This window comes from Megascapheus bottae, unplaced genomic scaffold (assembly GCF_031878675.1).
Source record: "Megascapheus bottae isolate mThoBot1 unplaced genomic scaffold, mThoBot2.hap1 HAP1_SCAFFOLD_103, whole genome shotgun sequence".
NCBI classification, from domain to species: domain Eukaryota; kingdom Metazoa; phylum Chordata; class Mammalia; order Rodentia; family Geomyidae; genus Megascapheus; species Megascapheus bottae.
In genome coordinates, this window is record NW_028327323.1 from 44,266 (window position 1) to 188,444 (window position 144,179).

The 144,179-nt window shown below is 40.4% G+C and overlaps 1 protein-coding gene across 1 annotated transcript; it reads left to right on the forward strand.

Annotated features, from left to right (window-relative positions):
• The first annotated feature begins 20,020 nt into the window (after nt 1-20,020).
• On the forward strand, nt 20,021-116,063 carry LOC150040050 (opioid-binding protein/cell adhesion molecule-like). Its single transcript, XM_090327425.1, has 8 exons — nt 20,021-20,079; nt 85,906-85,941; nt 91,420-91,625; nt 97,719-97,856; nt 98,296-98,416; nt 98,895-99,046; nt 99,978-100,004; nt 115,778-116,063. The coding sequence occupies exons 1-8, from the start codon at nt 20,021-20,023 to the stop codon at nt 115,876-115,878; spliced, it is 840 nt and encodes a 279-aa protein (XP_090183551.1). The 3' UTR covers nt 115,879-116,063.
• The last annotated feature ends 28,116 nt before the right edge of the window (nt 116,064-144,179 follow it).

The following is a 144,179-nucleotide window of genomic DNA, read 5'->3' on the forward strand; positions in this document are numbered from 1 at the left end:
ACCACGTATCTTAAAAATTAAATTTGGCCCTATAGAAACAGTAATATAAACTTTCAGAACTTTTGAAAGTATTCAGAAATAGCTTTAAGAAAATGTTTCCATATTATCTTATTGTAATTATACCTACTTTTCTTCATCATTGGAACTCAAAATAAATAGAAAATTATCATAGTCATTTTTTTTCTCTTTGGCATAATTACTTCTTTTACAACAATGTTATTCTGTATTCTTCTTCCTTGCTATTCTACAGCGTTTTGGGTAATTGTGAGTTAAATTATCTTCTGAGGACTAGCCAGAAAACTTAACAACCACTTAAAATGTTCTTTGTTCTGATTATGCAATGGAAACTTGGTTAATCGGATGCAGTAAATCTTCAGAACTACTGAAAATGTTTAATATTCAAAACCAATTTTAAACACTTTATCGATCTGCACTTTTATGGGAAGCCAGGTCAAATCCTTCAGCATCTCTTTGATTTAAGCAAAATGTATCATTTCCAGGGAAGAGTTAGATAAAATGAGTCACATGATTTTCCCTAGGGTATGAATCAGTAGGAAAGGTGAATAGAGGGCCTATAGCTATTTCCACAGCCTTAGTGGTTCAACTAAAATGTGAATCTAAAGGTAAGGAAAGTATGAGATGACATATTTTAGGGCTTAAAGCAACTGTTTCTGCTCACTCTATACTTTGCAGGGAAAGAAACTCTTTTCCTTAAGGGTCTCATTGGTGGCTTTTGGTCAATAGATGATGTGCTTCTTTGCCTTAGTTTTCAAGTCCTTTAGGGCTCTGTCTGTGCTGCAGAAGGTCACGTGATAGGATAATACATGAGCATAGAGATTTGGCCCAGAACACCAATGTGCTTCATGATGGAAACCCTCTGGTGGCCATCATTTTGCAGAGTGTTGAACTTTCATGACTTCTAGCTGGAACAAGGAGTTCAGCACCTACTTAAATGCAACACCCTACAGGTGACACAACTGCCACCTAAGGCCCTCAGCTAAAGGCAAGTCTCCTGGCCTTTGCTCCAATGTGTCCAGGAAAGAGATAAGACACTCCTGCTCTGTTCTGTTTTGGACACCTTCCTTGGTCTCAGTATCTGCAAGGGAAATGAATACTTGGAACCTGAGGAGAAGCAGAAAGGCCTTATAAAGGAAAATCTGTTACATAATCACATGACAGAAGAGCAGTGGCTTAATGTCCCTTTAAGATAATCTCCTAGGTATCCAGGAGATAATAGGTGATGGGTGTGGCATCTGACTCCCAATAAATTATGACTATCCAAAGGTTTGCTGTTGGAAAAGCACATGGGGACCTGATATCACTTATTCAAGCCTGTAATCCTACCCAAAAGCCAGAGTGGAGGAGCGACTCAAGAAATAAGAGTATAGGCCTGGGAGTGTGGCCTAGTGGTAGAATGCTTGCCTAGCAACACAAAGCCCTGGGTTCCATTCCTCAGTACCACATACATAGAAAAAAAAAAGAAAGAAAAAGAAAATGAAAGAAACAGAACATAAGCTTTAAGGAACAAGTTAAACCACACACACATACACACACACACACACACACACACACACACACACACTCACACAAAATCATATCTCTCTACTGTGGCCCTTGGAAATTTTATTAAAGAGACCATGGTGTTTGCCTAAAAGAAAAGATTTTCACAAGGCTCAAACTCTTCCTCTCTCTAATGTTTCCTCGCAGAAAAATGACCACACATCAAGGGCAGGGCAAGGGCTGAGTAGCCAAGACACAGAAGCTTCACTGCATCCTTCTCATATACAAACATAGACCAGTGTAGAAACAGATAGGAAAATGCTATTGGCTTGGGTGTGGCAGTGGCTTGTGGAAGCACAAAGATGAAAAGAACCAGCCCCTCTCCAACCAATACTCCCTGGAAACTGTGGCACCAATTTCACTAAAGCCAACATCAGACTAACCATCTTCCTGCAAGACAAACAATAGCAAACATATCTGAAATACTTTGGTGCTTTCTTGTCTGTATTTTTTTTTAAAAAGCAAAGGTTAATACTTCTTTTCTTACAAAATAGACAAAGCAAACTTCTACAAAACATCCTGGATTAATTCCCTCTTCTCATCTCATGACAGTAGAAAGTGCTTTCTGTTAATAAGAATCAATTTAAAAAAAAAAAGTCCTCCCCTGGGAAGGTCAAAAAGGCCTGGCTTGTCTCATCTCTTACTCACTCCCACATCCCCTCACATCTGAGGGATGGCTTCCTCACAGCCAGCTCTGCAGTTGGCACAGTAAGAAGGTCAAGGGTGCAGTCTTTGTTAGAAGGTAGATGGAAATGAAATAGAAAGATGGAGCTAACCTAAACCCAAAGATCTGGTTTACTACAAGAAGCCAAATTAACCAAAGGCCTTGGATAACATGTGGTGTTTTCTGTGGCCCCTTCATTCTTTCATGACTCCATCCCTTGCTTTGAGGGTGGGAAAGTGGCGCATGTGTTGTAGGAGTGAGATGTAACTCTACCAATCAGCCATGTTCATATTCAAGCCATCCCAGCTTTTCTAGTCTGGGTAATCATGCAGCTATGGCTTAACTAAGGATGAGCCACATCCTTGGTCAGTGGTTTTCTGGTTGTCTGTGTCCATTCCCATCTATGGCAAGGCAAATCTCTGCAGAGATAGGACAGCCTTCCTGGTACATATCCATTCTGCTGCCTGGACAAGTCCCCTGACTCTTCCATCTGCTTACTGTCTAGTCAGCAGAGATTCAAAGGGCCCTTGTATAGCTTCAGACCAAACCGCAGGCTTCAGTAGGTTCAGTGGTCCCTTCTTTGGCCAAGGATTTGAATGGAATCTAGTCTCACAGAATTTCTAAGATCCCCAAATACTAATGGCTCATTGTCCAAGCACTGCATTCCAAAGAGAATGAAACTGTTCTGATAAGATTCCTGGATCACCGGAGAGATGATACTACTTCAGAAGAAATGGAGGCACATTAAAATGGATTGAACCATTCAGCTAGCACTTAATTTTCATCCTTGGTACCCACTCCCTGTAAAGCACAGAATCCATCATCCCAGAGTCTCCATCACTGCACAGTACAGAGAAGGCACGTCAGCTGGAGTGAGACACCTGACATTCACCCTTGCTCACATGTTCCAGGTCAGACAGCCCCTGAGAGAAGTAGTTCTCAACCACATTTGTGCCCATCTCGAGAGATGTTTATTCCTTTCGTCTGGGAGCTGGATATTAGATATTTTTGAGAGGTGGTGGAGTTTAAGCCTAGAGCTTTGTGCATGGTAAGCTCGATATATGCCATTAAGTAGCACCCTGATCCCTAGCAACAATGCCACTGTTTTAAAAAAGCATCTCAGGGCCAGAAGTTTGGCCTAGTGGTAGAGTGCTTGCCTACAATGCATGAAGACCAGGGTTCGATTCCTCAGTACCACATACATAGAAAAAAGCCAGAAGTGGTGCAGAGGCTCAAGTAGTAGAGCTCTAACCTTGAGAAATTCCAAGGACAGTGCTCAGACCTTGAGCCCAAGCCCAGGACTGGCAAAAAAAAAAGCATCTCAAAGAAGTAGCAGGTTGTAGATACCATCCTTGAATGAAGGAAAAAAAAAACAACTATGTTATCTCTCATCTCTTTTGCTGTCCCTTGGTTATACCATATTGTTACAGTATCTCACTTTGTTATCTGATATATTGGATATATTTGTATTTGGCTATTTGAAATTGGATACGGAAGGGGGGAAAATCAAGATGGGGGGGTGGAGGGGAGGGTAATGAGGACCAAGACATGTGAAAGGGTATCAATGTATGTGAATTAATGCACCTTCTATCTGGCAAATATCATGTAACCCTTTTATTAATTACAATAAAATATTTAAAAAATAAAAATAAATAAATATTAAAAAAATCAAGAATGTGAGGCCCTGGGTTCACATATATGTATGACATATACGTGTGTGTGTGTGTGTGTGTGTGTGTGTGTGTGTGTGTGTGTGTGTAAAATCTTCATTAACTCTGATAAGAAACTCAGGATAGCATCACCATGAAAGAGATCCTTTTGAGACTGTTCCTGCTCTTTATACACATTCATCTTTATACACATTCATCTTCCCAGACCAAGAGCACCATATTCATACTTATACAGCCCTAATTCCGCTTTAGTCCCTTAAACACTGAGATGCCAAAATTGCATGTGTGTTTGCAATGACCTAACAGTTGACCTCATATTTCCTCATTTACGTAATAGGACACGCTGCTGGTGGTGAGAGCAGAAAGCAGGAAAACCCCCACTGCACAGCTTCTTTGGCCCAAACCCCACTACTCAGATTATTACTTGGCAGTAGTCAAACCTTATATCTTTGTTTCTGAATGGATTCACTCAAAACTACAACTCAAAATGCCAGCACAGTTTAGAAAAGAGCCATTAAGCATAATCCTGGATCAACAACCCCTGAACACAGCAAAACGATTATCCTACTATTGAAAACAAATGAGAAAACATCAACACAATAAACCACTGAGTGCGTGGGATCTTCTCCCACAAAGTACCACAGGGACAATTATGACCACAGTTTCATGGCACCCCTCAAAACTGCCACACAGAAGGCTCAAGAGGATTCACAGAGGAAGATGAGGAAATTTAGAGGTGAATGGGGTCTGTGAAGAAGGCACCATTGGCTGGCACCTGGGCCATGGAGGTGGCTTAATAGATAGATACCAGCTGATTCTGCTCTTGGTTCCCTGGCTTCTGTCCCAAGGCAGGCAGTGACTCAGGAAACTCAGATACTTGTCATATCTAATCTAACTGAAAGGCACTGAACGTTTTTAACCCAACAGCACATAATTGTAATGAAATGATTCTGGCCAAGAGGGCCCATTTGTAATAATGAATTCAAATCAGATTCATAGAGGCTATAATTCAACCATAGTGAATAGCACCTTCGTTTTCCATACCGACTCACTTCCAAAAAGGCAAAATAACTCAATATTCAAATAATTGCTCTTCCTTTTCAAGTAGCTCTATGAAGTAGTCACAGGGATGATAATATTGACTCACTTACACAAAGCAAGTTTTCTTCCCCATCTGAAATCTCAGTGTCATCTCATATCACTTGCAATTGTCCCCCACAACAGTCACAACAGGAAGGGAGCCATTTCCTCTAAACTGTGAGATTTTTCACTGGGAAATCTGAAGGCGGACTTAAGTTTTTTCATCCCTTTGTTTTGCTCCTTTGCTAACTTCATGCAACATTTAGATACAGAAGGGTAATAAATATAATGTCTAGCGGATACATCGAAAAATGACTTCTGTAGCTAATAGACATGGTATCATTAGTTCCATTTGAAAAATTAACTTGCCAAGGAATGACTTCCCAGTGAACCCTATCACGAAGACACTTAAGTGTGACTAGACATAAAAATTACAAGCTTCTCAAATGTAGCTCATTGTTAAAGTATATGTTTCCTATGCATGAGGAACTGGATTGAATCCCAAACACCACAAAAATAAATAAAATGAACAAATACTAATATTTTCAAACTGAAAAAGAAAGACATAGCACATTGATCTGTGGTCAAGGCCATCGTCATATATTTCTATCAAATTCAATTGTAGACTCTATCTCAGTGTCCTGAGGAACTATGTGCATTGGAAATGAAAGGCAAATGTGTGGGACCCAGAGAAACTGGCAGGAAGTGCTCTATTTTTTTCTATTAAAAAAAACCCCAAAACATTGTGATTATACTGAACTCAGAACTTCTTAGCTATCAGGGAATGATATGAATTTAAATAATGAAAGAAGGAAGGAAAGAAGAAAAGGAAGTGGCTGAGATTCAAGAAAATCAGTGGGAGGTATATTATGAAAAATACAGGATGAATCCAGACGCCAGCGGCTCATGCCTGTAATCCTTGCTATGCAGCGGGCTGAGATCTGAGGATTGCAGTTTGAAGCCAGCTGGAATAGGAAACTTCATGAAACTCTTAACAAAAATTCAGAAGTGAAGCTTTGGCTCAAATGGTAAACTACCGGCAATGAGGGTAAAGACTACGTGATGGAGTTCCAGCCCTGAGTTCAAGCCTCAGTAACTATCACAAAATAAATTAAATAATGAAGCCAGGTACAGGAGCTCACACTTACAATCTCTGCTACCCAGGAATCAGATATCAGGAAGTTCTGGGGGCAGCCCTGGCAATCAATTAGCAATAACCCATCTAAATAAACAAAGAAATATAGCTAACTGGCAGTACAAATGTGTAATTCCCATTATGGTAGGAATAGCACAGTGTGGAGAAAATGGTGAAATCTCTCTGAAAGATCACTAAAGCAAAAAAAGGGATAGAAGCATGGCTCAAGTGGCAGAACAGCTGCCTAGCAAACACAAGGTCCCAAATTCAAACCTTAGTTCTGTTGTCAAACATAAAAGTAATAAATATATATACAAGATGGAATTTAGAGTATATTAAAAAGTAGTATGTGCATAATATTCTGGATTTCTCTGTTTCAGAGACAAAAGTACAGAAGAGAGGCAAAACCAACTATAGAATATGTTCTGAGTTGTTTTTTTTTTTTTTTAGAAAAACTAAAGCATAAAACCAATTACTAAGGTAATAGCATTTATACTTGAACATGTAAGTTGTTGGGGATTTTTCCCACAAAGCATGAAAAGTATTCAGCTTTTTTCCTTTTTTATTCACATTCTCATTACCAAGCCCAGCTGCTAAACATTACAATTTGAAGATCATGAAAACAGGGCAGCAGCTAATAAAAAATAAAATAAAATAAAAAATTAAAAAAAGTAGATGAAAGTTCGCCCTCTAATGGTCAAATTCACCTACTGCATCCGAGAAAGGAGAAAACCCAAGTTTCTGGTGTAATTCTTGAGACCAGAGGAGCTCTAAAGTGTTGGGAAAGTTCAGCATTGAGCTAATAATACTCATTGCCGGGCCTCTTTGTCTCTATGAGAAGATTAGTGGTGTTAGGAAGTGTTCCAGCCCCTTCACACCGTGCTTGACCTTTACTTAAGCTCTTAGGATCCTGGAACCAACTAATCCTCTACAGATGTGCATTGCATAGGTTTCAGAAAACACATACTCCTTGACCAATGTAATAGGGATATCACATTCTCATATAGGACAAGCTAAGGCATGCTCACTGGGCAAGAGAAATTGTCCCTTATAATGTCTGTCTTGTCTATCCTCCAGTAGACTGGCCTCTGAGATCTCTTCTTTAGCTCAAAACAAGGTTCAGCTAAAAAAGCAAAGTAACCAAAATCTCAAACAAACCCTGGCATTCAGGAACAGAATACCTGTGTCTCAGAGGCTCTCCTCAGTTCCCCAGAAGAAGCTTATAAGAACGGGACTCCCCCCATGTGCGAGCTCGCTCGCTCTCTCTCTCTCTCTCTCTCTCTCTCTCTCTCTCTCTCTCTCTCTCTCTCTCTCTCTCTCTCTCTCTGTCTCTCTCTCTCTCTCTGTCTCTGCACACTGGCTGCAGAATCTGGGTCAGAATGTTTTATTTTCACCATAACCATCAAAATCACAGGCAGGGCAAATGCATTCACCCTGTGTACATTGTAAGACACAGTTAAGCTGGGACGTCCCTGAATCTCTCTCCTAGGACCAGAACTGCCTCATTAAAGGGATAAAAGATGATATCTGCTGAGCTGGTGAAAAGTGGTAGCTGCATTTTTATTAAAAGTCTCCACTGCAGCAGGCCCAGTCCCCAATGGTTCATATTCCAAGAATCTCCACCCCTCTGCCTAGAGCATGTGAGTGATTCTCTGTAACTCATTAAGCTAAAACAAAAAGCTTCCCTCTCATGCTTTTCACCCAGGAATGATGTTGTCGAATGAAAACTACACATTTCTCTGCATGGCCCAAGATGGCCAAACCAAAACAGCTCTCACATTTACAAGAGGGGCCGCCACGCACACCACACCGGGTTGGCATAGAGGCTCTTTCTTCAACAGACTTGCAGGCATGGGTGAATGCAGAGCTTGAGAAAGGGTCTAGCCTCTATTTCATCGCATCCTGCTGGGCCTGGGAGAGACCTAAGGAAAGGTCTTAGGCTAGCCAACACAGTACCTTAAGTACCAAGTACCCCTCTCCATGTTCACAGAGACATCCATGCAGCTGTGCCAAGACTCACAGACACCTCAAGTCCCAGGTGTTGCATTTAGTACCCCCTGAGAAGATCATCCATCCAAAACAAACAAACAACAACAACAACAACAACAAAAAACCCAGAGCAAATGACAACCCGGTCTAAGCATCTCACAACGCCAGTGACCACCACCTGGGCCTACTACAAAACAGCCTCTCCGCAGGAAGCTTTGGCCCCTCCTGGAGCCTTCGGATCTCCCTGCCCCCTGGAGAAGGCATCCACGGGAGGGTCTCAGCACCCCCCCCACGGTTGTAGGATGCTCCCCTACCTGAGGGTGGTGCTCTCCCCCTGCCGGACTGTCACGTTGTCCATCGCTTTGGGGAAGGTGGCATCTCCGCTGCGCATGGGCACTCCTGTGGGTACAAGGAACAGCAGCCTGAGAGACACGACCACGAGGCACTTCCAGGGCAGGAACAGGTACCCACAGACCCCCATCCTCGACTGCCACAACTTCCCACAACTCGGGGCCGCCTGGCGCACGCGCGCCCCCCCTGCTCCCCTGTCCCAAACACCACCACCACTGGCGGGAAGTGGGGTGTGTGTTGGAGAGATGGTGGGGGCGGGGGGCGGCTGGAGAGAGAGAAAGAGAGAGAGAGAGAGAGGAGACCGAGATTGGAGCAGCCTGGAGGAGCAGACAGGGAGAAGGAGAAGCCAACTCTCCGGAGTCTAATAATTCTTCCTCAGTTCCTGCCTCAGCTTTGCAGCCCAGCAGAACCTGATGCCCCCCTCCCCTCTCCAACTCCTGCATCCAAAAAAAGAGCTTTCTCGATGCTTCTCTCCTCCCCCCCTCTTGGGGGGGGGGAGGGAGGGCAGGAAGGAGGGAGGGAGGCAGTCCGGGCGGGAGAGGAGACGCAAGGTGCTGGGATGAAGGTCAGCGATTGCGCGTTCTCCGCCTGGGTCTGTCTTGGAGATGCTACTTTAAGATGCAGTGGGGCAGGTTCGGCGGAGGTCTGGCATCCAAAGTTTCTAAGCCAGAGAGGAGGAAGGCAAGTGTCTCTGACATGAAGGAGGTGTCATGAAAGCCTCCTGCTTCCAGGGGAGGAGATGTTTTATTAGCGCACACATATGTATGGATGTATTTATAAACCAGTCCCCAAGTCTCGCATCTGGTTCTCTCCCCCTCCCTCCCTCCCTCCCTACTTCCCTCCTTCCCTCCCTGAAGGCGATCAAAAGTTCCAAGCAGGAACCCCGCAGCGGGTTAGGATGAAGTCAGAGAGGTTTCCTTCGTGGGCGACGTCCTCCCCCGAGGTCCAATCGGTGGTCGCCGCCAGCCTAGAGGAGCCCCTGCCCAGCCGCTGGCTCAGGGGAGCACGGCGGCGACCCCCATCTCTTCCTCCCCCTCGTCCCCCTCTTCTTCCTCCCCCTCCTCCTCCTCTCCCCCTCCCCCCTCCACCCCTCTCCCCCTCCCTCCTCTTCCTCCTCCTGGGACGCGCGGATGCCCCGTTCAGCGGCCGCCCCGGCCTCTGCGCCGCCCCCACCCCTCCCCCGGGAGCCCCGGACCTCCGGGGTTGTCATGGCAGCAGCTCCATCCCTGACCGCCACTCCCCCTCCCCACACCCGGTGCGGATTCTCTGGGCGAGCCGGCGGGCGGGTGGGCCATGGCGCGCGGACCGTGCGCTCACGCCGGCGGCGGCGGCCAGGGGCGCGCGGGGGCGCCCACCTCCAGCCCAGGCACATCGCGCCCCACCGAGGAGGCTGGGGTTCCCGGCAGAGATGAGCATGGCACCTCATCCCCCCCCAGACACCATGAGCCAGCAGAGGAGATGCCAGGGCGCCCCACTCACTGGCTCCCCGGGGTACCAGGGTGGGGAGGAGGACGGAGAGGAGGGAGGCCGGCGAGGGAGTCCGTTCAGGGAAAGCAGCAAATTGCAAAGTGAGGCTGGCACCTCTCTATGGATGCCACGCAGAAGTTGGCAAACCCCGCCCTGAAGAACTGAAGTACATGTCTTCACGTGCCCAGGGGACCTGCAACCCCAGGGAATACCCCCACTGGCCATCTAGCCAAGCTTGGGCTTCTCCCAGGGACACAGCTGGGTCTCCAGAGCCTGTGGGAAACGCTTGTTGCTCTGATGACCCGCCAAGAAGTCCTTAGGAACCCTTCACACCATGTCTTGCCTTCCAAGCTGGCAAGTGAATTTCTTACAACAGCACAGCATGCAAAAGAGTCCTTCATTATCCATGCATCTTATTCGTGATTTAAAAAAAAAAAGAAAAGAAAAGAAAAGAAAAGAAAAGGAAAGCAAGAACTGGGAAAAGCTACAGGCTTGAAAGTAATTGGATTAGGTTTCATAGGAGCCATCTATAGTTTTATGGTCACAGGAAGGGGCTGCCGTCTGGAAGGGACCTGGGGATGTGGCCTTCTTTGGTCTCGGCTCTATTATCTTTCCCCTCTGAACCCCAAAGCACTCACTCTCCTTGGGCCTGTCATTATTCTTTTTCCTGCTCTGCTTGGCAGAACCTCCTTCTGTGTGTAGATCTCACTCTTGGATCCTAATTTAATGGTGGCTACGTGCATCTGCCCTACTGTATTTCCACCCCCCCCCAAAGCCATTTGTTAAATTAGACTGGGCTCAGCACAATTGGCAAAATAAAATGTAATTCAAAAAAAATAAGCATTAAGCCTTAGCATGTATTACTTTACTGGCTGAAGGATACAAAGCCTACTACCTGCTCTTGGTTCTGAGTGACTGAACACAAACACTACCCCAGTCCCCCTTGGCAAGTATGTAGCTCACATAGATTATTGTTTCTGTTGTTGTTGTTTAAAAGTTTTAATTAGGACATCTTACTTCAGAAAGAGAGAATGGTTACCACTTGTCGCATCAGTTACAGTGAAAACCAGAATGAAGTAGATTCCTTTCGGAGAACAGAACTGAATCGGGAATAAAAGTCCAGACACATCTTCTGGTTTCACCCAGGAGTGGCTGAGGGGATCAGGGGACAGATGAGGATGGGTGGGGAAAAGAGACAGGAGAGAAGAGATAAAAAGGAAGAGTGAGGATAGGGGAAGGAACCGGAAAGGAGAGGAGACAGGAGAGGAAAGGAGGGTAAGAGGAGAAAAGGGGGAGGGCAAGTGAAGAGAGGAGAGAAAAGTAGACAGGAATGGAGAAAGAAGTGGATGGTACAGGATGGGAGAGGGGAAGGAGGGGATAGGAGGACAGGAAGAGAGAACTGGTTGGGGAGGGGAGAGTAGGCCACAGACTCTGGGAGCAGAGCACCCATCTAGTTGGAAAGACACAAATCTTTCCTCAGGATTTAAGTGTCCCTGGGTAAAATAGAAATCACCTGAAGATGGAAGGTGATTATTAATAAGCTTCCGTTTGTGGGTGACATCGCTCAAGATGCATTGTACTCATGAAAGGACACATTGAATTGGAACTACTATGTACAAGTACTTGTGAAAACAAGAATAAATCAAAGGTTCCATTTTAACCTAGAGGGCCTGCCTAGGTGAGGACAGGTCTTCAGAAATTGAGAATCCCCCAGACATCTACAAATTTACCTCACGAAATGTGTATCCAGTCATAAAAGCTACTTCAAACTGTTGTTCAGAAATCAGGAAAAGCTTACAGCTTGTGTTTACTTTACCCAGCTGCTGTGTGTGTGTGTGTGTGTGTGTGTGTGTGTGTGTGTGTGTGTGTGTGTGTGTATAAAGAGGAACCATAAAATAGGAAGCTTGCATTTGATACAATGCATGCTTATGTAACTGAGACTCACCTGAGCCAGCATGGACCCATGAAGTACAGCCATTAAGGAGTCGTTTTACTTAGCCTGATAAAGTTGATTGCCCTGTGGCCTCAAGATAGGAGTACCAAACTGGAAACATATCAGGAAAAGACAATGATTAAGGAAGATGGGTTTCCATATTTTTTAGACTAAGGAAGTTTAGAGGAAACAGAGTTCCATGCTCAAGCACAATACTGTAGAACAAATCTAGAAAACACAATAGAGTACTCTTAAAATAACCAGCTGCCCAATCAACCTAAGGCATCCATAAATTTCTAAACCAAGGTATTTATGTGGTAAGCGTCTTTCCCAATCCTCCACTGTCCTGAGATCAGAATTTGGATCTGCTGTATTTTAACATATACATCTTTTCCATCACAGTCCACATCCCCGTCTTTCCAGTATACAGTACATCTTCTGCCTAGGCGAACTAAAAGAACCTGTGTTTGCATGCATTCAAATGCCTGGCTTCAAATGCAAGCATTGCCGCTAAAAAGCTCTGTTATCCTCAGCAAATTAGTTTTTCTCTCAAATTATGTCTCCTAGCTTGTAAGTGGTGTTAATAAGAGCTCATTCATACTTGGGTACAGTGGCACATGCATGTAGTCACAGCTGCTTAACTACCCAAGAGATGGAGTCATCAGAGCCCAAGAATTTGAGATTAGCTCAGGGAACACAGCGGGATTCCATCTCCATCAAAGCTTCTTCACAGCCATGACACAGGCAGGGGTTCCCACCACACAGTGCCAGGCGCTGTGGCCGTTCCCAATGATGCAGAACATTAAGTTTCTATCCTCTTATATTTTAGTCAAAATAATGAGATTAACAAAGCCAAAACACATACACATAATATCCAAACGGGAAAATGACAACAAAACAATATAGGCAAGTCAATGGAAAACCATAGGCACACAAGAGTCCCACTGTGAGTATGTGGCTCTGTAGTGCTTAGGAGAGCAGGCTACTAAGAGCTATAGAGTTCAGTTGCTACCACTTACTGTCTGCTTGTGAATTCCGGGTATGTTCTGTATATAACTGACTGACTCCTGTGAGATCTTAAGGCTCTGCAAGAAGAATGTTTGTTCATCTTGATTCCTCAGCTACCATCTACAGGCTGCTATGAAGAAGTACTTGGAAAATATTTGTTGCATGGGAAATCTCAGTTCTTTCTCTGCATTCTCCAGAAGGCCAGTCCCTTCATCAGCGTGCTCTCCAGTGATAGAAGCAACAGGATAGACAGATTGATGGATGGACAGATAGAGCTAGAAAAGATTTCCTAGAGGAACAGGCCTACATAATTTGTAAAGGCTAACACATTCTACCACATGGCTTTCCAGAGCTAGAAATTCTTGGAGATTGGTAGCATAACCAGGTCCAAGTTCAAGATCAAACAAAGCCAATGATGAAAGTCTCTACGTGAGGGGGAGGCCCGAACACCTAGAAGGCTGCTAGAGTCTAAAGACCAGATAATCTGGAGTGGTGACATCCAAAAAGAAGAGGAATATATGTATCACTAGGAGATGAGTAACAAAAGCTCCTTTCCATTGTTTTGTCCAGTAGGTTTCTAGCCTACTGGGTGGCACTTAAGCAAATGACCTTCCCTTACTGCATCTGGTGAGACTCACACATTAATCATCTGTGGAGACACCTCACAGACACACTCTAAAAGAATACCTTTCACTAGGTGAAGAGTATTGGTGAGTCACCATTTCTTGGTTTATGATTACTATTTCTCTTTAAAGAACTAATATATATATATATATATATGATATCTTGCAGGGATAGTAATGGTTCACATAGTGTGAGATCAAGGAGCAAGAATTCTGAAATCATTTCCTGGGTTGTCTTCCCTTCTTGTTAAATATGACTTCTCTGAGCCCCAGAGAAGTATCTTAACTTATGCTTTATATTGCTTGCTAGTTACTTGAATTCTTAGCTAACTCTCTCATGGTATTGATTTATTTTGGTGATTCATCCAGTCATCTTCCTTTCTGTTTTCACTAGCATTTATTGAGTATCTAGGCACTTTATAGGGCCTGGAGATAGAAAGAATATTATTTGCTACTTGCCATCTAGGGGTTCATAATCTCACAGAGGAAATAAACCAGATACCATGGACTAGGATAAGACTTAAAATAAGGGGCTGAAGGGTCTAGGGTTGTTGCCATCTCGTGTAAAGGAGGATTCTTGGAATGCTCTCCTAAATTCACTTATTTTTTACTGTTTTTAATTTATGATATTTATTGTTTTATAAAAATATTGGGGTTTGAACTCAGGACCTCAAACCCCTACTTAGAAGGCTTCCTCTCCACCACATGAACCATTCATACGCTTTTGGGTATTTGCTGGCTAACTGGAGATTAAGACTCACATAGATTTGTCTTCCTGGGCTGGCTTCAAAATCAGTCTCCTACATATCTAGGAATGCAGGTGTGAGCGACTGGCCACCAGCCTGTGTTCACATTTTAACGACTAAGTAAGTTGCAGTTGCCACATGATCAGAGAGACATGGTGAGAGGCATTGATCCTGAGAAGAGATGAGGTGCTAAATATTGAACAGTTTGGCAGCATTTAGTTATTTAAGTTCCAGCATAAGGAAGAGATACTGTCCACAGCTAGAAGTTTATAAAGCATCTTTAGGTATATGAAATCCAAATTCCCAGGTACTGATGGAGAGGAGCAGAGCAGGAGTGAGAAGGAACAATGCATTGACTGTGAATTCTTGGCAACACAAACATTCCAGGGGATGAGTACAGGAGAGATACTCCAGAGAGTATGGGGGAGTGCCTAGGAAAAGAAAATATCACTCAGGAATCAATAACTTCACAGAATCCAGCAAGAAGACTCTAAGAAGAAAGGAGTGATGGATGGTGTCAACTTCTAGAGAATTCAACTCAGTGGAAGATGGTCAGGCATGCCGTGTGCAAGTGTCTCATGCCTGTAATTCTGGTTACTCAGAGGCTGAGATCTGAGGATCATGGTTTGAAGCCCGCCCATGCAGGAATGAATTAACCACCAGAAAAGCAGAAGTGATGCTGTGGTTTAAAGTGGAAGAGCGCTATCCTTGAGCATAAGTTCAAGCCCTGGAACCAATGCAAAAATAGACGAGGAGGAGGAGGAGGTGGAGGAGGAGGGGGATAGAGAGAATGGGAGGGGGAGGGGAGGGAAGAGGAAGTAGGGAGTGGGGAAAAGAGAGGAGAGGAGGGGAGAAGAGGGGAGAGGAGAGGAGGAAATCAGCGCATAGCTTGTTCACAATAATTGCTAAGGAAGCAAAGAATTCTTTTCATCCTTCCCTCAGGGTTCATTGTCGTATCATTAATACTCAGAATAGTTCCTGGAATACAGTAAGTTTTCAATAAATATTTATTTAATTAAATTATTATGTATTTCTAACACATTGTCTCTAAAAAAAAATCCACGCAAAAGTTTTACCTATTCGTGATTTACACAGCCTAAATATCCCAGACTCAAAGATCTTTCTCTTCATTTGCACACTGGTTAAGATTGGTAGCAATTTAGCTTGAGGTGAAGAACAAGAATCAGAGTAGCTTATTTGCATCACTTTAACGTCTTTGTGTACATATACTACTCTTTTGATACACATTATTATTTATATTATGAGAAGTTAATCAGGATAGGAAAACAGGTGGCTGGACCACATGGCAAACAAATAAGGAAGATGGACTTCAGATATGGGATTCTAGTCAATAAAACATAGTCTGATGTGTCAGAATCATCCCTCACAATTTACATAATCATTGTTATATATGGCATCTTGGAATAAGGAACAACCCGATAAAGTGAGATGACCTTAGACTAATCCTACTTTGTATACTTTCTCAGACTCAATGTATGATCCGGGTCTCTCATATTTTTATCCTTTGCCCACACTGGTTTGAGATGCCTTGGAATAGACAGCCTCTAAATCTGTGTAAGTTCTAACCGTCATCCTCACTGTGTTCCCCTGGCATTTGCATTGGAACAGTATTTTGTTACCCACTAATGCTTACCCCCTCACTCTTACACCAGCACTGGTCCTTTCTTCCGTATGTAATCCCAAGAGCTCTCTTGAATCTTCCCAACTGTTCTAGCTCCTCCCTATCACCTACTGGGAATGAATCAGTTACAAGGATGAAGGAAAAAACATCCCCATGGGTCTTAAAGCTCTAAATTATTGGTTATAGAAAAAATTTCAAGCTGGAGGACTGGAAGAAGGGAGAAGATAGATAATTCACTAACCCTCTGATGCTCCCTCTACTAGACATCAGAAAACAAGATGCTTTGGAAAAGGGAAGAAAATGAAATGAGAAAACAAAAAGATAGAACAAGAGAGAGAAAGGGAGAGGGAGAGAGAGTGAGACAGAGAAGGAGGGGGGAAGAAGGGAAGGAGGAGAATGGGAGGGAAAGAAGGAGGACTGAAGTATGAAAAAGGAAGGAAGGAAGGGAGGAAGGGAGAAAGGGAGGGAGGGAGAGTACAAGGAAGGGAGGGAAGCTCAAGGAGGTTACAAAAACATAGTGGATATTTGATATAGAAAGATAGAAATACAGAGACAACTGAAATTGTATGTATGAATTATACACATGCACATATAGAGATATAATTCACATCCAGATAGATATATAGATAGATAGACAGACAGACAGACAGATGGGTAGAGTGATCAATTTATTGTAAGGATCAACTGTGAAGTCAGGCAAATCCTTGGCCTGTAGCATAGGCTAGCTTTCTAGACACCCAGGTAAATCTGATGCTAAGAGTCTATGCTCAGGTCAGGGCTTCAACTAATCAAATGAGGCTCACTCACACTATGGAGGGTGTACCAATTCAAATGTAGTTACCTAAAAAGTGTCATCTTAGAAGCACCGGAATAGTGCTAACCACATGTCTGGACATCATTACATAGCCATGTTGGCACATAAAACGAACCATGAAGCCTCTATGTTCCTCTGAAGCATCTGAACTAAAAAGACTAAAAGTAAATATTACTTTAGGAAGGTCATACAAAAGCAAATGGAGCAACAGGCCCCAATTCCCCTTCATCAAGATGTTTGTCATAGACATGTTAATGCTAAGTATTTCTTTCTCAAAAGACAAAGCTCAATTCGACTTTAGAGAATTCAAATCCCCAAGTGCTTAGAAAGGAGTAGTGCCCTGGTGTGAATGGATTTTTATCCAAAGTGCAATTTATTTTTTTTTTCCTTTCACAACTGGGGAAGAGGTTCTAAAGAGGTACAGAGCTAAGGGTTAGAAGCCACAGACAGAGAAAAAGAAAATGGACTATGGAGAGACAAAAAATAGCTCTCAAAGAGTCATAATTATTCAGAGAGCTTCAATTTACCTACATCTACTTTGGGGAAAAAATGTACACATGACCCTAATACATGACCCAGATTTCAATGTGGCACCTTGAATCTGGAGGTTAGAAAGGAAATTGCATGGAGGAGTTGTTTAAGGGCATACCCTGCCCACTGTTGAGCAAGAGGAGAGAAGAGCAAAGCCAGACGTGCCTCCTGGCAAATGTTGTAATCTCCATTGTTCTTTCAAAATGAAATTGGGTGATTGCTTATATTATGCCACCAAAAGGAGCATCTTCTAAAAGACTTACTACCTTCAACCATAAATTAAAGAATGGGATGTGGGAAGCATGTGTCCATCTTGGCATTACATCTAAGTTAATATGCATTGTTTGGATCTCAAGCATAAGGTTTTGAACTGCAGAAAGAGAATTCAAAATTCAGTGCTCCAATTCAGCCACTGATAATGTCAGTCAGCTTTCCATGGCTGTGACAAAAATACTTAAGATAAAGAACTTAAAGGAGGGAAGGTTTGTTTTGGCTGTCTTTCAGAGGCTTCAATCTATGGGCACCTGATTTCCTGTTCTGGGCCAGAGATAGTACCATACTATCATGGCAGAGGTGGCCAGGAAGCAAAGAAAGAGAGAAAGTGTAATGATTCCTCTGCCTCTGCTTAGTGTCATTACAAGCTAACCTATGGGTGTTTGGGGAGCATTTGATATCCAAATCATAGGAGTTAATAAAGACAACAAAACCATTTACAAGTGTATACAACATACTCTATTCTAAGATAAATGTCTTACATGTGTAATCTTCTACCCAATAATCTTAAGCCTAGGGGTAGGAAACAGAGACCCATTGGGGTCAATGACATGGAAAGAGCCAATGAGAAACACTAGGCTCTCCCTGTAAAGCCAGCTCCCTTCCCTCCCCTTCCCACCACAGCTTGCAAGATTGCTACACAGACCCCAGAGAAAGAATTACTTCCTTCCCAAGCTGGGAATCCCATGTGGGTAAAAAGCACAACTGTTGTGCTGAGAAGTAGGAGTTTGGGGGGAGTCCAGGAGCTGGGGTTCTGGTGGCAGAGGTCAAGCGGGTAACAAAAAGCAGAGACAAGACAGGATCCCAGTGAAAGCACAGGCTGTTTCACAGAGGGTAAAGCAAGACTGTGAAATGAAGCTGTCTCTGCTCTATTTTCTACCCTCTCCCTCCCCCTCTCCATCTGGCTGTCTCTTCCCTTTTCTCTCCCTCTGTCTCTTCTTCTTTGCAAACCTTCAGCTGCTAATTTCCATCCGACACATTTAGGAATTAATTTCAACCCTTCTCTTTCTCTCTCTGACAAGATATCCCACTTTCTAACCTCCCCCTCCCTTTGACAATGTGCTCAGTTTCTTCCACAAACTGTTTGCCCCACAATCCCCAGACCTGGTGATTTGTTCTGACATCGTTGTGTGTGCAACCAGCTCCTGTCACTGAAGGCAAGAGCAAGTTCTGCAACCAGTCAACCTGGCCATTGCAGTGGAGCTGGGGACACAAGGGGCCTTGTGAGCAGAGAAGACAGATAGCTCACCACAAACGTCCTGGGTTGTTGGCTACTAGTAACTTACATCTGGAGCCACGTTCTCCAGACTCTTAACAGGTCACGTGTGACTTTCTTCAGCAAGTAGCCAGGGTCTCAAATGAGTCCCCATCATTCTTATCTTAATTAACAAAAATTAACAGTACTGGAATGGGAGAACTAAAAGTAGTTTTCCTGGATAAATGGAGACAGATACGTAAACAGAAGAGCAAGAGCAAGCCATATCTCACTATTCATCCAGCTCTGAAACAATCATACTTTCAGGAATATTGAATGGGTAAAGTATGGATTCTAAGGTTTTGTTCAGCTGAAAATCTTAAAGCAAAATAAGTGTGTGTTTAGCTGTTGATGTGTAGATGTGCGTGTGTGTGTGTGTGTGTGTGTGTGTGTGACAGAGAGAGAGAAACAGAGAGAGAGAGAGAGAGAGAGAGAGAGAGAGAGAGAGAGAGAGAGAGAGAGAGAGAGAGAGAGAGAGAGAGAGAGAGAGAAAGAGAGAGCAGTATCCAGGTCATGGATCATGTAACAGGAAGAGTGCCCAGGAAATATCTGTCCTATATTTGAAATTTCTGTACATTTGTGAATTTGAAATTAAATGTATAAATCTGTGCATCTTAAAAGTCAGGTGCTGGTGGCTCATGCTACTCAGGAAACTGAACTCTAAGAATCACAAGACACTTACCTCCATTAACCAGCCAAAAGCTGGAAGTGGAGGCATGGTACAAGTGTCAGAGCTCCTTCAGTGAAAGCTAAAGGAGACTGCAGTGCTCTGAGTTCAAGCCCCAATACAGGCATATATGAACAAAAGGAAGAGAAAAACAGAGGCAGACATAAAGAGAGAAAGGAGCAGGAAAGAGGGAAAAAGAAAAAAGAGAGCAAGAGAAAGATGGAAAGGGAGGAAAGAGAGAGAGAGAGAGAGAGAGAGAGAGAGAGAGAGAGAGAGAGAGAGAGAGAGAGAGAGAGAGAGAGAGAGGAAGGAAGGAAGGAAGGAAGGAAGGAAGGAAGGAAGGAAGGAAGGAAGGAAGGAAGGGAGAAAAAGGTAAGAAAATAAAATATTAAAGGAAAAACCCCAAAAGGGCTTGGGGTAATAAGATGTCTGCCTTGCTTGCTTAAAGTCCTGAGACAATTCAGAGCACTACAAAAACAACACATTGCACTATAAGGTGGTGCAATACACAGAAATAAGTTGTTCTAAAGGGCACAAGATAAAAACAAATAGAAGCACACAAATAGTTTGATAGTAGTTTTCTTCATGTCTGATACACTGATGGGTGAGTGAATGGCTACAGTTAAGGTAGAAGAGTCAAGAGAAGCTCTTGCAAAACATGCATCTAAAAGGTAAGTCACTCCAGGACCCAAATATGTCTGAAAAGATAGAAAGTACAAATATGCTGGCACAAATAACTGAACCAAAAGGGCTTCAGACTCCAGAGCTGTCAGCTCAGCTCTCTGGCCCCATTTCTTTCCTTGTAAAATCAGTCACCATACCAGGTAGTTCCTACAGGTCCCTTCCCAGTGCACCAGCCTTAGAACTAGAACTTGAGTTCAGGACCAAATAAGGTAAGGCGTTAACCACTTCGCTTTTATACTGAAGGTAGGCACTCTTCTTGAGGAGCCACATTTAACATTTCTGGATGATTTTTCTTTTCCTTTTAGTGGTAGTGGCTAATTGGACTTAAGAGTATCGTGGACTTTCTTTCTTTTTTTTTTTTTTTTTTTTTTTTGCACAGGCTGGCTTCAAACCATAATCTTCAGATGCTTCAGAGTAACTAGGAATATGGGTTTCAAACATCAGCATCAGGTATTACTATTTGTTGTTATTGTTGTTGTTGTTTTGTTTTGTTTTCTTAACTGAATGCTTGTAGCATTGTATGATAAAAGACTATGCTGTGTGTCACTTCAGGAAGGAAATGGAATCTGGGCAAATGGAGCACATGAATGAGCCTCATTATCTTGCCCAAGGGGGCCTGGATTCTCCCTACCCATACATCTCCACTAGCAGAATGAAGACACAGTTGCAGAGTGTGCCTGGGAATGCACATACCTGTGCAATTAGCAAGCTCCCACATGGTAAACAGACTAATTTTGCCCCTACACCAGCAGTTTGCCTAATCAGTGATTTCCACTCAGAGATGGAGGAAAGAATTTTTAAGTCTAGACCATGGTGTGAAAGAACAAAAAATTGTAGTCCCAAAGAAAAGCCCTGCTATTATTCTGATATTTGTCACAGAGGGGGACACCAAATTAAAGGCATGGCATTTATGTCATTATAAATACTTCATCAATCCACAAATCTGCCTTTAAAACTACTTTCTCACTGACCCTAGCCCTGGTTTTTGTGCTAACTATTCAAAGTCTGGAGTCTACAAACACAGAGAGTCCTGGCTGAGAAGGAAAGGGCTTTTAGAATAGATTCCCTGATAGAAATTCAGCTGCAATCCACTCTTCAGGCTTTGCTTTATTTTGTACAAACAGTTCCTATAAATCAGGAGCTTTCCAACTTAGATTTTCACTTCAGCACCTCCAACCTCACAGAGAATTTGGTCCCTGCTGGACTGCATTCCCCCAGTGGAGGAAGAAACAAGCCCAAGGCATTTCCCTGATCAGAGAACTTAAGATTTACAATTGTGGATCAACAGCTGGGACAATTGCAATGCCTCCTGGATCCTAAGATGCCAGATTAGCAAATCTTGCATCAAGAGCCTCAGATCATGCCTGTAATCCCAGCTACTCTCGAGGCTAGAATCTAAGGATGGCATTTTGAAGGCAGTCTGGGCAGAAAAAGTCCAAGAGATTGTAGTCTCCAGTTACCCAGTGAAAAGTCAGAAGTGGAGCTGTGGCTCAAGTGGGAGATAGGTAGTCTTAAACAAAATCCTTTAGATTCAATGCTCAGGCCCTGAGTTCTGAGCTCTGGAACCCAAGCCCAGAGCTCCAGAGTAAAAGTTGAGTCTAAGAGGCATCTGGATTGGAGAAGGGCTGGCTAGCAAAACTGGGAAAGCACAAAACCTATGTGAAAGGAAGCTTACATTTTACACAGACCTAACCAGGATGAGAATGACACAGAGGGAATTGCTAAATCACTTGAAAACTTGGTTCATCGTGTCCTTCCACAGTATTTTTTTGTAGTTACTTATTTTTTAAATGTGTACAGGCACCGTGACTTGAACTCAGGGCCTTTCTTGCTCACAGCTGCTGCTTTTCCATTTGAGCCACACTTGTATTCCAGGTAGACTTCTTGTTGGTTTATTAGATATGGAGTTACATGGAATTATCTGCCTGTGCTGCGTTGGAGCTGAATTCCTTCAGGTTTCAGCCTCCTGAGTAACTAGGATTATAGGCATGGTCCAACAATGGTGCCATGGAAATGCTGATGGAAAATGCATTAGCAGGGACACCACAGTAAAAGCTTTGTGATCTTTTATGATTCTGCAATAATATAACAATATGAACAGGAAACAGATTTCATAACTTCTCTGAGCCCCAGGGTTCCCATCTTCAAAGTAAAAGAACAGTATCAGCCTAGTCAATTGGGAATCACTCCATGAAATCCCACCTGAAATGTCTGAGAACTTTGTGAAGAAAGTCATCCATTCCAGTCAATGGTTCACACCAGTCATTCTAGCTATTCAGGAAGCTGAGATCACAGGATCATGGGCAGATAAAGCTAAGGAACTCTGATCTCAGATGAACCAGTGAAAAGCTGGAGGCTCATATAAGATGAGGCTAAGTAAAAAGAACTCCAGGATATGGAAACAAGAGATTTATCTTTGTGGTTGTTGTTCTTAATGTACTATGGGAAGTCATTTCTTTTCTCTTTTGTTTCCTCTTCTGGTTTATTTCGTGTTGTTGCTCTATCTGACTTTGGTACCTGGTATATTGTACATATGTTTATTTTACATATGGAAGAGAAGGAAGAAAAGGGAGGAGGTGGTGAGAAGGGAAACTGGAAGAAAAACATGAGAAGGAGTATCAATGTTCAAGAAGTAATGTACTCACTCCCTGATGAATGTAACTGTAACCCTTCCATATATCATTTTCTTTAAAGAGCTGGAAGTGGAGGTATAGATCAAGTGATAAAGTCCCAGCCTTGAGTGAAAAAGTTAAGCAAGAGTGCAGAGTCTTTGAGTATTAGACCTAGCACCAGCAGGTAAGGAAAAGGACAAGAATTTATAATTACTTTTTGACCTGCAAACATGGTACTATCTCCTAGTGCTACTATCCTCCTCCTCTCCCTCTTCTCCTTCCTCCTCCTCCTCTTCCTCCTCCCCTCCCCTTCCTCCTCCTCCTCCTCCCCCTTCCTCCTCCTCACTGTCTTTCAAGGCACATTCTAACTCCACTCCTCCAAGACTCTACAGATCCTGCAAGCACATGTAGACCATATAGCTTCATATGTAGTAGTAGGTGGTATTCTTTCTGCTAGGTGGCATCTATTGTCCCTTGTGGCATGCCAAAAAAATAATGCATTTTTATGTCTATTCAAAAAATGAGAAGGCTCTGGCTGGGAAAGGCAACAGATGATGCTACAAATAGTGATCTAGAAAGTGGCAAATTCAACAAGCAGATCATACCCTTGCTTCTCTTACATTATGGCATGCTACAATATAACATGCATTTCTCAAGGATATCAAGCATGCCCTAGGCTTTTCTGTGTCTTGTACTAGACCTGGGTGCTAGCAGGTTTCAGCTGTGCAAATGACTTATCTTTTTAGCTACTTTTTCCTCTCATCTAAAGAAATGAAAATAGATGAGAAGATAGCAGTTACCATAGAAGGTTGCTATTAGGGTTAAGTTCATTAATCCTTGTTAACTGCTTAATACTTTCTAAACCCTAGTGTGGTGGTATATTGTAGACATGAGCTCCTTCTGATTTTCTTTGTGGAAAGACTGATAGTCCCAGTTTTGGGCGGGAATTTTTCTACTGTCAAAGGACAGGTGGGTCAAGGGGAAAGAATTGAACAAGTGAAGCAGGTAAAGATGGAGAATATGCAGTCAAGAATCTAATGTATGTCCTACAAAATTAAGGAAAGTGAGGGAAAGGGACAGGTAGGAGAGGGATTGGTGAGACATCTATCAAAATGTACTATATTCATAAACTGCTTTGTTAAGTGAAATTCCTTCATATAACTTCTTAAAGGTCTATTTTATTTTATTGTCAGCTGTGGAGTTTAAACTCAGGCACTGTCCCTGAGCTTTTGTGCTCAAGGCTAGCACTCTACCACTTTGAGCCACAGTTTCATCCACTTCTGGGGTTTTTTTTGGGGGGTGGTAAATTGAAAATAAGAGGTTCATGGGATTTTCCTGCCCTGGCTATCTTTAAGCCTCCATCCTCAAACCTCAAATTCCTGAGGAACTAGTATGAGCCATCAATACCCAGAAAAGATACACACACACACACACACACACACACACACACACACACGTACATATATATATTTAGAAAATAAAGGAGAGATTGGGGATTTACCCCAGTGGAAGAGCAATTGCCCAGCGAGTACAAGGTCCTGAGTTTGGTCCTCAGCTCTCGGAAAGAAAAAAAAAGCTATAAGAAAAAAGAAATCCTTTCAAAGTTGGTATCTTTCTGTGATTGGCCAATTCCAGAGACAGACCAAGGTGGAAAATAAAAGCCCAACTGTTTTTGTTTTTGTTTTCCCCAACAAGGTAAGTCATTCCAGGCGGCCAGTAGGATGGTGGTCCACTTTGACTGAATCTTCCCCTCTCCCTGTGCATGAACCTGCTTCTGCTCCTTGCCATCATACTCATAGGTGAAGAAATTCACCTGGCACACACCAGGGATACTGGTGCATAGTTGTTGATGCTTACTTAGGTACAAACCACCAAATGTCTAAGCTTTCTGGATGGCAGCAAAGAGGGATGGCTATACCCCAAATCACAAAGGCAGGCCCACATCTGACAACAGCTCTGTGGTTTCCAGACTAAATCACAGATATCCATTGTAAGTTTTTAGGTGTTCATAATACAAGCTTTTGGTAGCTCAACATATATATTATTTTTCTCATGGCTGCAATTTTATTTTTTAGTATTATCTTTCCAATGAGAGCAATGTATAAACACTTTTCCTTCAATGTGATGTGAAAACAAAGTGTGGAAATAATAAAGAAATGTGAGTGTTTTAGCTAATGTATTTTCTTAGACTGGGCAAAAGATATCATGTGCAACTGTCTAATTTTAGCACAACAGGACCTGGTAAGGTGAAAGAGAAAGCAATCATCGCATCTGAAAACAACCTGTTCCCCAATGTGCTTTCCTATCAAAAATTGTTTTATTTTAACTGGCAGCTTTCTAGAGTTTGCCTAAACCCTGCTTCTTCCTATAGTAAAACTGTGGAATCTCTAAGTCAGCTCATCTTCACTATGAAAGAGGGAAAAATCTCTTCCAGTTCCATCAAGCAAGACTGAGATGACCCTGCACCGTCACAGGTTTGAAATGAAGCCCAAGCCTGTGCCACAGACTGAAGACAGTAGACAGATGCATAATCAGCCTCAGAGCCATTTTTGGTGGCAAACACCTGGAATGTCAGTTCTTCAGATGGAAGAGGTAGCAGGATCTCAGCCCAAAGTGGGTAGACAAAGCAAAAACATGAAGTGGTACCTGAACAAAAGCTGAAAAGAAACACAAATAGGTTATGATTCAAATGGTACATGCTTGTTTATCATACCTAATGCCCTGAGTTTAATCCCCAGTGTACTAGTGCCATTGAGAGGAATACAGAAAGAAAGAGAGAAGGGGAGAGGAGGATGGGGAGAAAAGAGAGAGAGGGAAGAGAACAGAAAGACAGAGAGGAAACTGACAGACAGAGACCAGGTCAAGCTTTAACTACATTGGTCAATCAGACTGTGGGAAGTGAAGGAAAAGGCATGTGTCGAATGACAGGCTTAATAAACTATTGTCAGTCAAATGTGGGTAAAGGGCAGTTGACATGCCTCGTCTATTCTTTCACAATTCTAGGTCGATGATGATGGTACACCCAGGAGAACATAGTAATGGCCGATTTTGAAAGGGCTAGGGCACTGATTTTTGCCACATGGGATTTGAGTCATCTTCTGTAGGAGAGAAGTGAAGATAGGTAAGTAGCCTTGGGCTGTCTAGGAATAGAGCTGGCTCTCCGTGATTGACATCAATGGCTAGTAAGAGAATTCATTGAAAGGGAGTCAGAAGCCAAAACCCTGGTGAATAGCAGCATCTAATGAATAAGTTAGAGAAGAAGACATAGAAGGAAGCCTCATCAGGAATAGCCTAAGAACTAAGGAAGTTATAGAGAGTCCTAGAAAAAGAAAATATCAAAGTCGTATAGGCAATTCTGTCCTGCCATGTAAAAAGGTAAAAAATAAAGGGCAAACATGGGCCACCACCTTTGCAAGACATTAGTAAGCCATAGATTTGACCTTGGAAAGAGAAGATCACAGTAATAGAGTGAAAAGCCAGGTTATAAGAAATTTAAAAAAAGTCAATTAAACATGAAGAATATAAGATGTAGAATATTTCATTCAAGAGGTTCACAGCTAAGACAAAAGATACAAATCTGAGAACAAGTAGAAAGCCAGGGGTGCTAAGAGAAATCAGCCATCACCTTTCTACATGTTTAACTAGTTTGGGAACATGAGTGTTTACAGACAAAGGAAGAGAAATAAGGAAATTGAAAAACAGAAAAAAAAACAATACATGAGGCCACAGAGAATTGACATGGGTTAGTAGAAAAGCTGGCAAGGAATTTCAGCCTATACTGCTTTGCAAATGTCAGGATACACTGATAAACCAAAACCTACCAGAGAAGTAAATGGGGGCAGGTAGTTCCAAAAGAATGAGGGAACAAGAAGGAAAATAAATGAGGAAAAAAGGATGCGATAGAAAATCTTTGACATGACAAGTTTACAGGAAACAGAAAGAGGACTCAACCAATCAATAAACCACCCATATCTCACTACTTAACCCAAGGCTAAGCTGCACTGAGAAAGGTGGCATTGGATGGCTGAACTATTATGCTCTTTTTCTCTGCCATATTTCTTTTCAAAGAAGTTTTCCTATCACACATTTACTATATTTACATACTCCCTGAATCCTTCTCTTCCCAGACTCAAACACCAAGGTTGTTTAGTTGCCCAAAACTTTGTGGTAACAGAATTTCAAACATTGGCAAGAAGTTAAAGATGAAGTATGTTTTTTGTTTTTTGGGGTTGTATTTTTTTTTCTGACTTGGAGTCATTAAATGGTTACCAGTGAGAAAGGAGTAGATAAGGATTGGAAAATTAACTTGGTGGGGAAGAGAGAAATGATTTCCTATAGTGACCAAATGATACTGCAGTTTCATTAGAGGAGATCTCATCTTGCCCATGACACTTGGTGATTCCGCTTTGAGAAAATGGTTCAAATTCAGCATAAAGGAATCCTAATTATTTTAAGCCATCACCCTTCATTATCTCCACCTCCAGTAATATGAACCATTAGTTCTTGGTAACCCATAAGCTCAGCAAACATCAAAAGCTGGGGGACATTATAGAATCACAAAAAGCTATTTCTGAAGACACACAATCTCTTTGTTATAACTGCATTGTCTTTTTTTGCTCTGTCATCATGTGTATAAACATGGGTATTCACCTAAACACAGAAAAAAAACATAGTGTTTTTTAAGATAATTTCCAGACAATGAAATGGATATTGGTATATTCAAAGTATATTTTCATCACTTCAAAATGATAAGCCAAGCGATCAAATTGGTTGGCATGCAACTGAGAGTAGTATCTTCTAATGTCCTTCCTCCTTTCCTTCCTTCCTCCCTTTCTCCCTTTCTTCCTTCCCTCCTTTCTTTTGTTTTTGTGCCTCTGTTGGGTCTTAAACTTAGAGAATCTTGTTTTTGCTTCAAATTTTCACTCACCCTTATCACTCTACCACTTGAAGCACACATCCATTGCTGTTCTTTTTGTGGTTAACTAGAGATAAAGATCTCTCAGACATTTCTGTGGGGACTGGCTTTGAACTATAATTTCCACATATCAGTTGCCTAAGTAGCTACAATTTTCCTAAGTGTGAGCAACCAGCAGTAGCACTGGTTTTTATTCATATTTCTGTGAGGTCATTAGACTATCCATTCTTGCACTGATGATTTTAGTAGTCCCAATTTTCTCTTTTGTTTGTTTTTTTTCTATTCTGTTGATATTTTCAATGAATCAACTTTTGTTTTCTTTGAATTTATTTTTTCTTGTCCAAGAATATGGCTTGAACTTTCTATCAAATGATTGCTTTCATTCTTTGATTGGTATTCTATGACTTGAACCATTCCTCCAACAACTTCTTTGAATTTTTTAAATTATTTTTACTGTCTATTTTATTGCTTTCATTTGCTTTATTATTTTCTTACTGTTTCCTTTTCACTCTTTTCCTTTAAATAAAAAGCAAGCTTATTATTTGACACATTCCTCTTTTCAAATACTCAAGACATATTTAGAAATAAATTTGCAGGTGTTTATCCTTTTCATTATCTCTGAACAATAGTTGAAATGCTGCCTGTTTTTTCTTTTCATCACAGCCTTTTTCTCTTCCATTCATTGGTTGTGTATAATAATTTCATTATTTGTTAAATTCCCTTCCGTCATTGATTACCATTTTAATTCTATCATAGTCAGATACTACATACTGAATAAATGTATTCATTTAACATTTATTATTTTTTCCAATAGACTAGCATCATATTCATTCTAGAGAATATTCTGTGAATACCTAAGAATGATATCTATTCTGTTCTGGTTTATTTCACTAGGGTTTTGTTAATGCCTTAATATGTTGTTCATATTTTTTTGTTTGTTTGCTTCCTCCTGGTTCCTACTCTGAACAATAGCGTCTGAACAAACTTGAAGTTTCCAAGTTTTCTTATTGATTTGTTCCTTTCTTCCTTCACTGAAGTCAGTTTTTGCTTCCTGAATTTAGGGACTCTGCTTTGGTGCTAATAAATTTAAGATTTATAATTTTATACCTTCGTAATGGACTGGCCCCTTTACTATAAAATTCCCTGTGATGAATTATACATTTGTGTTTAAAGCACATTTTGTGAGTAATCATTTCAGCATTTAAATTTCTTTTGGCATGCTATATATCCTTTCATTCTTTTTTTTAAACATATTTGTTTATAGAATGTTTCCCTCCAGTCTATCAATCTCTGCTTTTTGGGTGGGTTATTTATTCTATACACATTCAAAGATAATATTGATATTTAAATTTAGTTTCTATGTTTCTTTCCTATGTTTTCTCTGGTCTTTTTCTACTGCTTTCTTTCACAAAATAAATATTTTCTACAGGATTATTTTAATTTTTAATGATTTTCCCCTATATATTTCACTGAGCCATTTTTTGCATGATTTCTCTAAGAATTAAGCATATATATGTATTTTTTTATTTTCTTTGTGGTGGTACAAGCTTTTGATATCCTGGCCTTGGGCTTGCTTGGTAGGTTTTCTACAACTGAAGCCATGCTCTCAGCCCTTGTGCTTTAGTTATTTTTCAGATAAGGGTCATGCATTTTCTGCCTCGGGCTTGCTTTAAACTGTAATCTTCCTACTTATGCCATCTGAGTAGCTGAGATTACAGGTACAAGTCACAATCCCTGACTTAACCCTCTATATTTTCACTTATCAGAATATGCTTCAGGTGTATAGTTACCCCTGCATTACTTTGAGGTAAAACCTCGCTTAGAAAGGCTATCTCACAGTTTGAATGGTCAAGGGCATGGTGCCTGCATTTGCCCAGTTTGGGTGAGGGTCCCTTGGAGACAAAGAACAGCAATGGTAGCAATGTCAGTAGGAAATAATCTTAGCTTGACCCACGATGTGTATAGCATGGGAGTGGCCAGGTTTCCTTCTTAAATCACAGTCCTCAAGGGGTTGCACACAGGAAGAGCGTATGACAACTTCCTCCCACCCCCAGAAACCTAATGACCTCCGGCTAGTCCCCAAATCCCAATAGCAGAACCCTGGGTAGCAATTCTTTAAAGGTCTCCATGCAATGTACTCATTACCTGACTTATGAAACAGTAACTCTTTACAAACACCTTACTAATAACAATAAAATTATACTTCATTTTATTTATTTATTTTTGTTAGCTATGGGGCTTGAACTCAGGGCCTGAGAACTGTCACTGAGTTCTTTTCTCAAGGCTACCACCCTGCCTTGATCCAAGCCCCACTTCCCATTTTCTAGAGATTAATTGGAGATAAGATTCTCAGGTGGTTCTTTTGTGCGGGGGCTGGATTTGAACCTTGATCCTCAGATCTCAGGCCCCTGAGTAGCTAGGATTACAGGTGTGAGCCACCGCACCCAGCTTAAAATTATCTTTTTAAAAAAGGATTTGTGCCAGGAGTTTGGCCTAGTGGTAGAGTGCTTGCCTAGCAGGCAGGAAAACCCAGGTTCAATTCCTCCATACCACATACATAGAAAAATGCTGGAAGTGGTGCTGTGGCTCAGGTGATAGAGCTCTAGCCTTGATAAAGTCCAAGGAGAGTGCTCAGGCCGTGAGCTCAGGCCGGGGATTGGCAATAAATAAATTAAATAGGATTTGATTACAGGACTCTCTCACTAAAACTGTGATCCATGGCAGGTGACTCTAGGAGGAAGAATGTTGACTGCTTCAGTTCATTTAATCTTAGAGTTCTGAGTGAATACTTTCTACTTTAAAAAAAAAAGGCGCGGGGAGTGGGGTGGAGGAGTTTGGTCTAGTGGTAAATGATTGCCTAGCATGCATGAAGATCTGGGTTTGATTACTTGGTACCACATACATAGAAAAAGCTGGAAGTGGTGCTGTAGCTCAAGTGATAGAGCTCCAGCCCAAGGACTGTGCCCTCAGGCCTTGAGTTCAAGCCCCAGGACAGGCAAAAGAAAAAAAAAACAAACTAAAAAAATGTCCACCCTTTGGGGCCAAAAACATAATCAAAGATCTAGAGAGACTAATCCTTTGTCCCTCTACACATCTCTCCATATCTGTGTTATTATTCTATTTTTTGTGTGGGGGTGGTGTGGGTGGTCACAGTCATGGAACTTGAACTCCGGGCCTAGGTGCTGTTCCTGAGCTCTTCAGCTCAAGGCTAATACACTACCACTTGACCATTTTCTGGCAGCTAATTGGAGAAAACAATCTCATGGACGTTCATGCCCAGGCTGTCTTTGAACCTTGATTCTCAGATCTCAGCCTCCTGAGTAGCAGGGATTACAGGTGTGAGCCACAGGCACCTGACTTGATATTATTCTTATAACAAGTTATACCTATATACATTCCAATACTATAGTAAATTTTTAAAACTTGTTACTTTAATTCATGGTAGGGGCTTAACAGAAGTTAAGAAGAGAAAGGAATTCAAGTATATATGCACTATAGTTTGTATTAATCATCTTACTTACCATTTCCTGTTTTCTTTGTTTGTTCCTGTACATTGAGTTGCCATCTGGTGTCATTTCATTATTCCAATAGTGCTTTCCTCTCACCTACCTCTGTTATTGCCAGATGTATTGCATTTCTCTATAAGCACAACATACCACTATATACATATGGGTTTCTACAATGGCTTTATTGCAATCAGTTAAAAGAAGGAAGGAGTAAGCACTGGTACTGTTTTATAATTACATGATTCCTTCTATCAGTAATATTCACTATTTTGTTGTAAGGATTTGAATAACCCTCTGTGGTCCTCTCCTCTCAGCCAGGAGACAGTCTTCAGTTTGTCTTCTCATTGGTGTGCAACACAACAGTTCCTAAGAGCTTTTGTCTGGTAATGTCTGCATTTCACCTTCTTTGAAAATAGACGCTTTTCAAAACATTTTAGATTTTCAATAATAATGGAAAAGTAAATGTATCTTGCATCCCCTCTGCTGCTTAGGCACACAGACTCTCCTATATTCTACGAGCTTCAGCAGGGACCACAGGTGGGATATTGGTTTAAATTGGTAAAACTACATTGCTACATTTTAATCATACAAGTCCTGAACCAAGATAAGGTTTCATCCCTGGGGTTGTCCATTTTGTACAGTTGACAAAACCATATTGTCTGCAATACCATGCCAGGCAAATCCTCAGAGCTCTGCTTTCTCCTTCCTCTCTTTCCTCAACCCAGCCACCAAAAATGTCAGAGACTTGGAATCACACTGCACACAGCCTTTTCAATTTGGCTTTGTGCACATCGTCATATGCATTTATGTTTCCTCTGCGTCTTTGAAAGCTTGATAGCTCATTTCTTTTTAACACTGCATACTATTTTATTGTCTGGATGTACCACAGTTTATTTATCCATCCACCTATGAAAGGACATCTTGGTTATTTCCAAGTTTGAGTAATTATGAACAAAGCTGGTATAAACGCCCATGTGCAGGTTTTTGTGTGGACATAAGTTTTCAATTCATTCTGTAAATACCACAGAGGGTGACTGCTGGATTGTGGGGTAAAAAAAATACATTTGATTTTGTAATGAATTGCCAGACTGTCTTCTTAAAAAACACACCACCCCCGTCACCACCACTACCACAGCCCCCCAGCGTCACTGCCACCATGGTGAGGAGTCAGAGCTGTTTCCTATGTTGGGACCACTGTCTGGACTCAGTGCTTTGCATAGTAATTATTCTAATAGATATACAGTGGAGGCCCCATTATTGTTTTAATTTTTCTCTAGTGACACATCATATGGAGAATCTGTCACCGGACACATCTGCTGTCTGTATATCCTGGTTTTCTATATAAATGCTCTCGTCTTTTGGTGTGTGTGTATGTGTACACTAGGGTCAGCATTGTACTCAGAGCCTCACACATGTTCTTCAGGGGTTTGTGCTCAAGACTGGCACTCTACAACTTTAGCCACACTTTCAGGTTTCTGCTGGTTCATTAGACGTAAGTCTCTCATTGACTTTTCTGTCTAGGCTGATTTTGAACTTCATGCAACCTGAGTCACTGGTGCCCAAGCTGGCTATATTTTTCATATATTTTTATTGTAATTAATAGAAGGGTTACATTATATTCACCAGACATAAGGTGCATTAATTCACATACATTGATACCCTTTCTCATGTCTTGGTACCCATTTCCCTCCTGCCTACCCCCACCCCTCATCTTGTTTTCCCCCCTTCCCTATCCAATTTCAAATAACCAAATACAAATATATACAATATATCAAATAACAAAGAGAGATACTGCAACAATATGAGATAGCCAAGGGACAGCAAGAGATGAGAGATAACATAGTCCATTAAGGACAACAATCACTCATTATATGGCTTTTGTTTCTATATCCTAAAGGTCCTTTCATTTACCATCTTACTATATGGCTTTATGTATCTAGGTTTTGCTCTATTGTAAATCTCTGCTATGAGAGCCCAAGGTTTCTACTGATTATGACAAATGAGGGAAACCATTGAGCCTATGTTCCTTTGAGTCTGTCTTACTTCACTTACTATGATTTTTTCTAAGTCTTTCCATTTCCTAACAAATGGGGCGATGACATTCTTTCTGACAGCAGCATAGAATTCCATTGTGTACAAATACCACATCTTATTGATCCACTCATCAACTGAGAGACATCTGGGTTGGTTCCATATCTTTGCTATGGTGAATAGTGCTGCAATGAACATAGTTGTGCTAGTGGATTTAGTATGTCCTTGTTTCAGGATGATTGGGTAAATGCCAAGTAGTGGAATTTCTGGGTCATAGGGGAGTTCTATGTTTAGCCTTTTGAGGAACTGCCATACTGCTTTCCATAGTGGTTGAACGAGTTTGCACTCCCACCAACAGTGTAGTAGTGATCCCTCCTGGCCACATCCCCTCCAGCATCTGTTGTTATTAGTTTTCTTGATCCTGGCCATTCTAACTGGAGTGAGGTGGAATCTTAGAGTTGTTTTGATTTGCATTTCTTTTATGACCAGAGATGTTGAGCATTTCTTCTTGTGTCTATAGGCCATTTTTATTTCTTCTTCAGAGAAGACTCTCTTTAAGTCTTTGGCACATCTTTTAATGGGATGGTTGTTACTTTGGAGATTAGTTTTGGAGTGATTCAGTTTTTTGAGCTGTTGATATGTTTTAGATATGAGGCCTTTGTCCGTTGTATGGTTGGTGAATATCTTCTCCCATTCTGTAGGCTTCCTAATTAATTTACTAGCTATGTCCTTTGCCATATAAAAGCTCTGCAGTTTAATGCAGTCCCATTTATTCAGCTTTTTTCTGATTTGTTGTGATTGTTGGTCCTTATTAAGAAAGTTTTGACCTGTGCCAAGGAGGCCTAGTGTGTCTCCTATTCCTTTTTGTAAAGTTTTCAGTGTGTCAGCTTTTACCTCGAGGTCTTTGATCCATTTGGAGTTAATTCTAGTGCAGGATAACAAAGAAGGATCCAACTTTAGTTTTCTGAAGGTGCTTAACCAGTTCTGCCAGCACAACTTGTTGAAGAGGCTGTTTTTCTTCCATTCTATTTTTTTGGCTCCCTTGTCAAAGATTAGGTGGCCATAGGTCTGTGGTTTAATATCTGGGTCCTCAGTTCTATTTCATTGGTCTTCAGGAGTGTTCTTGTGCCCCAAGCTGGCTATTTTTAAATTGCTTTCTCTCATTGGTGCTTTTAAAGAGTTCTTGGTCAATTTTGGTTAGCAGTATTTTATCAGATATGGTCTTTGCAACTATTTTCTTCCCATCTGAGGCTTATCTTTTCTCTGTCTTGACGGGGTCTTCATCATAGTAGATTTAATTTTTTTTCTCATGATTACAGCTATAGATTCTGTCTTTCACGTTGAGGTTATATCTCAAATGTCATTGCCTCATGCAAGGTCATGTAGCTTTTCTTCTATTTTATCAGGAATTTTATCATGTTCTTTCACATCAAGATCTCAGGTGTGTGTGTGTGTGTGTGTGTGTGTGTGTGTGTGTGTGTGTGTGTGTGTGTTTAAGGCCCATATCGAGATTTATTTCTTATATGGGAGTATTCATCAAAATATTTGTGTACTTTTTCTGGTTTTGCTTTCTTTTCTCATTTGTCAGAGATGTGCTCACTATAATCATGTAAGTCTACTCATCAGCTTTCTATTCTCTTCACTGAACTGTTCTTTATTCCCTTATATTGTACTGTCTAGATTTCTGTAGCTTTTAGTGAAGTATTGTCAGTTCTCCAACTTTATTTTCTCCTTCAGTATTGTGTGGCTTCTCCATACAAACTTTGTAATCAGTGTACAGAATGTCTACAAAGTAACTCACTGAAGTTTTCTTTTGTATTAAATTTATGTAGTCCTTGCATTGAATATGTACATTAAGTTGAGAAGAACTGATATTTTGACAACACTGAGAATATTGTGTCTTTCTATGCATGAGAAGGAACAGTCACCAAAAAGCCAAAAAATGGAGCTGTGTCTCAAGTGGTAGAGTGGTAGAGAGACACTTAAGGGGATTTGCCCTCACCCTAGTACTAGCATGTGTGCATACACACATACACACATACAGTCTCTGAATGGATATTCTCATGGAGTTGTTTAGTTAAAGCTGGCTGTTATTGAGAGAGGGAGGAATATAGACAGATACAGACAGACAGGCAGACAGAGACACGAAGAGATTACACCTGGCCCCTCTGTAGTCTGTTGTTTTTTGCCTTGCCAGCCCTCTCAAGGATTGAGCAAGCCATTTCATACCCCACCACTGCAACCAGTTAAAATGGAGTCTGTTACCTTCCAGTGAAACCTGACTGACACAAGAGCCAACTGTACCAGGGACGTCTGAAAGCACCTGGCAATGCGCGGCTACCAAGGACCCATTCATTGCTGTGTGGATGTGCTCCACATGTCAGGATAGAAAGCTCCATTATTCATTCTCTGGTGCTGCATATCCTTGTGTGCATTTTTATTAAAGCCATCGTTTGTCATGTTAAGCAGCTGTTGCAACATAAAGAGTAACTGTCAAATAATATGGCATTTGGAAATGGTGACATTTTCCTTTTTAATGTCTTTTTCCTCTATTTCTCTCTACCTTCTTTCAAACTATTTCTGCCATGGCGATATGCAAGGACCATCAGCCTGACAAGTGTCTCTGTTTGCTGTTGAACAAAAACAGAACTGAGAACAGACCCTCCGTTGTTCTGCAATCTTCATGGGAAAACTACAGCCTAATTGTTGCTGTGATGGGCAGAGTACCTGTCCACAATCATCATAGACCAGGGCTTAAGAGCCCTCAGCCTTATGTTTGTGTGGACAGAAAGACAGCAGCCTTTACCACCCACTGCCACCTGGAGCCACAGGTTACAGAGCCTAAGTGCACCCTGGTCTAAAAACCCTCACTCCAACACCAGTTATGGTTCTACAGCAGGCAGTGCCAGTGAATGCAACAGTTTTGTGTTTGTTGCTTGTTTGTTTTTAATCAACTAGTGTGTGACTGCCAGAGCCTGCCTTGGCAACCTTGTTCTGCTCATTGGTAAGGCCTCTGCTGTCCCAATTTGAAGCTCCATCCTGGCTTAGATTTTGAGTTAGATGTCAGTTACACTGTAAGGGATTTTTATGATATGAGTTCATGATACAAGTCTGCCTCTGAGTAAGCATTGTCATCAAATAGCACCTCTGCCCTGCGATAGAATCACCAATTCTAGACCCTTGATTCTGCAACCTCAGTCCCTCTACTTACAAATTGCTAACGCAATGGTTTTCATCACTGTAAGTCTTTCCTCATCTTGGAACTCCCTGATCATTAACTTCTCTACAATATTTCAATAGATATAACCTATTTGGTTGTTCTTTTATTGCTGTTTGTACCTGTAGAAGAGTTGAACTCATTGCTTCATGTTCTAGCTTAGCTTTTCTTGCGCAAGGCTGGCATTCTACAATTTGAGCCATATATCCACTTCCAGCTTTTCTTCTGGTTAAGTGTAATTAAGTGTCATTAGATGATTCTTTCAGGACTGTCTTTGAAATAACATTCTCAAATCTCAGCATCTGGAGCAGTTTAGGATTATAGGATTGAACTACTGGTACCTAGCTTTCCATTGGCTTTTTGTACACTACTTTTTGGGATTTTTGTTTGTTTTTGGTTGGTCATAGGGTTTGGATTTTGGTTCTGGGCACTGTCCCTAAGTTCTTCAGATCAAAGCTAGTGCTCTACCACTTGAGCCATGGAACCACTTCCGATTTTATGGTGGTTAATTGGAGGTAAGAGTCTCACAGACTTTTTGCCTGGCTGGCTTTGAACTATGATGCTCAGATCTCAGCTTCCTGAGTAGCTAGGATTATAAGTATGAGCCACCAGCCCCTGGTACTTTTTGTTTTTCCTTGTACATCTAACCTCTAGCTATCTATTACTAACTTCCTCCTTTCAGTTATGTGTCTCACCATTTTCCAAACTTTTTATTGCTGGCAGTAGTGGTTATGGGGCTTGAATTCAGGACCTTGGCACTGTCACTGAGCTCTTTTGCTCAAGGTAGTGTACTACCACTTTGACCCACAGTGCCACTTCTAGTTTTCTGGGGGTTAATTAGAAATAAAAGTCTCATGGACTTTTCTGCATAGGCCTGTTTGAACCATGATCCTCAGATCTCAGTCTCTCGATTAGATTATAAACATGAGCCACCTGTGTCTAGCTCCAAATATTTTTTAGTGCATAGTAATTGTATAAAACAATATGTTTCATTGTGATTTTCACACATCAAACATTCTTGCTCCCATGTATTATTAAGCAACCACCCTTCCACACGTACTAGCATGGGGCATAATTCATGGCTCTGTGAAATAATTCCTTCCTAGGATCACCAGCGAGGTCAATAATACAAAAACACTTCAGATTTTTAAACTGACATCTTCCTGATCTCTGTGTTCTTCCATACTTTCATCTCATTTCCAATTACTATTTTTTCTTCATTTCCAACTAACTCTAAGCCTATTTCATTTGCCTTTAAGGCTTGTCGTCTTACATCTGCCTTTTTGGATGTTGAAGCTCTTCAAGGCACTGTTGAAAGTTCTCTCATGGTTTTACTGTAGACTTTCCGCACTATGAGACCTGATAGCTCATTAATTTGTCTCTGAACTTCAAAAACACTCAACTTTTCTACCCACTATCACTTTAGCATCTTTTGTAGAACTCATTCACTCATTTTATAAACCGTTGTAAAATACCACCCATAACCTGTTGCTCTAGATACTAGGAATCAAACAATGAACAGAATAGACTAGGACTTTGCCAAATAGAAGGCTGTGGTAGGATGATAAATAAATAAAAGAGAAAAACATAGTATGGTGATTGGAAGTAATACATACTCTGAAGAAACTAACACCAAAATTATAGCAAATCCTAATAAAAAGCTTTTTAAAAAACTATGATTATGAAAGCTCTCTGATGAAGTGCCATTTGATTAAGAAAAAAAAGCTAATTGTAGAACTCAATCACGAAAAGTTTTAGATAAAACCAGTTAATTCTCAGGAGAGAAGATAATAAGTACAAAGACAATGAGTTAGCCATGTACTCATAGCTCACATCTCTAATGATAGATACTCAGGAAGCTGAGATTTGAAAGGTATTAAGCTATCTGGAACAGAAAAATCCATAAAACTCTTTATCTTTAATGAACCAGCAAAAACTAGAAGTAGAGGCATGTTGTTAGCTTTGAGCAAAAAAGCCAACAGAGAGAATGAGGCCCTCAGTTCAAGCCCAATACACACACACACACACACACACACACACACACACACACTATCAGTATTTAGGTATAGAAAACCTGCATAAGAAATGTAGCATTTACGTATTTGGTTATTTGAAATTGGATAGGGAAGGGGGGAAAACAAGATGAGAGGCGGAGGTTGGGGAAGGGAAATGGGGACCAAGACATGAAAAAGGGTATCAATATATGTGAAGTAACGTACCCTTTATCTGGTGCATATAAAGTAACCCTTCTATTAATTACAATAAAAAATACATGGAAAAGTAAAAAAAAAAGAAATGTAGCATTTAAAAGTTTCCCCTAGTTTGTCCTATTTGTACTAATTTTAGCTTGGATGTCCACCCTGACTTACAAACAGAAAATTTTACACTCTCTACTTTTATTTCATTACTAATTCCTATAACATTCCTTTCTCCAAAATAATTCTATTCTATTCAATGAAGACAAATATTCCTTGTAACTTTGCACTTTTTCTCCCCTCCATTCCATGTGCCAGGATTTATCTACCACAACAGAGAAATGCTCCAGGAAGGAGCCTCTCCCAGATTCCCTCTGTAAGATCACCTTTTGCCAATCCCTTCCTCACCATGTCTTGGGACTAAAGGTGACAGCTGTGCTCAGAGACTTGCTATTTGTTTTGTGCTCTTGCTACTTGCCCAACATGAGGTATTAACTTATTTGATCATAAGAGAGTCAGTCCTTAGAAGTATATTGTATTGGGAAAAATAGCAAAAAGAAAGTAGAATTATCACCAATGCTTTTTTTTATTCCCTGAGAGGTCTATAGCTACTGGGTTTGGTGAAAGGCTAGATGGATTGAAGTTTGAGGAAAGTGGAAATGGAGAACAGGATTTGATGATCTCAGTACCTGTTCTCTTAATGAAACAGCATTTGCTGAAAAAAAGATAATTTTTTTTCCATTAGGACTCTCTTCTATAAAACACAGACAGCCATTCATTAATCACTAATAGATAATGTGACCAATATCACGGCACCTCTGACTTGTGTTTATTTCCCATGTGGAGGTCAAGGATGAGGCCACCATCTTCAGTAGCAAGCTGCTCCGTATCCCCATCATCAGGTGTTCTAGTTGATTTGCAGAAAAATAGGATGATGATTTTATAATAGCTAATAGGGTTTCTGATTTAATGCAGCTGCTAGAAATTAGCATGGACTCCATTGAAAGCTTCCCAGTCACTTATAATAACAGGGTAATAAATCATTTCCAGCACTTTCTGGCTTTTCTGATTCTATTAGAAACATAAGACCTAGTTTGGCTACTCTTCTGCGTTTATTTTTCATTTATTTATCAAATTAACTTTTAAAGTTCTAGAAGTGAAGGAAAGAGAAACAAATACATATGGCTCTCACTTTGCTGTCAGATAGATGGACAAATAAATGAACAGGGCTCCATGGATTTTCTTATTTCAAGAGGGAGACTATTTCATCGAATCCATAGGAAACTTTCTGAGAATTCCATTGTTGGGGAGAATGACAGAACACATTACAGGATGCACTGGGGGATGGGAAGGCCTTTGTCTCCTAGGTTTGTTTCTATTTCTGTCTAGATGAATGGACCAGTTTCTCAGTATGTAGGAGCTCCAACCTTCTCATGTATAGAAATTAGAACATCATCTCATCTCTTCTCAAATATCTATTTGCAAAGTTGCTGGTCTACCTAATAAAATAATAAATTTGACAATGTTCTGAAAATTATTAGGCTCAAAGGATATTAATTATTTTATTTATGAAAGGCTTTGTGTTTTTGCTGCTTGGTAACACTTATTCAAAATAGGAAGCACTGATTGCTGAAGCTATTTACAGCTGCTTTGTTCTCTCTGCCCTAGGCTGCTAAGGAAAAAATCTCTTTCCCTCTCCTCTTCCCCTCCCCTCCTCCATCTCTGAATTCAATTCTCAACTGTGTCAATACAACTAAATACTACCCCAAAATACCCCAAATCTGGCATTGGTCCAGCTTCCTTCTTGATTTAGCTCATAGACAGTTGTGTACTCATATTGAATTTCCAAAATTACAATGAATATATGAGCTACACATTTACTTGTGTGACTGAGGGTTTTTTTCCTATTCTTATAAATCTATTTGGGCATACCTTTTGTCATCAGTTCTCTCATAAATATAATGAACAGATATTTAGTAGCAATGGGAGCTGGTATACCCAACAACAGCTGGCAGATAGAATTATATAAAGCATGTACAGGAGACTTTGGTGACCGACCTGATCTATGAACTTGCATATAAGGGAGCAGGTTCAATATATTTAATTCAACCCAGAAACATATTTATTAAAATGGCTCTCTGCAGCTTGGGTCAATGGTGAAGAAATGTGGTACTTCCTTTTCTTTTTTCTTTTTCTTTTCCTTTTCCCTAAAGGAATTTATAATCTGTGGAGAGATAAGATGTGCACGCAGGGACTTACTGAAGGATAGCATGAGAACATTTAGTATGAATTACTTGGCAAAGTATGTATGGAAGTTTGGTGGAAAATACAGGTGCTGCAGAATTAGGTTTGTGGATCTGGGGAGACATAGCAGAAAGACAGAAGGGGAATTTGCTGAACTAGTGGAGACAAAATGAATATTGGACACAGGAGAGCTGGTAGAATCCCCTGTGTATGGGTGATGTCATTTTCAGACAAGGTGGTACAGAGACATATGGGTAGTTGATGACCAGGAAAAGAAGCAGATAAAAGGTCAGACAGTATTTGGGTTCAAACTTGAAAAGTTCCTCTCTCTCTCTCTCTCTCTCTCTCTCTCTCTCTCTCTCTCTCTCTCTCTCTCTCTCTCTCTCTCTCTCTCTCTTCCTCTTTGTGCTTGTACAGCAACTTGAACTCAAGGCCTGGGAGTTGTACTTAAAGCTAGCATTCTACCACTTGACCACAGCTCCATTTCTGGTTAATTGGAGATCAGAGTCTCAAGGACTTTCCTGCCCAGAGTAGCTTTGCAACACAATTCCCAGACTTCAGCCTCCTGGGTAACTCCTGGGTAATTCTATTACAGGTATGCACCAACCGTGCCCAGCTTCCATATGGGTTTTTCAGAAAGGAACATAAGGTCAAATTGTGGTAAGAATAGTCCCTATATTGTCACTGTGGAAGGAAGAGTGGCTCCATTAAGAAGCCCTTTCCATTGGGAAGGCTTAAAAGGGAATGAGCTTGAATGAAAGCAGCCATAAAGTCGGAATACCACAGTTGCAGAAATAATTATTTTTCATTATGTAATTTCATTTCGGGTAGGTAAAAATCTGAGTGTCTCATTCCCCATGAGATGGTGCCATATCTGGCTCTGCAGAGGACTGGATAAGACAAATTTCCAGCATCAAGGTGGCAAATCTTTGCTGTCAAGCAGATATTCAAGCTGAGAGAGAAGAGGCTGCCCTTGGAACACAGTTCTACACATTCACTCCTTAGAGAATTTAATGATTTCATACATAATTACTATGCTATAGATACTATATAATTAAGCTAGATATGTGACCATATATATATATATTTATTCTCCATATTTCAGAATTGAGTGTTTTAACTGCTTACTGACCTTTCCTGCTTTAATTCCTAGTTGACAACTGAAATCAACATGTCCCAAACACCAAACTATACAAGTACCTCCAACTTTTCTATCCCATCAGTTTTCTATCTCATGTGACCTTTACCTTCAAATCATTCAAGTCCCAAACTTTGGAATCATCTTGACTCCTTCTGGTTCCTGACAGTCCATACTCATTCCAGCAGCAAACACTGCCAAATCCTTTTTCTCATCACATTCAAAACCCCATGCCTCTTCCCATTTCCACTGATACCATTTGCTTTAACCTTTTTCTTTTCTTATTTCTTCCAGGGACACTATGGTGGCGGTGGATATCTTGCTGTGGAAATATATTTGTCATACAAACAAATCTCAGGACAGCAGAGGAAATGGTCTGATGAAAATGTGTCAATCCCACAGTCTCCTCTAGCCCATGCATGACCAAGCTTCTTTCCCACCTTTCCACCCTCCCAATTCCCTGCTGACTTGTTCTCTTCTCTCACAACTCATCAAGCCATCTGAAATTTAAGATACAAGGCTGCCTTCATATTTAGAAATTGTAAATATGCACAAATATTCTGTCAATCCAAATATCATAATAAAAAATTGAGGAGTTGGAAACACTAATGAGCTTGATTTGATCATTACATATTGTACAAATGTATTATATTATCATACTATACTCAAAAATCTGTGCAATTAGAACTGGATTTTTTTTCTTTGTTAAGAGATGACAGATAGTAAATCTCTTTTTCCAAAGATTCTTATGACTGATTCTCATGGAATTGTGCCTCACTACCATCTTCTCAGAGTGGTATCTTCTGATTTTAAGCATAAAATAGCTAATGTTAAGTACTAGGAACTGGTGGCTAACTCCTATAATCCTAGAACTCAACAGACTGAGATCTGAATGCTTGGTACCAGTTTTGGGTGAAATAGCTAATAAGGCAAAGTACAAGGCCCCAAGGTCAAGTCTCAATACTAGCAGCAAAGATAAAATGACCACTCTCCTTAATGGTTACATATTCTCCCCAGGCTTTTCTTTTTAATCCAAAGTATCACCTTACAGACCATGTTATTATTTGTGTGTTTTTACTTATTTATGAATCAATGAACTTATTTTCTTTGCTCCAAGAACCGAATCTTACTTAACATCTCAGCACCATAAGGAAATATGACATTGGGTAGATTGGTAATGGTCAGAAATATAATATTCAAGGATAAGGAAGTACTTGGGCTGGAAATGGATAGAGAAGAGAAGTGAGGAGGATGTCAAGGGGGAAATAATGTGAGAATTCAACAGTTAAATGGATACTTGAGGATTTCAGCTGTGAGATTGAAGAGGTTTGAAGCAAAAGATTTAGCTCATTTGTCAAATGTGATAGAGAAGCCAGGAAATAAAATCTGGAGCTTGTGAAGACTTTAGCACCTCTGTGCATACTTTCAGAAAAGTAGCAAGTCAGGACCACATTATAATGTCCTGAAACATCCTTAGGAGCTAAGGAACTGAGCCAATGCAATCCTTCCTCCTTTTTACTAGCGTTGTGCAGGTCAGGTTATGAAGGTCAGAGTATGGCCTATGGACATGCAGGTAATGGCAAAGTCCCACCAACCTCCAGCTGGAACTGTATGATTTATAAAGGAGCAAAAGCAAGCCCAAGAGGACATTTTGCTGTATAATAACAAATAGACAACAATGCCATCAAGACACTCCACTTTTCTGGGGACCAGGACTCAAGTTTTTAATCTTAGATATTCAGGAGATTGGAATCTGAGGATCCTGGTTCAAAGCCAGCTCAGGCAGACAAATTTGAGAGACTATTATTTCCAATTAATTAGCAGAAAGCCAAAAGTAGAGGAATGGGTCACCATCCCTGAGCAGATGCAAAAACAAAATATAACTTAAAAACAAAAAGCAAGCAAAAAAATTTTCCCTGTATTTTTCTAATTGTCAGTTCACATTAAATCCCTGAAAGAGATGTTAAAGATTGCCATTTTATATTATTGTTGAAAATATTATATTCATTAAAGTATGACCATCTTTAATGCATTCAACTAGAAATTATTTCTTGCTTTTTTCCCTAGAACCAAAATAAAGAACAGGAAGAAAGGATGGTATTTTTTATTGTTCTAAGTATTTTCTTTTATTTTCTAAAAAACATAGGCCCTGTGGATTTATTACTGTTAAGTACCTTGTAATGAAGTGTTAGCAAGGAAAACATTTGAAGTGGCTTTAGCAAATTTAATTTTTAAGTGCATTATACAGCCAGGAAATTGACATTAGAAAGGAGCATGTACCTTTAGAGCTCTAGTTTCCCTTAGTGGTTTCAAGGCCATATCTGTTCTGTTCACAAGCAAGAGATAATTTGGTAAATGGCACAGTCACAAACAAACCTAAGGATTCACTTCAATTTACTATGCCATTGTGGGCAGGAAAGGAGTCTGCAAACAAATGATGGCTTGACTTATCTCACAAGTATGTATTAAGCATTTGCTCTATGCCTTGCATGGTTCTGGGCACAGAACACAGGAAAGAAACAAAGGAAATGAAAAAAAACATATATATTCATTTTTTAGAACAAAATCCATTCCCCAGCCTAGTTCATCCCATAGCAGCAAAAAGAAATGGTCAAATAATTAGGAAATGGTTTATAAGACTGAGCAGCATGTGGGATTAAGATGGCTCACTCCTATAACCCCAGCTACTCATGGGGCTAAGACCTGAGGATCATGGTTAGAAGTCAGACCAAGAAGAAAAACCTATAAAACTTAATTTCAATTAACCAGCAACAAGCCAGAAATTGAGCCATATTTCAAGTGGTCGGGCACTAGCTGTGAGCAAAAATGTTAAAGGATATCACCTAGAGAATGCATTCAAACCCTAGTAACAGTGCATGCACACACACACACACACACACACACACACACACACACACACACACACACACACACACGAAAAGAGGAAAAGGAAAAAAAAGGAAACTAGCAGGGCTGTGTTGTGGTTGCTACAAGGGTTTCCCACAGTAGTGTGTTTCTGACAAAGACAAAGATGACAAAGGTGGACCCTGTTTGTATTAGTAGATGAATGGAGAAGAATAAGCAGGCTAATGAAAGCCTGAGTTCTCAGCTTGCCTATCCAAGGGCAAGGGTGAAATGAGATCACATAACCTGAGAGGGAACCAAGGAAGCAGCTAGAGCTTAGGTGAGGTGGTGAGATAGGGGATTCTTACAATGAACACAAACAGCAACTTTTGTACCTTGATAGCAGTTAACCGTTGTGATTGGCCAACATGGGTTCAGTGAACATTAATCCAGCAATTCCATGTATGAATGAATGTAGAATCAAAATTTTATAAAAGCAAACCAAAAGACAACAGTGACTACCATCTTGCTTTGTGTGTTGAACTTGGCTAACTCTAAAAAGAGGATTATGGGGAAAATAGTGATATCTTGAGATAAGAGTGGACAGCAAAGCATGATAGTTAAATTAGTCAATGCTTTTACCATGAGGTAGGGGAACATCAAACCCAACTCATTTTTTTAAAAAAAACTAGGAATAATCTTAGACATTTCCTATTTTTATCCTGTCTTTGTCCACCATGACCTGGTGAAAAAAAAAAGTCGAGATTTAGAGTATTATTATGGAAGATCCCCACATTTATGGACTAAGATTCCAGTGAAGGCTTTTAGACTTTTATTCCAAGATAAAGTCTGCTACCTAATGCTTTGCCAAAACTTGACCTAGCCATCGCTACTCATCCAAACATATATAAACTTATAAGGCTTTTCCAGTCCACCTTGCTTAGAACCCTAGTAACTCAATTACTTCTGCTTTTGTGTCAGCACCATTTTCTTCTGCTTGGGCTCTTGCTAGTCACTCCCAGAATGTCCCACTTCTTTCCATTCTCTTCATGTGTCCCTTATCAGAGATTTCAAGTTTCATTCAATCTACCTGGAAAATCTTTGCCAATTCTACCCACAAAATCTGTGATCTTTCTCTCCTTCAAACTACCCCAGCGTTTCTCTATGTTTTTATCAACACTTCTACTGTTGGATGTTTGTCTCATATATGTTAGAGTACAGCTTTTTGAGGATAGCCTACAATGTTTTATGTATCCAGTGATGTTTCCAAATTCCAATACAATAGGCATTTGTTGGAAACAAAAGAGAAAAGGTTAAAATAAAAGCGAGAGGAGAGAAAAATAACACTTCAGGAAAAGCAAACTAAGTTTTCCCTTTATGTTAAGTGGGAAGAAGGACTCAGTATAAAAGAAACTTAATTTTGGAGGTAGGAATGTACAATTTATACAATAAAGTCAACCTGACTCTAAATCTTACTTCCTGCTCTACATTATAAGAATTTTGGAAACATAGCAGTATCTAAAACTGTATCTACCTATATCATTCTGTTCTTGATCTTTCTAGGAAGCAAGTAATTCTCTAGACCTAATTTGCCTGGTAAACCCAAATATTTTCAACTTTCTAAAGAAATCAGCTTTCTCAGATCAACAGTCAACTTCAGTAAGATGCCAGTTAACCCTTCAGTGCAAGGTGAATGCCAGTTTTCTTGGGCCCTTTGTAAACCACAGAGCTGATATTCCTTTCCCGGCTGGATAAGGGATTATGGCATCTCTGCTCACAATTCTACACATAAGGAAGGCTACTGATTGGAGCAGGGGCCTTGACAAATGATGATGGCTCTTTTTATGAAACTGCCTTTCCTATATCTGAACAGCTGCTGCTAATGTGCTGGATCTTCAATCACCAGATCCTTCTTCAACCACCAGATCTTCAATCTAGCCTCTAAAGATACTTTTTAAGAGAGAATCACTTCAAAATCGCTCCTCAGCAACACCTCTGCTCATATAGCCTCCCCCAAGCAGGGTGGCAAAGACTCTTACAGCACAAGGCCTTGGGATGGAAAATAGAGACAGCACTCCCAACTCAAAGGCAGTGTAAAGTACATGCTTCTGGTTCTTGGCCAAGCATGGTGCCCATTTGGTCAATTTCTACTTTATTTTTTTATTTTTATGTTTTATTTTGTTTGTTGTAAGGTCTTAGGCAACAGAGTTTGGGATCATGTCCCAAACAGTGTACTTGAGTGTTGCATGTCATATTTCTTCTTTCTGGACTCTGTCATGGACCAATAAAGTTCCCCATATATACCAAGGGTCTCACAAAGCACTACCGACATTTACATTTATTGTTATTTAAAGAAATCCATGGGCATATCCTGCTCCCCCACAACTACATATATTTATGAGGCTAAGCTCCTTGTTTTGAATGCCTATCAATGTCCACTTAATAAACTTAAAGCAAAGAAAAGAGATTACATTCATTAGCTCTTTGTCCTTGTGCTATTATAGCCTGAAATAACCTAGTTAATACTGAGAATGATTTATGTCAGCTTTCAGAAGATTCAGTCCATTGTGAGCTGTCTCTGTTTTGTACCTGTCATGGTAGAGTGAGTCATGGAGGGAACTTGTGACAGAAGAGGTGTCTTTACTCATGGCCACCACAAAGCAAAATGTAGGAGAGGAAGTGTATTCCCATTAAAACCACCCTCCCTGACCTAACATTCTCCCACCAGCTTCCCCCACGCTCCCACTCCCCCCATTTCCCAATGGTTCTACCATCTCCCAATGGTGTCACACACTGGAGACCAAGCCTTCAATAAATAGACTTTCATAAGGATGATATTCAAAATTCAAACCATAACAGAAACTAAAAAGGGCAACTAATAATTGCCTTCTTTGGTAATACTGGGATTTGAGCTCTGAGTCTTAAGCTTACTAGGTCGGGACTGTAACACTTAAGGCAGACTCTCAGAAGTAACCATTTTGTTTCCCTTCTTCTCTCAGTACTGGAGTTTGAACTCAGAGCCTCAGGCCCTTGTTTAGCATTTCCATACCCAACTGGGGTTCTACCACTCCGCTTAAGCTACATCTACACTTCTAGCTTTGTGCTAGTTAGATGGAGATGAGCCTCACATGGATTTGCTTCCCCTGGCTACTTTTGAAACAGATCCTCAGATTTTAGCCTCCTAAGTAGATAGGATTGATATCATGAACCACTGTACCCAGCAGTAATCACCTTTTTCATAAGTACCACTGTGTGCTCATCACTTCCCTAGTTCTAATCCACTGACTTGAAAATATCTGGACTCCTTGTAAGTTTTCTGGAAGACTGACCTTTCTGTGATTGGGCCCTCATAATTCCAACTCCATCTCCAGGACTAGTTTATGCAGGGTCTTTTAACTCATAAAAGCAACCTTCTTCCATTGGGTCTTTGTTGCATGATTCAGTCAACCTTTGCCAAGGCCAGAAAGCATAGTACCTATTCTATCTACCCAGATTCTGGGTTGATGGCTAACAAAAAAAACAGAGACTAAAAAGGGCATCCAAACCTTCTCTGCTGAGATGTAAAATAACTTGGAAGTACAGCTAAGTTTAATTGAGCCCTTAATATTTTTGAGAATATGGCTTTTTGAGTCCCTACAGCTACTTAAGATGAATTCCACAAATATTGATTAAGCACTTGTAATCTCAATAAATACATAGCCCTCAGAATCAGAACCTTGGGGAAGCAAAAATATAGCACTTACTCTCTGGTACCCTGAAGGAGACATTAATTAATCATTGTATTATGAAGCATGGAAATATTTATAATCTTATTTAATCCTTCCAAACTGTAGCGATGGGTATTATGAACAATTATATTTTCTCCTTTCTTAAGCCAAAAAGGGCTATAAAATGTAAAGTAACTTACACAGGGAGGGCAGATTGCTAACTCTCCTATTCTGAAACAGATCATACTCTGCCTACAGAACTCATACTGGCAGTCTCTGGAGATTTCGAACCAAAGGTTAGCAAAGTTGGGTTCCAGTGAGTACTAGCCACCTTCATCTACCACTTACTGCTTCTGGCTGCATTGGCTTGCAAATATTAGATGATATTTAGAGTACTAAACTCAAGGATCCAGTGAATTTGTCTCCTGATACTAGAATCACCTTTGAAAATCTCCTCAGATATCTGCACCTTCTCATGTTTTCAATCCTCTTCTATCTGTACAAGTTTAACACTGTCCTCTCAAACTCTGTAAGGTATATCCATTAGTATCAAGGTTTTATATAGTCTCTGCTAATGATCATATATTTCTCCATTTGCTGATCCTTTTTTCTACCTGTGAGACACATGATATCTATTTATCCATCCATCCATTGAGAGAGAAAAAAAAGACAGAGCTGTTTATTCCACTTTCCTTCTGTAAGGTCATCATCTTTAATTTACCCCCAGCACTCATCATTAGTCTTTCATCTCTCTACACTATTGCAGCTCCCTTGATCAAGATACTCATGGCCTCCTGACATAAACAAATGATAACAAATACATCCACTTGAAACAATAAGTTGTCTTATGTCAAATCTGGGAATCAGGAATGAATCAGTTAAGTCTCTCCTTGAGGTCTCATCAAGACGAAAATAAGACTGTGTTGAATTGGACTCTAGGTCTTCACTGAGCTTTAGAGTCCCCTTTGCACATACTGCTGGTTGGGAAAATGCACTTCTTTGAAGTTGTGGGAATAAAGTTCCCATTCTGGCTGTTAGCAAAATAGGAACTTTACTCTTAGAGTCTAGAGCAACCCTCAGGGACTTAACATGAGCACATAGCATCAGCAGTTGACAGCCTGGCCCTGTTGTACAGAAGATCCATTTACAGATGCAGAAAATGAAAATAAGGGAAGTGAAGTAAGTCACTAAGTAACACATGCCAGTAACAGTAGACAAAAGAGATATTGACCTAGAACTTAAGGTTACCCAGAACTAGAATTGCCAAGTCACGGGTTTAGAAATGAGTTATAATACTAATTTAACCTCATTATAAGAATGCACACTGAGCATTTTTCCTGGATCACAGTAAGTGACTAAAGTTTTTTTAATGGAATTCAAAACAGTGTAGAAAATAAGACTTGTGTGTTTTGGATCTGCACAGGTTTAGAAACTGGTATTGAAAGATATTGCAACTAGTGTTAAGATTTCAAGTACCAAAATGGGAATTGGGAAGAGAGAGTTAAACATGAGAAAAGACAAAAAGAGATGTCCAACAATCTAAAATCAGAGGTTTCTTATAGATAGTCATGAGCCTCAGGAGGAAAATTAAACAAATCTACTGGAGATGTAGAAAGAATTCCAATAATGAGTCTTGTAAAATTTGAGCTATTTAAACTCCTCTGTCTAATAAATCATCTTCTAGGTAATCCAAAAGCCAGAACCCTAAGAGAAAGGAGCCAATGTGAGTCCCAGAGAGACTGTGAATTTGGGGGAAAGCACAGACTTTCCAGTCAGGGTTCTAAATCTTTCATCTCTTAAGTGACTATGTGATGTATCTACACTTCCATTTGCCCATTTTCTCACTCGTTTTTGACAAGACTCAATGACAACTAATGCGGTAGGAAGAGAAACATCATGGTGATTAAGAACTGATCGCTGCCCTCTGGAAAATGTGGACAAGAAAAGATCATCCATGGAGGTGCTATGAGCAGAAATTTAGAACATATCTTGAAAGCACAGATGTGTGTGTGTTGATTTGTAAGGGAAAGAGATGAAAGGGGGGATTTGAGAACGAATGTCTTCAACACTGATATCTAAGACTGGTGATGGAGCAGAGAGAAGAAAGCTTTCAGGGAGAGGAAAGGACCTCCAGGATATTGAAAGTGTTTGGATACCAACTGGCTTCATGTGGCTGGAAGAGATGAGTGCTAGAAGAGAAAGAGGGGGGGCAGTGACAAGTGGGGTGATAGGTGTAAATCTGGAGGTAAGGTTGAGCTATTGACAAATCCATGCCTGGGATGCCAAGTCCAAACTAGGAGACATAAAAATTCAAATGACTGTTTGAAACATAGTTTGACACCTGAATTTTATGGGACAAGAATGGAGGCTGTGATGGAGCGAGACCAAAGGCAATGGTCATGATATAATGTGTACAGAATAATGAATGACTTTTATACAGGTTAATAAGCTGTATACAGGAATACTTATAGCACTTTTCCTTCTGTGTCAAGTAGGAGAGAGTAGATTTGAAATCACACACGAACAGTTGTGTGCTGCTAGTTATGGTCACCAGAGTTGCAAAGGTAGAATTTTCTACCAAATAGTTCAAATAATGAACTACTGAGGGATCATCTGTGCCTCTGAAATAGTTCTATCTCTCTTTGTATCAGGAAAATTTGGATTACAGAAAGGTACAAAAGACACCTGAATAAATGAAAGTAATCTGCCTTCCAGAAAATGACCAGGTTGATAGTTGACTTGCTGGTCAGGTCTACGTTCTCTCCCTCTTATGTTTGAACCTCAGGGTAAAATTGCAGTTTTATTAATATTAATACACTTGTATAAAGTGCTAATTTACTCCATCATTTTCCTAATTAGCTCTATTGAATTGCATGAATAATGAATCCCTGTATGCTTTTTCCAATGTCTGCAAAGCAAAATACAGGAAGAAAGAAGAGCTGCTCTGTAATTCTTTGATTATTTTGAAGAAAGTTAATCCATCCTCTAAGAAGATGGTAAAGGCCTTGAGAAGGTACATTAATTAAACCAGGACAGAAATGGGGAGTGCTGTCACACTTTTCTATGAGAAGAAATAATATGAGGATTTTTACTTTACCTCTTACAAGCTCAGTCATTTCCTCTTGGTATGTCCTAATGAATGTCTCCTTCTCTCTAATCCTGACACCCAGTCTTTCTGTCTGCTAGTATTGTGGGACAGAAGATTAAAGGTAATGAGATGAGGTCAAGAAGAGTGGGTTTATTTGATCAAAGGATAAAAGAAATGCATGCTTCATCCCCTCCCCCTGCCCTGGACTAATTACCTCAATTAGATTGATAATGGAGCTATTCATAAAACTGACAAAAAATCCACGTCAAGTGTATGTAAAGAATTTCTAACAATAAGACTATGTGAAAAAGCAGAGCCAACCAGCTTAAAAAATAATGGGCAAAGTAAATGAACAGGCATTGCAGAGGAGAGGAAAAGTGTTGAAGAAAGTCTACAGATGCTAGAAACTATAATACAACTGCATTGTACACAGAACCAACTGGTGAAATCTGAAATGTCTACCACTAGTAAGTACTGGAGATACCGACTACCCGGGATCTGTATACGTTGAATGTGGGAATGTAGACTGATAGTTTGTTAAGCAATTAGGCAACATCTTCTATATTTAAACTTCACCAATTGATTGCTCAGTATCTATGCTCATAACAATCTTGCTTATTGTAGGAAACAAGCATCAATTTAACGTAAATGCTCATTAACATAAAAGTAAGTGAATAGATTAAGGTATATTCATAGGGGAGAAGACCCGCTATACAAGAATAAAATACAGATGATCTTAAAATCACAAGTTAAAGGAAAAGTTTATCCCTAATCATATATAAAGGTCCTTATAATGAAGATCAAAAGATAAAATTCATTTGAAAGACTCATATATATGATGGAATTAGATAAAGCATGACATGAACACATTATTCTAACTTGTGTTTTCCCTGAAGTAGAAGGCACACAGGATCAAAACTATGGCAATTATGTGGCTGAGATGTAGGTTTTACCCAGCACTTAGCTTGTGGATTTTTGTGTGCATGTAAGTATGTAAGTGTGTGTGCAAGTACTCATGCATGTGTGTGGTTGAGGGAAAAAGGTTGTTTCAAATTAAATATTCGAAATGTTCAAATATTCAAATTATTTTTTTAAATAAAAGTGGATCAGGCATAGAATACTGAAGAGTAGAAAGTCCATGTTACAATTTCAAATAACCAAATACAAATATATCCAATATATCAGATAACAAAGTGAGATCAGATAGGGAAGGGGGGAAAACAAGATGGGAGGGGGGAGAGGGTAATGGGGACCAAGACATGTGAAAGGGTATCAATGTATGTGAATGAATGCACCTTCTATCTGTCAAATATCCTGTAACCCTTTTATTAATTACAATAAAAAAATTTAAAAAAGAAAGTCCATGTTACCAGATACTTCTGGTTAGAAAAATTTAATTCTGTGTATCTGAATTTCATTACAAAAAACAAAACAGAGGACTGGGAATGTGGCTTAATGGTAGAGTGCTTGTCTAGCATGCATAAAGGCCAGGTTTTGATTCCTCAGTACCACATAAACAGAAAAAGCCAGAAATGGTACTATGACCCATATGGTAGAATACTTGCCTTGAGCAAAAAAGAAGCTCAGGGACAGTGTCCAGGCACAAGGACGAGAGAGAGAGAGAGAGAGAGAGAGAGAGAGAGAGAGAGAGAGAGAGAGAGAGAGAGAGAGAGAGAGAGAGAGAGAGAGAGAGAGAGAGAGAGAGACAGACACAGAGACACAGAGAGAAACAAAGACAGACACAGACAGAGACACAGACAGACAGAAAAAGACAGAGACAGAGGTGAATGATTTCACCTACAAAATCAGTTCCTCCACACCGTCCTAATAATTGTAATTATTTTATGTTCATTTCATGGTTTCCTTGGTTTACCAAGATCATAGCAAGGAAAGGAAGACTATAGGAAAGACAAGAGAAGCCTCATATGAAATGATAGATATGAACCAGAATGGCCCAAAATTAGCCAAATTGTGACACCATGAAAGTGAAGTGCATGCATATTTAATTGTGAGAGAGCAGAAGAAGTGTGAAGATGAAAATGTAGGCCAGAAGGATCATCATACCAGGTACATAGACACTGTCTGAAGGAAGGCAAGGTCAGAATTTGAAACATAGCTTGCTGGCATGTCTGGTTAAAGGGGGTTGTACCCAATCTCGTGCACAGAAAATGCACAAATTAGATATGCATAATTCAGGACATGCCTACCTTTACTGTCGGTCTCACTCTACAAAGAAATGCTCTTACAGCTTTCATCTCTGCCAGTTCCTCTCCCAACACTACTGTCAGTGTAACTTGGCATAGAACCAAGGAAATGATTGCCTGTACTTAAAACGACAGCAACAATACTCTGCGTTTGGGTAGTACCCTCCGAGGGCTGACAAAATGATTCTCACAACTTCAGAAGAAAGACAAACCATTCTGTTTTCCTATTTGCCATTTACCATTGATGAAGTCTACAAAGACTTTACCTTGGCCATCTGGGGATAAGACATTCTGCCTGCTGCATCCTTTTCAAGATGACAAGAAAACCTACACGACTGTTGGCCTGGGGCATCAGTGATTTATGCCTATAATCCTCGATACTCAGGAGGCTGAGATCTGAGGATCTCTGTTCATAGCTATCTGAGTTAGGAAAGCCTTTGATACTCTTATCTCCAATCAACTACAAAAAAAAAGAAAGGAAAGGAAAGGAAGGAAGGAAGGAAGGAAGGAAGGAAGGAAGGAAGGAAGGAAGGAAGGAAGGAAGGAGAAGAAAAGAAGGAAGGAAATAAGAAAGAAAGAAAGAAAGAAAGAAAGAAAGAAAGAAAGAAAGAAAGAAAGAAGAAAAGAAAAGCAAAAGCTCAGGAACAATGTCCAGGCCCTGAGCTCAAGCCTCAGAATTTGCGTGCTCCCTCTCTCTCTCTCTCTCTCTCTCTCTCTCTCTCTCTCTCTCTCTCTCTCTCTCTCTCTCTCTCTCTCTCTCTCTCTCTCTCTCTCCTCCCTCTCCCTCTCCCTCTTCCCTTTCTCTCCCTTTCTCACACTCTCTCTCTTGCTCTCGCTTTCTAGCTCTCTCTCACAATACACAAATTACATGACTGTTATAGAGATCTCAGATTAATACTTTGAATACAAGTGAACACAAGTGACAAGTGCTTTGCAATCTTCACCTAATATCATCTTTACAATACTTTGAGAAGTAGACATTGTGGAGAAGTAATTGGGAAATGCAGATAACTTAGTTACTAGCTGTGTGACTAGAATAACTAGCTTATGCACCTCAAGTTTCCTGTCATAGCATATTAAATAGAGAAGGTAACAGTAACTAACCTCTTGAATGGGTACATCATTCAGTTACAAATTGCACCAGTCTTATAATGGAGGCGGTTTAACTTAACCCATGAGTACAAGATCCTCAGTCTTCCCATTTCTACCATAGGCATGTGCCTATAGTAGATAATATAAATGTTAGACTTGACCAGCAAAGCAAACCTTAGCCTCAGTCCAATTCTCTAAGATGCACTGTCCCGTGGAGAGCCATAAAGAACAACAACAACAACAAATCAACATTAATTCTCACTATGTAACTTTCTCCTTACCTGCCAGAGCTCCACACAAAGCATTCCTCCTCCATTTAGCTATTATTAGAACCAAAAACCAGAAAATCTTTTGACTGGCAAGAGACCAAGACATCAATTTTCATCCAGCATCTGCTGGAAAGAGTAGGAGTGAAGTTATATTATCAGTGATATTTTCTCGCTGGAAAGATTGCCTAGATCATATTTGTATTCATTTTTCCTAAATGCAATATACAAGCCACTAATAGAACAAAATCTCCTAATTAAATTTCATTCAATAATGCATTTTTTTCACCTTATCTTTGTGGTGTTCTTGTGCATTTCTGCCAAGATAGTCAAATAATGTCTTATTTAGCTTATAAATGATGCTTGGCATTTAAATTTGAAAAAAAAATCAAGAATCATCCACGAGCCCAAGGTGACAGCACAGCAAACAAATGCAAAGTACTACACTATAGATCTATATTTTTTGCTTAATTATTATAAAGGAAGCATATAGTTTTGTAAGATGCTAGCTCAACTGCAGCCATCTCCCCACAAAGAGAGGAGACATGGTATCAGCAGCAGACCTAAAGGTCACCCCTTTGAAGAAACATTATTTCTCAGAACTCTTTTTTAATTATGAGTGGACAAACTCTGTCCTCCAGATTCACCCTGTTTTCATTACAGTTGACCTGGACTATTAAGTCCCATGGATTAAGTGAGTGACCTGGAAAAGATTTATCATTTCTCTGTTCATCTTTGGGAAAGAGACATAACACCCACATTGCCAGGGTTGTGTGGAGTCCTTCGTTTTTACAGTAGAGGTGGACTAGCAGGATCCACTATCCACTACCCAGGATGAAAGGTGATCTTAAGAAACACAAGTGGGTTGAGTAGATTATATCATTGTATTGACAAAGAAAGGGTCAAGTGATTTTGTGTTTGTTTTTGTTTTTCCCTCTAAGTCATAGTCACAGTAGTAACAAAGCTTTTCTTTCCTTTCTTAAAAAATAATGGTGCCAGTAATGGGGCTTGAACCCAGAGCCTAGGTGTTGGGTGCTGGGTTTTTGTTGTTGCTGTTTGTTTTTTGCCAGGCTTGAGCTTAGGGCCTGAGCACTGTCCTTGGGCTTTCTCAATGCTAGAACTCTACCACTTGAGGCACAACACCACTTCTGCCTTTTTCTTTTTTATGTATGTGGTACCGAAGAATCAAATCCGGGTCATCGTGCATGCTAGGCAAGCACTCTACCATTAGGCCAAAATCCCTGCTCTGGGTGCTGTTTTTTAGTTTTTCACTCAACTACTTGACACATCTCCACTTCCACCTTTTGACTATGTTTCCTTCCTTCCTTCCTTCCCTTTGTTTCTTCATTTCCTTCCTTCCTTCCTTCCCTTTGTTTCCTCCTTTATTTCCTTCCTTCCTTCCTTTCTTCCTTCTGTAATTGTTTTTATTTTATTCTTTCATTATTACTATTATTTTCAAATAACATCCTCATGGCTCATGAATATTCTAGTTTCGAACTATGATCCTCAGATCCCCACCTTTTGAGTAGTTAGGCATACAGTTGTGAACCTCTGGCACCAAGCAGTAATGGAGCTGTAACTCAACCCAGAAAAGCCTCCTAGACTTCCAAACCTGACATTTATGGCCAGCTTTCACAGCTGTATCTGTATTATACATTAAAATACTCAGAGAAGAAAAACTCTCAGGGTTTTAGAATAATGCCTCTGCCTCCATTTTTATTTATTGATCAAATAGCATTAATTTATTTATTCACTTAGTTATTCCAAACAAATACTTATTGAATATCTACTCTGTGTTCAGCAGGGTATCAGGCATGAAGCATGCAATACTGATAAAGAAAGCTTTCTTCCCTTGGGCAACTTCCATGTCAATACTTACCTATGTGAAGATGGTGTGGGAGGGGGGAGTTAGGGCAGACAATATGTGAATGAAAATATTTGATGGTTACATTAGGGCTGGTGACAGACGGAGAATAATGAATGGAGAAAAGGAACCAGGAATGCTAGAGGAAGTGGGTTGGTTCTCATTAAAGGATAAAATGACATATTTGGTAACTGAGTCATTCCTGTTTGAACCATGATTCGAAGTCAGCCCAAGCAGAAAAGGCTCCAAAAGTCAGAGGTACAGATATGACTGGAGAGATAGAGTGTCAGCCTTGATCTGACAGAGCGGTGGGGGTGGAGAGCAATAGATTTACCATTTGATAGTTTTCTTTTTTGTACTCTATACGAGGATGGTCGTCTCATCTCATCCCCCAGCCCCTCCGCACATTGCTAGAGGCAGGAAGTGAGCCTCACCTGAAACTTCCCTTCAATAAAGAGGAAAAACATTGGATTCCTTGGCTTGTTCTTGTAATTGGCTAGAACAACGTTGACATCCAGTGTGAATTTGATTAATCACACGTGGCCACACTGGCTCCTTCAGCTCTGTGTGTTCCAGGATATCTGAAGTGTCTGGGGATTCTAGTCAGCTTTCTGCCTGCAGATCCGCACCCCCCGGGGGATTCCTTTACACAATACTGACTGTGTCATGTCCCCAGCCACCACCCTTCTACCTCCCTCTCATCCTCTTCTTTCCTCCTTTCCCTGCTTGGATGTGGCTTCAAGACCAGGTTACCATAGCAATAGGACTATCTCATACAGGGGACATTTATGTATGTATCTGTGTGTATGAATAGCCCCTCCTGCTGACTGCACATAGGTGTTTGTTATGTGTCCATGTGAGGTTGGACAGATGTAGTTCCTACATTAATTAAGCATGGTGAGCCTGATGAGCTGTGCTCTTCCTCACATGGAAGCTTTTCTGTCCTCAGGAGCATGTTTCAGACTCACAGTCCGAGCACCGCCCTGTGTCCTCCTGTCCTTCTCCATCTGGCTAACAGAGTGCCTGTTTCTAATGAAGCAGAAAGCAGCATGGCTGTCTTGGATTTGCTTCTGCCTAATGTGTTCACTGCAGCTCAGGGTGACAGGAGCTTGCTGTCCCTTCATGAATGACATCAGTGTAGGAAGTTGCCATTCCATTTCCTTTATTTGCCTTGGACATGAAACAAAGGCAGCATTCCCAACATCCTACTTGGAAGGGAAAAAGCCACACATATACCTCATAACAGATTTGAGTCGGGAGCTGCCCTAGACAGGGCAGGAAAAGAATTAGACTGGATCAGAAACTAAACCTTCCTGCCTCCAGCCCTTTTAATAGGAGTGTACCAGTAATTGGGGTTTGAACTCAGGGCCTCCTGCTCTACCAGTTGAGCCACATCTCCACTTCTGGCACTTTTGCTGGTTAATTGGAGATGACTATAGAAGATCTGTCTCCCCCAGACTGGCTTCAATCTTTGTTCCTCATATCTCAGCCTTCTGATTAGCTAGGATTACAGTGCCAGACATTTAATCCATTCTTGTTTTATTTTTAAACTCAGCATCCCCCAAAATGTCTGTGCCTGACCTATTAATAAACGAATCTAGTGCACCTAGCCTTTCTAGTCAGAATTAATAATGCACAATTTTCTTCCATTGAAATCCCATACCCAAGCCATCCCACAAAGCTGCATCTTAAAATCCATTTACCCCTTGGTATAAAGAAAAGGAATGGTAGGAAAAAAAGGCCTACTGACTAGTTTAACACAGGACACAATTAAATATTGATTGAAAATTCTTTCCGAGTAGAGTATTTCCCCTCCATCTCTCTACCTCTGTGGGGAGATGTCTGGATGTGATTCCTAAGCTGTCCCCATCCAGTGATTACGTTCATTAGGACACCAGCCTTGTGGTTAAAGCACTTTCCTTACAGCTGCACGTTTAATTAGACAACTCTTCCCCAGAAATTATTTATAGCCAGGCTCCGGAGCTATTGTTAGTTCGAATGTAAATAAGATTCAGCGCGGGAGTCGCAGTGCAGGCACACTGCAGTGGCTGTGGCTGGCACATGCTTTCCTGCCATCACCACCAACCCCCACCCTTCCCACCCATGCACACTCCAGACCAAGTCCAGGGCTGGTACCGCCAGCCTCAGAATATCAGACTATATTAAAAAAAAATCCCAGGCATGATCTTTTAATTAAACCTTTAGATTCAGAACCTTCCAAAAGATGAAATCTACCAGGTCAGCATGAGTGCAAAATAGGAGGAAGCCAGGGGCAGAGCAGGGAGGAAAGAGTCTTTCCAGGGGCTGGGGCTTGGGGGTGGGGTGGGAGGCCAGGGTGGGGGCGGTCTCTGCAATCCAAATGCAGTATGTTCCCAGCACCTGACCTCATCAAACAATCCCTTTGAGAGGTGCAAATAATGAGTTCCAGGAAAATGGTGAGAAGCAAGGCCAGGGCTTTCTTGTTCTTGTGCCAGTACTGAGGCTTGAACTCATAGCCTGGCATTCTCCCTTGACTTTGTCCGCTCAAGATTAGAGCTGTTACTGCCTGAGCCACACCCTTACTTCTGTGTGTGTGTGTGTGTGTGTGTGTGTGTGTGTGTGTGTGTGTGTGTGTGTGTGTAAAGAAAATGACCACAGTTCCTACTGGGACCTAACGTCAACGTGTGTGGCTCCATTGTTAAAATTCACTTCAAACTCAAAGTGCTGAGCAGATTCCAAATTGCAGGGACTATATTTGAAGCTGGTACTACACAGTTTACGAGAAAACAGTCCCTGCCCTTAAAATGTTCAATCTTCTCCAAGCTATGCTCTGATACCATAATTCTACCTATCTTCTTTCTCTTCCTTTCTTCCTTCCCTCCCTACCCTCCTTCCCTCGTTTTCTTCCTTTCTTTTTCCCTTTCCTTCTCTTTCCTTCCTTCCTTCCTTCCTTCCTTCCTTCCTTCCTTCCTTCCTTCCGTCCTTCCTTCCTTTCTTCCTCCCTTCCTCACAGTGTTCATGTCATTGGGGTAAAGTTATAGGGAAAGAGAAGATTAGATTCAGATTCCTCCAACAAGCTCCCCCAAATTAACCTTCATTACTATATTCGGTGAATGAGAATTCTGCACAGACATCAGTTTAACAGATATTCATCCTTATTGTAGATTGGGCTATTACATATGCTGTACACCTGGATAAACAAAGTGAATACTTTGCCCGAAGTTCTCCTTAGTATAATCGCTCATCAAATGCTTCTATCTTAACATAGGATATGAAGACAAGCTCACCAGTAGAGAGAGGGGTAAACATTAAAACTCTATACTCACAATTTTGCTATGTTTATTTCTTTCATGGAAGCACAATGCAGACAATTTGACCAGCAATATCTGCCTCTCTAATTATTTCAGTCGGCCTGGTACATGCACTATTATGCTGGTACCTCTGAGGCTGGTCAAAATCATCACATTTCCAGTAGGAAAGACGAAGCTGTCTATTATTTTAAACATATAATTGATTTTAATTCATCACTTATCGCCCAGTGACAGATTTTTATATAGTTTATTATCTCTGTAGCAGCCCAAGGCCCTGGGAGGGGCCGTCTCCTATTGTTCCACATTTCCTGGTGGGCCACCAGCCACAGTAGCTCACTATAACTGTCTGATTAAGTTAGGGAGCCTGGTATCTCGAGGTCCCCAGGTAGCTGTCAGCAGTATTGAACACCTTCCAATTGCAGGATTAAAGGAGCCTTTCACCCCTATCCTCCTTGACTCGTCTGTCACAACTTGTCTTCCTGTTTGCTGATTAGTTTGGGACTCCCGTTCCCTAGGACCTGGGCTACAGCTATCACTTGGGTCTCTGAGCCTGACACATATTAGTGCTTATTCCCAAGGCCCTGAGAAAGGAACAGAGACACAGATTAGATAGGGCAGCCTTCTGACACCACTGTTGCCTGGCTTTTTGTGTCTGTGCTATCAGCATAAGCCACCAAAAATCCCTCTAGGGTTTCTCTTCCTGTGTAGACCTTTTTGTTCTGCACTGCTGAATCACATGCCTTCCCCCTCAGCAGATACCAATGAGCTGGTGTCCCGCCATGTGTGTGTGTTTTTTTTCATTCATCTGTCTCTGGTTTGCCCAACTCAGACACAACCGGAGTCCAGTGCAGAGGCAGTGTGAAATGGATAACCTACGCAGCATCCATACATAGCGAGCTCAAGAGTAGTGCTGGAGATTAAGTCTCGTAACAGAGCTGGAGGATGCAGGATGCTCCCAGCTCTGAAAGTCTACTGGGGGATATTAATCAAACTTATCTCATCATCCATGACGCCTGGTTGGGGTAGGCCCACAGGAACTATATCCCTCATCACACTCATTTCTTCCCATAATGCCTGGCTGGGGTAAACATGGACCCTTTCAGAAACCACACAAATGCCATGCTTAGGTTTACATCACTCATCTGATCAGAGTGGCTGCGGGCTCTCTGCCTACCCTTTAAGACCCAGTAAAAAATACCCAGTCTCCCTGGAAATCCTCTCTGCATCCCACAGGTAATGCATCCAGAGCTGCTCCTCTGTCCATTTCCTTCCATCCTGCTGGCAGTCATATGCACCTCCTCAATGGAGTGGGAGACCAGCCATGCTTGCTCAATTTGAATCATAGAACAGAGATCAGGACCTAGTCTTTACCTTATCCCTGGAAGAAGTAAGATCCTAGAATGATCAGTGGAGGCCATTCACTCTCCAACCCCTCCTATAAGAAACCTTTCTATCTACTTGAGAGGTTCCTTATCTTTTCTAGCTTCATTGCAAACTCTGAGTTTGTCTGTTCATGTAGGTATGAGTAAAGAAAAAGAAGAAGGGGAAAAAAATGACCCAACAACTTATCGCATATATGCATGCATTGTGCTTTGTCTACCCACATCCCTCCCAAAAAGAGCTCATACGCTGAAGATTTGACCCCAGCTCTTGGTGCTATTGAAAGGTGATTAGATTGAAAAGGGCTAACTTTATCGATAAGTTAATCCATCAGTGAGTTCAGCTCAGTTGGAAGTGGATTCTGGGGGCATGCTTTTGAAGGGTAGGTCTTGTCTCTGAACCATACTTTCTACTTGTTCTTTGTCCTTCCTGACAGCTGTGAAGTGTGTATCTCTCTTCTTTATCATGATGCTGAGCCTTACCTCAGGGCCAAAATGATGAGAACGAGGGAACATAGACCAAATCCTCTGAAAGTGAGAGCCAAAATAAGTCTCTCTCATTCTCAAGCATTTCTCTCGGGGATTATGTAAGGCTTGTTTCGTCTTGTTTTTCTTTTTTGGAGAGAATCATGTGATGGTGTCAATGTTTGTGCATCTGGTCACTCACCAATTCATATGTCAAACGTGAACCAGTTATCAACACAAAGGAGGTCTTTAGGGACCTTCAAAAGTGACTATGAGGGAAGAACATTCACAAGTGGAATTAGTTCTCCTATAAAGCCCCTGCCATGATGGGCTGCTGTGGCTAAGGCCATAACCTAGTACTCAGGAGGCTGAGATATAAAGCCCACAGATCAAAGCCAGCTCAGGTAAGAAAGTTCATGAGATCATTATCTCCAATTAGTTATCAAAAAATCTGGAAGTAGATCTGTAGCTCAAGTGGTAGTGGGATAGCCTTGAGCGCAAAAGCTTAGGGACAGAGACTGCAGCTTGAGTTCCAGCCCTACAACCTGCATGCACACACACACACACACACACACACACACACACACACACACACAGAATTCACTATGTGAAGGCACAGTAAAAAGGCACCTCAACTGGACCTTTGCCAGGCAGAAATTCTGCTTCTGCCTTGGTCATGGATATCTGAGTTTCCGGCATTGTGGGAAATAAGTATTTGTTGTTTAAAAGTTACTCAGGTGCTTAGCTATTTTGTTATAACTGCTCAACGGGACTAAGATGAGCCACAAACATTCAACATGCAAACAAGTCACGTAGATAAATCTCTCTACTGTCCAATGAGGAAACAAAAGAAACAGTTCTTAATTCAATCAATTGCTAGCTAATACAAATGCAATCTTTTCTTAAAAACCCTATTGGGCTAGTCCCTCCATTTCTCCCAGTCAGCCCTGCCCCAAGTGGCTAGGAGTTTATGGGGATAAACTGCCTCTGGAGACCAAATTTGTCTCTAAACTTACTATCATTTCTCTTCAGGACTTCACCCCCCCAGGTGGTACCCCCATGCCACCCCTTCCCTAGCAATGCCACTGCTGTTTTCTACAGCAAGTGTAAAGCACACTTACATACACACTCAGTTTAGGGACAGTTAATTTCCAATTCTTTCCAGATGGGTTGGAATAATATCCCCAGGTGGTAAATACATTATTAAGAAGGCAGTTTGGTGTGAAATTGGCTATTAAAATATAGATAAAGTTTAATATATTGAGCTCCTTGTCAGAAAAATCACTTTAGAGAGAGCTTATTATTTGTTTGATATTAAAAGAGTCAGAGCTCTGCTCCAAGTGACAAATGGGGGGTAGGGGGAGAATGCCACCAGTAATGAACAAAAGCTTTTTAACATTTAAATTTAGGTTTTTCTTGTAGCTCTGCATGCTGCCATAAGCATGCCCAAGTGTTGCAGCAAGAGGCGAAAGGGGAGCATCAGAAATGTCAGGATCTTGGGAACCAAGGAGGGTGCCAACCTGGCTTTATACAGCTTAGGTCTCTGTAAAGGAAAGAGATACCAGATAGGGAAAAGTGGACTTCAGGTGGTTTCCTTGGCAACATTGGAAAGGAGATAGGACTCTACCTCCAAACGGACTGGAAGCCCCACCCACGTTCCTTGCTTAGTATTTTAAATTTTATTTTACCTTTGGGGAGCAGTACTGAGGCTTGAACTCAACGCCACTCATTCTTGCTTAGTTTTCTGCTCATGGCTGACACTCTACCACTTGAGCCATACCTCTACTTTCAGCTTGTTGCAGAAAATTAATTGGGAGATAAGAGTCTAGGACTTTTCTTCAAAGTATAGTCCTCAGATCTCTAATCCTAAGTAGCGAGGATTACAGGTCTGAGCAACCAACCTCCAGCACAGGGCTTCATTCCATTTTTATTCAAAAAATAAATCAATGGCTCAGTGGGTATGAGGAGAGAATATTTTTAGGGAAAGATATTGGAATTATTGAATGGTTATTTTGTTTGTTGGTTTGTTTTTGAGTGCTTATTTTGAAAGTAATAATAAGTAATGGCTAATCACTAATGTCAATCAAGAGATGAAGCTTTGTTTTTTCAGTATTTAGAACAGAGATATCCACTTGCATTTGGCCCCCACATGAAAGCTCCTAAGATGGGATGGTTCCCTTCCATCCTAAGGTGGACATTTATAACAAAGCAATCTGGTTTTTAAGCTGAGTGGAAAGAGGATGTGTCAACAAAGGGTACAGACTCTGCTTTTGTAGGACTTGTGCTTTCATCTTTCTCCATAGTTGCCTTCGTTGTCATCATCGTCATGGGGTGGGATAGAACAGAAGTAGCAGTCCATTTTCCACATTCCTTGCTAGCCAAAACACCCAAATGACACCTGACTGAATATGACTACTTCATTACTGTGAAAATCAGCCATACCACATCATTGGTGGGACCAATAGAAATGAAATGGATGAGGCCCTCCTAAGTACTAGCCTTCCAGATACCTTTCTATCAGACAATGTGCAAAGAAGAGAACATCAGAGAGGCCTTGGAGAATTCAGAGGTTGAGTTCTGCAGGTCTCTTCCAAGCCCAGAGCACTTAAGTATTGAACCTTCTCTCAGCTGAACTCCAGAAGGACCCATGATAATCCCATAGCCAATCCAAGAAAGGGTTATACTTGAAGAGACTCTGACAATTTACCAGAGTAATTACAGTGCCCTTGCTTCAATATGGGGCAGCTACTGTTTGTATGTAAGTACCTCTCTGTAGCTACAAGTATCACATATCACACTTAACCTAAGTGACAAATGGTTGACGTTCCGACTTTCCAACAAAAAGAGAGAAAACTTGAATACAAATGGTTTGAAAAGAAACAAAATAAATAGGTCAGATCTGAATAAGAATTTAAAAATAAAAAAAGGTAGAAATACCATGCTTTTGGAAGAATTCTGGGAGGAGATTCAGGAATGAGTGTAACATCACTCCTTAATATATTCTACTGAGTATCTACTCAGTCCCTCAGGTATGTCCTATGGTCCCATTTTGTTAGACAATAAGTAGTAAAGAAATATCTTATTGGCTAAGTAAGTGATGAAAGATGCAAAGCAAAGGGCAATGCCAGAATTCAGTTCCAAGTATGTAGGCAGGTTAGTGCCTGTTCAGTTGCCGGTGACCTAGGCAGTGAAAAAAAAATCTTCCTGAATCTGTCAATTATGTATCATAACGATCTATGTTTGAGTTTGGGCCTAATGCCTAAATTGGTGTTGCCATCAATAAATCTCTGGACACTTTCTTCTCAGGGAGTTCTTGATTTTATCACTTGTGAAATGAGGAGTGCATTGCCAGTCTGTGTGCTGATGGTCATATCCCAAGGAGTATATAAAATAATGCCTGTGGCAATAAAGAGTTTCAATAAGAGTAACAGCTAAAATATTAATTCCTCTTTATGAAGCTTTTATTGTTTACCTTCAAGCAGAATTCCTTTTCTCTTTTTTTCTTTCCTACAATTACCTTTAAGTAGTTATTATACAAAGGAATTGTCATTCAACAAAACGTTTGTAAATGCAATATGTCTTGGTTAAGGTCACTGCTTTAAACATTCTCACCCTTCCCTCAAACCCAACCCCCACCGTAAGTAGAATTCTTTTCCATAGAAAATGGGAATGTGAATATTGGCAGGATTCAGGGGAGAAAAAGAGGAAGGGAGAAAAAGAGACAGAGATAGAGACACATAGAGAGAGGTTGAGAGAAAAGAAGGAGCCAGAGTTGGAAAGAGCCAGGTGCTGGCGGGTCAGACCTGTCATCACAGCTACTTAGAAGGCTGAGATCTGAGGCTCGCAATGTGAAGACATCCTGGGCAGAAAAGGCTCCATGAAATTCTTACCTCCAGTTATCCACTCAAAAACAGAAGCGGATCTATATAGTTCAAGAGGTATAGCACTAGCATTGAGCAGAAAGAGATTCAGAGACAATGCCTCGGCCCTAAGTGCAAGCCCCACAACATATGGGGGAAAAAAAGTAGGAGAGAAGAAACACTGGAGGGAAGAGCAAATGATTAAATGATTGATTGGAGAGTACTCTATCAACTGGCCAACCTCATAAGGCCTCATCTTCAGCTCGGCAATAGATTGGACACTTTACTTTGAAGATGATTTATAGCCACTTGATCTCATTTGCTCTTTAAAACAAACCCGTGATTGTGTCTTTATCGTCCTTCTATCAATGATGACATAAGGAGATCTAAAAGTCAAAGTGCTTCTCTTAGATGCTCTCAAACACTACGCACAATTCCTTCATCCGTCTGAGAATGATAACATTTGACAAAGATTTGAAAGAAAAAAAAATATGCAGTGGAAAACTTAAAATTTAGCACATGAACTACATTTTTCTTTACAATGAGAAAATTTGCAATTGGAATATAAATTATTTTCCTAAGGCCACTGTCACCAATTAACTCAAGCTTATTATCTTAAAACATAAGGCATTTCTAAGGCCTTTCTTTTTGTTGGTGGTGGTGGCTGTCATGGGGTTTGAACTCAGGACCTAGGGACTATCCCTGATTATCCTTGAGCTTTGTTGCTCAAGGTTGCCACTTTGAACCACAGTGCCATTTCCACTTTTCTGATGGTTGATTGGAGGAAAGAATCTCACAGACTTCTTGCCCTGGCTGGCTTCAAACTTTGATCCTTAGATCTCAGCCTCCTGAGTTGCTAGGATTTAGGCATGAGCCACTAGCCCACAGCTAAGGCATTTACTTTCTCATGGATCTAGACAGCAGACATCTGAATGACTGAACCAGTATGGAGTACCATCCTACTATACTTCTTGGAAAAGTTCATGCATGGCCTGCCCCAGCTTCAGCTACCTACTGTTATGTAGACTTGTGACCATATCCTACCTCCAGCATCTTCAGATCTCTATGTTGTAAAATCCCATCCTCTACCTCCCTTTCACAAGGATATAAAAGAAAGCATTCAGTTCAGTGCCCACACAGACAATCCAGGATAATCTCTTCATCTAAAAGCTCCACAACAGAATTTCTCCATGGAAAGCTTTTTCAGGATAAGCTAATGTTCGCACTGCAGAACATTCACAGTGTGAATGTTAGCAAGTGAATCTCTGCACAAGAGTGTCATTTTTCACCTAAACACAATATTCTTTGTTTTGCAGGCATATATGAGATGAGGTACAAACACTATATCCTGTTGCTTCTGGTAAGGAATTGGGTCCCTAGCTCTGAAATATACAGCTTTCTAGAGAAACTAAAGAATAGATTGAAGTCTCGCAGCAGATCGATGGAGAATGTTCTTCATTCTATTTACAACCCAAACTTCTCCACAAAAAGGATAAAATGCAGTAGAGATCCGGCGCTGTTTGACATACATCTTTGCCCCTTGATTTGGGTAAGTTTTAAAATCCACCCTCAACACCTACAGACTCTGGGTACACAGGTTGACAGCTCTCTCCTCACCAGCCTGTCAGCAGCAGATCAATCTAAAGGACCAGCTATCATTTCTTATGTTATTGAATTTGGGCAGAAGGACCAGATGGGATAGAGGAGGCCGTGCGAAGACAGAGAGCAACGAACATTGCCAGCTGCGACCTAGACACCCACATTTCTCAGCAAAGGGATAGGTCTCACTCCTCTATCCCCTGATCCCAGGCTGCCTCCTGCTTCCTTGCCTAAAGTCATTTCTCATGGTCATGAAGGAAAGAAAGAGAAGACCTGCGGGTAAATAGGGATAAACAGCAGAGGACAGAACAAGTGGCAGATGATGTGTGGCTCCCTGTGGCAGTTCTAGTTCTCCTGGGCTCTTCAAAGGCTTCTTTCCATAATGTCCTGGGTGACCCTTCAATAAATGAACAGAGCCAGGGTCGCTCATGGGAAACTCATGGGAGGTAAGAAGGGAGGAGCACTTCACGGGACTCCTCTTTGGGGCTCCATAAAAAAAAAGTCGCTCTACTTTCTTTGTTCAGCTTTCCTCTCCCTTTCAAATAATCTTGCTCTGTCTGCTTTAAACACTTTTATTTTTCTCCCCAATGGGAAGAAAACAAATCCCATCCAAAGATGGCACCAGCCAAATGCCCTTGGGACTTGACGGCCTCCTAAGAGACTTTAGGAAGAAAATACGATTTTGCTGTAGCTCTGGCTTATTTATTTTTTCTTTCCTTCTTGTATGTTGGCAGTATTGATGTGTTAATGGCTCCACTGTCCCTAGGGAGGCAGCTGGAATCTTGTCCCTCATCTGAAAGCTGAATAATTAATTGGCTACTGGTCAGGCAAGGAGATAAGGCTAGAGAGAAGAAGGACAAGCCTGATAATACCCTCTGCCTGTGACACCTGGTCCTAGCCAATCTAAAGGATGGGCTCTGTTCCTCCTGCTCAAGAACCGTTAAAGCTAGCCCAGTTAACAGAAGCAGGCAAGGCTAGCGAATGAAGACCACTCATATCTCTGCTTTGCTTCATGACTGTCTTAGTCCTTTCTTTTTCTGTGAAATCAGGATGTTGAGACTGAGCAATTTGTAAACAATAGAAGGTTTTTTTGGCTCATGATTTAGAGGCTAGGAAAACTCAAGAGTAGGGAAGGGTCCCATATCCAGTCTTCACTATATTCTCCAGCGGTAGAGAGTGATCAGGACCAAGAGGAAAGGGGAATAAGATGTATCCTTCTATTAATTGCACACCCAAGCAGCTACCCTAGTCCTGTGTAAGCAGCAATTACTCCTGTAGGAGGATATAGCTCTAAATAACCCAATCATCTCTTGGTAAGCCTACCTTTTTTTTTTCTGGGGAGAGGAGGGTGGCCTGGGGCTTGAATTCAGGGCCTAAGCACTGTCTTGTAGCTTTCTCAAGGCTAGAGCTCTACCACTTGAGCCACAGCATCACTTCTAGCTTTTTTCTCTGTATGTGGTACCTAGGAATCAAACCTGGGTCTTCGTGTATGCTAGGCAAGCACTCTACCACTAGGCCAAACTCTTGGCCCATGGATAAGCCTACCTTTTAACACACACTGGGGATGAAATTTCCAAACCATGAGCTTTGCAGGGCATATTTAAACCATAATGATGGAAAATGACTTAAACAGAAAAAACTCACCATTCTTCCTAATCACCTTATGTTAAACTTTCCTTTCAGCTGAGCCCACTGATTCATTTTCTTTCCCCTTCTTCATGAACAAATGCATCTGGTGGTCTTAGAAGATGGTCTGAGGACCAAGGCCAGATGTCATCCTGATACCCCTGGTGGACCCAGATTCTGTTGAAACCTTGAAACTGTTCAGTCACAATAAAATTGCTCACCCACCCCACTTCCATCTGCCCCTCTGACTTCCACTTTTTCTGCCTAGTATTTAAAGGAAATCTAGTAAGTAGTAGTAAGGGGATGTGGGATTGTTCCATGTACCCTTCAGCTAGGCTGAAGTTTCGGTTGCCATTTCCAGGTTTTCCAGCCATATAAAACCTGTTGGTGAGTTGAGTTGAGTTTCTCTTTTCTGCTCTTTTTTCTTTTCTTGGCAAGCCTGTGGACTCATCTTCATGTGAGGTGACAGAAGCCATCTCCTGACATTGTCTCCACAAAACTGTTTGGGTATGGAAGCCTTGGAAGCTAGAGCACATTTCCTTGTGTTTCTGTCTCCTATTTCTTGGTCTGAGCTGAGTTCATCCCAGCACTGTCCTGCAGACTGACAGGAATCAATGGGTTGTAATGTCTCTGTCTACTCTTTCCTCACTAACATCTATTTTCGAACACCTGACACTGCATCTGCAAGGAATCCATCCAATGTTATTGCTCTTCCTCCCCCAACGCCCCCACCCCCTTCACCCATTCCTGCAATAATCCTAGCAGGCAGCCTTTTGCATCTACCACATTCTTGCAACATTTCCTGTATCTTTCCCCTTAAGTTTCAAATGAAACTCAAGCATAAAATAAAATCCTTGCCTACTCTGTTCATCTGCTTCTTTATGCATTGACTTTTCACCCTGTTTGCTCATTTCTATTGCCAGCCCAGTTCCTGGTAGCAGATTGGAAAGACTGGCTCCGGGACTGTGAAAGTCACCTGAGAGTGAGGATGACGTGGGCACTCACCACAAAGACAGGTTTTTAGATTTCTGCCTAAATGAACACATCCCATCCCAATGCCTGTGATTTCTGTTTCCACATTCTCACACCCACTCCAGCTCCACAGAGCCTGGGGCCTTCCTCAGTCTCTGCGTGTTGAGTGTAGCCAGGTCATGGTGAGTGTAGCCAATACAGCTTATTTTCTGCAATGGAATGTACTCGACAAAGATTTTTCTTAGTGAGGTGTTATTCTTTTCTTTGATATTATATTCGAAATCTTCATAACCTACTGATGGCTCAGTGACTCACGATGAAAATTATTTGATGTAAGTAGGTGCTTATAAATGTGTAAATGAGACCCAGATTTTTCTTTCTTTCTTTTTTTTTCTCCATGGATCTCTTCTGTGATGCAAACACCTGTGCTTTGGTTTGACAACCCCTGCCCCACTCAGGCCACATAACACTTTCTACACTAGTGAGATGGCTGCCCACAGGTGGTCAGGAACATGGAACCAAACACCAGCCCGGAAAGCAGCAGGTATAAGACATACATCCTGCACAGGACAAACACCCTGCACAGGAAGCTTCCTTCATAAATGAGCTATGAATCCTTTCCTCTCAAAAGCAATCACATTCACTTCATTAAAAACAGGAGTGGGGTGGGGGTGGGGGGAGAAGAGGAAGAAATGCTCTTTTCTTTATGGACTTTCAAACAGGTGTTAAATAAATTTAAGGGCTGATAAATTCCCCCCCCCCGCCCTGTGCCAAGTATTTTCCTCCCAAACTTTTCAGATTACCCTTCTCTGGCTTGGGGAATTCAACAACACCAAAACCAGAACAACCTGTTTGAGAGTTGTGCTGTTTTCCCCTCTCTCTTCCTGCAGTCCCACTAGCCTCTGTTCATACCTGAGCTCTTCTAGCTGCTTCCTGTGTTGCTCCATCTATAAATGACCTCAGCAGAACTCCAGGATTGATTTAACCTCCTTTATCTGTGTGATTAGCTCAGCTACAGAGCAGATTCTTGGTGCTTATCGGCCCATTAAAGAGTCAAAGAAGGCTGTTACTAGTTTTTTATCTCCAAAATGCACACAAAAGCCCTGCTGATTATTCTATTAATTTGTTAATGAACCTGTCCACAGACAGCCTCTCTGTTCTTTAGAAAGTAGAGTGGGGAATTGAAGATTTAAAGGTTTTTGAGCCTTTAGAGGTAAAGCTTAGAAGTTTGAAAGTACTTCTGGAATCTGAGATACACATGCTTATTTTTAATTTTGTTTTTATTGTCATTTATTTATTTATTTTCTAAAATAGCAGCCTATAGGAATTCAGGAAACGAGCTTACTGGAATAGCGGCCTCATAAAATCAAAAATTCAGCCAATGGGGTGGGGTGGGAAGTATCTAATGAAAGCAGAAATACCAGGCAATTTATGTGAATTAATGCACCTTCTATCTGGCAAATATAATGTAACCCTTCTACTAATTACAATAAAAATATATGAAAAAAATACCAGGCAGGTAAATTTTGAGTAATTTTTCATATGTGTCCTGATCTTCTTTTAGTTGGTTTTTTTTTGTTTTTTTTTTTTTTATAAATGATTCTTGGATAGGCAATTCTACCTAAGACCAAGTGCAAACTCGTTCAACCACTATGGAAAACAGTGTGGCAGCACCTCAAAAGGCTAAACATAGAACTCCCCTATGACCCAGAAATTCCACTACTTGGCATTTACCCAACCATCTAGAAACAAGGGCATACTAAATCCACTAGCACAACAATGTTCATTGCAGCACTATTCACCATAGCAAAGATATGGAACCAACCTAGATGTCCCTCAGTTGATGAGTGGATCAACAAGTTGTGGTATTTGTACACAATGGAATTCTATGCTGCTGTCAGAAAGAATGACATCGCCCCATTTGTTAGGAAATGGAAAGACTTAGAAAAAAATCATATTAAGTGAAGTGAGCCAGACTCAAAGGAACTTAGGTTCAATGGTTTCCCTCATTCGTCATAATCAGTAGAAACCTTGGGCTCTACTAGCAGAGATCTGCAATAGAGCAAAATCTTGATACATAAGGCCATATAGTATGAAGCTAATTGAAAGGACCTCCAGGATATTGAAACAAAAGCCATATAATGAATGATTGTTGTCCTTAATGTACTATGTTGTCTCTCATCTCCTTTGCTGTCCCTTGGTTATCTCATATTGTTACAGTATCTCACTTTGTTATCTGATATATTGATTTATTTGTATTTGGTTATTTGAAATTTGATAGGGAAGGGGAGAAAACCAAGACGTGTGTGGGGTGTGGGGGGGAGGGTAATGGGTACCAAGACATGTGAAAGGGTATCAATGTATGTGAATTAATGCACCTTCTATCTGGCAAATATCATGTAACCCTTTTACTAATTACAATAAAAAGAAAAAGAAAGGAGGGAAGGAAGGAAGGAGGGAAGGAAGGAAGGAAGGAAGGAAGGAAGGCAGGCAGGCAGGCAGGCAGGCAGGCAGGCAGGCAGGAAGGAAGGAAGGAAGGAAGGAAGGAAGGAAGGAAGGAAGGAAGGCCTAAAGTTTCCGACTGCATTCAAGAATCTTCCCCACTGGTTTTACAAAGGCCTCTGGCAGAAAGATGAATAATGTTAGTTCTACCTGGGAAGAGACTATTCTACTTCCAGGGCTTTAGCACCAGATGTAAGATCCGCATAAAAGACCACCAAATGGTTCAGGCAGCAAAAAAAGTTTATTGGGGGAAAGCAAACTGTTGCCCCATACAAGATGGAGTCCTGTCAAAAGAGAAGCGTGAAGAGGGGGCACAACGCAAAGAAGTATGAGCACAGCAGACGTGGAAGTGATTTCAGAGCCTGTAGAACCTCTCATTGTTCAAAGAAGGTCTGACTGGGACAGTTCAGAAAATGACCTTAGAAGATGAAGAAGTGACTTCAGAGTCTGGGGTCCTTTACTGACTTACAGTTAGGTAATTAACATTCAGATGATTACTAGTTTAGTTCTGCTGAGGCTTTGTGCTGTCCTTCAAAAAGAAGAAGAGATGAGGGGACTTGGTCAAACCTAACATGTAACATCTGATATCAGGGCCAGGAGTTTGGCCTAGTGGTTAAAGTGCTTGCCTAGCATGCATGAAGACCCGGGTTCGATTCCTCAGTACCGCATACATAGAAAAAAGCCAGAAGTGGTGCTGAGGCTCAAGTGGCAGAGCTCTAGCCTTGAAAAAGTCCAAGGACAGTGCTCAAGCCCTGAGCTCAAGCCAAGGACTGGCAAAAAAAAAACATCTGATATCAGTGGCCAATGAGTATCTGGTCTATACCACTGGCTACAAAATTAAATTAGGAAAAAAATCAAATTTTTGCAAAATTGACTTGTGACAGCAAGAATATGAGTGTATCATAAAGCAGTGGCAATATGTTATGGTATACCACAACAGATTATCTATTAACAGCAAAAATGAGAATGGAGTATGAGCACTGAAAAATCAGTCTTCTGAATACATCAGCTATACTTACAAGACAATATGTTGGAAATGAACTTTGCAACTAGGGACAGGGTGGGGGGAGGAAAAGTGGGAGAAAAACATGGGTAACAAAATTGAAGAAATAATGTATTCATTACCTTATGAATGTAACTGTAACCCCTCTATACATCACCCTGACCAAAAATTAAATAAGAGAGAAAGAGAAAGAGAGAGAGAGAGAGAGAGAGAGAGAGAGAGAGAGAGAGAGAGAGAGAGAGAGAGAGAGAGAGAGATCAGTCTTACCAAAATCAAATCAAAGCACAACTTTGGGAGAGATTTAAGACTATACACAGGATATTGCTGTCCTGATATATATATATAAATATAAATATATATATATATAATTTTTTTTAAATTCTGCTGCCTTTCTATTGGCTAGGATGGCTTCCTGTTTGGTTCTCTCTGGAAACAGCCCTCAACAAAGAGAGTTGGCTCATTTAAAGTCACTTCATTTTGCAAGAATAGCGCAGATAGCCCATGATTTGGGTTATATGGAAGTACAGAGATTAGCTGCCCCTCCTCCATGTCTTCTTTAGAGGCCATTTTGAAGGCCATCTGGTTACCAATTGCCAAAAGATAGCTCAACAAGTGCAATGGCTGAACCATTCCCTTGGCCTAATCATAAACCTTCTTTTATCACAAGTATTCATCCTAATGGTTGGAGTTGGAATAAAAAGAAAAAATTGTGCCAGAGCAGGCTAATAGGAATGGACAGCCTTACCTTACTGCTGGGCAAAAGAAAATTGCAAATCCAAAAGGGTGAACCAGCATAACAGCAATATTCAGTAGATAATATGTTAGAAATGAACTTTACAACCTTGGAGGGAGTGGGACGAGGGAAAGTGGGAGAAAATATGGGAAGGGGTACCAGTATTTAAGAAGCAATGTACTCACTACCTTATGAATGCAAGCAGAACCCCTCTATACATCACCCTGACAATAAAATAAAATTTTAAAAAAGAAAGAGAACTGCAAGGCCAGTTCAGAATCCACATTTTTCCTCTCCTGGATGGAAGTGTGCTTTGCTGTTATTAGTCAGAGGATGTAGTGAAATGTAACCCGATTTAGATGAGGCTTGCATTGTGTCTTAATCAGATTTGATGGGGTCCAGAAGTATTATATTGTAAGTCCTTTTTGGTTTTTGTTGTTGTTGTTGTTGTTGTTGTTTCTTTTTTGGTACCTGAGATTGAACCAAGGTCCTTGCACTTGCTAGGCAAGCACCCCACATGTTCTCTGTTGTATGGCTCATGTACTACCCAATGTTTTCTGCTTAAGCACCTCACTTCTCATACCCTAAGGTCTACTTTCTATGGGAAGATTACCTTTCCACAAGGCCTTTTACTGATCATCTAGAAGAAATGGCAATTGCCGTAGCTTTCTATGCTTAATTCTGTTCATTTCTCCTGCACCACCATCTATTAATACATTATTTTCTTGACTGCCTCTTCTCTTTTGAGCCAAATCTCTTCCAGGACAGGCATTCTGCCCTCTTTACTACTACTTACCCTAATGAACAAAAGTATGCTTGGTACAAGGTATACAGTAAATATGTATAGCGTGAATTTACCCAGGCATCAACTGGTAATCTAGATGTAGCCAGCTGCCCCAGTCTCCTGAAAAAGACCAAGTAGGTATATGCTAGTTGGCTGAAATGTGTCTGTTTATATAAGACCAGTCATGCACCCTACAAGTTTAGCCAGAACATTTGTGATATTGCTTGGCACAAAGTAATCATTTAATCAATGTTAGTTGATGTTATCATTGTCTCCACCTTTCTTTCTAGTCCTTATTTCTGTCTGACATTTGTGGTTTGAGTATCTGCTTCCTCTCTGCCTCATCACTAGTTGGAACATCAACTACAGAACTGTTAGTCATTAATCTGTCCTGTGACAATAATTTATCCCTTCCTGGAACATAGTAGATATTCAATAAATATTTCAGAAGATTGAGAATGAGAGGGGACCCTTATTCAATAACTCCTCTGAGAACTGCGTTAGCTTTCCATTGCTGTGCCAAACTGCTAGAAATATCCAAGTTTTAGGAAGGAAAAGTTTAATTTGAGCCACAGTCTAAAAGATTTTGGTCCATTGTTGCTTGACTGGCATTAACTCTTGTGACACAAGACAACCATGTGGAGAACGCAAGTGGAGAAAAATGTGCCATCCCTGGCAACCAGAAAATAAAAGAGAGAGATAGAGAGACTGAATGCTTCCTTTAAAATCACCCTGTCTTCTCCATACCTAACTCCTTCCCATGAGGCCCTCTCATAGGCTGCAGACAAAAATTTCAACACATGAACATTTGGTGGATAATTACAAAATAACAACAGCAAAAATGCATAATCATTTAAAGAAAAAAAATGCATGCTTTATACCTTGTGCTACTGTCTCTATTTCCTTTTGAAGTAGCCATTCCTTACAACAGGTTTCAAGGTGATTCACTTCATTTGTTTTGCCAACCTTGTGTTTTAGACCAAGCTTCCTCCTTCCCGGCTCTGCACTTGGGTACAAAGAACCTCTTCTGCTTGAAATGCCTGCCTGGTTCTCTGCCCTCTGGTTCTTCCATAATTAGTCTGTTTTCTCTTGCTAGGAGGGGGATCATCTTCTTTGGAATCCCTGAGACTTCCAGATCCCTGAAGGAAGAAACCCTCTTGTTTGTCTGTTATTACCTTTGCCTGACACAGGCATTGTCAAATTGATGAACAAGATTAATCATCTTTTCTTTAACCAAGAAATTGTTAAAAAATAGAGAATTATAAAAAACTATTGTCTAAATCTTTGAATAATTTTGACTATATTGTGTGGAACAATACAACAATAGTATTGAATTTATTTTGTAACTTTCCTCTGACAAATCCAGCACACTTTACACAGGCATTATTGTTCTACCTTTCACCGTTCATGCTCTTGGTGAATTATGTTGCTTCTTGGTGGGAGGAAGCGGGGCCTCCACTCTCATTATCCTGCCCATGGAAACAAGGAGAATCATTTATCATCTGTTGAATAAATTTATAAATAATGTGATTATGGGCTTTCCCAGAAGACTCCAAGTCCTATAAGCTACTTGCTATTGCTTCTGACAATACTGTACTTGGAAATGAACAGGACATATCATGAGGTCCTTACACAAGGTAGCTGGAACTTTCCTTCAATTAAACTCTTCAAACCATACAATAATAAACTAAAACTAAGTTTTACAATTTCCCACCCACCATAACCTCCTCTGTCTTAAAATTTCTCTAGCAATTATGAGGATTATTAGCTACTTAATTTACAAGGCTCAGATACCTTTCCTTTATGTTCTAGTGTACTTCTTAAGTTTCCCATCATTATTTACTTAAAATTGCGTATGTTTGTGTATTTTTTCCTTGAATGTACTGTTTTCTCCTTAATAATGGAGAAATGGTTTATCCTTAATTGTAGTTCATAAAATTACTTGAATTCTCTGTGCTTGCCTGGAAGTTAGTAAAGGGCGAGAAGAAAGTGGGTATGTAGGGGTAGGAGAGGAGAGAGAGACCCCAATCTCCAATTCAATAATGAATGAATATGTATGTGTACATGAGAGCTATGCAGATGATTGAACCCATGCTAGGGGAATAATCTACCCAGGCTATATCTCTAAATCTCAACATTATTATTATTATTATTATTATTATTATTATTATTTTAATGTAGGATCATTTTACTGACACAGTGAGGCTGATAATTCTAGTTCTTTAGTTTGGTAGCCACTAACATCTGCATATCATCTATAAGCTGTTGGTCTTCATTTCCAACTTACTAGCAACAGATATTGGTGTATATTAGTAAATAATCTTTCCTATGTACAATGAGTAAATGAATGAATGGAATTGGCAGAGAAAAGTGTTATGGAAAGTTGCATCAATATCTAATTGGCTTAAAATATGTAAATAGAGGACCTTTTGCATGTCAGGATAGAGTTAAAGGAAGGGCAGCTATGTAATATACTATTGGAATAGAAACCCAGAAATAAAAGGAGTAGTACTGGTAATGACAACAGATCAACAGATGTAAACAAAGACTGTGTCTGCAAAAATAAGATGTACCGTTACTCCCTTGAGTGGTAAATGAAGAGCTCTTGCCTGTGGCTGACCAAACATGAAACCTTTGCCAAAAGGAGTTTTATTTCCTGTTTATCTCTGTCCTATTGGAAGTGATGGTTACTTGAATGGAGCCATCTCTTGAATGTTTGCATTACCCTCATCATTTGACTGATTTCTTTCAGCTGTTTGAGTTAATTAAAGCTGTAATGACTATCATAGATATTTCCTCTGGGGTTTTCCTGAAATAGTTTACTCACAGGGCTGGGGTTTAGGATAGCAGAAATGACTCTGCTCTCCAGCTAACAAAGAAAAAAGCTAATAGACCCACTTCTGTGACCTTTGATCTCCCTAGTCCCTGATAGCATTCTACTCAGGTGGATAATGACAGTTGCTGTAGGAGATATCCTGAAAATGAGAAGGACAGGAAGGCCTCACTAATAATGGAAACATTCCTCTGTGAATGAAGTGAGCCCCACCTGTACTAGGTAATCCATCACAGTCTAGTGAATTTGCCAGGATAATTTGCAGGCTAAGTATCCAGTCCCAATCTCTGAGACACCCACCTAATGAGTGTATAGTTTAGTATAGATTATTTACCAAATAAAGGGATATGGCCCTCGTGACTGTACAATTAAGTAGAATAAGCCTTTAGGAAACTCCTTGACAATTTAGATCAGGCTACTTAGGAATGTAGCTGTTAGGCTTTAGTAGATAGATTGTAACCTATAATATTTCCAAAATTTATGTGCTGTGCTCTATTACAATGGCATTATACTGTTAATGAAATCACAGATGTCTCAAAAGGAAAGGGTGAGTCAGATGTTAACTGTCAAGGCCCTGGACATGTTTATTTAGCTTGAGAGGTCAATGTATGATCATTAAATCATACAGAAAAAAGAATAAATAAATTGACACTTGAGAGTAAAAAAACACATTTTTTTCATATATTTTTACTGTAATTAATAGAAGGGTTACATTATATTCACCAGATAGAAGGTGCATTACTTCACAAACATTGATTCCCTTTCTCATGTTTTGGTCCCCATTTCCCCCCCTCACTCCCGCCTCTCATCTTGTTTTCCCCCCTTCCCTATTCGATTTCAAATAACCAAATATGCATATATACAATATATCAGTGTTTTTTTAAGGCAGATGTTATATGCCTCAACAGTCAGGAAGCGATTTATGTCCTGGAATGCATTTCCTACATGTGAAACCAGCCTATTTCCCATTAGAAAAGCAGCAGCCCCTCTCAGCAGTAGGAGTCGTTTAACAGCCACAAAACTTATTCAATTCCAACATTGAAACTGCTGCCACATCCCTTCCTTCTGCATAGCCCTGGGTGCTGGCTTCCTTCTGTAATCAGCTTTCAGAGGCACAATCATCATAAGCCATGTGTGGAAAAATCAAAAATTTCCATAGTGGAGAGCAGGATAATGGAGGGCTTGGTGGCTCCCAATTAGACACTAAAACACTAGAGCTCGACCTCAGAAGGTAGACCCTGAATCCGTGAGCATTAGTTATCTTCCTCTCAAAGCTTCCTTCCACTTTCAACTTTGTAGATTAGACTAAATATTGCTGGCCTCTTTTAAGAATTACCTACAAATGCCATCCAGATTAGACTTGCTTTCCAAAGAACAGGTTATAACCTAGAAAGGGTTGAATCTGGGAATGCTGAAATTCACACGAAGTCACCTAATCATTTCGTGTCTGATGAGAACAAGCCCTTCTTCAAAGGATTCAACTCAATAGGCATTCACTGACTGTCCACTTGCCAGTCTTGGTGTTTTACATCAGCTCTTCCTCCCAGCCACGTTGCCAGTCATGAGCTTTGCACAGAGTAGCATCTTCTTTGGTAGTCGTATGACAGTGAGAAGGGAAACCATGGAAGTAGTAAGCGGAATGGGAGATGGTAATTTCCACAGGGTCATTCAATAGGGCAGAATTTTCTTCTAGAAAATTCTACTAAGATTCTCCTATACTAGGATCTTGAGTGGTCCTCCTCAGAAAACACAGCAACAGCGAGGAAATGATTTACAATAGAATTTAGTTCGCACCATGGTTTCACCACCTTGCCTTGTTCACATTATGTCCCTGACACATGTCACCTCAGGTGTATTGCTGAAACAAGAACATTCCAGGGCTTGCTTTAAACATCATCTTCGCTCCATCCTTGGTGATATTTCTTTCTATCATTCTCCTCCAGAAAATAGCACCTACTTCCTTAAAAGCTTATGAGGGCTTTAAAAACACACAGCTACTGAATTATTCCCCCCTAGGCTTTTATTTATTTATAAATTATCATGAGGATGAGAAACTCTGGCTTATGTGTCATAGAAAGTGCTCGAAATCAGTTGGTACATGATGTAATAGGCACATACATGTTTCCTCAGCTTTCCTTAGCCATCTTTCTGTAGTGATAATCTTGTATGGCCCATGAATGATGCTACATATTTATCTAAATGGCCCTTGACAAAAACAACAATAACAACAACAAAATGTTCATTACCCCAGAAAAATGATTAGATAATAGAAACTAGGAATTTGGTTTGTTGATGAATTCGTTTAATTTTCATCAGCTCTTTTCCATTGTTTAGGAACTGCATTTTAGGAACTGTACTGAGAAAGTATGAAAAGCAGATAGGTAGTCCTTAACTTTATAAAGCTTCCTTCCTCTAGTAGGAGAAATAGAAACTCATTTCCCATAAGGACCTCTCAAGCATAATATGTGACCTTATGGGACCAGATAGTTTCCTGTAGTAGTTGCCAGTGCTGTGTTATATCTCTGACCTTGACTACTGGGGCTAGGGGCACATTTCCATGACACCAATTACAGCAACTTATGGTGACCAGAATGCCTCTAGATGTTGTCTAGAAAATGTCTTTAGAGACTGTCTCCTGTAGGCAAAAATCTCCAGTTTCATAACCATTGTTCTAAAGGACAAATGAGATGATAAATGCGGGTTCTATCTGAGCTTAAAGAGGTCATTTAACAAAGATTTCAAGGTCAAGTAAGCCATATTGCTCAGGGCCCAGCAGGAAATGGATAAGATTAGCACACTCAACTTTGAATAGCCCTAGATAGTTATAATGAAGGTATCTCTCACCAAATGTGAACAAGGTAAAGAGAAACCACATAGATGACTGTACAGTGTGTTCCCAGAAGATGACAGCAAGCCTGTTCCAAGCTCCCCCAGGCTAGAAGTTGTAGTTGAAGCTTACTAGAAGAAAACTGGGTGAGTTTCATTGAGAAGTGGACTTGAGAAGAGCTATCTGCTTTGGTGGAATGAATCAGAACCTGCTGGGAACACAAATCTGAGTTCCTGATTCCTTCCTCTGATTACCTGCAGGCTTCCGATGGGCCACCCCAATTAGAAGGCAAAGGTCAGTGAGCCAAATAGTACAGCCCATAGAAGTCTGATGCACAAGAGAGGGCAGGAGAAAGAAGCTGGGTGAGAAAGCCTCCTGGAGGGCTACAAAGAAAATAAACAGTCTAACAATGCTGAACTCCCCACAGAGATCTGAAGACTAAGCTTATATTGTAGGGGAAAGGAAGGATTAAAGATGAGCATGAATAACTATGATTTCTATAAAATTATTATTGGGCTGGTAATTATGTTTTTGATGATCTGTTGAGACCCTACCTATCTGGTTTGCTGAAGAACAAACTAAGTCACATTTCAGGGGGTCTTTCCTGTTATACAATACAGAATATTTTTGAAACAAAACAAAAGGGTCTCCAGCTTTCCATCTTGAGAGGTTAGGTTCTTTATCTAAAAACTAAAAAAAACGAAAAAAAAAGTGTTTGTTGAATGAAGGAACAAAGGCAGGGAAGGAAGGAGAAAAGAGAATGGGAGAGAGGACAGGGAGACTGTTGTTTTTAGATTAAGCCTCAATGTCACCCAGCCTGAGGGGCTGTCATTCACTGATGTCCAAAGGCAAATGCAAAAGCAGCTAATGAGGGATGACCTCTACAACTCTGTATCTAGACCATTCATCCTCTCCCCACTTGTCCCATATTTCATATTGAAGTCCACAAGCCTAGATTTTTTTTCTTGTTTCTTTAAAACAGAAGCTCAGATGGTAATCATCTGGATGCCTAGCAACTGCCTTAGACCCCATGACATGGAAATCATTAACAACCCTGCAGCCTGAGGCTCAAAGATGAGAACACATAAAGCCTGCTGTCCTGACTTCCATCTACCTGTTGGAGATGGACAAGAGTGTGCATCTCTACTTCCAGGCTTCCATTGCTCTGATTCCAAAACACACAAACTCATTTTTCAGTGCACTCAGAGTGTGAGCGAAGCACTATGCGAAATTGGAGCCTTTTTTATTTTTTTTTAATTTTTGAATGGTGCAGGAGTTAAAAAGGTGGTGAGGAAATTAGGATATTGGGACTGGTGGGGAGAAGAGAGCAAAGAACCCAGAGAGGTACACTATTTGTAAGGGAGGAACTAGGTTTGTAAGGGAGGGAGTAGATTTCTAAAGGCTTGAGTAGGCTTGTAAGGGAGGGAGTAGATTTGCAAGCAAGCATTGTTTTTCAATCCCTGCACATCCAAGCAGTACAACAAGAGGTGACCACCAACCCACTTAGGGTTCTGATGGGCAGTTAGTCCATATGTCCAACTGAGATAGAAACACCAAGACTTTTAGGATGCCAGATAGAGAACCCTGGACCAAGTCTTTCACCCCAGCTGTACTACAGATGGAAGTAGTCATGAGATCAGGGCTCAGTGCATACTGTCACCATTGTGTCACTGCTGTGAAACAGCTAAAAGGCAGTAAAATTGTGTATCCCTTTATTTATGTCTGTCTGGCCATGTGCTGACTCCTTGGGAATGAAAATAGCAGAGCTAAGTGCTTCCTTCGACACAGTAGTATTACTAGTTGCAGAGGTGGCTGACCTTGGTTTTCTAGAGTGCTCTGTGCCTCCATTTCAGGAATTAACCTGGCTGCCTCCCCCTGTCTGCCTAATATCCTGCTTCCGCTGCCATTCTGTCCGTGTCCTTGCTAATTCGGCAAAGTTAATACCTGATTAATAACTCCTGTGATAGACGAGTTCCTGGATGAGCCATAACCCCCATTTACATCTGCTAGTGATTAAAAAATTATGTTCAGTTCAGTAATAATTGATGGAAATGATCTGTTCTCGTCTGCAGCTGATTTGCTTTGTAATTGTGATTTAATAATGTAAATATCGCTTGTTTTCTTCTCAAGATGAATTACCTTCTGATTTGCTAAGCTCCAATCTTTCTGGGCTTTCTTATCTCTTTATCTTTCCTCATGAGATTCTAAGTGAAGTGTATTTCTTATTTTCTTCATATACTGTCACATGTATACATTCTAAGTCAATAGTTAGAAGAAATACATATTAGCTTTTTCAACCAGCTATCAAAAACAAAACTAATACCATTTTTTTAAAGAGTTCAATCCGACGCTTTTTGTAGTTACATATAATGAAATTTAACCTTGGGTGGTTAAGCAACTTATCCAGCTGGACACAGAAGGCTAGAGATTGTTACAAGTTTAGTGTGGTACTATTTCCTAAATGAAAATGGAGCTTTATATTTTCTTGCTCTATTAGATGGTTCTCTACAATTATGCACTTATACCATACATGGTTCTATCTATATACGCATGCATAAAATATGAGAAGTAATAAATATCATGTTGCTAATTATACTCATTCCAAAACTTACTATAAGGATAAAATATAATTGTTGAGGGGGGAGAATACATACATAGCCATATCCACCATAATAATCCTCTTCACAAGCTTCCTGTATGAGCAGCTCCAAAAATCTGCAGACAATACCTGTTTAGGCACCAGGATACAACATTAATTGTGCCGTCTTTAGTGAGCAATAGTTTTCTTTCATCCCCTCCTTTTATTCCAAGATCATACAGCTGTTCAGATCTTTGTCCTTCTCCCTTGTAGTAGTAGCATGTTTTCCAGGAAGAAGAAGGTGTCACAGTTCCCAAAGTCTGAAAAGTAATCATTTGTGCTAGTGAGGAAAATGCCTCACTATTGGCAGAACTCCCCACATTCTCCTGGTAAGGTGTGTTCATTCTGGTGGAGACCCTGAGAGGGGCAAAAATAAAGTACAAACAAAATTAAAGCAACAGCAACAGAAGCCACGGCAGTAAAGACAGATGAAGCAGGAGACTCGGCTAAGCCTAAGGACAGTGCTTCTTAGGCCCATGGAGCCATTGTTTGAGTCTTCTCCTCTCATCCCAGTGAGTTCAGTTTCTCCACCTTTCAGAAACAGAGCTTGCATGGATTTTTTAGAGCAGAGAAAGGACTTCTAAGGTTCTAAGTAGAGTACATAGAAAGCCACATTGCTAAAGTCTGTGATCTTATCCACCATAATGGTCCTCAGAAATAGAAATACTGGGCATAATCCAGGGTCTGGTGATAAGTGCCTAAAAATCTTGTCTTGATTGGCCAACAAAAGTAGAGAAGTAAAGAGCAGTGGGTGGGGAATTTGTGAAGTTATCTGGCCAGATTAGCTCATTTTGCAGAGAAGAAAATTCCAGATGGGTAGGGTTTAGTAGCCACAGTGATGTTTGACTAGTTGTGAGTGGAAGAGTAAAGACTAGGCATTGGCCCCCTGAGCAATTGGCTTTGATCTGCTGTAGCCGTGGTTCAGCATGGTGTATTTCCAATCATTGCCTTCACTGACACAAAAGCCTGTTTCCTTGCCTTTTGATATCTACTACCTGGCTGTCAAGGATTAGCAAAGTGAGCTATGTAAAAAAAGAAGCTATAACTTTAACAAATGCGAAGGGCAGAAAATCACAGAGACGCATCATTTTTTCCTGCATCTGGAATGAATCCTCAGACCCATGAAAATGAGCCTTGGATTATATAAGTGGGTGATTAGTTGTACCTGTAAAACATTATTCCACTCTCCTATAGAAGAGAGTCAAAAAAGAAAAAAAAAAGTACAACTACTTGTCAAAATCTACAAAAATGAGAGTAGTGGAAAGGAAAGAATTAATTTGCTCCATTAGCACAAGACATTACCCTCAGACACACATGGTCCATCATAATTGTCAAAAGCTCTCTTCCCTTCCCATCTCCAGAGCAACGGAAGCTCAGTGACAGAAAGCTCCTCCCACACTGTCATGGTGTCTCTCTGTTCCTGTGCCAGTATTGTTAGGACACCAATCAGAGTCAGATCAGCCTAGAACCATTCTGTGGCAAGCCTGCAAGGATTTCTCAGTTATGGAACCCAAGATCCTGGACTGAAACTCATTGTGTCCATCCATGATCCATTTCTGAAAATTAAGGAGTTACTTAAGATTCCTGGCCATGGACTACATTGCTCCATTAGGAAATATTGAGACTGAGAATGACATTGGAGTCACTCCCCATTTAATGGACTTGGGAGTCATTCCACGTCATTTTTTGTATTAAATAGTAAAAAAATGAGGCTGTATTTCTATTCAAAATCATATTTCTACTCACACCTGTAATCCTAGCTACTTAGGAGACTGACATCTGAGATCTTGACTGGAAACCAGCTTGAGAGGAAAGACCATGAAATGCTTATTTCTAATTAACCACCAAAAAGCCAGAAATGGAGCTGTTGCTCAAGTGGTAGATCATCAACAACAACAAAAAGTGCATAGACAGTGCCAGATCCTGAATTTGAGTCCCAGGACTGACACATACACACACACACACACACACACACACACACACACCCCACTTACATACACACACACCAAAAAAATGGTGCCAGTAGCTCATGTTTGTAATTTTAGCTACTTAAGAGGCTGAGATCTGAGGATCACGGTTCAAAGCCAGTCTGTGCAGGAAGGCCTTGAGACTCTTATCTCCAATTAACCAGAGGGGATGAAAAAACAAAAAACAAACAAAAAAAAAACACCTGACATCAGAGCTGTAATTCCAGTGGTAGAGTGCTAGTGTTGAGCAATAAAGCCAAAGGACAGTATCAGTATCCAGGTCTCCAGGTCCTGAATTTAAGTCCCTGGATGGTACCAAGAAAAAAAAGTCACAAAGCAATATAGCATATTAGAATAATCAAGCTGAGAATGAAAATTAAGACTTCTGATTCTAACTCCTTGTTCTCCCTAGTATTCCAAATTTTGAGATGGAGTACGAAAAGCTGAGGTATATAAAGTGATTTTCATGGTGACTAAGCAGAGAGGCCAGGAAACGGGGAAAAGGGGCTGCCCCTAATCGTAGTTCAAGTCAGATGCAGGAAAGATACTATTAACTTAAATAGCCCAAGGTACAGAAGGGAAGTGACTTTGAGTTCCCAAATGGACCTGCTTCCAGGCCCTTGGGAGCACAGACTGTACAGTGAATGGGCAGTTCCTAATCTTTTCCTCTGTGCTGTGTCTGAGATGAGTGCCCAAGCAATGTTATCTTCCCGTGATGCTTCAGAGTTTCGACCTTTCTGCTCTGCCAAGTGTGCAGAATAATTCTGGCTGTTTCCTGCATGCCAATTGGGCTGAGCTAGTGGATACTTTGCCTGGAAGCTAATATAAGTATTTCAAAATTATTAACGAGTATTGGAAATTAACACCATTGTCATGCGATGGTGCTGTTGGGAACTAATAGGATAAAAGAGAAAAAAAAATCAAAGACAAGACATGAAAGCCAGGAAGCAAGAGAAGTCAGAGGGCAGCCACACCTCCTTTTGCAAAAACCAAAAACTGTTTGTTCATAGCTGGAAAGATCGTAGGACAGCTTCCTTTAGTGCTCTGGGACATTCACACCTTTTAAGAAAGATGACATTCTGAAAACTAACTAAAAGCAAATAGAGAGAAGGGGTGATGGCTCAAATGGCAGAGCAATTCACTGGGCAAGTAGATGGCCCTGAGTATACACTCCAGTCTAGATGCTGGGCACCCATTCTGCTTAGGTACTTGCAGCCCCTGCAACTTGGTCATCCTCTCCTCCTCCTATAGACAACTGTAGCTGTTGGTCTGTCAGGTTGCAAAGAAAAACTGCACACAGTGTCTTTCATTCCCATTACCCCAGCATGAGGAAGCTAAGCCATTGCTTCTCCCTGGACTGAAAAGTGCTAGTGTTGGGTCAACTGCTCATAGAGACTGGTACAAAAACAGCAGCCAAGGTCGCAGGGCTGATGATAAGTGATCTTTCAACAGACTTTAAACGGGAAAAAACACTGAGATCAAATAACTCTTTGCATGTTACCTACTTTTCTCTCTGTCTCTTTCTCTCTTTCTCCTTCCCTACTTCTTCTTCTCTCTCTCTGTCTCTCTCTCTGTCTCTCTCTCTGTCTCTCTGTCTCTGTCTCTGTCTCTCTCTCTGTCTCTCTGTCTCTCTCTCTCTCTCTCTCTCTCTCTCTCTCTTTTTATCTCTCTCTGATCAGTGATACTAGTGTTTGAAATAAGAATCTCCTACTTGATAGTCAGGTGCTCTACACACTTGAGCCATCCCCTCATCCCATCTTTTGCTGTTAGTTATTTTTTTGGTGGGGGGACTTTGTTTCTACCCAGGCCCAATCTCAAACTGGGATCTTCTTGCCTATGCCTTATGCAAAGCTAGGATCACCAATATGCAACCAGCATACTTAATATGTTTGTTAAAATGGAATCTAACTAACCTTTGGCCTTAAACCATGACTGGTTATCTTCTGTCTCTCAAGTAGCTAAGATTACAGGCATGTACAAGTAGGCAAACTTTTGAGAAGCGATGACTATTCCTAATTACAGTGGGAAGTTATGGGTGAGCAGGATTGCCCCAGGCAAAGCAAACTACATGGTGACTCAGTCTGTCAAAACAACAAGGCTTCTTTGGTGTAGCCATACAAATAATTTCTATGTGACTAAATGACAGGGAAGTGCTTTTGAAACATGTAGTGTCAGGTGGTTTTATTGCTGCGTGGACTTTGTAGAGAGTGCATTTAGTGGTCAATCACTGGATGTAGTCTCATAGTACAATCAAGAGATGTTGTATACCTGAGGAATATAAGCCTAATACTGACTAAAGAGGTAGACTGCTACTTATAGTCCACATAATAAGTAGGAGCACACTCTGAAATCATAAAATAGAGCACTGTACATAGACAAATCAGTACTGTAGGTTTTTATTAGCATTCCCAGTATTATGCACTGTGCTTACTTGGGTATATAATACTTCCATATCACTGGCCTCATAGTAGGTCTGTTTGCACAGCTCTCTCACAGACATGTGGATAACACATTGTGCTGTGCCATTATGCCAGTGAGAATATCACCAGGTGATAGGGATTTTTCATTCGCTTGACAATCATATGGAACCTTCCTCATATACATGGTCCATTGTTTACCAAATATTTTTCATGTGGTACCTGACTGTGAATTAATCCTCAGGGGCAAAAAATGCAGTAGGTGTTAGAAGGACAGTTTTAATGTCCTCAAAAGCAAGAAAGCAAGCAAGAAAGGGAAGGGGCCAAAGCACTTAATCTGATGTCACTCTATTATTATAAATAATTGGGAATTTTGTACAATGTCCAACCTTGACACGCCCTACTGTAGATCTGCTGTGGGGGTCAAGAACCCACTTTCAAAATCGCCCTCAGGTAATTCTGATATTGGAGAGCCACTGACCCCACTGTGATGCTAGGCATTTTTATTCCTCCAAAATACTGTTTTATTTAAGAACCTAGGCCTGGGTGACTGGTAGTGCCTGCTTTCACTGCTGCAGGCAAGGTCAAATCCAACTGTCTTTTCTTGTGGGGTATTTTGTATAGAAAAAAAAAAGGTTTATTTGGTTTGTGCCTCTGGAGTCTGGAAAGTTCCTCATCTACTGAAAGGACTATTGAGAGAGTCCCTGCATCCTAAATAGCAGAGAAGAACATACCCTACTGAGACAGAGAATTCACTCCTTATTTTTTCACTATTTTTATTAGCGTATAGCTATAATACAAGCCAAATGTGCGCAATGTTATATGGAAGTTTAACTCTTCAACTATAGTCCTTCTCCTTTCACTCCATTTTTTTTACTAGTGTTTGATACATACATACACATACATATACATGTATGTATATATAGTGTTCCTCAATCATCTTCACCTTCCTCTGGTAACTTTACCTTCCCTTTTCCCTTCCTGCTAATTTCCTCCCCTTCCCCAAATTAAATCCCACTTTTACCCTGATGGTCCATTATTATTGTTGTCTTCAGTCTAGATTTTACATATGAATGAAAACATGGGGCATTTGGATCTTAGAACTTCTTTATTTTGCTCAGCATGACTCAAGACAGGTACAGTTGAATGAAGTATTATCTTATATAGTGCTTCTGCTGTCTCCTACTTATTGAGTTGCTATTGTGGCTAATCAATAGTCTTGTTGCTCAGAACTCTCTTCAGTTGTGTGTGTTTGTGTGCACGTGTGTGTGTGTATGTGTGTGTGTGTGTGTTTGTGCGCAAGTGCTTGAGCTCAGGGCCTTATGTTTTTGGCCTGGCTTTTTCACTTAAGTCTGGTGCTCATACCCCCACTCTGGCTCTTGGCAGGTTATTTGGAGATAAGTGTTTCATGGACTTCTATGCCTGGGCTGGCTTTGAATCTCCACCATCAGATGTCAGCTTTCTAAGTAGAGCTAGGATTGTAGGCATGAGTCACCACCATTGCCGATATCCCTCCCCTTTTTTACTTGTTAATACTGAAATGATTTTGTTGCTTCAGAGTGCAAATAATAGTAACGATAAAAAGAAAACCTATAAAATAAATAAAAGCTTTTCAAATATCCTTAAGCATTTTGTCAATAACTTAGCTATTTAGACCCTGCTATTAAAAATGATGTTTTCCTTTTCTTCTTCTCTGCTTTGTTGGGTCTGGAATGTTCATGTAGTTTATATTGGAATACTTGTTAGAATGTAAATGCTAGCTACTTTTTTAACCCACTCAGACTATATTGCTCATCAAACAAACTTAAGCATCTGTTTGCAGCTGTTTTTGTCTCTGGAGCCAGCTTTCTGCATCCTTATTCTCTCTCTCCCTCTCTGTCTCTCTGTTTTTCTCTCTGTCTCTTTCTGTCTCTGTCTCTCTCTGTATATCTGTCTCAGTGTGTCTGTCTCTGTCTGTCTCTGTCTTTCCCTCCTTCGCACTGCCTCTGTTCAGATTCTCAATTCTTTTTGTTTTTTGGCACAATGCTCTGTATTTCCATTTAAAGGGAATGCATGGCCCAATGCCAGTGACATATGCCTGTGAAGCATAGCTATTCAGAAGATAGAAATCAGGAATATTAAGGTTCAAGACTAAAATGCATAAACATACCAGACACCCACCTCTCAACCAACAGCTGGACCCAGTTATGTATTTCTTTTTTTTTTCTTCAATTTTATTCTAAAGGTGATCTACAGAGGGGTTACAGTTACATAGGAAGGCAATAAGGGCCTTTCTTTTTGACCAGTGTCAGTCCCTCCCTCATTCTCTCCCAGCATTTCCCTTCCCAATACGTTGTAAAGTTCATTTTCTACATAATGTCTAGTGAGTATCCCTGCTGCATTGGTTCATCCTCTATCCCACCATTTCTGTGATTCCCATTCCTTCCCCAAATCAGATAAATTTATATACAACACAACGTATACAGAAACACAAAAACAGTGACTGCAGGGAATAAATCAAAGGGGAAAAGAAATGAAATAAAACAAAGAAATAGCAGCTGGGTGCAGTGGCTCACACCTGTAATCCTAGCTACTCAGAAGGCTGAGATCTGAGGATTGAGGTTCAAAGCCAGCACAGGCACTAAAGGACCTGAGACTCATATCTCCAATTAACCAGTGGAAAATGGGAAGTGGGGCTTGGCTCATGGGTAAGATGGTAGCGTTGAGCTGAAGAGGCTCAGGGACAATGCACAGGCCCAGTAGGGCGGGAGAGCTCAAGTACAGCACCCAGGCTGAGATCAAGCCCCATGACCCACAAAGAAAGAGCTGCATGCAGTACACACACACACACACACACACACACACACACACACACACACACACTTGTTTCCATTTTGGGAGTTCATTTCAATAAGCATTATTTTATATGGTGTTTATTGAGCCCACCATGATCCTCTTCCTAAGAATATCCTAGACATATTATAGTTGTTTCAAATGGAAGAAACCATGCAGCCTATGTTTCTTTGGTTATGGCTTGCTTTGCTTAATATAATTTTCTCACATCTTTCCATTTCCTTATGAATTGGGCAATGTCTGATGGAAGCACAGAATTCCATTGTGTGTGTGTGTGTGTGTGTGTGTGTGTGTGTGTGTGTGTGTGTGTGTGTGGACATTTTCTTGATCTACCATCTATTGAGGGACATCTGCCTTGATATAATGTTACATTATATAGCATGCATATAATGATACATATAATGGTATATTATCTATGCATAATGACATCATGCAAAGAAAATAACCCCATTAACAAATGGGCTAAAGACTTAAAGAGAGACTTCTCTGAAGATGGATGAAAAAGTCTCCTTTTGCCTGACAGGCCAAAAATAAGAACTCAAATCACCTTCATGTGCAAGTCCAGCTTTCCACATGAACAACCAGTAGGAATGGTCTGATCTGAAAGAGCCTCTTTTGGTAGGCATCCAGACACCCCTCCCCATGCTTCAGTGTTCACCTTCTCTTTCATTCCCCAGTTCTCTTCTGACCTTTCATTGCTTCACCTGCCTCTTCCTCCTCCGAGTTTTCCTCCTGGCATCTTTTCCCTCCTACCGTGCCTCCTGTCACCTCCAGCCCTCCTCCTTACTCTCATCTCCTGCTGTTCCCTCCTCTGAGCCCCTCACCCCAGGGCAGCTCCTCTGCGAGTCACCTCCTGACAAGTCTCATGGAAAAGCTGTGACAGGTGCTGGCATTTAACCTTACAGAGTCGTTTCCATAGATAGAGCCTCAGCTGTATGTGACATATTATTTAGATGGTCGGTGGGGCTTAGGGACCCCTGGAGGGGAACATTTCACCATTTCTGAAGTGGGGGTTATCAAGTTGGGCTTTCTTCAAGACCAGGATTATGGGCTCACTGATGTGAAGGGCCAGTCTAGCATAGATCCAGGCCAGCTTTCAAAGTTGTCCCCAGGGAATCTCAGAAAGAATAATAAGCACTCTGTCAGGATAAATAACCACCAGGAGCAGAAAACTCCATGAAACTCTCATCTCCATCTAACTATCCCAAAACCCACAGTGGAAGTGTGGATCAAGCAGTAGAGTGCCATAGTTGAGGGAAAAAAAAAAGCTGGGAAAGATCACCAGGCCATGAGTCGAAACCCCAGTTCCAAAAATCATACTAAAAAAAGAAAGGCTAAAATGTTTAACTATTATAATTCTAAGTCTGAAGGAACAGGAGTGAACATTGATTGTAAGAACCAGGTTTTGGATATAGCTGGCTGGCCCCACAGGATGTGAGGGAGAAGATTCAGGTCAGGAAGCCTCTGGGATTTTCCTCTGGATTTTCTGTTTGATCTCTTCATTCTCAAATGCTTAGATTAGTTTCAACTACAAAAATAAATATGTCTGGCCTATCATGCCTGATGAAAGTGTTTCTGAAATAACAATGTACAGAACTGTTAAGTCTAAGTTACAGAAAACTACAAACTGCCTCACACTCTGACTCATTAGGGAGGGTGCTGATTCCCCAGGTTGAGGGCCTGCAGGCTCCCCTCAATGGTCCAGCACTCTTGGGTCCCAATAGATTGAGTAAAATGACTGCTATTGACCCCAGGGATATCTGGGCACTCAGGAACCATCTTCCATCTCTCACAGTTTCTCTGCCCTACATCTCCATTGTTAATTTAGGACAGGGAAACCAACGGTGACTGTTGTGTGTTCTCTGACTGCGTTATGACTGCATCATATCTGTCACTGTGATGTCAGAACAGGACTAAGGAGGACGCCTTCTCTGAGCTGACATGAGGTTTATGCATTCCAAACATGTACTTTGTATCCGGGGGGTGGGCTGCTCATGTCCTCTGATAAATGGCCCTATTTGTATCCTTGCTGATCTTAATCTTGCTAATATAATGAATTGAACTTATCTTCCTATGTTCCTTTCTTGGAAAGAAATCACCCCCCTAAAATGTATTCCTGACACAGATGTAGAATCTGCTTTTGGTTGTTTTAGGATTATCTTATTTACGAATGCCTGCATGTTTAGGGAAGGTACTCAATGCCCCTGGGTTATTGATTTTATATAAGACATTATACCATAAAGGAAAAGGTTAGGCAGACATGGAGTTCCCATTTTTATATCAACTATCAAAAGAAAATATAGCCAGACAGCTTTTTTTAAAGTCCTTTTTTTATTATGTTGTCAGAAATTCCTGTAGTCTCAGGCAATCTTGCATGGCCCAGTGATATCTTTCTTTCCTCCATCACTCCAGTGTATCCTTTCTTCTTCTCCCTTCTTCTGTCCCATAATTCCCTCAGATGCAGCTTTCTGTCCCATTTTTTTTCCCTGTAACTACACAGTTAGCAATGTGGCTTTCTGGAACAAAGCAGAAAGGAGTAAAACATGTAGGGCTTCTTGCTTGTTCCCTGTAGCAGGGAATCAGAATTTTACATTGCAACCAGGACAGGAGAGGGCAGAGCATTCAGCTCTGGGGCTTCCTATGTTTCCTGGCATTCAGTAACCTAGACCAGTTGGGTCTACAAAAGCTCACCCCATCTTTCAAGTAGTTAAGAGCTTCTACATCACCTGGACTCAGGTGTCCTCTTCCTTTTTGTCAGCAATGAGGCCTGCAACAGTGGAGATGCATGTTTTTCAGACAGATAATAGAGGTGATGGAAAATAGAATACTCCAATAGAGGTCCAACTTGTGTCACCTGAGACCTAACCTAAGACTGTGTCTTTAGAGATGTATTTTAATATGAAGAGTACTCAGAAATTTGTCTCCACTAGCTGACTCCTTAACAGGCGTTAAGGTGTTAGTCAGCTTCATGTTATGATGACAAATATCTGAAATAATCAACATAGAAATAGGAAGGGTTTATTTTTGCCTCATAGCCTTACAAATTCTTGATTCATTGTTTCCAGTACTTTGGGACCTGTGGGGAAACATATGGCAGAACAAAACCATTCATCTTATAGCAAAGAAACAGAGAAAATAAGAGACAGGGGCCCAAGTCCCACAATCTACTTCAAATACCCTCTCCTAATGACTTATCTTCCACAAGGTCCCAACTCTTTCTTGAAGTTTCCATGGTGTTAAGCTGGGTTCCAAGCATCTGACACAAGGGCCTTTGAGGAGCATTTAAGATCCAAACTGCTAAACAGTACTAGATAATTATGAGTGTGGGGCTGAGGGGAAAAAAAAAGAGTCAATGAACAGCAATGCCTATTCCTGAAACTTGTTTGGTGTGACCTCCACACCAGCAGGCTGCCAAGAAAGTTTGAGCCAAGTACTGAATCCTCAATCTCACTACCAGCCCGCCGAATCAAAATCTATGGTTATGAAAAAAAAAAGGCCCTGAGGAATTGATATGCAAATTAAAGTCTGACAAGCACTTACATAGTATCTGTCTTACAAACTTGACAAAATTAGGTTTCTCACTTAATGAGGTACTATTATCCTAACGATCCCCATTTTGCATGAAACGAACTTTTCCTGTGTGTGTGCTTTTTTTTTGCTGTCATATATCTATCCCATAAAAGCAACATTGTAGACAGTGCAAATCAAGTGCCACATTCCACAGATGGCCCATGTTCTCTGGTGATTTCCCACGAAAGGTATGTCGTACTTATGCAGATATGTATGACTTTTAACTTCTTGGAGAACATCCCTTTCCACTGTGCAGGTCAATACTTCTGAGTCGATTGGCATGCAAGAGAGAGATGCCTCCCCAGGGAATTCTAAATACTGGCTAGTCTGTGTAGCACAAGCTGGGTCTTTCTTTTATTCTCCAAGGAAGGGAAAATCATGACCCTGCCTGAGACTCATAACAGGCCCACTGCAGGCAGCTCATTTGTTGGTTCAGTACAGCATAGCTTAATTACATGGCAAATCTGCTCCAGTCTATCTTAAAAGAATAATGGAGTTTCAGTAGAAGGGAGCCAGACTTCTCATCCTGCCATATTTATAGGCCATTATAGAAAATGTAAGATGAGATTGGGAATTCATTTTGGTGTGTTTGATTTCATGATTGTTTCATCCTTGAAAATGTGGAGAATAGGCTTCAACAGACAAAGAAGCACCTTCTTCACTAAATCTACAAGGGTAAATATCCCCTCTGGATCTCATTCATCTCTGAGATTCTGTAAATTTCAGAAAGGTTTAAAAGATTATTGTATTTCTTGTATTCATTTATCCAGACATGTATATGAGCACATCTGGATAACTGCATGACTGTTATGATAGAGGGCTTTGGGTAGCAGCAATGCCATAAGATCTTAATAAATCTGGCTTCTTCCAGACCTAAGCAGGCCCTGGGCCCTAGAATATCTTCTGTAAATGGTTTGAGGCTGGTCTTCGGTGCCTAGAAAGGGCAACAATGCCAAGTTGAGTGGACATGAAGACAGTGTGCGGATTACCATCCCAGATCTTGTTTCTACCCTTCAATAACTTTTCCCACCTTTACTTGTCAATCATCCTTCACATAGGTCCAAAGTCTCTACATCTCACAACCAGGGAGCAGGGTACGAAATTGTGAGGCTGTTTTGTAACCAAACATCCATTTATTAAATCTAGGTACATTCATTCTCTACTCCACTATGCTTTTCTCCCTCCTCCCCCCACCTCCCCTTCTTCCTCTTCTCCTCTTTCTCCTCCTCCCCCTCTTTCCCCTCCTCTTCCTCCTCCTCCTCCCTCTCTTCTTCTTCTTCTTCTTCTTCTTCTTCTTCTTCTTCTTCTTCTTCTTCTTCTTCTTCTTCTTCTTCTTCTTCCTCCTCCTCCTCCTCCCCCTTCCCCTCTCCCTCTTCCTCCTCCTCCTCCTCCTTCTCCCCTCCTCCTCCTTCTCCTCCTCCTCCTCCTTCTCCTCCTCCTCCTCCTCCTCCTCCTCCTCCTCCCTTCCTCTTCTTCTTCTTCTTCTTCTTCTTCTTCTTCTTCTTCTTCTTCTTCTTCTTCTTCTTCTTCTTCTTCTTCTCCTCCTCCTCCTCCTCCTCCCTTCCTCTTCTTCTTCTTCTTCTTTTTCTTCTTCTTCTTCTTCTTCTTCTCCTCCTCCTCCTCCTCCTCCTCCTCCTCCTCCTCCTCCTCCTCCTCCTCCTTCTTCTTCTTCTTCTTCTTCTTCCTCCTCCTCCTCCCCCTTCCCCTCTCCCTCTTCCTCCTCCTCCTCCTCCTCCTCCTCCTCCTCCTTCTCCTCCTTCTCCTCCTCCTCCTCCTTCTCCTCCTCCTCCTCCTTCTCCTCCTCCTCCTCCCTTCCTCTTCTTCTTCTTCTTCTTCTTCTTCTTCTTCTTCTTCTTCTTCTTCTTCTTCTTCTTCTTCTTCTTCTTCTTTTTCTTCTTCTTCTTCTCCTTCTCCTCCTCCTCCTCCTCCTCCTCCTCCTCCTCCACCTCCTCCTCCTCCTCCTCCTCCTCCTCCTCCTCCTCCCTTCTTCTTCTTCTTCTTCTTCTTCTTCTTCTTCTTCTTCTTCTTCTTCTTCTTCTTCTTCTTCTTCTTCTTCTCCTCCTCCTCCTCCTCCTCCTCCTTCTCCTCCTCCTCCTCCTCCTCCTCCTCCTCCACCTCCTCCTCCTCCTCCTCCTCCTCCTCCTCCTCCTCCTCCTCCTCCTCCTCCTTTGTTGCCATCGTCGTCTTCGTCTTCCTCATTGTCAATTAAATCTTCATCATTCTTGTCCTCATCATCGCCCTGTGGCTTGGACTTAGGAAGGGTCTGGAAACTTTCCTTGAGTTTTCCTTTTTCTAGTTTTTTTCTTGTTCAAGGCTAGTGTTCTGTCATGTGAGCACTGAACCACAGTAACACTTCTGGTATTTTGGTAGCTTATTGGAGATGAAGAATCTCATGGACTTTCCTTTCTCAGGTTGGCTTGAACTGTTATCCTTAGATCGCAGCCTGAATGAGTATCTAGGACTCAGGCATGAGCCACCAGCACCACTGTACATTTAATTACTCTTCAACTCATTTTATAAGGGTCAATTTTTCTCAAGATTTGTTTTCTCAATGCTTAAGTAGAAAAAAATTAAACTATATTAATTGTCACTTACAGCACGATCTTTCTTCCTTTCCTTCTTTCTTTCCTTCTCTCTTTCAGCAGCACTGAGGCTGTGAACTCAAGGCTATCATAAGAGTCAAGTCCCCACTCTTCTTATTTTCAGTCTGTTTGTTACAGTCTTGCATTTTTTTTCCAGGGCTTTGTCTGTGATCCTCTATCTCTGCCCTTTATGCATACATGAAAGGGGAGATCTCTCTCTCTCTCTTTCTCTTTATATATATATGTATATATGTGTGTATGTACACGTGTGGGTACATATGAATATATAAGCATATATACATATATGATATATATATATATACAGATATAGTGAAATACTTCATTTGAGCTATTTATTCTCCATTTCTGGTTGAAACCCACCCATGGATTTGAATTTTGTTTCCTGAAGTATAACATATTCACTTACTTTAATTTCTACAATTAGATTTTAGTTTGTTTTTAACAAATATATAGATTTATATATAAAGTAAAATATACTATTTACCATAACAAAGTCTAAAGTTACTCCACGTTTTATCATACTATTGATACTGTCTTCCTAATACCCTTGGTAGAAAATTTGTTGATATTCTTTCTTTGCCAAGTACCTACAAAAGTTGAAGTGACTTGCCTGAAAAGGTGTTGATGCAAGGCTCTAACGGACAAATATTTCCTTCTTGATGTTGTGTATTTTGCATTGCAGTCCCAGTGCCTTTATTAAATGGCTGTCCTTCTTCTAGGAATTCTACATGTGTATATAGTTCTGAGACTGAGCCTAGTTTAACAGTTTCCTTGTTGTCTGCTCTCTCTCTCTCTCTTCTCAGAAGGCCAGGGCTTCGTGAGCGAGGATGAATATCTGGAAATCTCTGATATCAAACGTGACCAGTCCGGGGAGTATGAGTGCAGCGCACTGAATGATGTTGCTGCGCCAGATGTTCGGAAAGTAAAAATCACCGTCAACTGTGAGTTCCTCGCCTCAAGGAATTTGCAGGGGGAAGTGAATAAAAGTGGCAAAGGGGTGATGGCAATACCATTATTTTCTGAAAGACCACTGCACACGCCACACAGAATTTTCAGGGGGAAGTGAATAAAGGTGGCAAGAAGTTGATGGCAATACCATTATTTTCTGAAAGACCACTGTGAGCGAGTGCTATCTACTTTCCCCATCCGTGTCTCCAAGTGCCCTTTGTATCTGTGGCATCCTCCTGAGATGTCAGAGACTTCTGCAGACAGAGAGAGCTGCTAATAATGTAAAAATAGGTGGGGAAGGCCAAAAGAGGATGTTTGGGGAAATGTCATGTCTTCACAAGACATCTGACACACTCTTCGTGTCATTCACGTCCTTCCTATAATCGGCCTGTGGTGATGTTTGTGTGTGTGTGTCTTGTTTACTTTCCACAGATCCCCCCTATATCTCCAAAGCCAAGATCACTGGTGTTTCAGTGGGCCAGAAAGGCATCTTGAGCTGTGAAGCATCTGCTGTCCCCATGGCTGAATTCCAGTGGTTCAAAGAAGAGACGAGGTACCTTGAAAGTCTTATGGTGGCCCTGAGTTTGAAATGATGGGATAGTGCCCACATGGACGTAGAAGGGTGATACAGTACAGGGGAAAAGAAAACGCAAAACAGAAATGTGATACCACTTCCTTTGTCAGGGAGCCTCTTTTTTTTTTTTTTGAGAGACAGAAGAGGAAAATAGAAGAAGCTGGGAAGTCAAGAAAACAAATCGACCTTATTTTTTTCCCCTCAGGACTAGAGATTAGTCATAGCCATGGCTGAGTAATGACTAGAAGCCAGGAAATCATCTTTTCTGTGCATGTCTGTCCTTTCCTTTATCCTCCTTTTGGGATATAGTACTTAAGCAAGTTTGAGTTGGGGCAGGCAGCCTAGATAGAGCAAAAGGTTTGGGGAAAAAGCATTCATCTCCTTGTACAACAACCTATGATTCAGTTAATCTTTCCTGTGATATAGGCCAGATCAGCAGTGCTGTCTCTCATTGCAGGTTAGCCACTGGCTTAGATGGAGTGAGGATTGAGAACAAAGGCCGCATATCCACTCTGACTTTCTTCAATGTCTCGGAGAAGGATTATGGGAATTACACCTGTGTGGCTACAAACAAGCTTGGGAATACCAATGCCAGCATTACACTGTATGGTGAGTGCAGGAAGCCTGATGTAATTGGCTCAGCCACCAAGGCATTTCCAGGCACCCAGGAGGGAGGAAAGGCATGCTTTGTTTGGCCTGTGTCCATCTATACCGCTTAACCCGCCACCCATAGATAAGAAACTCCTGGCTTTCATTCTCCTGGCATGAGAGACAGTAGTGTTTACAAGGTAATTTGATTTTTTTCCTGGTTCTTGAAAGGCAAGATTGACCCCTTTCAAGAGGAGTAAGCCAAATTCTGAATCTACTTGAGTGTGGAATCTATCAAGAAGAAAGCTTCCATGGGACAGCTCAATTGTAGTGTATTCTAAATGTTGATGGGGTCAAAGGACATGTGTTTTCAAATAGCTTCTGTGGTAAGAGCCTATGATTCCAGGGTTGATATTCAAAAGCATCAAACAAAGCTAGCATCTGCCATCATGATTCTCATATTGATGCCCAAGCATGTTCTCATTCACTGAGATGAATGGAGCAGAGGTCCAAGTCCTCATCTGATGCATGTTTTCCTTGTGATTGCAGCGTGAGACCTTTCTCTGAAAGTCAATTTCTCCAGTAGTGATGGAGAGCTGTCAGGAGCCATGAATGATTGGCTTCTTTGAAAACCCCTCTTCACTCCATCTTCCCACACTACCAAGTGTATCTCCTTGTGAAATGCATCATGCCTTGGCCAGGGCCAGCTTATTGTGAAATTTGATAAATGTGTCTGTGTGTATATATGTGCTTATTTGCGAGGTGTAATGCGGGAAAGGCATCTGATGAATAGGATGAAGAGGGTCTCATTTTTCCATGAACATCTCAGACCCTGTACAAGCTTTCAGCGTTGATGTGAACTAAACTTTGTCCACCAACCATCTGAAATGTGTGATCTATGTCTCTTGTTTTCTCTCTGCATTGTGTGTGCATTGTGCTGTGTGTGTCTTAGAAATAAGCCCCTCATCAGCAGTGGCAGGTGGGTACAGCATGTTCCTTCTGTTCTCTGCCTGCCTGAATGCCTATGTTTTTGTGTTTAAGCCTACTTCAAAGATAGGCTTGCCTGCTCCCCTCCCTGGAGAACTCTCCATAGTGAATGAAACTCAAGGGGTTGGGTTTGCACAGTTTAGACAATCAGCATGTAGAATATGATGGCTTTCACGGACACTTACGAAAATATCATTACAAATCTCAGAGAAAAGGGTTGAGCCTCCTCCCAACTCCCCTGCAAATAACAAACTTCTATTTGCTTTCCTCTAACAAGGAGGAACATTCTGCTATTTCTGCACTCAGAAATACCAAGAGGAACTCAGCCCAGAGACCAAATGGATTATTAGATAGCTATCTCTAAGGAAAAATCATCCTAGTATGAATATTTTATTCCTTCTGCCCAAGGCAAAGAGGGATACTGACTCAGTGCTTAAAACTGTATTTTAAAACAGAAATAGTTGGGGTTCTTATTCCTAATGGCAATATCCATTATTTACCAGATATTTACTGGTTTCTAGGCATCCTGGCAGTGTTGTGTAGAACAAATTATTAACCCTGCTTTTATAGATAAATTAAACAAGGGTATATAATATTGAATTATCCACAGTTAATCAACAGGGGTTCTAGAAGTAATCTAGAGTTGGACCCTTCTTCAGATACTGGAGTGTTTTCCTAGTGGATCAGAAAGAAATCAACACATTCCCACACACAGATTCCACTCATACATTTTGGAGAAGCCCCTGCTGGTGCATTACCTCTGGTCCCCAATACTCCCTTGCCATTGTGTGAAAGATTCTGAGCTCTGTCATCTGGGACGTCAATCTTGGTCATGTGGAAAGTGGTAACATTTGAATTGACTGCTGTCCCTTTTTTTTTTTTGGTAGGTCGTGGTGCTTGAACTCTGGGCCTGGGCCTTGTCCCTGAGCTCTTCAACTCAAGGCTACTGCCCTACCCCTTGAGCCATGGCGCCATTTCCAGTTTTCTAGTGATTAACTGGAGAAAAGAGTCTCACAGACTTTAGTGACTAGGCTGGCTTTGAACTGCAATCCTCAGATCTCAGCCTCCTGAGTTGCTAGGATTACAAGCAAAAGGCACTGTATCCGGCATGACTTTTAGCACTCTGGGTTCAGGGCAGTCTCAGACATAGCTGCCCAATGGTGGGGATGGGGAATTCCAGTCCATGAGTCTTGATAACACTGAAGACAAAGGACGAATTAGAATGTGGCACAGCCACTGATCTCACTTACTCCTCAGGTTGATAAGGTGGCTGGTAGAGTGGAATATGATGGTAGAAGGGATTAGGTTTGGCGACCGGGTGACTTCCATTCTTATACCGCTCTGCTGTCAACTAAGGGGGAAAAAGTGTTTCATAGAGGATAATAATAGCCAATGTATCCTAAGACTCCATTTCCCTTCTCAGGACACCATAACTAAAAACCACAGAGTGGGTGGATTGTAAAACAATGGTCTGGGCTTTTGTTGTTGTTGTTGTTGTTGTTGTTATTGCTGTTTACCTTTCTGGAGGCTCACAATAGAAAGTACAAACTCAAGGCAGCTCAGTTTTTGATTATATAAGATCAAGGCTTCACTTCTACAGCCATTTAGCTTCACACACTTTCTTATAAGTTCCACCTGCAAATGTAGTCTTCTCTAATTCCGAAGTAACTGCAATACGCAATCCAGAAAGAAGATCAAACCATGAGATAGATCAATTCTAAAATAAAGTCTTGTAGGGACAAAATTGCAATCTGAGTAGAGATTTTATGTAAGGATCATAGAGGGGCCTAGTTAAGTTCATAGTGCATGGATCCTTAACCCAATTCAATCATGTGTTATAACATTTAAACTATCCGTTTTTTCATATGTAACTAGGAGTTAAATACTTGCCTCCAAAGTCTACAGAGAGGATTAAACAGGGGCATTCACAAATGGTTCTAAATGTGTGACTTTGACAACACCCAAATACTACAACATTTATTTGACTGAGCTGAAATTGGAATGATGTTTTCCCAGCTCCTGACATAAGAAAGCCATCATGAATCATTAATTGGCTAATGTTGAATAAGACGATATGATTAAATAAAAGCTGTTATATGCATGCTAGCAATCGCAGTTCCTTGCAGTGTCTATCAACATTTATGACATGGGCCATCCTGTCATTGCTTCTATTCATATAACTGCTAGAATTAGTTCCCTGCAAAACATCTATTTTCTGCTCCTACAAAGACTCCTTTGAACTTTAATACTGCACCCTATCTATAGTACAATCCAACCTATCTTATTTCATCGGATTGGAATCCATTCACCCTTCTGCAATCTATTTGTTTGTAGGGGTAGGGGCTGTTGGGGGTTGAACTCAAGGCCTGGCACTTGCTAAGCTGGCAAACTACCACTTGAGTCATATCTCCAGCCCTATTTTCTTTCCCTCCTGGTTATGTTTGAGGTTAGTGTCACTTTCAATCTAACTATACCTTTAGGCTGCAGTCTGTTTACTTTAGTCTTTCCCTTGTTGCTGGTGAAATGTGACTTTTGACCACCTCCAGCTTCCCTCTGGGGTGTGTCTCAGACTTTTCTGCTCAGACTGTTCTAGAATCAGTTTTACTATTCTTGGCCTCCGATGTATTTGGCTGATGACCTCCCAAGGAGATCATTCCACCACTGTGCACTTCTCATATATTGCTTCTAACTGCTGCCTCCATGCAACATGTCCATTAGCCTTTTTCAGCAAACATGCATTCAATGCCTGTCAGGATTAGGGTTACACCCATGTAACCGGTAGTTGATTCCTTATTTCTTGAGCTTGAACTCAGTGCCAGCCATCTGATTTTTTTTTCCTCAAGGATAGCATTATAGCATTTTGGTGGTTAATTGGAGATAAGTGTTTCACAGACTTTTCTATTTGAGCTGGCTTTGAACTATGTTCCTCAGATCTCAGCCTTCTGTGTAGCTAGGATTACAGGCATGAGCCAGTGGTGCCTGGTAAGTTATGTTGCTTTGATTATTCTTTCTTCCCCTCCAGTGGGTAAGGTTTGTGAACCAAGGAACTATGTCTACCGTAATCCCTAGGACTCAACATGGAGATCAATTCACAAGCAGAGATCAGGCCAATTCAGGGAATGTATGAATAGATGAATAGATACAGAGATCAAAAGACAGTGCTAGTGTTGGCAAAATTCAGCTCTTGGTTGTTATATCTGCCTGGGGAAAAGGCCCCTTTACTTTGTTTTCTTCCTGTGCATCCTAGAAATCTCCACCCAGCACCTATTTTCCTCGGCAATTGGCATGCCTGGGGGCAGTGGGGGGTACCCCAGGTACTGAGGTCACTTCCTCATCAGCTGAGGTCACTTCCTCTACTTCCCTGGTCATGCTTCCTTTGGACAGTGAGAGAGTCTCTAGTCTCTGAATCCACTTCCTCATTTGCTGTAGTCACTTCTCTCATCTTTCCTTTTATAACTCCACTCACCTACAGCCCCCTCTTCCTTTTCTCTTCTCCCTCTTCCATCTCTTCTTCTCTTCCTCCCTCATTTCTTCTCTCTATGCACAACATCTTCTCCTATGGTCCAGCAGTCTTCTCTTCCCCCGCCCCCCAGTAAACTCTTTACTGCCTACACTTATGTGTGGATCTCTTTTTTGAGAACCTCACACTGAGAACTGACAGGTTGGCCTGAGGGATTTGTCTCAATTGGGTACTTTGAAGGCTTGGGAAAGATCCATCTCAGTGGGTACTGTTATTAATCAGTGAAAAGCCCTTTGGAAGTGATGGCCTCTAGAGCCCTCATATCCTAGTTCTCTGATGCTTGGACTGAGTGGCAATAGATTCATCTCAAGATAGAAATGAGAGCACCCATTCCTGCCATATTCTTCCTAATACTCAGTGACCCATAATTGCAACTAATCATAGCCATAATCCACTTATTATGAGTAGGGCTACTAGGCTGAGTGTTATCCATGTTTTGTTTCACTTAATGAGCCTATAAAGTAAGGACTATATTTATCCTGATTTTACACATGAGGAAATTGAATGATTAGGCAGATAACTGAAACTTCAACTTCCTTCTAAGCTTATGAGCAGTGACTTAAGCCCATGTATTCCGATCCCAGTGCCCAAGTGCTTTAACAGTATTTTAGTCCAATTTTTAATACTTGGCCACCCATTAACTATCTGTGTCACAAGTAGTCTACTTGGACCATGCTCCTACACCACATTTTCTGATCTCCTAATAGTTTATCTCAGAGCCCATTCTACTAAAAGGCAGTATTCACATTTGCAACCAGTATATCGATATTATCTAAAAAATTTCATCATTTCCAGGTGTATTTACTATCATATAATCTACGTTTGAGTTTGAGAGCTACTTTCTGCCACTGTGGTCGCAATGCAGCATACTTTTCTCACCTATACATTTCATATGTATACCTGCAAAGAACAAAAGAGAATGTGATAAAAGCAAACTCAAAATAATAACCTCCCAGAATGCAAGATCATAGAGACAATGGGGCAGTGAGCGGGTTGATCAAAAATAGCCCAGGAAAGTGAGAATCAACATAGTGGATGGGTTTGTATCCCAAGAGCCATCAGTGGATAGCATCAGAGTATAATCATTCTTCCTTCTGCAGTTTAGCATCACAGATCTCCAGACACAAGATGTTTGTTTAGCAAAATTACTGCTCAGGAAAGACTTTACATCATCCACTTCCTTTGGCTTTAAGCAACTAGTGATAGTAGAAAGGCAGTGTTGGTGTAGAGGAAATATCAGTGTCAGCTAAAGAGAATTAAGTCCAATTTGACTCTAACAGATAAATTATAGTTATGTCTGATCTTGGGTGTCTGTAAAACACAAGATGGATATTAGCTTGCTTTCAGTTGTTTTTTTCTTTGTTTTAAAATTTGTTTTACATTTTTGTTTGCTAGCTTGTTTTTTTTTGTTGTTTTAACTTTCTTCAGGTGCAAGGGCTTGAACTTACAGTTTCATACTCTAGTTTGGCTTTGAGGCTTATAGTCTATCACTTGAGCCATGTCTCCACTTGTCAGTTTTGTTGGCTAAGCAGACAGGAGAGTCCCATGGAGTTTTCTGTACAAGCTAGCTTTAAATCACAATTCTCAGATCTCAGCCTCCTGAGTAGTTAGGGGCATAAGCCATCAACATCTGGCTTACTTTTGGCTTCCTAAGTCTTTGTTCAAAATGAGAAGAAATAATCGGAATACAGGATAAAAGAGAATCTCCAAAGCTGTGAGCTGCAATCTTGGCAATGGTAGCTAGTGCCCTGAACTATTGGAAACAGCCTGCTCCAAGTATTCTCGAGCTTTGAGTGGACACAGCTATTTGAGGGACCACCTGGTGCTATGGTACCTTGAAGACTTGCCAGGTCTACGTACAGCAGCCAGTGGGTTGGCTCAGCTTGTTGGCTACAACTTGGCCACTTGCTTTCCTGAAACTTGCCAAGCCATTGCTTTCTCAGGGCCATGATCAAGAGGCCCTGATCCTGTGTCCTTGGAAGATTTTTTGGATCTGATTGCAACCAGTACTGCAGAGAATGTGATGTACTTAATGAGGCATATAAATGCCTGGATTACTGGAACTGGTGGTGGAGAGAGGCAGTGAACTCACATAATGCCAGAAAGGAAGAAGGATGCATTGCAAGAAAAACAGATTCCTTTATGTAAGAAATTGTAGCTACATTTAGAGTTAAGTATCAGACATAGGGACAACTCCCCAGAATCTGGTCATTGCATATAAACACTGCAAACTCTTGAATCCATGCAACATCTGGGCACTGTGCTTCTTTTCCTCAGGCAGGACTGGAGCTCCCTCAGAGAAGCTTTGCCTGCAGCTCATCCGTGCAGCTCTTAGAGACCTGTGGACCCAATCTCCATTTTCTTTTGCTGTTGGCAGTTCTTTTGGAATAATTTTGCACATCTGATTGGATCTCTAAACTGAATTTTCTACAACTAGTGCCAGCATTAAGCAGCTCCTCTGCAAACCCACTCATACATCTGTAGAAAGAAACCTCAATGCACCTATCATCCACCCAGTTACACTCCTACTTCTGTCATCTTATTCCTTTCCAGCCATTGTGAAGTTGTCCTTCCCCTATGTAGTTCCATGGGGTTGTACAGAATGGGCACAAAAATCTGAAGGAGCCCTCTTCACAGCATGCTCCCCATCTACCACACTGACAGGCTCCACCTCCTCAGCCCTGTTGCCCAGATCTCTTTCTTTCCTAACACCCAGCCTCTCTGCCTACTCCTGTCCCCCTGTAACCCCTAGTGAGGAAACCAAGACATCAACATTTCCTTACCCAGGATCCCAGTCTGCTCTGGCTCCCTATAGTCAACCCTGTGGGAGGATGACAGTGAAAGATAAAGGGTCTGCTGCATCTTCATGCATTATAGGAGTAGTCATTCTTGGACTATGTTAGGAAAACTTGGGGAGTTTTAAAATTACATATTTGAGAGCCTTGTTTCAGAACTACTCAATCAATGAGCACCTCTGGGAGTGGGATTGTAAAGCATGTTTTCTTCACATGGAATTTTGGTAGCTTCTAAGCAACTATCTAACTTCCCAGCCTATATCTTTAGCACTCTGCCAATGCTGAGCTACAAGCTTCTCTCCCAGTCTGCATTCCCCATATGAACCCGAATCCCATCCTTCTCCCCTTCCTTTATAATCGTTTCCTACTTTGCAACTGCACACTTTTTTTTAGCGGTCCTGGGGCTCGAACTCAGGGCCTGAGCACTGTACTAGGACTTTCTCGAGGATACAGCTCTGCCACAGTACCACTTGCAGCTTTTTCTGTATATGTGGTACTGAAGAATCGAACCTGGGTCTTTGTGCATGCTAGGCAAGCACTCTACAACTAGGCCAAACTCCCAGCCCCCTTCAGACTCTTATTAGAAAGGTCAACATCATTTTTATATTTCCCTTAGCTAAGGAATTCTAGCAATCATGACTGAGCCTTTCCTCCACAATCTGCCCCTATTTTTTCCATATATTTTTATTGCAATTAATAGAAGGGTTACCAGACAGAAGGTGCATTACTTCCCAAACATTGATACCGTTTCTCAAGTCTTGGTCCCCATTTCTCTCCCCCCACCCCGCCCCTCATCTTGTTTTCCCTCTTCCCTATCCTATTTCAAATAATCAAATATGCATATGTACAATATATCAGATAACAAGGTGAACTACTGTAACAATATGAGATAACCAAGTCTGCGCCCATTTTTATTTCAGTGGATCATGCATCTCACCAGACAGTGATCATAGTCAGTCATGGGCTATCTTATCTTTGACAGTCCATCTCTGATCTGGTTTCCACAGCAGAACCAAATCATGATTTCAAAACTCAGAGTAAATGTTGTCATTTCCATGGCTAGAAACTCCTGCCTACCAGAAAAGCATGGTATTAATGCTACATGCACTCTAATCAGAACACCCTTTAGCCCTCTGCTCCATTCCTCACCTGGTATGGCCCCTTTGTGCACACATTCCTGACATATGGCTTCCATTTTCCATCCATGCTTTTGTTCATTAATTTTGCCACCATATATGTGTTTAGTACCCATTACATGCTTGGAACTATGTTAAGGACTGAGCTTCAATGAAAGACAGAGCTTCTAAGCTCTGACTTATATCAATAATGATCTGTTGATCATTAAAATAAAATAAGTGCCATACTAGGGGAATGAAGAAGCAACGATGGCTCTCAAGTAGGCAGTTACATGTATGTATGAACTTTTATACCTAAGAATCTTTTGAGATAGACCATTATTATTTTGATTTCATGTGAGATGAGCTGAAATCTCAAGGGAACTGAAATGAGGTGACAGCAGTCCCCCATATAGGAATTCCACCATCAAAGTAACAATACCAGGCTTTAGTTTCTGCCCTTAATCTCATTCTTCCTTCTAATTCACATGTCTTTGCAGCAGCCCCATGGGCAAGCTTTCTCTTCCTGATAGAAGCACTTCTTTTCCAAAACTACAGTATTTCTAAATCCTGCTGCATAAACCAATCCCTCATCATTGGCTTCTTATGGTGACTTCTACTGAAGCTATATTTTATTTATATTTGTTTTTGTGCTTACAGGAGGCAGCACTGTATCTTGCAATGGTCATTTCCCAGTAAATGTTTGTTGAATTAAGAAATAAATATTTTAGTCAATGGGGATATTCATTATAGCCTATATGTATTTGAAACTCTTTACTACCAAAGACTGGGCAGATATTCAAAAGACTTGTAGTCTCTTCTCCCTAGAGAAGCCAAACTATTATTGCCTTGATGTTTCCTTACCAGCCTGCATATAAACCAATTCTAATTTCAAATGTATGTATTCCTTCCACCCCCACCCCTTACATCATGATCTTCCGTGGGTTGGGGTTTGGGGAGGGGGAAGACTTCCATCAAATATTCCAATTCACTGTGCAGGAAGACAACTTTGCAGCGACATCAAAAGCTGCACATATTTGTCCATTTCCTGCTGATAACATACACAATTTTTTTTCTTTTCCAAATCCATCATTTAAATCCAGGTGGGAGGGTATGAGTCAGAGAAATACCACTGCTTTTGGCTGATGACAGCAGCATAATCATTTGTATTTTCCACAACCTGCAAAATGTCAACATATTAGAAGAAGAAAAAAATTGCAGACATTTCACATTTCATTTCTGATGAGATTCCTCATCACTGGCTCACCCCCCCCCAACACACACACTGTGAGTCATTGACATCTGGCTATTAGCCTAAGCATTTAGAATTTAACAGCAAGCATTCGGGTGTGCTGATGTCAGCATCGACTGAGAGCTTCAGCAGAAGTCGTCTTGTCTCTGTCAGGTTTGTGATGAGCTTATAGATTTGAATTCGTGTCTGATTATTAACTTGCTAAGCTCTTGTCTTTGTGGAAAGCACAAAGGCGGGAGTGTTAAAAGAACAAAATAAAGATGGCTGCCTTGTATTGTGTCTTTACCCACCATGTTAGTAGTACGGCAAAGTCTAGTTAATCTCACTTGTAAAACAACTCAGTACCATGTTTTTTTTTATTTCCCCACTGTAATTAAAGACAATGGAGGAGAAGTTTCCTTTGAAGAGAAATGAGGTACCTTCATCAGCCGACACTACTGAAAATAGATTTCTGTTTCACCAACAAGTGTAACGCATACATCCTCTAATTAGATTTCTTTGCTTCTCTTTTAATCACCAAGAACATCATTATCCTTTTGGTTTCTCATTAGGAAGGTCATGCGGTTCATAATCATTCTTACAAAACCTATCCAAATTTCAGAACAAAACGCTATCGTAAAGAGACTTCAGATCTTCCGTTCATCTCCCTGTGCTATCAACAAGTTCAACTTGCTTGTGGGGTTTCCTTCTCCTTATTGAACACAAATTCCCCTCCCACCTGTCATTCAAATTACAGCTAGCCAAGCTATAGTTGCTAAAGAAGAGTGCTATATTTTCATTAGAATCTGGAGAGGAAAAACAGTAATACCTTCCAACACCTTCATCACTTACCAAGTACACTACATTTTTAAGCTTCAGGGTCTCTTACAAAGCAGGTTCTCATCAGGATGTTTATGAATTTATTTTTTTTTCCTGGGACTTGTGTGTTGATTCTGGTTATTGGGATTGTCAGCAACCTGTCATTCAAGAGGAGATGAGCTACACATCCTTGAATGTAGTCACATACATAGTGTCAGAATGGACAGGCTTGATTGAGTTCCTGTGCCTTATTTGTGAGAATAGCTGCATTCCATTTGAAAACCTCAACCTAACTTGCTGCTTAAATCTCTAATCTTAAGAGTGACAGTGGCTCATACTTGTAATCCTAACAACTCAGGAGACTGAGATATGAGAATCATGATCCAAAGCCAGCCTGGGCAGAAAAGTCCATGGAACTCTTATCTTCAATTAATCACCAAAATTAGAGGTGTGGTAGAAATTGTAGAGTTTCATCCTTGCATGAAAAAAACAAGCAGGAATGTGAGGCCTTGTATTCAAGCCCCAGTGCTTTCATTACATAGAGAAGTGGCAGACAGATAGACAGACAGACAGACAGACAAAAGAATTTTGTTTATAATGGATATAACTTGCCAAAATAAGTAGATTATTAAAAGTAGAATTCATTTTGTTTCTTTGTTTATTATTTGTTTTACGTGACTGAAACTCAAGTTGAGCATTTCTAGCTATACATCCATTGACCTGTATGCTAGTTTTCCAAAATTTGTCTCTTGGTCATTGTTGTCTCCCTATCTTGTTTTTCCACATGCTACAGACTAACTTATGTTTGTGTGCACGTCTATCCCCAAGGTATTCTGTTGTCACCCACAGTCTGTTTTGTGACTTGGTATTCTCATTTTATAGTTTTATTTTCAAAGATGCTCAACTTCAGGCATGAAGAAGCAATTAATTTTTAGCATTTGAAAGGGTGAAAGAGGAGGGGCTGGAAACCTAGGAAGAGGCATAATTACATGTTCTCACTGTCAATTTATCCTGACTAACAGAAAGTATTTAATGAAGCCTGATATTTGTAGCAGTCATTGTTGTTGAATTGAGTCATTGTTTACCATAAAGTAGGATTATTTAACTATGGCATTTGTCCAGAGAAAGAATTGGACTTTTAAAGTCCAATACTTTGTCAGAATAACTAGTCTTAGGAAGCTCTATGTATGTCACACACACAGACACACTGGTTCTAGAGCTAGGGCCTGCTGTCCTCCCTTAGCTTCCCTTCTCCTTCAAGGCTGGCACTCTTACATTTGAGTCACACCTCCGCTTCTGATGTCTTTTTGTTAGTTAATTGTAGTTAAGAGTCTTATGACTCCTTCCCAGCTGTCTGTAGACCATCATCCTCAGATCTCAGCCTTCTGAGTAGCTAGAATTACAGTTATAAGAGACCAGTGCCTGATATTAGGAAACTTTTTGTCTATGATTAGCAGATACTTCATGTCTCTGGGGGAAAAATCAAGCTAGTCACTAGTCAATATTAAGTTTGCTTTTGGCTGGAATTTGACAACTCTTGAGAACCTAGTTTCTCACAGAATCTCTTTACTTAGAGCAAGATCCCTCACAGCATACTATTTTAGGGATCGTCAAGCACCAGTCTAGCTCTAATTCACCTTATATGCATCCAGCTTTTATTCACACTCAGTTATTTGCTCAGGAGCAGGATACACCAAAACCTTTTCCTGAAATCTTAGTGAAAATTCCTGACCTGCTCTTCCTGGGTCATATTTCCTTGCTATCTTCCAGAGCCTCCTCTGGCCTTTATTCAAGTGCATTTCAATTTACAGGGGTAGAACACAGTCTTGCAAATCTGCCTCCATTTCCAAATATTGGATTCACAGCTTTAGATAGGAACTCTTCCAGTAACAAATTACAGAAAAACACAAAACCACAAATATATTCTTTAACATTTTTGTTGAAGTTAATAGGGATGCCATATTGGGTACCATACAGCTTAAGAAACCCAGGCAACAGCTATCTGAATACACTCTGGCTTAGGGAAACTATTCTCATTCTGACTCTGAAGGCATGTGTTTATACATTCACATAGCCTCTGCTAAGTCCAGGGTGATAAGTTGCTCCACTTCCCTTTCTTCCTCTGAAACATGATATGGCCCTGCGGCTTCACTCATCTGATGACTAAAAAGGCCTATTGCAGCCATGTGTGAGTCATGAGACATCACAGAACCATACCAACTTATATAAACATACACAATCAATACCTTTTCTTTTTTCCATTTATTGTATTATCTTTCTTATAATTGTTTATTATTATTATTATTATTATTATTATTATTATTAGCCTTAGTTGTAAAAAACAAAGTTACCATTCCTTGCAAGTTAAAATTTTTCTTAAGTTAGGAAAGTGGCTAGCATGAAAGAATCCAGCACTCAACAGACGTGCTTTTTTTTCTTCATTTCCTCAGATAGTGTAAAGATGCGATTAAGTGCATTAGCCATGGTTAATGATTTTTGTCTCAATATTCCAACCCAGAGTGTAGTAGAAGAATGGAAATTATTTGTTTTCCTTTTCCAAACAATGACTGAACTCTACCATGTAGAGCAGCAGCCAAATCTGAAATGTGTCCAGGCTCTGTATGACAAAAAGTAATGCTGTTTTTAATCCGTGTCAGAGTGGATTAGATTAATTCTCTGGCTATTGTAGCCTGATCATTTTTTTCATACACTGATTGACCTAAGGCATTTTGGCAGTAAATAGCGTTATCAACTGATATTGCCAGGCAGGTTCTCCTTATCCCTGCTGAAAAACAAAACAGTTTCCTAAAACCATGTACAAACATCAGCCAAAAGATAATAAAAAAAAATGGAAAGTGGTTGATGCCAATTGCTCATGCCTGTAATCCCAGTCAGGAGGCTGAGATCTAAGGATTGAAGGTGGAAAACAGAAAAGTCTGAAATATATGATTTCCAATTAACCAGGGAAAAGAAAACCCAAACCCAAAACAAAGAAACAGCCATCTGAAATGGAGGCATTGTCCAAGTGGTAATATGTTAACACTTAGACTGAGAGTGGGAAGATATAAATTCAAGTCCCAGTGCTGCAAAAATTGATTGATTGATTGATTGATTGATTAAAAAGGGATTGTGTAGGTGGTTAGGAATGTTAGGCCTGTTTTAGGATGAGATGGTCATGTAATAGAGCTGAAAATCACAAAGTACCAGTTGAAGAAGGCCATAACAGTATTAGATGTAAAGTCACCATCTGTATAATAACTTAGAAAGTGAAGCAGAAGAAACCTACAGGCCATCAAACCCCATTTGCTCTCAACTTGCAGATGGAAAGACCAGCTGAGAAACAACAGTGACAGATATCAAGTTCCCAATTCATTGTTCCCATTACTACTCCCATGATGCTCTGGTCCCCAATAAGCATCATATAATATGATCTTCCACAGAGCAGAATGAGTTGTAAGAATCAAGGGCACAGACTCAAGGACAGTGATATATTTCTGTTTCAACTCTAAGTGTACAAGTTTTATGGCCATAGGACACTCTGTCTCACATAGTTGGTTATTTTTCATGATTAAAACATTTAAAAAACATTTAAAGTATTAAAGGAGTTATGGTTAGAATCATACTTTCTACATAGAGAGCCCCATATGAGCGTGCCTTTAATAGCCTCAACAAACCCAACAGCCTGTGTCGCTCCTAAATCACCCTTATGGGTTCCCTCTTTGGCATAGTTGTAATGCTTCCACCCAGGGATCGACAAGCACTTCACCAAACCTTCATAACCTATTGGTTCTCATTAGGATTCCTCTCTTTCTGTCCATGTTGAACTCTTCTATGCTTTATTTGCCTTGTCCACTTCCTCTTTTCCTTGGCTTTTACTACATCCTGTCTTGCATCAACAGCATGACATTACCAGAAATGCTCATGTCCACTGACAGAATCTGAGATACAATGATTCCTGCACTCCAACATTTTTAACTCTCTAATGTAGATATTGAATTCAGTAGAGTTTCTCTGGCAAATATCAATGCCATAAATTAGCCAGAGTCATAAATATGTATATATATATCTATGCAATGAAGTTTCTATGTGTCATATACAAAAAACCTGAAAGATTCTTCTAAAAGAAAGCATATGTGCTCATGTACTCTTTCATATCCATTAGCTCTGCATCCCTGAATTGAACTGAATGCTGATTGAATATACCGTGCTGCCTAGTCTGAGAGTATAGCTTAGTGATAGAATGCTAACCAAGGAGGGCAATGCCCTGGATCTGACCTCTGGGATTGCGTAGAGAGAGAGAGAGGAGACAGAGACAGAGACAGAGACAGAGAGACAGACACAGACACAGATACAGAGAGAGAAAAGAAGAAGGCAGGCAGGCAGGAAGAAAGGAAGGAAGGATAGAAGGAAAGAAGGCATTGTATCTGTGTTGAATGTATACCGATATGTTATTGTCCTTATTCTCAAAACTATATACCACAACTATATACATAGCATCTTCTATGCAATAGGTTTCATAAATAATCAAGAGATGTGTTTAACTCTGCAGGAAGATGTGTACAAATGCTATGCAAACACTATAGTTTTTAACATAATAAAGTTCATCATCTGCTGACTTGGTATCTCTAGAGGTTCCCTGACCCACCTATCCCAGCTAATACCTAGGCACAATAGCATTGATCTATATTTAGAGAAATACATTTTAAAGAACTCATGACCTTACAAATATGCATTGTTCATTTTCTTACAAATATTACTATTATTATTATTAATGTCAAGTAGTTGTACAAAGAAGTTCTCACTTAACAAAGCACTTTATGAATACAATGTAACTTGATCAATGTTACCTCTTTTAACATTCTTATCCATCCCTCTCCTAACCCCCCTTCTCTCACTTGTATTAATTTTTTAGGCTATACAAAGGATTGTTGCCTGAATTTTCCCCCTTTTCTCTTTTTATCCATCTTTTCCTTGGCCCCAGCCCTTCCCCTAAATCAGCTGAGTCAGAAAAATTGGGAGATTGAAAACAGACTTGGGTATATACTGAGATCTATTTTCATACAACAACCAAAAGACAAAATAAAATAAAATCCCCTAAATCATTCCTGTCTTGCCAAAGACAATATGCCTTCAATTGAAGCATTTTGCAACTTAGTACATTTTGTTGGCCAGTCTGATCAGTATGATGCCTTCAGATGTGTGTCACACGTGCTACAGGATCAAGACCCAAGCAAATTTCTATAAGTGATTGTAAAGCCTCCACAGAGACCAGAAGACCTGGCCTCTGAACTGGTTTGTGTATATTCTCTAATAGAATATAGTGCAAAGCCTCAGGAACCATATTCAGATTTGCTTACACTGGAAAACATTGGTACACCTGTTCTGGACACGAGGCATGCAGTAAGGACAAGCCTAGTTTATATTATTTGTCTTCCTAAGTATTTAGCCAATAGGTGGAAAGGATCAGTGCTTACGGTTCTGTGGTTGTGATCGTCTGACTCTATAGAATCTGGATCACTCCCTGGGGAATTGGGAAAGGATCAGAAAGACAGAGAGAAAGGATAGGAAAGAGGAATTATCCTGCAGGATTAACCATCCTGTGGCAGTTTGTTTTGAGGCTCCTATATTTTCTTTGCTGCTGTTGCATAGTTACCATTGACAGCTAAGAGAGACAAAATTCACACTCTACAAAACTCTTAAGGATAATCATTCCTCTTTTCTCGACAGTTTTGGAAGGATCCTCCCACAATGCCTAAATCACACATATTAAGGATTCAAAGTCAGCTATGACAATATCTTCTTCCCTTTTTTTTCCTTCTCCCTAATTACTTCTCGACCTTTTTGACTCTTTGCTTCTCCTATGCTTGACTGTACTCAGCTCTATCTGTGATGGATTTTATCTCCATAGCGAAAGAATAGAAGTAACACTTATGAAGGACCTTCAAATTGTGCCTTGCCATGAAGTCCTGCCTATTGGCCTAAAATTTGGGGTGATGGAAACACACGACTGCCCTCAGATAGTCCTATTCATTCATTTTTTAAAACTATAGCCTTCCAGAGCAGGTCATAGTGGTCAAGATAACACAATCATTTATCCCTTCGGGTTTCCAAATCCTCCTCAAAGATGTATTTCACCAGACAAGACAGGGTCAAGGCAGGGGAAGGGTTGGAACTAAGAGGAATGCTCACAGAGAAGCATGTCTGTGCATTTGCTTGTTGGGGGAAGAAGGATGGTGTTCTTGGGTTACATGCTAATGGACCTGTTTTTTCTTTTCTCCCTCACAGGGCCTGGAGCAGTCATTGATGGTGTAAACTCGGCTTCTAGAGCACTGGCTTGTCTCTGGCTCTCAGGGACTCTCTTTGCCCACTTCTTCATCAAGTTTTGATAAGAAATCTTAGGTCCTCTGAGCAACGCCTGCTTCTCCATATCACAGACTTTAATCTACACTGCAGAGGGCAAACTGTTTGGGATACTTTTCATTTCTTGTTTATTTCATTTACTATTTTTGGTTTCATCACCTTTATTTTTCTTTTTGAGTTTTTGATTTGACGATTTTCCTGTTGGAATGAATGGGGCTGGGGGGAGGGGGGAAAGGGGTCTAAAATGTGTAGGATAATCCATCATTGGTGTCTTTAGAAATGGAATCTGCTCCTGATAACTTGGCCACCAACTTTATTTTATCTCTACTTCTCTTCCTTCCATTACCACCAAATTTCTCAGCACACACACACACACACACACACACACACACACACACACACACACACAAAACGTAAGTTTCAAGTAGGCAAAAACATTCCTCTTTCTTATGATAAACACCCTGAAGACCCAACTTGACTCACAATGTAGTACAAAGCAAAAGTTGCATTCACTCAATTATCTTCATCATTGAAGCTTACAATCATTTTTCTGGTTATACTGTATACATCCTTTCCTCTATGTTTTTATTACCTAATTCTTTTAGGGTTCATATTTTCATTTTCTACATGATTATCTCATTATACTCATGTATATATGCACCCATATATGATATGTGTGGGTATATATGTGCATATGCACATATCTAATTAAGTACATGCATATCTACATATACATACACATACATATGTTCATATAAGCTGTAAGGATTACAGGTTGGAATGACACACTCACTCCAAAACTAAAATTCTATAACTGTAGTTATCAAAACACACCTGAGCATATTAAAGATAGTACTTCTAAACATGCTATGAAACTCATAAAAAATTATCAAGAGATGGCTGATTATTTGCATTCCATCAATCCATCAAAGTATCCAGAAGATATCATTCATCTCTTCAGCCAGTTATCTGCCATCATTTCTCCCAAGCAATCTGTTTACTCTATTTATCTCTCTATCAATATAACTATCTAGCAGTCCTTTCTATTTCTCCTTCCACTGCTTACTACCAATTCATGACCATATATCCCTAATCATACTCCATTTTATTGTCTATTCCATTGTATTAATTTCTCTTCTACCATCATCAGAAATTGGCACCTTACAAATTGCCTATAAACTTCGATATGAAAGCCAATGTTTTGAACAGGCAAACTATTGGGCTCTTTGGAATATGGAAACCCATCCACCCTAAAACTAGATTCTACTCACAGATGAGCCAAAAAAGCTACTTCAATATCAGTCATTCATGAGTCTCAGAAGACACTATTTCATAATCCAACTTCTTGGGAAACAGAGCAGCCCCAGAGAAGTCTTGATTAGTACCACATTTCTTCCTTCACAGCAAATGGATTAAGGTACAAACCATCATACTTCTCTCAGCCTTCAGGAAAGTGCATGTCGGTAACTTATAGGACCTTCTTCGAGCTGTCAAGGATCTACAAGAAAACACATCTCTCTTTCTCTCTCTCTCTCTCTGCAATGTAATGACAGCAGTCCACTTGCCAAAATGTGATAACTATAGCCATGTGTCTCCTTTCCAGCTTGAACTGTTTGAAAACTATCCAGTGAAAGGCTGATGGAGGCCAATTACATGGCGGGTATGTTGACAACTCTGGTATTTGTTTCCGGAAGCTCTTCTGAGCTGAGGGTACTTGAGCAACTGACTTAATTTCTAAACACTTGATTAAATACAACACTGCAAACAGAAGGGGGAGAAAGTGCAAAAGACACGATTTTCTCTGACACAGGATGCTTCTCTAGCAGCTTGGCAGAAGAAGATCCTCAGTTTTTTTTTTAATTTTTTTTTCTGTTCAAAGCAGATCTAGTGTACAAAGAAGAGCACATCTTATCTTTCTACCATTGCCTCCTAGTACACGAGGGACTCAGCAAACAAGGGAGCCTCTATAATACAAATGAGAGGTGAAAACTAGACTGATATATGCCCAGACCAGCCTAATATGGAGTGAAAAGGAGAATCAACAAGGACTTCCTTACAGATTTACCTGCCTCTATAGGAAATCACTTTCAGGATTACATTCTACAGTACTAATATATACATATGAACTCCATAGAGTTCCATTTTCTTAATGCTTAGTTGATATCTCTTGCTCCCATATAAGTGCTCTTTTGGTGTATGTTAACACGTGAGCACCACCCCTAGTGTGAGGAAATAGATACATATCTATATATACATATATGCAATTGTAGGCTGTGTTGGCTTACAAAAGTTAGATACTGCTGTAAAAGAATACCTGAGGTCAGCAAAACTAATATTATACCCACTAGCTATAAACAAACATCTCTGTTTCCTAATAAGCTGCCCAGAGCCAGCTTCAAGGGAACATAAATGATGTGCCAATAGCAGTCCATTGAGTTCAAGTTCCAGAGACCATCACAAGCAGGTGCAAAGTCAGAATTAAAGGCCAGATGTCACATCCTTCGTATCTGTTACCTCACTGGGCACTGGAGAGTTAGGTTAGGGTCAGACATTGCATGAGACGAGAACCTACCACTTTGGTGTTCTGCTGATACTGGATTAAAATAAATGTGGAAGCTGTGGAGAGAAGAATGGTTGTTTTTTGAGAACACAGTGCTTGCAATGGACAAGATATGCCTGTTCTTCACTTCAAGACATGTAATAAATGAGGTGTCTCTCATCTGTGTAAGCAGATCATCAGAAATCTTTGAACCCAATGAGGCTGGCCTTGGTATCACTATGACACTCTGCTCTTCTCCCTTCTACTGGATATGAAGAGGTACCTCTTCTGGTCATATTCTAGAGGGAAAACATGTTACAGTCAATCCTCTGGGATAAAGAAAATCAAGTATATAAAATCCAATTAAGCAGAGCATGGAACTGAATATGTCTTTGTCACACCATGCTCCAGCTTCTGTCTTATTTGGGTTATGTTGGTCTCACCAACATAGCATTTTGCAATGGTAGCTGTTACCCAGTGTCTCAAAGCATAGATACAGTAAATGATTACTACAGACAACATCCATACTTATGTGTATGCTGTTCCAAATTCACACATGGAGGATGGATGGGTAAAACCCACTGGACATATTTTTTCAGGGTGATAATAGTATGGATGGGAAGGGATAAGGAAGGGTAGGAGAAAGAAAGAAAAAAAGAAGTCTTCAAGCAAATGATAGCTCAGTGTGGAGTTTCCAAGAAGAAAGAAAACCAAATAAGGCTTAGAAGGATTTTAGGTAACAGCCATTCAGAACTCAGCAAAAGATGCTATTCTTAAACTTTTCTCTTTCCCCCTACAAGTTAATATGTACTTCCACCAAAGTAATGCCAATGGAAGTGCTGGTGGTAGAGGCCTGGCCAAGTTTGTGTTGCAGTAATTTAATGTCAAGTGCCTGATGCAGTCATCTGCAAGACTAAACAAGCGTGTTTAGCTTTTTCTCATTCTCATTTTGATTGGGGAGATTGGAGATGTAGGTGAGTAAGTGTAGAGCTCAATGCAGGATTGTCTAGTTGTGGGGTGCAATTATGCACTACTGAATGGAAGGAAAGGGGAAGTTTTGTGTAATAAAGATGGCTTGGCCTCTTTCTTCTGAAGTCCATACCTTTCCCTACAGGATGCTGTTCATTCATGAATTGTGCCATCAGTTCTCCAAGTGTGATGGGAAAGAGAGTGTGTCTGCGATTTTACAGTTGCACTTGTGTTTGAGGTCTTTTTTCTGCATCAGCCAAGCCTACCAGCCTTCAACAGAGAAGAACTGGCAAGTTTTACATACATTAGAAAAACTACCAAAAGAACAGGAAATGCCAGTAGGGGTAGTTGATCCCAGAGAGATCCAGTGTATCAGAAATGGCTGGAAACTGAGTTTTCAAGTTTTGGTTGAAGCTTCTAAGGCAAATGGGAACTTGTTCTATGTAGCTACATATGACTGTCCTCAGTTCCATCATGGAAGGAGAGAAAGAATGGCTGGAGATGGTTTCACAAATTAGAAACTGAGTTCTCAGAGACAGCAAAGCTAGCTTTGTTATATTTAGAACCAGCCCTCCCCACCTAACTCCCCCCACTACCAGAAAAAAAATTAAGCCCTTTTTAATTAGGGACAGCATTACTTTTCTTTTTCTATGTTCTTTTTATTTATGTATTTTTGGAAAATGCATTTTTGTTTTCTCCGATAGCAAATATCTTTGGTCTTTATACAAGCCCTGTTCTTAAAATCTCTCATACCTTCCCTTCCTATAATTAAAAAGCTTCCCTGTCATCTCTTTCTTAACAAGATAAGTTTGAACCGTTGCAGTAAATTTCACAGGTGTAAAACTGGGAAGGCAACATTAGAAAAAAATATGATGAAAATTCCTAGTGACCACGGAAAGCAAACAAATAAAAATGCCAGTCTCATTTCCCTCGTTTCTTACTTAAGAGAAGAGAAGTAAATGAAAGGAAAAAGAAATAGATTTGCAATTAAAAGATGTGGCAAAAATGATAGAGCAGAACTAGAGCAATTTAGTGTTCAGGTGCAGAACAGTTGGTGCCTAAAGGATGTGGAGTGGACTTAATTAGAGTCAATTGTCCTCCTGGAGAAAGTAGCCAGCTAAGTCTGATTTCCAGCATTTTGGAAGAGATTCCTTTCTGTTCCTTTCAATGGTGCCCGGTAAGGCACACAGTTTGTTTCACACCACGGAGTGGAGAAAGAACAATTATGAACCCTCCACTGTCCTGGTGGGCCTACATCCTACATTATTTGGCAGGTTAATAAGGATATCAATAATAATAATAATGCTAAGTAATAATAGCTGCCCTGTGTTAGTGGAAGGGAGCATTTTTAATCATTCAAAAAATTTGTGACATGTTAAGTGCAATTGTGAGGAATGTGTGGGTGTACGAAATGTATCTGTCAAGTTCAGAGTCCTCTAGATTTAAAAAAAAAACAAAAACAAAAGTATATATGACTTATCAATGGTGCCATTAATAGCTGTGTCAGACAATGGGTGTGCCCATTTTTCACAATTATCCTTAAAAAACAAATCTATGTTCAAATGCTTTAAAATTTTATCACAAAATACAGAAGTATAACTTTGTTAGCTTTTGAGAATTCTTTTCCTTTTGTTTTTTTCTTACTTTCTTTTTTCTTTCAAAACTCAATGAAGACTTGATTTCTGTCAATAATTGTATTGAGGGTGAATATACTACCTGAATTTTGTGCATGTTACATTGTAGTTGTAACCTTTTCTAATTCAGGATGAATATGAGATGGTTGTGATTGTGCAGTGTATCAATAAAGTTTAAAGAAATTTGTAACTCTTAGGGGGCTGTTTATTAGGAGATTGCTTTGAGATCCAGGAACCAAAACCAGAAGAAACAGGATATGCTTACCCTACTCGAGTGTTTTAGACATTGAGGAGCAGGTGCAAACTGCGCTCTCTCCCTGTCTCTCTCCGTCTCTGTCTGTCTGTCTGTCTGTCTGTCTGTCTGTCTCTCTCTCTCTCTCTCTCTCTCTGTCTCTCTCTCTCTCCCTTTCTCTTTCTCTCTCTCTCTTCCTCTCTCTCTCGCTCTCTCGCTCTCTCTCGTTCCATTTCTTCCTTAGGCTCCTACACACCACTGTGTATACATATAGGAGATACTATGACTATTTGACATATTAGGTCTGTACATCAAATATCTATGCTATTTACACATAAAATGTGCTAGAGCATTCCTCCACTTACTATTTCTAAAATGTCATTCTTCCCAAGCAAAATCCCTGTCCTTTGTTACAATTCAGTTTCTTACCAACAATTCTTCGAAGTGAGCCTGTTGTTCTGTCATTAGGTGGAGGCGTGCGGTCTAGACAGGCATGGGTGCTTTTTTACCTGCTCTGTGTATGAACTTAATTCCATTGCTCCACTTCAAAACCTTCTGCTATCTCCCCTACTCTTTCAATCACTGGGTTTCTCAAGGCTTCCCATAAGTGAAGGCTAGGCATAATGTGCTGATTATGATTTGGGATGATTATGGTTTATGGATGAAGATTCTCTAGATTGTTTCCCAGAATATCTGAATTTATTGGAAAAGACCTTGAGCTAAAGTTATTAGATCAATTCTCTTATTGGTGTCCTCTGTAGATAAGGGCAAATCTGAAACATTCAAGAGTTATTCAAACAGAGGATGCAACACAAACAACCTAATAGACTAAGGTGTGTGAGTATTTTTTTTGAAAAAATCCAAATGACAAGTAAGCACTAGTTATCAAAAATAAAGTTTCCCCCTTCTTCAAGCTTATTGTGAGTAAATGGAGTTACCATTCTTGTAACCATGTTCACCTCTCTCTTCTGTACTCCATTTCCTCTCTCCTTTTTCTTTTTTTTTAATATCTTCCTTCCTTTTACACTTTATTCTCTCCGGTTCCTTTTAATAATACAACATTTACTCATGCTTTGCTGCTGGCAAAGGTATTTATCAGTCTTCACACCACTGCACATCAGTTTACTAGCTGATTCTTCTGCACTCACCTGTGTTATTTCCTCACATAGACAATCCTAATTCCATCCATGCAATTGTGACCTCCCTCATGTGACTGCTCTCCCATCTATTATTTAGGCCTGTCAATCCATCCCCCAAGTATCCTCCACCTAGCCTTTGGAGACATACCTATTTCCCATCCTACTTCAAGGTAATGGAAATCTCAGCTGTTATCTCTCTGCTCCACAAAGGCGGCTTTATCAAGTCATTCTTAAGCACTGCAACTAAATGATTGAATGTATTTTCATTATCTATGTGCCAAATATACTTTATTAAAAATACATGCATACAGAAATACTTTAAGAGAGATAGTGAGGCTACACCTGTTTCTACCAAGATGAATTACTGCAACGGGATAATGGAGGATTGGGGGTAAAGTGGAAAAGGCCAGATAACCAGGCATAGATGCTTAAGCTCCTTTTTGTAACTTAATTTTTATGTTGTTTATTTGTTGTTTTTTTTTCTCTGCTACTAGGAATTGAATCTTGGGCCTTCTAAGATGGAAGCCTCAGCTCAATTTGGTTTTTGGAGTTGAGTTTTTTTTTGGTTGTTGTTTGTTTGGTCAGTTTTTTTGTTATTTGTTTTTGTGATAAGTGTCTTGAAAAATTTGACCCAGCCTGAAATATGAAATAGTTTTGTTTCCCACTTAGCTAGCTAGGATTGCAGGTATAAAGCACCAGGCCCAAATATGTATGTATGTATGTATGTATGTATGTATGTATGTATGTATGTATGTATGTATTTTTGAGGCAAGAGTTTTGCTCTACAGTCTTTCCTAGAGCTCATGATGTAGCTCAAGCTATCTTCCAAGGAGAGATCCTTAAGTTGAAACTCATTTTTTCCCTCACAGTTTGATTTTCATTTGATAAGGTACTTGATAGAATTTACAGTGTAAGATTAATTTTGCAAACAGAAGTAGGATACATTCTCTAATCATATTTTATCTAGTCATGAGAACTCTTCATTCACATGTGAATATATTCTCTAAGCATGTTTATCTAGTCACAGGAACTCTTCTTTCTCTCTGTTCCCTCCGTATATTTATTCACCCATCACTCATGTATCATATCGACTTAGAACTTTCCTTTAAGAAGCTCACATTTATGATAAGAAAAAAGCTGTGTAAAATGAAACAATTATAGCTTAATATTACAAGTATTATAATAGAGATAGGAGGAAAGGGCTGCAGACAGCAGAATAGTGGGAGATAATGAGGAAGCTTCCTTATTTTGCTCTAGGGATAAAAAGCTGGGATGTCAACAGCTAAGATAGGCAGTGCTGCGGTGCTCAGATAAATTGTTTCAAAGCAAAATGATTAGCAGGACTATGGCACCTTCAATAGTCGTGAATTTATTGATAAATGAGTAAGTATTGAAGTGAAGAGTACCAAAAAAGGAATTAAATATATAAATAGCCATTATGGAATCAGTGATAACACTGCCTCAAGCCCTCCTGCGAGGAAGAAGTAAGAGCTGCAAAGTTAAATCTGCTAGAATAGAAAGTTTAGTTTCCACACAGGATTACTGCATCAGCCTCACTGATGTAAGATTGGAAGAGTGGGCACTCTTTTGCTCCTCTGGACTCTTGCTAGAAAGATCCAATTTGTCTAAAAGTAGATCAAGATGAAACACCTGGCTTATTTGTATTTATGTATTTAAAAGTGTCTCCTCTGCCAAAGATAAGACTATTTATAGGTTTATCTCCTCATTAGCTGCTACTTCCTATGACAGAATTTTTAAAGAAATAACTTTAATTGGAGACTTCATGCCAGTTATTCTTTCCACAAATGTAATTGATGTTTGAGAAAGCATTTTATTTTAAATTGTAACCCCTCAAGTGACCAGTGCTGTTGCCTTTGACCAGTTTATACCTTCTTAATATTTATAGTGTCACATTGATTATGTGGTGATCATAACAGATGCCTCACAAAAGTGACTGTGTGACATATTAGATTATTAGATGAAATTGGGTAAGGCTGTTGGTGTATAGTATCTGGTATGTATCAGCTTATTACAAAATAAGCATTCATTTTAATCCCTTCCAGATTTCTTTAGCATTCTCTCAATGTCTCCATTTTCCTGGGTGTCTATAGCATATCATTTTAGGTATGTTTACTTGTTTAAAAAAAGAAAATTGTGTTATTTCTCTATTGAAATGCAAAACACATATGTCTGTTTTGTTGTTGTTGTTGTTGTTTGTTTGTTTGTTTACCTTAGATCACCCCAGAACACAAATTTGGAATATGGAATCAATAAGGGCTTTTAGTAGAGCATCAGAGGTATTTTGAATAATGAAAAAGCACATAAGAGAACATTGTTTCCACTCTCAGAATCATGAACTGGATAAGATCACAGACATGGAGGGTTCAAACTAGGAGCCAAAAATGTCTGTTTTCAAGTAAATCCCAGCCCAGACTTTAAATGGAAGCATGAAATAAGAGAATGGCGTGAGTTAGGGTACAGCTCAGTTGTACAGCCCCATGCTTGGCATTCAGGAGTCGGTGGATCCACGCACAGTACCCAAAATAGCAAAGAGCAGAGTTGTATGAGCATAGGGGACATGAACTAGAGGACACTTAATTCAGACAAGGACCCACCCAGAAGAGGAAATGTAGAGCTGAGTCTTAAATGAGCAGTAGAAATTGGCTGAGAAAAGAGAGAGGAAAGAAGCAAGCAAGCATTTGGGTCATCCATGGTGAGTGAACTATATTATAGAGGCTTAAAAAAAGGAAGAAGAAAGAAAAGAAAACATAACAAAGTCTAGAAACTGCAGGGGCAGTTTATTCCCCCAAAAAGGTGAAGGTAAAGGTAGTTTAGTAAACAATAAAGATAATGGGTTAAGTGAAAGGGCTAGATTCCTCCAAAATGGTCACAGTAAATGCTGGTCTCTTGGGATTTTCTCCTATAGGAAATAAATGAGATGTGGAAAGATTTCATAGAGTGGCCAGATTGGGGTGGAAGTTGAGAAAGATCACTCAGGGAGCAGGTTACATGTATGAGATGGGCATCTGAATGGCAAGAAAGGAAACATGGGAATGGTCATTGGAACAATTCAGGTGAGAAAAGAGAAAGAGGAATAAGCAACGTGACAGGAAGATTTCTCGAGGGCTGACTTGGCAAAGGAATGAAGGCACTGGGTGTTGGAGATAGACAATATGGGAATATGCTACATTTCCATTTCAGCCAGCTGTGTGGAAGGCACAACATTTAGGAGGATGCCGTTCCGTACATTCAGTACCATCCACAAGGGATGCCTGATTTCCTTTCTGTGCCTCCCACTTGAATTCCATAGGAACTTTAACTCCTTGGATCACCCATCTGCAATTCATTCTCATCTTCCATCTCGTCTGGATCATGATTTTAACTTAAGAAGGTACTGCTTTTAGTGCTTGTGTCAGTGGAAGGGCAGGAAAACAGTTCTCTGATTAGTTAGTCAGGAAGTATCAGATGATTTAAACAGGAAAGGCAGTGAGAGAATGGCACAGCTGTCCTGCCACCCAGATGTGATCAAGTATTTTCCTTGTGGATTCAAATCAAGGGTCGAACCATGATACACTGAGTGGCATGAGAATAGTTAAAATGCTAAGAAGGACTGGATGTGATTTGTTTTCACAGGATACCTGTGCATTATAATAACACAAGTCCTCTTTGTGTGTTTGCCATTGTTTGATGCTTACTTCTTACAATTCCTGTTTTCATGCTTTCCAGCCTTATCAGGGAGCCTGCTTCTGATGAAAATGAATATATCTCATTTGAATGACTTAAGAAACATAGGTGTATGTTCAATTCTGTTCAGACATACATTTTCTTTCTCCTTTTTCCCAGTGTTCTCAGAGCAGTTATCCCCGAACTAGAGAAAGCTGAACTTCAGCAGGAAGCCATCATGTCTGGCTGCATCTAGTCGTCTTGTCAGTATTTGAGTACAGAGCCATCTGTGCAAGTTTGTGTCCACATATGCACTGCTCAAAAGCAAGACAGAGAGGTGAGTCCAGTTAGACTGGCTCACCTAACTCACCTGAGGTTACATTCTGATTCTTTCAAGTACTAGCTGTGTTCCTCCTACAGCTTCAGTGTGCACATCTCTAGATTATTAGAGACTAGAGTATTTGTGATTGCAAAGGCCTCTAGCCACCATGCAGTCTACCTCTTTGTGTCCTCATGTCTATGTATCCTACATCAGAATAAGCCCAAATGAAACATGTGCCCAACTCAGTGTCCAGTATCTCCATCTTTCTCTATGACTTAGTGAAGTCATTTAATCTCAGTCAAGGCAATGACAGATGCATGGAGAAAGTCTGATACCTGGATTCTGAATGTGGATGGATGCTTTCTTCTTCTGTTGGTCATGTTGGAGGGCCAAGGCCCTTCTCACTCTGGGCTCTGCTTGTCTCTTTTGTCCTGTTCCTGTCCCCTATTCAATGGATTTGCAAGAACAGTTGCTCTGGATACCAGACCAAATCACTTCTGTTTCTGTTTCTCCATCATTAAAGGTCTTCATGGAATCAGCTTCTTAGAGAAATAGACTCGGCAGGATGGCATCAACTAGGACAGTAAAGATACTCATTTGAGGTCCTTGGCTACAAACTACAGTCTCTCCTCTTGACACAGAGAGAGTCAGTGCTGTTTCAGGGCAGAACCACATTTGTGATTTCTCCTTGTCTCATATTTTCCAGATTATATAACAGTGGACTTAGTACCTGAGTCACTTTGCTCATTTGAATGTGTTCCTTTGATGTCAGTCCCTTGCTGAGTTACACTCAGAATTCCCTATTGTCCCCCAGTCACTCTTCCTGTATTGGTCTCAGTTCTGCAGGCAGCTTTTCCCACACTTCTGTCTGCCCTCGTTCCTCCTCTTAATTTTCACCTTGAGAAATTTGAAACTGCTGTGGAAGAATGTAAGACAGAAAGCTTGAGTTTCATACCCATGTAAAACACCTATAGATTACTCATAATCTGGGACAGTGCAGACAAGGGGCAGAAAGCCAGCTGCTAACTTATATATACATTGGGATGATAATGGTGCCAGGGGCCTTCCTGTGTATTAGTTTACATAATATTCATAACAGGTTCAAGAACACACTATATCATCAGGCCCAATGGCAGAGATTGCCAAGGCTAGAAATGTAAGGCTCACCCATCCCATTCAAAGCTGATGTTCTTTCCAGTTCAACACTGAGCTGCCCTTTGTTCTCAGAGGTGACTTTCTGTTTCCGAATACACTGGACTATCTTTCCTAAACACAAGAGCAGGTCACATACGTTTCTTGTAATCCCACCTTCTTTGTGAGCTTCCAGAAAAAAAGAGTTCAAGGGTTTCTTCTATATGAAATAAATAGCCCCAAGATCCTCAACAATCTCTCTGGCTCCAGTGTCAGGGCCAGAAAATATCTGTGCTCTTTTGCACTGACCCTGTCTGTTTCCCAGGGAGAAATAAGTCGGAGGTGCTGGTTCATGTGAGATTGACCTTGCACTGGTCAGGATCCTGAGAGCTTCATAGGCAGGGCCGTAGGGAGCTTTGCAAAGGACAGAGGAAAAGAGTTAATTCTCCATCTTTTCAAAACTGAAAGTTAGATGAATGGGAAGAAACAGTGCTTTTTGTCTAGCTTGAATAAAGCCAGAGAGGCCAATAAAAATCCTAGCCTAGGAAAATAGAGTATGAGCTATATATGCATCAATTTTGAGTACATTCAAGCAAATGGTAGCATTGTCTGTGCAAAGGTATCTATCAGTCTATCTCTTTCTCTTCCTATCCTTAATCCTCTGCCCATCATTTATTCATCCCGTTCATCTCGTATCGTTTTTCCTCTGTCAGCCTCTACTACATTATACTCAAAGAGAACAGATAGTGTGTGTGGTTGATACCTTCCCAGGACCTACAACAGTGCCTGCCACCTGTTAGCTTTTGTATTTACTTAATGACCATAAAGCTGTCAGTTTATATAAGCTGAGGACCAACACAAGAAAAGAAGTCCTTCAAGCAGAGGCACTGTAGAAAAAAAATCCTGGAGAGGAAGAAAGGAAGAAATCCAGAACCAGTAGAGTTGAAGGAATAAGTGGCTAGGAAGCTCTATGTTTCCTGTGTTTGATTAAGAGAATCTGATGTGGGACAGACAGGGTAGAAAGGGTGATCAGGATGTGGAAGGTTTGAAGAAGGAACCACCAATAGATAGCTTGGCTTTCTTTGAAAGGAACTTGGTCTGAATGGAGCAGATAGACTCTTGTAATCATGTTCTTCACTTATTTTGAATAGGAATAGTATTTCTAAGGGTTCATGTTTTAGGTAGGCATCAATAACACAAAAGCCAAGAACTTGCCTTCCTCTCAGGGCATCATTTCGGGGGGAGTAGAGGTTCTTTCCAGGAGTCTGATTCTAGTCTTCTCATGGCATGATTGCTGAGTCCCTGAATCTCAGCACATCTCTGGGAAAGTCAACCTGCTTTCTCAGCATTTTTGTTTTTTTGCCTCTTAGTACTATGACCCCTGAGTAGTCTGCAACTCCCAAGGGCAATATCCTTTTTTGATCCCCCACACCTATCCGGCAAATACCTTGTCTTCCTATTGCACCCAAATACAGGGAGAACTCTAAACAGACACAATGTTCACTTGGATTTATTTCCATGAAATACACTGAAGATAGAAAGAGCCAATCAGCATACAGGTGACTGAGGTTCACCATCCATGACCCCTCTTAAGAGTAACCACCATACACAGTTACCATACTAAATTAAAAAAAAGATTACAGATGCATAGATAGAATGGAGTCTTCATCTCAAAGTCTCAAAGAGTATAAAAATTTAACTAAAACTGGTAGAATAATAAACCAACACACACACACACACACACACACACACACACACACACACACACCCCCAAGAGGAGCATTCCTCATAAGTCATTTCCTACCAGAAGAGGGGCACATTGGTAAGTGATTCAGTTACAAAGACTATTTATTCTAAATGCACAGATGCCCTGCCTTTCCTAAACTCAAGCTCCCAGGAGACTGAGCAGCAAGGCTGAGAAAGACCCCAACAAACACTCCCATTCCTAGAGAAATGATAGCCCCAGGGGTGTATTTTTCTCTCTTTTAAACAATAGCCCACAGGAAAGAGAAGGCCAAATGCTAGCCAGAGTGTGTGCCCAGCAGCCACATCAGTAAACAGCACCACAGCAATCAATTTGGCTTTTCTGATGAAGACAAAAACCATAGAGGAAAACCATTAGAAGAGGTAATAAAAGCCCTTCTTTTACAGTTAATAGAGAGCTCCTAGATGGAACAAGCCCAGCTGTTGCTGCTGAAAATTTACTTCTGTTTTCAAGTTCAAATAGAGACTAAAACATTATCTTCGCGGGAATTGATTTTACGTCTTCCACACACATATGCCACCTTAATTGTGATTTGTGTGATAGTTCAGTTGCTGAAAGCTTTCGTTTATCTCTACCTGGTTAAACAACTTTAAATAATAACAAGTCAATATATCTGTCTATTGACCAGGGTTCTTCTGCATCCCCAGAGCAAGCTGTTGAAGAAGAAAAAAAATATTTAACCCTTGGTCACCCACATTCAATTTCCCTATGCTCAGTTTTAATGAGGAGATTTCACTGTTCTGAAAAAGGGGAGAAATAGAAATATGTGGTATAGTCCATGTAGTCATTTCTTGTACATAAAGTCTTTTGATGTCTGGTCTTAGTCTCCATACATTTCTTAAAAGAAAAAAAAAGTTGACCTTTTTATTTATTTGTTTAAATGAAAATCTTCTGAATGAAACTTTCTTGTGTATTTTTCTTACAGCATGCTTGATTTTGGCCTAAACGGGAGTAAAAGGGATTAAAGAAGCTACTTGTGTTAGAATGTACATATAAAATAAATTTTTTTAAATCATCTTTTTTGGAAAGATTGTTTCTTGCTTTGATTGCTCGTTTTTGAGATGAATTTGACCATGTAGCAGCAAACACTGCTCTTCAAAATTGCCCTGTATCAGCCTCTTGAGGGTTAGAATTATAGGTTACCATAGTTGGTTTTTTTTTTAGTGTAAGTCATGCCTTGTTTCCCCCCCCCATAGGAAAATTTAAGGCCAATGTAAAGTTTGTCAGGGATAAGAGAACAAAGATCATTTTATCCATATTGATACCAAAACCCTACAACATTTGAGTTGCATCCTTTGTATCCATGGTCTAAAAGAATGAACCCACAGGCACAGAGGGAGAGATAAAATGGCAAAGAAAGATTTAATGAAGGGAAAGGATACGGGAGAGACCTTGCTACATAAGGGGAAACACTCAAGAAAGGACTCCACCAAGGGTACATTGTGCAGTGGTTGGCATAAAGACCCTAGAAGAGAGCTAAGTGACTCAAGGTCACTGGACAACCTGAGGACCCAATCAGAGACTTCTGTAGCCTACATGAGCTCCACCAGGCATCAGCCCATCTCTGAAGTCCAAATCAGCCTGCGGTTCATGCATAAGTCTGGGGCAATAAGCCATGGCATGATGTCTAGGCATACTCATGCACAATTTCTCAAGGCCCTAGTGAAGGATGCAAGTCCATTGTGAGAGGAAGCCTTTGCCCTGATGGCCTATTTTTTTCCCCTTTATTTTCTCAATGTGAACATAAAACTACAGTTTTCCTTAAAGAGGCAAAATTTTGGTGTTAAGGTTGATAATGGATAAAAGTTTCTGCTTTTGCTTTCTATGGACCAAATTATTTATATTTTAATATATTTTTTAATGTCAAGATGATGCACAAAGGGCGTCAGTCACATAGGTAAGGTAGTGAGTACATTTCCAACATTGTTACCCTCTCCCTCATTTTTCTCCCATGTTCCCTTCTCCTCAACCCCCACCAAAGCTGTCATACTCACTTGTAACGTATTGTCATCTGAGTAACCCTGTTTCATTGGTTTGTCATTTGTCCTCTCTCTCATCATTTTGTTGTTTCCCTTCTTTTCTTGAAACCAGATAAATGCATATATATAATACATAAAGTACCAAAATCAAATACAGTGACAATAGGAAAAACACTATGGGGAAGAAAAAGACAAGGAAAGAAAAAAAAACAAGTAACTTTACATAGTACATTAAAAACAATAACCATGAATTAAAACCTAAAACCTCTTGTCTCTGTAACTTTGGAGTTCAGTAGCTAAGCATCATCTTCTATGGTCATTTGTACATAGCTATTGAACTATTGTGATCCTTGGCTAGGATTATCCTAGACATATACTAATCATTACAAACGAAGGAATCCATGGAATCTGTTTCTTTGGGTCTGCCTTACATCACTTACTGTGAAGTTTTCCCAAGTCTTTCCCTTTCCGTATGAATGAAACATTGTTATTCTTTCTGATGAAAGCAGAGAATTCTTTATTGGTCAGTGGTCATCCAAGCAGCCGAGCTAACAGACAAGCAGCTTGATGATTCCTACAATCAGGGCCTAATCTGATACACCTGCTCTGCATTGGCAACCTTCAGATTGGCTTCACATTCATTCATGGCTTCCAGTCTTGGAAGTTCTACATCTCAGGCGAACTGTGCTTTTCTTTTCCCCTTGGAGTCCTGGGTGGTAAATACAGACAAGGATTGAGATCTGCTGCCCCAGCCTGTAACAAGATCATAGCAGTATTCTGGCTTATCTGGATTAGCCAAGCTTCTTTATCCTTCATCAGTAGGGAGAAAGGAAGTACTTTCCCAGCATCTAATGTGCTGGGTAGATGCTGGCTTGATGTCAGTACAGCTATAGGGCAGGAGGTGGGCAATGCATAGCCTGGTATAGGAAGAAGAAAGAAAAGATAAAAGTCCAGGAGTAGTCCTTACTTGGACTAGCCTGAAGCTATGGAGGAGAGGAACTCTTTATTATTTACAAATGAATGACTTGAGGATTCCCTCCTGTGTTTTATTTCTATCAGTTTTCCCAATCTCTAGGACAAAATGTTAATTTCTAGTATATATAGCCCCTATTCAGATTTCATTTAAAATGTCCCCTTTGTTATCTCAGTCCCTTGCACATTTCTAGTTCTAATAAGCCCTACAGATACCAAGTAAATAATAATATTATTAATAAATGAAAATACTTGTTGTTGACAGATTGCATATGAACAAGGAATTTTCAAGATGGGAAGCTGTCATTAATTGTTAATTAGGAAAATGCATTCTGGGTTGGTGTTTACTTTACAAAGAACATTGCTTGAATCTTTCCTTTTTGTGCCCAGGGTGCTTTCCTCTAGGGCAAGAACTATGTATGAATTATTTTTCTTTTACTTTTTTTTGTGCCAGTACTAGTGACTGAAGTCAGAACAGGGAACTATCTCAGTATTTGCATTCAAGATTGAATCTCTACTACTTACGCACAGCTACACTTATAGCTTTTTATTGGTTAATTGGAGTCTTTGATATCTGCAATGGCTTTTTTTTTTCTGTTGGTTGTGGAGCTTGAACTCAGGGCCTAAGCGTTGTCCCTGAGCTCTCCAGCTCAAGGCTACTGCCCTCTCTTGAGCCACAGTGTCACTTCTGGTTTTCTGGTCGTTAATTGGAGATAAGAGTTTCATGGACTTTAGTGCCCGGTCTGGCTTTGAACCATGATCCTCAGATACTCAGATCTCAACCTCCTGAGTAGCCAGGATTACAGGCGTGAGCCACCACATCTGGTGATGCCCCTGAGCTTTGATGCTCAAGGCTAGTGCTCTACCACTTTGAGCCACAGCTCCACTTCCTGAACCAAGATCATTAAACCTCAGCCTCCTGAGTAGCTAGGATTACAGATGTGAACCACTGGCTTCTATATCTTTTATTTTCCACATGCCACATTATTTTCTATGTACCATGTATTTTACACAGATACAGATGCAGTGAATACGATGCAAGAGGACGCTTTCCTTGCCTTAATGCTTAGTGAGAAAGGAAGAGAAAAACATCACTTGCCACATAAATCTCTGCATAAAGTCTGTAGAATCACATTCATTTAAAGAGCAAAACTAAAGCTCACCTTCAGGGTGGCACCTGATTATTCTTACATAGAACCTAGCATTGCAGAAGGGAGGGTGCAGCTCAGTAAACATCTTCTTCATTTGCTAATCTAAATAAACCATTCAACCTGCTATTTAAAAAAAAATGATTCCAAGTGGCAATAGACATAAAAGCAGTGAAGAAGAAAGGGTGAGCAAAAACCACTGTCTGGAAAGCTGAGGAAAAGTGGAGGAGGATAGACAATTAACACTTTAGCCAACTGCAATATGAGCCCGTACTTTCTCTGCAAGTGCAGAAACAGAAACAGAAGGCTTGGGTGCCGAGGGCTTCCTCTTATAATCCTAACTGCTCAGCAGGATGAGATCTGAAGATTGTGGTCCCAAGACAGCCTAGGATATCCAGGAAAGTCCATGGGATTCCTTTGTCACATTGGCCACCACAGAGCTAGGATTGGAGATGTGACACATAAGTGGTAGAGTACCAACCATGGACTTAAAAATAATAATAATAATAATAATAATAATAATAATAAGAAGAAGAAGAAGAAGAAGAAGAAGAAGAAGAAGAAGAAGAAACAGCATCTAAATCCTGAGTTCAAGCAACAGTTCTGGCACAAGAAAAAAAAATCCAGGGAAGAAAATGTCAATATAACAAAGTTAGCGAAAACCTTCAACATCTAGAGCTCCTTTTTCTTGCAGCAGCCCCTGCTGAGATTCTGTCATTGAGTCCAGGCTAATTCCCACCTTATCTGGCACCAGCAGAAGCTTGCTACTGGTGCAGGGCTGTGAGAAGGGCTACATCTTACCCTTAGATTGAAGGAGCTCTTTGAAAATCAGGTTTGGGGAAATCAGAACTGAAAAGCTCACGTGGGGGGAAGTGCACAGGAGCGCTGGTGCCACTATCAGCTTGCCCCATTAATGGCTCAGTTCTTCTTTTGTACACAGGGGGGCACTAGCAATACGCCAGCAGCAGCTCCAGCAACCTGCCTGTGTTGCACTGCTTGGGAAGACTTAATTACACCCACTTCCAAGTGAGCAGAGCCGTGCTCTTCAGGGAGGGCATTCTGCATTGCAGACCTGCTGGCTTGGCTGGCTCAAATGTCACCTCTTTTCGGAAACCTGGCCTTCTCTGATTAACCTCACTTACCCGGCATACTCTGAGACCCTGGATTTCCCTAGTGCATTGGTTTATCACTTCACTCTTTCTCTACTGGCACTGAGCATGATTTTTTTTAATGCCTCCCTAGGTATTTCTCTTCTCTTCTTTATCCTTAGCTCCTATTGTGCTAGCCCATGTTTTCTCCTGCTGGTCACCACAGAGGGATGTCTAGTCGCTGTATAATGTTGAACAGTAGGTAGAGTGGTGTGGAAGAAGAAATGTTGTATATAATTAACCTAATACATTCCTTCACTGTGAAACCTTAGCCAAGCAAGCCATTTTAACTCTCCAAAACTTAGCTTCCTTATCCATTCATTAATAATAATAATAACAATAACAACATTGTCGTAGGATTCTGAGAGAACTAATCAACAAAAACTTCCTGCAAGTGCCTGCCTTAGAGCCTGAGCCAGAGCTCTCCATAACTGCTGGCTGATATAGACAAAGCGTGGATTTATTGCTTCTCTTGTTTTCACCATGCAGAGCCTGCTATTTCCCTGCCACTTCCTTGTAGCCAACTCTGTGCTAGGCATAAGTGAGGTACACTGAAGAAAACACATATCTACCTTTAAGATCCTCAGTGGGGTATTTGGGAGAGAGTCCTTTGAATAGCAGGTGATAGAGCTAAGGTGAAAAGTCCTGCACACTGGAAGGAAGGGCGTATCTCCTCTTGCAGATGGGGCAGGGCAAGGACAATACATTTGAGCAAAGTCCTCATATGCAGATCTTCACATCTGAGGCAACCGAAATGCACAAAGAGAGCATGGGCCATGCTGTCTATAACACCTCCAACTCTTCCCCATTAAGAATGGTCAAAGAGACAATTCCAATCTCCCTAGGGTGTTTCACTCTATAGAGGGTCAGAGAAGCTGGTTTCCTCCACTTTTTCTTAGATTGACCAAATCTCCCTGCTCAAGTTTTAGATTTTTATCTTTCCCTTTTTAGGACCCAAAAAGATGGTCATGTCTGGGTCACAGAAAGACAAATGTACATAGAAGATTAAAATGATTATTCATAGAATGGGACAGCAAAGTAGAGGTCATTCAAGGCCTGGAAGGGTAGAGGAGATGGGGAAGGGAAGAGATTGATTGATGGGCACAAAGTCAGAGCCATCTAGAAGGAATACGTTCTGGATTACTATTGCAGAGAAGGATGGGTAGCGCTAGCAATATTGTATGGTTACTCTGCATTATTTGCCTATTTATTACATGCATTTTTGAGTAAAAATACTCAATACAAATAAATTCATAAAATAATTCACAATCAATTCACAAATGTTTTTGTTTTGATTTTTTTTAAATTCCTGTATGTAAATGCTACACTTCCATTAATGTGGAGAAGCTCTAGTAAGGCTCACATTAACTTTAGTTGTATTTAAATCTTGGTGTGCTCTCTTAAGTGTTTCCCTAACTTAATTTTGTGGAAGCATGTTTCCTTAATGTCCAGTGCCCAAAAAGAAAAGTAAAAGTGAAGATGCTTAATTGAGATGATAAAATGGGATTTATTGAAAGGCAGCATGCCCTTAGCAGAAGTTAGATAATGTTAGGGCAAAAATGAACAGAGGCTCTGAATTCTGCATCTTGAGCATCTCAGACTTTTCTCAGTGATGGTCTGCTTGGAACCACATATTCTAAGGGCCTATTGTACTGGGTAATTCAAAACAGAAAGAGAACATTTCCAATGAGCTGTTGTATAAACTAAACATTACACATTGTGTATCTGTGCTGAAAAAAAAATACTGCCTCACAAAAGTATAAAATTACTATCTGTCAATAGAAGGAAAGCAGGCAGAGAGGATGAAGAAGGGATGGAGTGAGCAAACCAGGTCAAAGAGATAAAAAGAGAAAAAAAATAAATAGTATTGAGAACTGGAACACAGAAAATGCAGCTGAGTTAGGTTCTTGACAGGATCTCTAAATGACCAGTCTATGTGGTCTTTCAAGATATATAGACCGTTGGTGGGAACATAAATTAACACAAATACTATGGAAGTGAGTATGAAGATTCCTTTACAAACCAAAGATAGAACTGCCACAGGGTCTTACTATGCCACTCCTGTGCGCACACTGGAAGAAATTTAAGTTAGTAGAGTTGAGATAATTGCATACTAATATTCACAATACCATTATTTGTTGTAAGCATAACATGGAGCCAGTCTACCTATTCATCTACTAATGAATGGATAAAAGAATACAGTATAGGTATACAATAGTGCTCTCCTCAGCCATAAGGAAAAATGGAATTATACCACTTGCAGGAAAATGAATAGAACTGTAGACCATCATATTAAGTGAAATGAGCCTAAATGAGAAAGTCAAATCATATTTTCTCTCATATGCGGTGTAGCTCTTTAAAAAAGAAGAAGAAGAAGACAGGAATTTGAAGCAGTGTGTTTGATTTGGAGGTGAGTAGAGGAAGGGGGAGGTGGAATGAAAAAGGAATTTGAGAGGTGAGTATGATCAGTGTAGTTTATGCTCTTGTATGAAAATAGAACAAAGAAATCTATTGAAATTGTTACAGGAAGAAAGGGAAATGAGAGGGGATGGATTTGATTAGGTGCATTGTATGCATATTCAGAATCATCACAATGACATCCTTGTGCACAATTAGATAAACCAACAAAAATGGAGAAAAAACAATGATGATAAAATAATAGGGTTATTGAAATGAAATGGAATGATCAAATGAAAGAGAGACAGAAAGAAAGGGAAAGAAGGAAGGAAGGAAGGAAGGAAGGAAGGAAGGAAGGAAGGAAGGAAGGAAGGAAGGAAGGAAGCAAGCAAGCAAGCAAGCAAGCAAGCAAGCGCAGCTCTACTTAAGACATTTTGGGTGAACTATGATACAAGCATCAGATTTAGGAGTTGAAAAGATCAAATTGTGAATATTGTTTTTTACAGCCTCTGAATTCACAATATACATTTCCAACTTTTCCTCAACCATTTTCCTCTACAACAAGATAGTGGGCCACATATTCAAATCCTCATTTTTTTAAGGCAGAATACCTTCTCTATCTATCTATCTATCTATCTATCTATCTATCTATCTATCTATCTATCTATCTATCTTTTTACTTTCTCCTCCCTACTCCCTGTTTTTACTTTCCCTCCCTCTCTCCCTCCCTCCCTCCTCCCGTCTTCAATATGAAACTTGAACCTATGGACCCATATTTGCTAAGCATTCAACCCTTTTTATTTAATCAGTGTATTTTGAGATAGGGGTTCATTTTTCCCTGGGCTGGCCTGAAATATGATCTCCCACTGATGCTTTCCACTTCCGCTGTAATAACTCATGTGCACTATCATACCCAGCATTTTCTTTTGGGGTAGAATTTCATGAACTGTTTGGCCAGAGCTGGCCTGGAACTACATATTTCCTTATTCAAGCTTCCTGCCTAGTTTGGATGACAATTTTGTCACCATGCCAAGATACGGGCTCATTAACTTTTTTCTCATGCTGACTTCCAACTCTAATCTTCCTGATCTCCATGTCCTGAGTAGCTAGGATTATATACGTGAACCTGGTTTAAGAAAAAAATCTAATCTTTATATTGTATCTCACATAATTTTAATGCATTCTGAAAAATTTCCTCTTTCTTCTTTTGTCTTAGGGGAATATCTCTCCTAGTGTGCTTAATTTAGAAGAACAAAACAGCATAAAGTCAGAACTCTGACTTAACTATAACCTCTAATAAACTCCTCTTGGCCTTGTGAACTTTTCTATTTATTGAACTTTGTGTGACCTCATCTTTCTCTTTGTATGAGCTCAGGAGACCAGAGTCTTCCTCCCTATCCTCTCAATTTTAGGAAATATCCACTTTCCAGAAGAAAATACTTCTATTTATTTGAAAGACCTTCACTGCCCTTTTGTTGGCCCCAACAAACATGAAATTAATGTATTGATCTCTGAGTAACCCCATTCCTCAAGAACGGAGCTTTTTATACTTCTGGAATTAATGAAGGAAAAGAGCATAGCACAGTCTTATGGTGATATCGTTTCCCCATAGCTAATGTTGACTATCTTAATTCCACCAAAAATGATGTTGTCTAAAGGCAAGCAAGCCACACAGGATGAATGGACTGAGGGGGTTTCAGAAGCATCTACCTTGCACTCAGGATTCCTCTTCCAATCCCCTAACATAGCATCATCTCACAACTTTCACTTGTCTCACGTCTATGTGTGCCTCAGGTGCTAATTTTTCCTGCCCACTCCTCTTGCTCTTGGGTCATATGTTGTTCATCATTCCTGCAATCTCCCTCTGGAATTTACTTAAGAATTGGGAGGGGTATGACGACTTCTCTGTTTAAAATTGTTGTCACTGCTTATGATAGGCTAACATGTGTTTTGCTGAAAAAAAGCCATGTCTTAATCAGTTGATTTTATAATCTTTACTCTGCACAGACCAGACTGCTCCTACAAACAAATACTAACACAAAAGAAAGGGAAACAGGTAGGGAGAGTGGGGAAAGAGAAGGGAGAGAAGTCAGAAGTGGAAGGAAAAAAAGGAGAGGGGAAAGAAAGGAAGTGAGGCAAGGGAAAGATGAAGTCAAGGATTCTGAGATTTATCCCGGTTATTCATTAGCCCCTAATGCAAGAACCTGTGTTCTATGTGTCAGTCTGTTCCGGATTGCTACAGAAAAATCCATTAGATAAGGAAATTTATAACAGCTCGTAGTTCTGAAGACTAGGAGACAAAGGGCAAGATCTGCTGCTATCATTCTTGCTTGTGGAGCCCAGTACCCACTGTAAAGTTCTGAAGAGACACAAGCAGCACACAAAGAGATGGAGAGATGGTACCTACTATAGACAGAACAAATTCAAACGGGTTTTTACAACTCATCCACTTTTGAGATAGCCAATTCATCAGTGGATGGAGGTCAAGTCCTAGTGATCGAATCACTTCTTAGAACCCCTTGTGCTTCCTTCTCTAAGTACCAAAGATGGAGATAAAATTGAGCATGTGTCTTAGTGGGACATTCCAACATAATAAAAGAAGGGCAGGGGAAAATTTAACCCACAGAGAGAAGGCAACATGAAAAAGAAAGAGATCTCAAGATTCTGTAGAGGTTCCATAGATCTCAAGATTGGAGTAATATGGTGGCAAGCCAAGGAATACAACAGCCAACAGGTGTTGGAACAGATAAGAATGTCTTCCCCTCCCCTGCTTCTCCTGGAATTCTCTGAAGGGAGGGGAACATGCTGATGCCACCATTTCAGCCCTTCATAGTTTAGAGAGAGAATAAATGTATGTTGTTCAGAATCACCATGTTTATAGTCATTTGTTTCAGTAGCCACAAAACCTAATACATCATCTACTGCTTCTTGTCAAGTGACTGAACAATTTTTCCAATGCTAATTGCATCTCTAGAGTCTCACCACAATCCCTCATGAGCAACCACATTTTCTCCATTTTACCACCACCATCTCTATGAAACCATACCATAAAAAGTGTATATTGTTAGAGAAGGTGTGAGATTTGAATGAAGAACCTACTGTACTACTATGAGAAATCCATGTTTAAGAACAACACTGCTAAATAAAATGTTTCTAAAAGAAATGAGATGAATGCTGGCATGGTGGGCTATGTGTGTAATCTCATCTGCGTGGGAGGCAAAGACTGAGAGGATCATAATTTGAGATCGATTGGGAAAAAATCACATCTCAAATGAAAGACTAGTCATGGTAGGCTACATCTGTCATCTCTGCCCTGTGCAAAGCTATTGAAAAGGAGATTTCCATACAAGCTGTCTGGTATAAAAGTATGACCTCATTAAATAAATAATCAAAACAAAAGAAAGTAATAGGTAATCAAGAAATAGAGACCAAATTAGAAAAAAAAACCCTGTTGCAAAAGATAGTAGTATCTGGAGGAGGTATGGATGGAAATCATTACAGCCAGTCGGAGTTGATGGGAAAGCAACTATGGAAGGAAAACATCAGTACAGGAAAGAACTGGAGTAGTTTCAAGAAAACAAATTAAGCCAAGGTGTGCAAAACCAGAATGCAATTACTGCTCAAGTAACACCTCCTCACCATAGAAGTCAGAGATATATATTTGGGGGGCAGGCAAGGGGAGAGGTAAAACATGTATTTTGGATGGGTTCTTGCTTCATTTAGGATTCTTTAGAAAACAGGATTGTCTGATGCTTCCTTTGAGAATTACAGATCCAGGACAGCAGTGATAAGAAAACATAAAAGTCCAACAATACAATATGACCAACACCTTGCCTACGGTTACACAGTGAGCCCAGAAGGTGGACTTGGGGGTAGGAGGGGAAAGATAAGCATGATCCTTCAAAACTTAGTGTCATTTAACATGTAGGATTTTTTTTCCATGACATCACCGAAAACCAGTACCTCTGACCAGTTCACAGAGAAAGAAATAAGAAAGATATAGTTTCCTTGTTCTGTTTTAATTCCTGTTCTCTACTACCTTAATCCCCTCCTTACTTTTTGCCAGTCCTGGGGCTAGAGCTCAGGGCCTGGACACTGTCCTTGAGCTTTTTCAAGGCTAGCATTCTACCACTTGAGCCACAACACCACTTCTCGCTTTTTCTTTGTATGTGGTACCAACAAGCTAGATAACCTAGAAAAAAAATGAGAAGACATCTACATTAAGAAGTAATTTGATGTGCAATTCAGGAAGCATTCCATACATAGTTTTCTAGCTTCAGATCATTTGATGTATGCTCTTTAGTAACTATAATTCAATGTTGATACTACAGAAAATTATAATACATAACTTTAATTGTTTGTTTAAAGTCATCACATCTTCATTAACTTAAATCTGGATGTCAGAATTTAAGAGATTCCTGAAATATATAAATGTGTCTTTAATATACCTATTATAACTGTCATAAATATGCTGTAACATCTACAGGACAAACCACAAATAAGCACAAAAGGAAATCAGAACAACAATACATAAGCATCATTATAATATCAATCAAGCAATAGGAATTATAAAAGAAATCATATATCTTTATTTGGTTATTTGAAATAAGCTAGGGAAGGGGGAAAACAAGATGAGGGGCAGGACTGGGGGGACAGAAATGGGCACCAAAACATGAGAAAGGGCATCAGTGTTTGTAAAGTAATGCACTTTCTATCTGGTGAATATAATATAACCCTTCTATTAATTACAATAAAAATAGAAGAAAAAAGAAACCAAACAGAAATTCTAAGTCTGAAAAACTAAATTTTAGCATGTATTGGACAAGCTTCACAATAGACTTAACCAGGAAAGAAGAAAAAGCAACAAGCTTGCACAGAGTCATTTGAAATTACTGTCTGAAAAGAAAAGGGGGAGAGGTCAACAGAGCCTAAGAGTCTTATGAGACACCATCACAAATATAACTTTTATATTATGTTATTTTTCAGAAGAGAAGAAAGAAAGGGGTAAAAGGTTATTTGAAAAATATAATGTCTGAAAATTCCCTCATATTTGAGGAAGGCATAGATATAGAAATCTTCCCAAACTCAACCAAGTTCAAGTTTATCTCAAAGATATACAAAGTGAAATATACCAAAATAAAAATTTAAAATTCCCAAAAATATTCTTGAATATATAGCAAGAGAAAAAGCAAGCGGCCATGTACAAAGGATACTCAGAAAATATATTTCACATAACAAAATCAAACAACTGACAACCCATCACTGTACATCAAAAGAAATAAAATGATCTTTCAAACATAATGGAAAAAAATTACCAGGTGCTGCTGGCTCACATCTATAATCCCTGTTACTTAAGAGTCTGAGAACTACAATCACAGCCCAGACAGGAAAGTGTATAATGCTCTTATCTTCAATTAGCTATTCAAAAACAAAAACCAGAAGTGAAGTTGTGCCTCAAATGGTAGAGCACCAGCCTAGAATGAAAATATTAAGCAAACATGTCTAAAGATTAAGCCTCAATACTATTACACACACACACACACACACACACAATAAGTTAAGACATTTGACATTTCCAGAGATGAAAATCTGAAAAGAACTCATAATATTGCACCTGTCCCATGTAGTGTTCATGATAATGACATCTGAGAGGAAGATTCACAACGTGCTTTAAAAGGATAAATATAAAATGTAAAAATGAATGTATTATAATTTGTTATAACCACAATTTTAATTTTCCTAAAGACACAATAAAAGAAAACTGACAAAAATATTAATAATTTTTACATCAGGCACATAATACATGAAAATAGAAATTTGAAGCTAAATAACACAAAGTAGAAGGAATGTAGGTGTAGGTGTTATTAGTTTAAAACAGATGGTTATAACTTTTAAGTATTGCTTTTAATCCCTATGGCAATCTCTAAAAAATATCTGTAGAGTACATACAGAAAGAATTTGGAAGCAATAGGAACAAAGAAAATGCTGAACCTAGTTATGTGCATAGAATGAGAGAGAAAGGATGAAGCCTAGAGGATCCTAGGTAGAACATTCATTTATAAAGGACAAGGACCTGAGTTCCAACTCCAGTACTAGAAATACACACACACACACACACACACACACACACACACACACACACACACACTCGCGCCAGTGAAAGACAGGAATGTAAAATGGTCTGCAAAGAAATGTGAGAGCCAGGTGTGGTGGCTCACACCTGTAATCCTAGCTACTCAGGAGGCTGAGATCTGAGGTTCAATGTTCAAAGCCAACCCAGGTACTAAAAAGTCCATGAGACTCTCATCTCTCATTAATCATCAGAGAAATGGAAGTGGCACTGTGGCTTAAGGGATGAGGTGGTAGCCTTGAGCTGAAGAACTCAAGGACAACATCTAGGCCCAGAGTTCAAGTCTCATGACCAACACCCCCCCACACACACAAAAACAAACAAACAAACAGAAAAAAGGTCATAGGATATATGAGTACTACCTAAAAGAGGGGACAGCAAACTGATAGGTTGAAGGAAGGTAAGTATGGTTAATATACTTTAGGTGTAGAACAGTGAAGCATATTGAGATTGCTTTGAGAAGGCAAAGAGAGAATAAGGAAGAGTAATGGAAAGGATGAATCTGATTAAAATATATTGAATGAGTGTGGACATATCAAAATGAACCCCCCTTGAACAGCTAATTGAAATAAGATTAATTAAAATCATAAAAATAAAATATTAACAATATAAAGAAATAAATTTAGTAGTAAGTGGAAATGCAAATAAAATGTGTGGAAAAGGGTATGATAATTAATATATATGTACTGAATTTCAGAGCTACAGAATGCATGAAGCAGGCATGAACCGATGGTTCATGCTTTTAATCGGAGCCACTCAAAAGGCTGAGATCTGAGGATTATGGTTCAAGGGCAGCCTAGGTGTGAAAGTCTGTGAGACCCTTATCTCCAGTTAACCACCAGAAAACTGGAAGTGGTGCTGGGGCTCAAGTGATAGAGCACTAGACTTGAACTGAATTGCTCAGGGGCAGTGCCCAGGCCCAGAGTTCAAGCCCCATGACAGAGAGAGAGACAGAGACAGAGAGAGGGAGGGAGGGAGGGAGGGAGACAGAGGGAGACAGAAAGAGACAGAGAGAGACAGAGACAGAGACAGACAGAGATGTAAAATAGCAGTACATGAATTAAATGTCATTTAATAATGCATAAAAACAAACCACGCAGAGTACCAATAAAGAACCAGAAGCCTTACTAAGTGTGGTAAAGCATACATAGATGTGAAG

Excerpts from the sequence above, each read along its gene's own strand:
- LOC150040050 (XM_090327425.1), top strand. The coding sequence starts at position 20,021 with ATGGCTACAGTTAAGGTAGAAGAGTCAAGAGAAGCTCTTGCAAAACAT. Across the intron at positions 85,942-91,419 it reads ATGGAGTACGAAAAGCTGAG|TTCTCTTCTGACCTTTCATT; the intron begins GTATATAAAGTG and ends TTCATTCCCCAG. Across the intron at positions 97,857-98,295 it reads AGTAAAAATCACCGTCAACT|ATCCCCCCTATATCTCCAAA; the intron begins GTGAGTTCCTCG and ends TACTTTCCACAG.